We start from the raw sequence: 103,496 nt of genomic DNA, 5'->3' as shown, positions 1-103,496 counted from the left end.
AACAAGCTTGGGCAACAGACTGTTCAGAATGGAGACGGCAGACACAGTCATTCAAGCTGTTCGTCCTAGGGACTTCATGTGCACATTGGATCTGAAGGACGCATACTTCCAGATCCCAATCCATCTGTCTTCAAGGAAGTATCTAAGGCTCATACACGAGGAAAAGATATACCAGTTCAAGGTTCTATGTTTTGGTCTCACGACAACTGCTCAGGTATTCACTAGAGTGTTTGCCCTAGTGTCATCTTGCTCACAGCAACGGCATCCATCTCCTTGGATATCTGGATGACTGGCTAATCCTGACAGACTCGGAGACGACCCTTCTTCATTACTGAGACATGCTTCTCGAGTTTTGTCAGGATCTGGAGGACCTGATAAATCATGAGAAGTCATTACTGCAACCTTCCCAAAGGCTGATATACCTTGGTATGATAATAGACACCCTCCAAGAGTCTTCCCATCAAATGAAAGAGTACACACTGAGAATAGAAGTCCTTCCGGGGTCTCGTTGGTTGAGTCTGCTAGGTCATCTAACTTCTCTCATCCATCTAGTTCCAAATGGCTGCCTCAGGATAAGATCCCTGCAATGGTACCTGAAGTCTGTGTGGAACCAACACTCCGATCCACCGGACACTCGAGTTCCTTTAACTCAGGACCAGGTGACAGATTTGAATTGGTAGATGGCAGACGAAAATCTTCGTCGAGGCCAGAATCTTCTCATCCCTCCTCTGGATTTGATGCTCTTCACAGATGCATCAAAAGAAGGGTGGGGGCCTCACCTGCTCCACCATACGATCTCCAGCTTTTGGTCAGAGCTCAACAAGACCAGAGCATCCAAAGATCTAATGACCCTTATAGCTCCACTATAGCATCATGCAGAGTGGTTTCCGGACCTCATGCAACTTCTAGTAGATCTACCGAGAGAGCTTCCTCTATGACCACATCTACTCAACCAACCACACGCAAACACCTTTCACAGTACTGTGCAGTCGCTTCGACTTCATGCGTGGAGACTATCCAGCGTCTCCTCTCTCAGAAGGGCATTTCACAAGTTGCGGAGCGAATATCTGGCTACTTGAGTAAGTCCTCAGCTTCAGTCTACCAGGCAAAATGGAGTCTTCTGTGGGTGGTGTCATGGAAGGAATATCTCTCCTCTCAGTGTTACTATACCAGTAATAGTGGAGTTCCTTGTATACCTTCTGGAGGAAAAGCTTCTTTCAGTCTCGGCGATGAAAGGCTATCGCTCAGCCTTGAGCCTTGCCTTTAAGCTGAAAGGTGTTAACATTTCCTCTTTGTTGGAGCTTTCTCCACTCATATGGAGTAATGAGATCACTTGCCCTCAGTCAGAGATTAGGCCTTCTCCTTGGAACATGGTTCGCGTCTTGAGATCCTTAAAAAGATCGCCCTACGAATCATTACGCCCTGTAACTGGCTGAAACTTTGCTTATGAAGACGGTGTTCCTGCTCACTTTAGCCATAGCAAAGAGATTCGGTGAACTTCATGGTCTCTCGTATGTCATCGCCCATTCAAGGGGATAGGGGAACTGACACTTGGCTTCATCCTTAAGTTTATTGCCAAGACTCAAAATCTGGAGGGTACTGGACCCTAGATTTGGGTCCTTTCAGATTGTGAGTCTCCATTTTGTAACCAATGACCCAGATCAGTTGTTACTATGGCCAGTGAGGAGTTTTAGATGCTATCTTGAACGCACTGTAGCAACACGGCCCAGACTAACACCTCTGTTTGTTAGTTCAGATAGAGTAAAGAGGAGGATCACTAAGAACACTGTCTCCTCCTGGGATCACCAGGTGATTGAAAGAGCCTTGGCTCCTGATCCTCCTCCAGCTTGATGACCTAGAGTCCATGATGTCAGGCATTAGTACGTCCTTGGCATTTAAACGCAACTTTTCCGTGTTGAAAGTACTACAAGCAGGCGTGTGGGAGAGACAAACTACCTTCAAAGCCCATTACCTGAAAGACGTGACCCACAGGAGACTTAATACTTTCACTATCAGTCCTGTAGTGGCTGCTCAACAAGTGGTTTAAGAATACCTCGGGCTCCTTGATAGACAAGTAGTAATTGGTTGAAGGAGTTAGTTATCCAGTTAAGACTGCGATGAATAAGAGTATATCTGGCTTTTCCTTTCTTCATCGTCCCCTCCCTTGGGGTACAGCACCACGGATCCCTTTGCAAGCTGGCTTCAACAACTGCAGGTAATTATCACTTCCCTTGTATAGCCCAGTATAAGTCATGAATTTATATACTGCCCACGTCCCCATTGTTTTCTGCTTTTCTTATATAAACTCAGAATGTGTTTATACAAGACTACAAACTCTTTACTTTGAATTGCTCAGGCCACTGATATACTTATTTTGTATTTGTTCCTACACTGATACAAACCCTCATTCTCTACTATAGGAGATTTTCTAGCGCATGCTTGAAAATACGCCGTAAAAACTTTAACAAGGTCATTATCGACCGGGTAGGTAGTTATCCACCTGTTAGCGGTGGGGGACCGCCAGTTGGTAGTTGGTGTTTTCCTTCAATCGAATTCTAGCCGCCGCAGTAGTAACACCGCTGCTTCTGCTTTTGTTTGACTGGCAGACTAGCCTTTCTTTTTTGTGTTTTTGATTAATTCTTTTTCTTTTTCTTTGTTAGATGTGATGTCCTCTATTTTGAGGAAGTGTCCCGGGGTTCCCCCGAAATCCTGTGGCACCTTTGTCACTGCCTGAGGTGGATCCTCATTCCCTATTACCTGGGTGCAGAGGTCATAGGTGTTCTGAAGGCTTCCCCTGCCAAGTATGTAGAGTGGTCACCCTCTCAGTGGGAGAAGTTCAAGAAGAGGAAGAAGAAGAAATCCAAGAAGGACTCGTTACCTCCAGGTTCGTCATCAAAAGGTGAGAAGTCTCGGGCCTCTTTTTCGGCCTCTCGTTTTCTCCCTTCAGACTCTTCCTTGCCTCCCTCCTCCGGGGGAAGTCAAGGAAGAGTGGCACCATTGATTTAACCCCCTTTCCTCTTGGTCAGGCAGATCCCATAGTCTCCTCTAGTGGGGCAATGTTTTCCGCCACTGGGAATGACTCCGTTACCGCTTCCATTCCAGATCATGTACGAGCGGTATGGCCTTCCCTTCGACTTCCTGATTCTCCTTCGGAGGAAGTTTAGAACCAGTTCCTCACGGGCAAGGTTGTGTCTCAGGTCCCTTCTGTGTTGGAACCCTCAGGAGTTCCGGACCTCGCCTACCTCTCGGCAACTCAGTCTGCGCCCACTGAAGTTTCAGTGGATGTAGTAACTTCAGCTCCTGTAGCGCCTATTTCTCACACCGTTTGCGCTTCTACAAAATCACAGCGTCGCAACGCAAACATCGCAGTACCTCCTCCTCCTCCTCCTCCTCGAAGGCTAGGAGGGAGAGAGAGAAGAGGAAAAGGAGAGCTCGCTCTCCTTCGCCTAGAAGTTCTCGCCGGAGAGACTGGTGATATAGGAAGAGACATCATCGTTCTCGCCTTCTCTCTCTTCACGAGACTTTATGCCTCGAGACTATAAGCGCTGTCGTCGCAAACCTAAGAAGAGTGCTTCCTCTCGTCATCATTCTGCCTCGCTGTCGTCTTCCTCTTGCTAAGGATCATCTAAGCGCTTCAAGAAAAAGAGCGCTCTTTGGCGGCTATGAGGGAGAGAGAGAAGAGGAAAAGGAGAGATCGCTCTTCTTCGCCTAGACGTTCTCGCCGGAGAGACAGGTGATATAGGAAGAGACATCATCGCTCTCGCTCTTCCTCGCCTTCTCTCTCTTCACGAGACGTTTCGCCTCGAGACTATAAGCGCTGTCGTCGCAAACCTAAGAAGAGCGCTTCCTCTCGTCATCATTCTGCCTCGCTGTCGTCTTCCTCTTGCTAAGGATCATCTAAGCGCTTCAAGAAAAAGAGCGCTATGAGGGAGAGAGAGAGAAGAGGAAAAGGAGAGATCGCTCTTCTTCGCCTAGACGTTCTCACCGGAGAGACAGGCGATATAGGAAGAGACATTCTCGCTCTTCCTCGCCTTCTCTCTCTTCACGAGACGTTTTGCCTCGAGACTATAAGCGCTGTCGTCGCAAACCTAAGAAGAGCGCTTCCTCTCGTCATCATTCTGCCTCGCTGTCGTCTTCCTCTCACTAAGGATCATCTAAGCGCTTCAAGAAAAAGAGCGCTACGTTATGTTCTCGCTCTTCGTCACAAGAGAGCTCTTCAAAGCATAATAGCGCTCCCTTAAGAGTAGTGCTTCCCACGATCTTTCATCTAATCGCACCAGGAGCGCGGCCAAGGGCAAAGCGTGCCCTGACCTCGAACCCTCTCCTTCACATTTTAGTTTGAGGGTCTCTGATTGCTCTAGGAAAGTCGGAAAGAGTACTTCTCCTCACTTTCGCTCCTTACCATCAGAGAAAGATCGCTCTAGTCCTTCGATTTCTCGATCTCGCAAGAGTCCGGTCATACACTTGTGGGGTCAATCTCCTCTCCCTTGTGTTTCAGACAGGACAACCTCCCTGATTCCCTTGCTCCCTAATGAGTTAGGGATTACGAGCCTCTCGAAAACCTCGGAAGACGACGCAGGGGTTCAACCCTTCTCTTCAGTTGAGAGCAGAGGGAAAAGGCCAGATCGCTGATCAATTGAGCCTCTTCTCTCTCAACTTCGTACCAGGCTTTGTGGCTAAGACTCAGAATCCTTCATCTACTGATGAGAGGTTTCAAGAATTTCAATTTTCCAGCCTTAATAAGGTAACACAGGATACAGACCAATTGTTACTGTGCCCAGTCAGGGCGCTAAGGAAATACCTGAAGCGCACCAGACCTTTCAGACCACGTCTCCGTCATCTCTTCTTTAGTACCAACAAGGTAAAGAAGAGAATCTCTCGCAACACCATCTCTTTCTGGCACAAGAAAGTTATTGCACGGGATATTCACGGAGACCCAGAGGCAGCACTACCCAAAGCCCATCAAGTTAGGGGAGTGGCTGCCTGCCTCACTGGCGTTTAAGAGAAATTTCTCAGTCTCCCAAGTCTTAAGAGCTGGGGTCTAGAAACGCCAACCTACATTCAACTCTCACTATTTGATCGATGTGACTCATAGGTCTCTAGACAGCGTTGCTAAACTGGCGGGAATCCCGTTAGTTCTGGTGGAATAAAAATTTCCTTTGCGTGTTTTAAACTATGGCTGCAGCTAGCGGGAAATCTGGCGGGATTTCAGAATGTTTCATTCACATTGCAGCAAATTTTTTTTAAGACTGTTTAGGGACTTATTATAATTCATGAAATTTTAGAATTTAAATGTTTTCAAGATAATTTTATCCAAGAAAATATAGAGGAATACAAGAAGTGCACTCAGAACCTGGGAGGGTAAAATAAATGGGCTCCATATTCAGGTTGTGACCTTTTTACCAGCATGTTATACACAAAAGATCTAGCCGTGAACACACACACACACTCTCTCTCTCTCTCTCTCTCTCCTCTCTCTCTCTCTCTCTCTCTCTCTCTCTCTCTCTCTCTCTCTCCTCTCTCTCTCTCTCTCTCTCTCTCTCTCTCTCTCTCTCCTCTCTCTCTCTCTCTCTCTCTCTCTCTCTCTCTCTCTCTCTCTCTCTCTCTCTCAACTGAATACTGACTAGTGAGCAAAACCAATTAAACTATAACGATTGAGTGAGAAGTTTCATTAAATGATGTAAATGACATTAATTACCCTTATGAAAGATACATATGTTTACACTTAGAAGTATATTGAACTTAACGACTCGGGGGAATTGCTTAGTGAATCTCTTAAGGCATGAGGCATCACTTGATCAGATTGACAACTGTTTTTTTTTTTTTTTTTTTTCAGCATATGTTGCTAGTGGAACAGTCTCTGTGCTATCTAATTTTCATTTGTGAGTTGTTTCCCTCCATAGAAATGGGTCCAAATTACCCTTAATCTTACTGGAAAAGCTGAGATAGTTTTCCTTTGTTGAAGGATTGGTTAAAGCCAGTGAAAAAAAGTAAGAGAAGAGCATATTGCATATAAAGACACTAAAGAATCTCTGGATATATATCCTTCATTGCAAAGTCAAATATGTAAGTAACTCGAATGATTTTGTCATTAAAATGAAGGTTCCATGTATTTGCCTGCCATTTGAAAAATCTAGTGGTTTCTGGGCTGAAAATGCGGGTTTCAAAGGCTTATCTGGCTGGCTTTAGTTCGTCACATTTGGCAACCCTGTCTCTAGACACCTTTTTTATAGGGCCTATTGTGGCAGGTCAACATGTGCTGTAGCTACCTTACGCCCTTTCAGGGGACACTAGCCATTGGTTGAGGATCCTGTGTTACACTAAATTTTAAGGAGGACATCCATCTATCTTCTTCGTTTCCTTCTCCCCTCGCATCTGGGTATCCTAGTCTGTAGCCAGTTTCAGCTGGACTCGCCAATGGAAATAAGGTATGAAACGCATCTGATTCCTCTCACAGGGTACGAGTTATATACTCGTGGTCACGAGGTTTCCCTTTTTCAATGTGAATTCTTTACACAAATCTTCCCTCCATCACCGCCCCCTAGAATAGTCCTAGCTAGAATCCAATTGAAAGTAAACAGTAGCTACTGATTGGCGGTCCCCCACCGCTAACAGGTGGCTAGCTACCTGCCCGGTCGTTAACAACTTTGTTAGGTTATTCTGAAGTATTTTCCAGCTCGCGCTAGAATATCTCCTATAGTAAAGAATTTGGGTTTGTATGTTAGGAAAAACACAAACTGTTATAAGTTTGTCATATTTTAGCGAGGTGTTAGTTTTCCCTAGACCATAGTCATATACTACTGTACGTTAAACCTGGTCAATGTCCATGCCAAACTTACCTGGAGTTATTTATATAAATTGGCCCGCCATCACCTTTCCCCCAGAAGTCCTGCCTGTAATCAAAAGTGACATAGCTCACCGCTGTGAGAGTATATATAGAGGTGGCTGGGTTACCCCCCCCCCCCCCAGCCTATCCTCTCGAGCAGTTAGGCAGGTTTGCCACCTTGCACTTTTAATTCTAATGGCTACCTTCCAGCTTTGCCAAAAAATAATCCAAATAAATAACTCAAGGTTTGTATTAGGGAAAAATACAAATTATCTCCAAATTTGTAATTTTTTCTCAGCATGCTCAGCGTTCACTCTCGACGTTATTGCAGAGTTTTTCCCGGTGTTTAGCAGTGTGTGCTCGACGATCGCTCGACTCGCCTGACCGATCGCTTGCACATCAAGGCTCTTGAGCTAAGGAGTGTCCTTTCTCGGCCATGAAAACGGGAGAATTGTTTAGGGGTCTAGAAGAGGAAATTTATTCCATCACTTACACACTTGACATCACTAAATCCAACACGGGTATGTTTTTTATCAAGAGACCTTAGTGCCTGTGATAGCTATGTATGCCTTCATGCCTATGATATCCGGCATTCACATATTAATCAAGTGTCTTCTTTGTTAGAGTCTTGCTCACTGTTGCACACCTAACTACTAAGCATTAGCAAGATGGGGGTGAGCTCCTCTTGCCGATGAAGGTCTATACGGTGGCGTGAACACAAACTCTGAAAGTTTCCAGCATGCTATGCTTCGACAGCACTAGAGCAAATGTGCTCCCCATCGCACTATGATTTGGCAGCGATAGTGCAGTCACGAATGCTCACCAACGATCTTGTACTCTTCCTACTGTGGTAAAGCATTTGCACTCAATGGTGCATACCACTTCAGTAGCTCACCCTCTTTCACCTGTTCTCTAACCAGCAGGATAACTGGATATGGCGAGGGATCACTCTACTTATAGTAGCTGTAGAGATGTCATATTACATACCGACATTTCCTTTAGGTCCTGTGATATCAGCACAATTTTTTTTCCCATAATTGTTCTTTATCCTTTTTAATTCTTTTTCATATACTTTAGGCCAAATTTTGTGGCTGTAGTCTTATGTTTCATGGCTGTTCTGTGCTAATGGTATGCCCTCCTTTTTGTTAATTTCTGATTTGAGCCTCAAAAAGCTGAGTATTTTTTGGTGCTATATGCTGACATGTTTTTGAATGTAGTATTTGCAGTTGTGGGACAACCATGGGAACTTGACTTAAAAGGTGTATGATAGCGAAAAGTGTGTTAACTAGATTGGTGTTTGTTTCCTCAGTGTATTATATGTGTGCCTTCATTTGAAGTTCAACAAAGTAGACAGGAGTATTGAACTAAGAACACCTAAAGCTGCCTTTTTAGCATATGTAAATGTCAGTTATTTGTGTGGTTTGTAAATTAATTTCATTATTTGATTGGTAATCCCGAGATTTTTAAGTTTGAATACCTGCTTATGTACACCCATCTTGGCATTATAAGTCAAGGATCTAAAGATGCTACATTATTCTATTCCTGGTGTTCTGATTCATTTCATGAATATTCTCTCTGTTGCAGCCAAGAACACTTGCTGAATTTTCTTTTAGTTTTCCATATTTATTAGTGTAATCTAATCACTAAATTAGAGCTATCTACCTTCTAAGGGCTCTAATCATGAATCTGCTAATCTGCAATGTGATTAAACTTGCTCCTGTGCTCCATAATCTATAGAATTATCTTCTGTTGAATATGATGCTCTTGTGAATTAAGTTATGAAGACAGATAAGAGAAGATGAGTGTATATGACTAATCTATTTAATGTTGTTACTGATTTTAATATGCAATATAATTTTATATATCCTTTTTTTTATATATATATATATATATATATATATATATATATATATATATATATATATATATATATATATATATATATATATATATATATATATATATATATATATATATATATATATATATATATATATATATATATATATATATATATATATATATATATATATATATATATATATATATATATATCTTTCCTTTCTGCACTGTTCTGCTTTTGGAGACCTTGAACTTATACAATTCTACTTTTCCAATTAAGGTTGTAGTTTTGTTAGTAATAATGATATTAAGTGTAAATGAATAAATAATAAATCCAGTTTTTAAATGACTTAATTTAGGTATTTGTATATTTTTAATGAAGATAAAGATACAGTGCATTTTAAAGTATTATTTTAGCCTGTCCTAGATCTGATGGTAATAATTTTAACTACATTCTCTTCAGATACACAATCGAATTGAAAATCTTATGAACACCACGATTCCGGTTAGCTGGTAAAGGGGGAGAAGAGAGACATGCTGTTTTTTGGCCTTACTCCAATGGAGAATACTGTACTAGAAACAGCCACGAAACAAAGTAATCTCTGTAAGTGTTTTATGGCTTTACAGATATTTAGTGACATTTTTACAGTATATAGTACTTGTAGTTGTTCTAAGCAGTACCAACTTTCGTCCTTTAAAGAGGGAAATGTTTTCAGCACAAGCTGGATTGAGGTAGTTAACTACAGATGGAGAGTGCAGGCGAGATTTCTCGCCCCTCCACATGTCAGAAGATCTTTACCTTGTTTTTGGTCGCAATGAGTACAGATATGCCGATGCACCCTTAAATTAATTTTGTTCTGGTACCAAATACAAACCTTTCAGCTCTTTACTATCGAGATATATTTCAGCGACAGCTGAAACTAGCTATAAAACTTTTTTAAAAAGGTGCTACTACCCTCCTCTAGTTAGCTGGGGGTAGACCAATCACTCCGTCCACACACGCAGTACCCAACACAAGCCACTTTTTATTTTGTCTCTGAAGAGAACGGATGTTGTATGTTCTCCTCTGCCTTGCTCGGTTTAACAACGTATTAAAGAACCAATTGACCTAAAATTTTGAACTTTTCCTTACTCTTGTATAAAAGTGTGTGAATTCTTTAAGAATGCATATTTGTCCAGACAGGGAAGGGCACTGTTGCGCCATCTCCATGTCTTCTTTGGAGACAACCCATATTTACTTTGTCCTGCGTGCCACCTGATGCAGGATTCTCCATATAATGTGTGCAGAGAGTGGCCTCCCTCTCAGTGGCAATGTTTGCTGTTCGGAATTCCCGATTGCTTCCCTTAGAGAAGCAACTCAGACTTCCTCTGCAGGGGTCTCTCTCTCTCTGCTTACGCATTATGTCGAGCGCTACCAGGTTCTTGTAGAGAAACACCTCCCCTAGACTTACCGGCAGTAGTGCACCAAAACATTGTCTTGTTTCCATAGCTGGAGTAAACTCGGTGCCTTACCTTCCTCGTTCAGCTTCGGCTGACGAACATCAGTGCATGACAAATACTCTTCAGAGTATCTTGTCCGAGAATTCCTTTGCGGAAATTCCTCAAAGTGTAGGCATAGCTTCCCACTCATGGGATAGATGGCCTTCACCTGCTGTTGTAGGCCCATATTTCCATTCGCTGGATGATTAGTCCACATCAGCAACAGGTGTCAATTGTACTTACCACTCTAGGAAAAGATGTTTATTTGAATGGCCACCTCCAAAAGGTTTCCTATAGCATGTTCGAGATTTGTCGGTACCACGCTCCTCTTCAGACCTAGACGTAGGGGGAATTTAAACGGATGTTTTCAGTTACCCCCTGGCGATTGACGAATCAACATTTGGGGAATCATGGATTCACAGTTTTTTCTATGAATAAATTATCTACTGAGTAATGGAGAAAAGAGAAAATTTATATTTGCAAAAGATTTTCTTTCATTTCAGTATATAAATAACAGATTGTATCATATTTTTCCTTTTAATCTCATGCCTATTTATTTACAATTAATTTTATATTGATATGTACACTTTCAAGGTGAAAAAGCACAATTAACATTACTTTATTGTATGTACTGTACAACAGCACAAAACTACTATGCATATCAAACACAATAGTGGTTTATTTTTTCATTTCGGTTTCATTAACAACAGATCGCAACATATTTTTTCTTTTAGTCTAATAATTATTTATTTACAATTAATTTTATATTAATAAGTACATATTTAAGTTAAAAATGACAAGGAACTGTACTGTGTTTTGTGTATGGAAGCACAATGCTACTATGCATATCAAACATATTAGAGATTTATTAATAAAGATAACCTCAAACAAAAAGATTTCAAGATTAGAATAAAGAGAAAACAATTAACGATAGCTTAAACTCAGAAAAGAACATTGTACATCACCAAACGACTTCCCAAAAGAGTAAAACCACGAGAGTGAACTTCAATATGACAGCCAGCTAGACGGCCAGAAGAAGAACTGAAGGTGTGTTGTTGTTCCACCTGAACTACCGCTAGGGTGCGGGTATACACCTGCTGTATCTTCGATAGCGCGAGATTTTGAATTTCTGCCAGGGCGTCAGGAGACTTCAGCTCTTTATATAACCAGCGGGTAAGTATATTCAAAAATTTATTTTATTATGAAAATATTATTTTTCTTTCATTTCGGTAAATAAATATGATCGTAACACATTTTTCCTTGTAGTCTAATAATTATTTGTTTACAATTGATTAATAAGTACATATTCAAGTTTTAAAAAATGAACAGTAATTTCTGGTATGTGGAATGTTTTGTAGAATTTAAATTACTGATAGTTATGTCTTTAACTGGAAAGTAGGTGTAACTGTTCTGCTAAGAGATATGAAGTGAGGTTTTGCCACTAAGTACTTTGTTTATGGTTTGCTTTTATACAAAGTACTCATGTCTTTGCTTAAATTAGTTAGTCTGATTACTCTCAAAGCACAACTTAACTTACTATCAGGTTGTTACCTTGGTACAATGTTTAACTCTCCTTTGAAATTGGCAGTCTCTTAGCCCTCAGAGGTAAATGGCCCAGGTGGTGAGTGTGGTGAATCCAAGTTCTTAGTTCTTTTCAATTTAACCTCTTTCTTTCTTAGATGGGTGACTAATCTTGATCTCCAACTATGTATGTAAGGTTCTCACTCACTTCTTCCTCAAAGTAACTCTTTAATGTTGATTTGATATCAAGGACTCTATATCAAGATCTTAGCATCTACAAGCATGGTACACTGTTCGCCTTAGGAAACAATCCATTTGTTTTTGGGGTCGATAAATGAAATGGCCAATGTGGTAACGTCCCTGACTGGTAAACGCCAGACTGGGGTTCGAGTCCCGCTCAAACTTCATAGTATGTTTGGTCGCTGCAACCTCACCATCTTTCTGAGCCAAGGATGGGGGGTTTGGGGGAGCCTATATGTCTATCTGCTGAGTCATCAGTAGCCATTGCCTGGCCTTCCTTGGTCCTAGCTTGGGTAGAAAAGGGACTTGGGCACTAATCATATGTATGGTCAGTCTCTAGGACATTGTCCTGCTTGATAGGGCAATGTCACAGTCCCTTGCCTCTGCCATTCATGAGTGGCCCATAAACCTTAATACCTTAGGTGAAGATTTGTGTTATTAGCTGGAGAGTGAGATTGTACCATGGAATAGAAACATCTTTTAAACATTTTTCTTTAAGCTCTTTTGTTGCAGCTCAACAATTAGTCTAGCTTAACCTCTCACGGGACACCTGATTGTTTATAAAAGCATTAGTTATTCTCTGCATTATAAGGGTATGGAATGTGGAACAAGTCTGATGGGTCTGGAGTACTGGCTTGGATCACACCCTAATGCAGGTAAGAATAACATATTCTTATGTGTGAATTATTATATTTTATACATAGATTTTGTTTGATGCTTGATTTTCTTATGGCTTTATCTCTCTTGGACTGGACTTAAAGCATTGGACACTACAACCCTGTCTCTTTAAGAGCCGATTAGACTTTCTTTACTTGTCCACTTTTGACTTTTGCTCATACCTACATGTACTTGTAACTGTGATAGAGAGTGAATACCTCAACAGAGACTTCCCTCCCCTAAGGAAGTTGCATTTAAATGACTCGGAAGTTTGTATCCGTGTAGGAATAAACTACAAATTTTAAAAATTTGTGTTTTTCCTATCTATACAAACCTGAGTCATTTGACCCAAGGTCCCTCCTCAGTTAAGGCGGGACTTTGACCAGAACAGAGGGAAGCCCACTCATTGCACTGCCCAACAGTGGGTTGCTAAGGTAACCAACCATGGTGCAACAGGGCCCCTTTTCTTTTATTATTTTCTGGTCATAGAAAAGAGAACTAGAAGTAACCCATTTAAACGATTCTGGTTTGTATAGCTAGGAAAAATATGAGTTTTAGAAATTAGTTTTACTTTGCTTTAACACAAATGAAGATGTCCTTTTTTATAAATAGAAATACTAATCTAAAATTATCTTTTTTTTTTCCCTACAGTTTGTAACCTTTTTGCCCGTCTGCTGAATTGTTCAACGTCATCCTTGTGGAAACAAACGTTTTCAGGAAATCTAAGGATCTTATTGAATGATATTGAATGCAATTAATAACAAAATATTTAGGCTAGCCTTGAGAGAGTTTAAGAATTTAGTCCTGTAGTCTGGATAAACCCTGTCAATGATTTAAAAAATATATAGCAACCCAAGCTGTTGGGTGAAATTGATACCAGTTTGTTTACTGAAGGGGGCATGATTATTTTCAGGTTTAAGCTGCCCTCTGTACAATCATCATTTAGAATTATATTTTTTTTTTGTTTTTCAGAACTCAGCCTGATATGAATATGAAAATGCCCTCAATTAAAATGTGCTACTCAGTACATGTCATAAATGTCTTTATGATTGTGTTAATATTTGATATACATGCAGTTTACTATATCATTAGTAAAATATTCCATTGAATAATTATGCTCTCTGTATTGTGTGTGGATTTTAGTACTGTATAGTGTTACTGTATATACTCGCAAAATGTTCAGGTTTTGGGGACTTCCCTTTTAGTCTTTGATTATTGGATTAGCTATCATTTGAGGTATGCTTTTGAAAGAAAATTGTGGGCTTGTATGTAGCCTCTACCGCACTACCTATTCACCCAGTAGTACCAGCCACATAATTCTTATCATTATTAACATTAATTTATATTTGGGTCATTATTTAAGTGCTGTTTGTGTACAAGAATAAGAATGTGTTGAGTGCATACAATGTAAAGTACAATAGGAAGGATCCAGTATACTAATTATTTCAATGAAACTCTTCCACTGTACTTCTCTTTCAAAGCTTGGTTTAATGCCGATGTTTACCCAAAATCTATGCAGCATACAAACCCTTGTCCTTTAATTAAGGATATTATTTTAGCTCAAGCTAGAGACTGTCATTAACTTTTGGATAATTAGCAGTTATCTACCGGGTTAGGGGTAGGGCAGGGTCCCACCCTCTTTTTGACCTGGAGAGCTTCACTTTAATTTTGGCCGCTGATGAGTGTGTATGTACAGTACTGTCATCTCCTTATTAAACATTTTCCTTTTCTTTTCTATTACAGGAAGTGAATGTGGCTGTGATCAGTGTATCATGGATTGGAAGGAAGATGTCCGTGTTTGCTGGTGAACGGTGAATGCTGAACTGGTTTATGGCTGAATCAGCTGTAGATCCATTTTCCATCTGTGCATCTTGTAGGGGCATGATTGTTCATAATCATCCCAATGTGCTGAGTTTAGGCTGTGTCCTCTGTGCACTGCCAGGCATGCATAATGAACGCAAAGAAGAAAGCAAAGTCCTCACCAGGGTCAGTCTTGGCAATGCCCGAGGCGATATCGATGAAGTCTTGCTGTTTTGGTCTCCTCAGGAGGGGTTATTTGCAACTACTATTGCTTCCCCTGTGCATATGACTAGGGATTGGTCCACAGGGAGTACAGTATGTGGTAAGAAGGAGCCCTCGGATCTGCTGCGGCAGGCCTTAAAGGTATTGGAGGTGTGTGGTTGACCCCGTGTTTGCCGCACCGTTCGGAGGCTGGAAGCTCTTTGTCTGTGATCGTGCAGTCTATTGATGACAAATTTTACCGAAGTAAGTCTTGGGCTTCCTCAAGTCTTTCAGGTAGGCCCTCCATGACTGTTACAGGAGCTAGTTGCAAAGGCTGCTTCTCGCCTAGTTCTCCCTTTGCAAGTGTCTAAAGTGTTTCCATTGATGTCAGTGGTGAAAGGCGTGGTGGTGCCTTAGTGTCAGGGAATCCAGTGGCTCCCTCCAAGACCAAAATGACTGTAAAGGCTTGTAAATTGACTCCTTTTTCAGCAGAAAGGGTGCCAGCATCAGGAGGTGTTGGCCCCGTAATTTGGGCTTAAGAATGCCAGAAAGGCCAAAGTGTATGTTGCCAGTTCCCTGACCCAGCATGAGTGTATTTCACCCCTTCCCCTTTGCCCGTCACCCTGACCCTTATGCCTTGGAAGGCTTACAGTACTCCCTGTGTCTGTGCCTCTAGCCCAACTCATTGCTAGATTGCAGGGTCCAGTGAGTGTGCCTTCCTTCGGCCCAATGACAGTATGTCCCTGTGCTTGGGCTCCTGTTGGAGCAATTCGTGTATTTTCTCGTTGTTGGGCACCATAGTGATTATAGGAATGTGATATCCGGTGTTCCACAGGGTAGGGTTCTTGGCCCATTACTTTTCATACTATATACACATGACATGTGGTTTGGCCTAGAAAACAAGCTTGTTGCATATGCAGATGATGCTACTCTCTTTGCATCAATTCCATCCCCTGAATGTAGATCTGGGGTTGGTGAATCCCTTAATAGAGATTTAGCTAGAATAAGTGCATGGTGCAAATTATGGGGTATGAAGTTGAATCCTAACAAAACTCAAAGTATGATTGTAAGTAGGTCAAGAACGGTGGGTCCTCAACATCCGGATCTCAGTATTGATAATGTTTCTTCAAATTTGTATGACTCTTTCAAAATTTTAGGTGTGATTCTCGACAGCAAATTTACTTTTGAGAAACATATAAGGTCTGTGTCTTCTTCAATTGCACAAAAAATAGGCTTATTGAGAAAGTCTCTCAAGATTTCCGGTGATCAATCTATTCTGAAGAAGTGTTTTAATTCTTTCATTCTACCTTGTTTTGAGTATTGTTCTCCTGTCTGGTCTTCAGTCGCTGATTCTCATCTTAATTTGTTGGACAGAAACTTACGGTGTATTAAATTTCGTATTCCTGATCTAGATATTAATCTCTGGCACCGTCGTTCAATTAGTTCATTGTGCATGTTGCATAAGATTTTTCATAACTCTGACCATCCTTTACATTCAGATCTCCCTGGACAATTCTATCCTGTTCGTAATACTAGGCAGGCAGTTAATTCTAATAGCCAGGCCTTCTCCATCATGAGGCTCAATACTACGCAGTACTCTAGAAGTTTTATTCCAGCTGTTACCAAGTTGTGGAATGATCTTCCTAGGCTAATCGGGTAGTTGAATCAGTAGAACTTCAAAAGTTCAAAGTTGGAGCAAATGCTTTTTTGTTGACCAGGCGGACATGAGTCTTTTTAAAGTTTATTTATGACATATTTGTTTTTTATGTTAATAGTTTATTTATGACATATTTGTTTTTGATGTTAATAGTTTATTTATGACATTTCTGTTTTGACGTTGTTACTTTTTTAGAATGATTTGTTGTTAATTTGTTCTCTTCATTTATTTATTTCCTTATTTCCTTTCCTCACTGGGCTATTTTTCCCTGTTGGAGCCCCTGGGCTTATAGCATCTTGCTTTTCTAACTAGGGTTGTAGCTTGGATAGTAGTAATAATAATAATAATTGGGTAGCGGTGTCGTCATTGGCCGTTCAGACTCCAACCAGAGTTTGTAAAACGTGGAGTGAAAGCCAGAAAGAGTAAGAAGTGTGTGTGCACTTCCTCCTCCTCCTGCTGATACTTCTTTTAAGATGAAATAAAAAATCCTGGAAAGCCAGGCATATTCACAAGGATAGGACTCCTTGCAACATTGCCTCTCTCTGATGGGGGTGGATGGTACCCAAGTGGCTTCCAACTCTATGCGGCTGGCAACCTGTGGCCTGGATCCCGCTACCACAGCAGCCCTAGCCTCCTGGGTATCCCCCAGCCATCCTGGCCACCCCAATCCCCCTGAAAGTCCTGATGCCCCTTAGCTACTGGAACAGGTGTGTATGGCTCTTCACACAGTCTGCTCCCAGGTTGTTGGAGGAGCTTTGGTGACCTCCATCTCCCTTCCATCAGGATTTTGGACACATGTTCCACCTTCTGGCAGGGTGTCCCTCGACGGGGTTGAGAGAATGGTACCATTCAAGGCTGTCCTGTCATGCTTGCATGCTTTGGAAGACCAAGAATGGGGACTGGAGGGACACTTTTCCCATGCTATAGAGCCGCTGCTGTCCATTGCCTCTTCCCGCTGAGGGAGGGGTACCTGGTACTTCCTCTTTCTTTGCTGTGGCCCATGCGAAGAGTTCTCTCTTTGGTATTTAAAACCCTGGAAAAAGGCTATAAACATTGTAAAAAGACTAAAAAAGGGCTAGAAATGCTACGTACGGGATTATGTCATGATATGGAATGTGCGTTAGGGGAGGAGCAGTGTGTTTGATGCGTGCTGCCACGCACTAGACCATAGCATGCATGAGGGTACTCAAAGTCGGAATGTCTCTAGGACACCGGACAGCAGTCTGGTGCCTGCGGAGGCAGACTTCCCCGAGTCAGAGTGTTCTTTTCTGAAGGTAATTGCCCTCATTCGTGAGTGCGTTGTCTTTGGTAGGCAACCTTGGCACCTCCATCAGAGAGAACCTCAGTTATTGAATAGCAATTTGGCACTCTAAGCTCGAGGCCCTCTTTGGAGTTGGTGTGGTCTGATCTTGTTGATTTGGCCCTGGATCGAGTTGATCAGATCTGTGGATCTGAAATCTTGCTCGAGTTCAGTTGGTCAAATAAGATCCTTCTCCCCCCACTCTCCGGGCAAGGCAGGTTTTTGCATGTCAGAGAATGCTGCGGCAGCCCCTTTGCGCGTTGACCCGTAATCATGCGCGCACTTAGTAGAGAGACTCAAGGCATATGACACATCCTTCTTATCTTCTGAGTTGGTGGTCATATTGGTGTCTGTTCTACCCTCGCTCCATGCTCTCTCCTGGCGTGACCAGTGGTCTGGAGCAGTGACGTACTTCACAAAGTCAACAAGGTTATCAACTCTGAAGTATGGAAAAATACAAGAGACTTTTGCTGTATTGTTTGCTAACTGGTTTTTTGAGGAGACGGAATGCTATGGTTTCTCATTTCTATAAAAAGTTACCCCAGAAGTGGCGTTGGCATTGAGGAACTTGTCCGAGCAAGGACTCCTCCCTTGATGTAGTGTGCAGGCAGCATTAAAACCTTGGAGGACTGCTTGGCAAGACTCCCTGATCCAGCGCACTGTCTCCTTCAGAGGTGACAGTAGCGAAACCTTCGGGTGCTGCCAAGCCTGCAGAATCAGGATCGAGGAAGGGCCCTGCGCCTGTTTTGAGACCTCAACAGTCAACATCTGTAATCACTTCCTGAAAAGAGCTTGTGCATACACAGCCTTTTTGAGCACCCAAACCCAGTCTTTTTCGGAATGCTGGCAGTAGAAAGATCAGAGGGAGAGGGAAATGCTGATGCCAGCATTCCCCCTATTCCACTGCTGAGAGTATAGAGGGTTGTCTGTTTTGCCATAGTGAATTGGAAGAGAGACAGGGCTGAACTTTGTGTAGTGAGTGTTCTTCATGACAGTTACTTGTCACCTTTTCAGAACCACTCCCTCATATCTGTTTGTTGGCGGATCATACAACATCACTAAGAGCCCTGCCTAGCTGGCAGAGGTGGAAGGGATGCTTGTGACTTTTACTGTTGGCACTTCATGGTAGAGAAGGCAACTGGGGCTGGAGACTGGACAAGTTTGTTAGTCAAACAAAGCTCAGGATGGAAACAGTACAGTCTGTGCTGTCTTCCATCAGAAGGGGAGACTTCGTGCTTTCAGTGGATTGGAAGGACTCAGACTTTCTAGTGTCTGTTCGTCAATCCTCTCAGAAGTACCTCTACTCCTCCCTCTACGGTACGATGTAACAGTTACAGACTGGGCTTCGGACTGTGCACGGCTCTCCAAGTGTTCTCCATAGTAGACACTTGTGGCAACTCATAAGGGATATGGCTGTTGATGTATCTCAATGATTGTTTGATCCTGTCCTCCTCGGAGAGATAGTTGCTACATGATTGAGATCAGATTCGCACATTTTGCCACGATCTGGAATTTGTGGTAAACTGGGAGAAGTTGAATCTACCCAAGCTGGGGTTAAAGTAGCTGGGCATGCTAATGTACATGGCTACAGTGAGAGTCTTTCCCTCAGGTGATTGCATCAGCAAGTTCAAAGAGGTTGTGCAACTTCCTGTTCAAGATGAAAGTACCAGCTCAGTGCTGGCAGTCTTTTCTCAGTCACGTTTCGCTGTTGGAGCACCTCATTCCACACGGACACATCCACCAGAGATTCCTTCTGGTGTGTCTGAAGGATCTCTGGTCAGTCAACAGGGATTCTCTATTGTGTCCTGTTCCTTTGGGGAGGAGGTTTGTGATGTTCTATCCTGGTGGCTCATTGAGGAAAACCTCAGCAGGGTAGTCCCACTCTACTCTTCACCTCCGGATTGCTCTTAAATGCGTCTTAGGAGAGGTTGGGAGTGCACCTGGACATCCTGGTTGTCTCAGGTGCTTGGATCAGAGAAGATAGGCATCTGCACATCAACATCATCTAGATAAAAGCAGCCTTTGAATTGTTGCAACAACCATTTCAAGAATGTTTGAGGAGGTACGGTTTCACACCTTTTGGAACTGACCAAGCCGATGCACATGGGTAATATTTCATGCCTTAAAGTTGTCAGCAAGGGACATTCTAGGCAAGAAGTATGTAATAGCAAACATACTCTGTTACCATGGACAGGTTGTAGTGTTGGAGTGGTCCCTACATTCTTGTGTTGCTGAAAGGCTTCTTTTCTTTTGTTGCTCTCCTGGGATCTACCTGCTTACCACTTGGCAGAACAAGAAGTACCCTGTTGTTTGATCCTACATTCCACTCCTAGGGTCTGTGTTTGAAGGTACCTTCCAACGCCTAGCGATTACCTGGACATGTACGCTTTCCTCCAGTCAGCCTGATCGGGTCGTAAATCAACAGGGTGTTGATTATGCCAGGATTCAGGATGACTGGTATTACTTCGGTTGTGGCTGTTAAAGGCTACCAATTTGCCTCGAGTTTAGTCTATCTACTGAAGGGTATAGACCTCAGGCCTTGAAATGGAACGGGACACTTGTTCTCAAGGCCCTTACCCGTACCCAGTACGAGCCTTTGAGGAGATTGTCAGGTAGGGATCTGACTCTCAAGACTATCTTTGTGCTAGCCATAGCATCGACAGAGAGAATGGGCAAGTTACATGGATGCTCTTATTTAATCACCCACACTGAGGGTTGGAAGGAGGTCTCCTTCAGTTAGGTACCAGAATTCATGGCCAAAACACAGAATCCGGCAGCGTGTCACCCAGGTCAAGTACTACTTGATCCCCTCCCTTCAGGAAGCACTGGGTAGTCATCAAGTGGTGATGCTTTTGTGTCCTGTGAGGGCTCTGCGATGCTATCTGAAAAGGACCTGACACCTCAAGCGTGAGTGTTAGGGAGACTTCATTAGCATGGGCAGGACCAAGAAAGAGGCATCAAGGAACACAGTCTCTTTCTGGCTTAATGAGACAATCCGTAAAGCATACGTCTGAACTGATGAGAGCGTCGAGGTACCAGCTAGGACCAGCGATCGAGAAGTCATGGGTATTGCCCCGACCTCAGCTTTTAGGAGAAACCTATGAATGGGCCAAGTGTTGAAGGCTAGAGTATGGAAAAGACAGACCACCTTCACGACCTTTTATCGACGGGAGAATACCCACCAGTCTCTTGACATCTTTGTGCTTGGTCTTGAGTTGAGGTGGTTGCTCAAGTAATTGTTACCAGCCTAGCTCTAATGCGGGGCAAGAATACATTTCGTATATGGTAATATGTTGATGTATATCTAGAATGAATGGTAAAATGACTGGCTTCCCTCCTTCGTTCTGTTGCCTCCCCCCCCTCTCTCTTGGGGACCAAGCAGTCAAATTTTTACATGTTGGTGGATTGACCCTGATGCTGGAAAGTTGAATTCTGAGATCCATTCTGTATACCTAAAGAAGTATCTTTTCTATCTCCCTTAGTGAGGTGGGATTGGTGGAATTTATACCAACTCATTGATCATCCTACAGGTGTATCTTTCCGAACTGACATCCCGTCGGGGATTGAGTACATGCTTCCAAATACAGGCCAGGCCCTATCAGCCTTTCAGTTCTCTCATCGCACTTACCTGGTAGACCCTGTCGTTTGCTCAGGTACCAGATTTTTTTGTGCGTGATTTTGGTTGTTGGCAAATTGAGAGGGGATGTCTTCATCTGTTATTCTTATGAATACTTTTGTTGTTCAAGGGAGTTACTACCGAGAGATTTTTATGTCACAGGCCTTGAGTAAGATTGTGTTATGAATAATTGTTGTGGGTAATGTGAATCGCTGACAATTCCTCTTATGAAGAGAGATGTTCAGTTGGTAGCGAATCAGTTAGAAAAGTTCCAAACATAGTGAAATTAAGCTTTATCTCCAGGGAAAATCCAGAGAAGGCTAGGCTAGTTGATTACAGTAGGGATGATGCCACTCAAGCTATTAACGAGCTTTCTGTGGTTGATAGCAGGGAGCCTCATAACCTCTTTACTTCTGCCTTCTTTGTTAAATCTAAGAAGACCAATGTGTGTTTGGGAAAAGGCAGTGATTCTAGCCTAACCTGTTCTGTTTTGACCCCTAGGCTAACTCGGAAATTTTTTCAAACAGTTCTAGTGTACAAGTCAATAAGGTTTCAGGTGGCACACAGTGTATCATAGAGTCAATTACCTCTCCATGAACCCTGCACATTTTACTATAAAAGGAGGTCCTTCTGAAATACCAACAGGAATTTTCAAACTTATAGGAGAATGTTACGATGTTCTTTTTCAACAGATCCCTGTAGGAGGAAGACTTTCCCTCTTTTATCAGGTTTGGGAAAGCCTATCTGTCATCAAACTAGGCTGTAAAATTCCTCTGTCCTCCAGTCCTCTCTTATCCAAGAATCAATTATCTTTTCTAAGCTATCTAAAGTACAGCAAAGGCCCATACTATATTTTAAATGTGGAGATTGCAAAATTTCTTGGGAAGAATATGATAGAAGAGCCCTTTGATCCCTCTTCAGGGTTTTACAACAATGTTCCTGGTCCCCAGAGTGCTCGGGGGAAATGAAGACCAGTTTTAGATGTTTAGATTCTAAACTGTTTCCCAGTTGTCACCAAGTTTTCACTGGAAACTTCTGGACACTCCTAGGGGAGTAAGGACAGGGAATTAGATGTTCTCAATAGACTAAGAGAGATGCTTCCTTTCTTATTTATATTTATTGGTATTCAAAGAAATTTATTTGGTTTGTAAATGGTTCAAAATTATTCCAATTAAACTGTTTGTGTTTCAAACAGTCTCAGAATGGCTCCCAGGTATTCATTTGGATGATGGCTCCCATCTTGAATTGGCTGAGATTTCTCGGAATCAGGGTTCTTTTGTACCTGGATAACTGGTTATTTTCTATTGCATTATTGGTAAGGATTCTTGTTCAATAAATGTGCTTACTCACAGTACTAGAAAGTTGGAGATCCTGGTAAATTTTGAAAGGTCTCTTCTGATGCCAATTCAGACTATTCTGGTTTTAGGTATAGTAATGGTAATGGTTCCTTTTTGGATTTTTGCATTGGAAAAGATGGTTTAGTCTTTTTTTTTTTTTTTTTTTTTTTTTTTTTTTTCTCAAGGGTATGAAGTATTGTCACTTCAGGTGTGGTTGAGATTGCCAGGACAATGGCTTCTTTAGAGAATTTCTTTTCAAGGGATTTCTAGTTTCATTTCAATCTGAATTGGAATGGACATTTTTGATCTAGAGACAATTTGTATTTCAATGATGCTGAAGCAACTTCAAACTGGCAAAATTGTGGGAGGACCTTCATTTAACCCATGGACCGTGCTTGGAAGCAGGGATAAGGACCTCTCTCTTTTTCACATATACTTCCCAGAGAGGGAGGGATGTAACCATGGATGATCTTCATATGTCAAGGAAGCAGTTAAGGAGAGAATGAACTCTTCAGGCTCAGGAATATCTGGTAATGAGAAAGTGTGTGGTGGTGTTTTCAGACACACACGGCAGCATTGTCTTATATTCGAAGCAGGGGGAACCAGATTGAAGTTCCTGTTCTAAAAAGGGAGAGGAATATACCTTCTACCTCAGTTTTTTCCAGGCAGATGGAATGTTTTTGTAAATTGCTTAAGTAGGTCACAACAACTGATACTCTAACGCTCAAATAAATGATCTCTGCATGCTTTAGTTCGTCTGAAGATTTATTATTGGTGGGAAAGGACAAAATGTGGACATGTTTGGGAAATATGATAATGGTCATCAAGGAGATAGAGATTTTTCCCTCGCTACTTTCAGATCCTTCTTTAGCATGGAATTGGTTGAATGTGGATCTTTACGCTACTAAGTTCTCCATTGTCTGAGCCAAGATGAGCAAGTTCTGGGTGTCTGCAAATAGCAGGATAACTGATGGTTTCAATTTGGCCTCGAACAAAATGGTTTAGAGATCTGTGGCCTCTGATGTCAAAGCGTCCAAGACCAATCTTCTTGCTACTTGCTACTTCTAACCCCATGGATACTATCCTCCAAAATTCTCTGACAAAATGTTTTCCAGGTCATCTTGATTCTCTCTCTTAGGTTCCAAAAGACAGTTGGTCAATAATTGGCATCAAACTAATGGGTTTCATTTGTCTGAATGGAAGAGTCGAGTATAAGATTGTAATGTAATCTGCCTTTCTTTGTTTATTCTGTAGTTATAAGAGTGACAATATTAAGGATTACTGTATAAATATTTTGGCTATCACTTTAACTCCACCTGAGAAGTGTGTAATTCAATATTTTACTTTGAAAAAGTAAGATTCATGGAAATAAGCAGGTTTTTTAAACTTGAGTATGTTACTTCCATACTTATCTTTGAAAAGTAAGTTTCCCATCTGCCTGTGACCTTTAGTTAAGGTTATAGGTTAGATTCTACAACTTAAGCCATCTAAACCATATTCTTAGTTATTGGGCACTCGTTCTGCAATGTCTAATGAGGATATTGCAAGTTAATCATGGTATTGTGATTCCTTGGCGTAGCATAACTTGGCAAGAAGTAGAAATTTTATTAATTTATTTTTATTCTGAGGGTGCTTCTTCAGGATTGATAGCATTTTACTTTTCAAAAAGTCTGAAAATAATAGATTCTAGTTTTTAGATATTTTTTGATACAAAAAAAAAAAAGGGTTTTTCAAATAGTACATAGTCAAATATTACTGTAGTATGTACTGTACGTTGTTAGGTTTTGTCATTTTTTGTAACAAATGAGAATAACTATTGATATTGTATGGGATATATGTACGTATTGTGACTTTTACTGCCATATTTGAAAGGTTCATTATTGATATGTAATGTTTTTTGTCACTTTTAATGTTTATTCATATTACTTTGAAAGGTCTAATGAACAAAATTGATTATTAAGACCTACTACGGCTACAATACTAATAATGATGAGTACTTGTATCATCATTGTAGTAAAGTCACATCACTGTGCCAAGATTATAAGACACCATTGATAACTTTTTCTCCACTTGCTTTCTGAAATACTTTTTGATGCTTTGAAGGATTGCATAGTTCCTATCCGTTTCCTGTTATATTGCTCTTGGTCGTTCACAAAGTCTCCTCACCTTTGATATTCATGTTGTCCGTACCTTCACATATCGGTTATCCCCTTTGCAAACTCCTTTCATGATGCACCACTTACAGTGTATGTAACATTGTGTATTGTAGACACTGCTAAAGTGGCTTTGTGTCAACCCATATACTGTATATAGTTTACCAGTAAGTGAAATACATCTGATTTTATTCAGGTTGGAGCCACTATTTCTTTTAATTATCTCGACCCCTGCTTCACAGTCCTTTGTGTTTTCAAGGTAGCAGAAATGCTGTACCTCTTCTAAGATCTGCCCATCTACATAACAGAGTTTTTAACCATTCTATATAAAAAATCTTTCTCATATAGATTTGTTGGCACTAGCTGTTACATTTGGTATGTAGGCAACAGTTCACCCCACAACAACCACATTGCCACTTATACTACTTTTGTTTCCTTTTCTGTCATCATTAGCTTTATTTTTCTTACTTTTATTTTCATTGCCCCTATCCATGTTACAATTCCACGTTTTTATATTTCCTCCCAGTTCTTTCTGATTCTGCTATTAAAACAATTGTATGAAGTATCTTCTAGAATCCTCCTTTCATGCACTCCCCTGTATTTTACTCCATTTCTACAAAAACAGGAATAGGCCCCCATGATGATCCTTGATGGACATCATCATTCTTATTAAATTTTTTTGGGACACCTGCCACTTGTCTTCATTCTAGATCCAGTGGTATATTAGTCATAAAACTGACTTGACCAGTCTTTCTGGTACCCTTATCTTCATATTACCCATTTGATTAATTGCCTCAACATTTTCTCAAATGCTTAGAGATTTATGACCCCCTTTTCTTAAATTTTCCTTTTTTCATCTTTATTCCATTCATTTCTATGTCTTTCATGCCCCCCCTTCCTTGATTTCCTCTTACATATATTTTACTTCCTTAGCTATGCAGTATTTCAACCCATTAACTGCCATAATTAGCCACACTTTCTTTTGCTTATTTTCTATGTTTCATTTCTGAGTTAATTTTTTTAACCTTTATAGGGGCTCCTTTATTTCTTCTTTCTATCCATTACCATCAAATAGATATGCAGCATTCTGTATTTTGCTAAACATACCTCACTTGTCATAGTAGTGAAGTCATTTTCTTTGATGCCATTGATGCTTTTAATTTTGTTTAGGCCTTTCCACTCCAGCGTTTGTCATCAGCTTTTCTTTTAGCATCTTAAACATTGTTATCACCAACTTCACTTCTCGGCTTTTGCAAAATTTTATACATTTATGCTCCTAATATCTTTCTTAAAAGGTGCTTTGTCTATTCAAGTCTCCTATCATTATTCTTTGTAACTGGGCAGCTTGATAGACTTAAAATTTCTTGCATTTCCACTTGTAGTCATCGATTGTGGTGAGTAGATGTAGAACATATACTACAGTCCATTTCTTTTAGCAAGGCATATTTGCACCGACTTGCAGCGGTGCCCTTTTAGCTCGGAAAAGTTTCCTGATTGCTGATTGGTTGGAGAAGATAATTCTAACCAATCAGCGATCAGTAAACTTTTCCGAGCTAAAAGGGCACCGTTGCGAGTCGGTGCAAATCTGCCTCGCTAAAATAAATGGACTATAGGAAGTTGATGTATGGAGAATAAGGGGTTCTATATCTCACTTCCTGACCTATCTCAGAGCACCATCATAGTTCTTCTATTGGTAATATCTAAATGAGTGATAGGGTGCTGTGTGCCCTCATTCTGAACCTGTTAAGTATTTGACCATCCATATTTTATCCCTTTTTTACATTTTATCTAGTCTACTCCATAGTCTTGGTTACTGCTTTCACAGCACTACCAGTAGTTACCTGTCTCTTGGTTATCCTTTTATCATTACTTATGGCTAGTATTGGAGAGCTGTAATTTTTTAGTCATATATTTTCAATTTTACTTCCACACATTTGTGACACAATCTTTGCACTTTGATCACTTTTCTTAATCTCTTTTCTTGGTAAATACATTACCCAAGTTGCTTCTGTATTATTTTTAAAGACCCTATTTATCCATTGTAAATCTGCTGAGTAGATACCTCATTGGTCCAGATTTTTCTCTCCCATGTACCCTGCCAATTGGCATTGAAGACAAATGTTTGCTACTATCCCATGGGCTCATCAGTTGAGATTGTAGTAAAAGTTTGTCCTCTCATAATTTTGCATCCAATGTTGTTCTTTTCAATGGCCTTCTGTGTGGCACTGCAGATCTTATTTGCTTCTCACCTACTTGACAACCAGATACTCACTAACAAGGTTACCCCTGGTGACTTTGTGGAGCAAGTTTTTCTCTGTTAAACATTTTACTGCTGACGTAGAGCATCCAAATTTATGGTAGCAGAGGGCTGGTTTTCTTTCTTTGTCTTACATATAACATATTCTTACTATAATGCTCACTATATTGAACAAATGTTATGGTTTTCTTTCTGTTGCCTGAAACTTTCATAATCTGTGCATATGTTTATCATCACCATCAGCTTTAAAATCTTGACGTATTTAGCATTCATTAGATGAGGCATGAAATAGCTCTTTCCAATCCCAATCAGAAGTCTTTATTAGGTCCTTTCAGTAGATTGGGCCTTACTACTTTCATTTTAATAGATTTTCTGACAAACTTTTTAATCCCTTTTCATCATGTCCAGATTATCCGACTTTCAGACACTAGACAATTTTACAGCCTATGAACACCACATATATTTACTACCTTTATTCTCAAAATGGTCTTGCTTTACTAAGCCCATGCAATTTGATAATTTATGATAACACCTTTTCCAGATATTCTCTTATTTTTCTTTGGCATTTCTCATGTTTCTACAGCATAGGTTAGTACAGATCTAAATTCTTTGCTCCTTCACTAAGGAGATATTTTTACTTATATATTGTATTTAGTACAGCGTCTCTCTCCCCACTTAATCCACAGATTTTTCTTTTTGACTGCTTATTCAACTCTTCCTTCAATGTCCAGTTTATCAATGGGATAAGAGAAAGGCTTTATCTCTTCTGAGATCTCATCTGTCACAATGCAGTTCTGTACTCCCTTCTCTTAAACCAAATATATTTATTTGTAGCTGCTCTTCAAACGACTATCTTTTACGCATGGTACACAGAGACAATCCCACACCAACCACACAGGCCTTTTCCTTTATTGTACCTTTTTCTTTTCTTTCTTTCAAGTTGCCATGATCATACATTGTGTATGCGTTTAGTTTTGGTCCTGTCACATTCTAGTCTTTCATCTCTTAAACATTTCCACCACATCTCTCGGACTTTAACGCTAGGCCATCAGAATGAAGCAGCTCCCATTTTATTGTCGAATTATCTCAATAGCTTCATGAGTCTTTTACTTTATGCCTTAATAAAGACCATTTGATTATTTTGGTATTTTGCAAAAAGTTATTCCGCTGATTTTTTATTTACAGCTTTTCAATATCGTCCACTAACTTCCTTATGGTGGCGTATTTACTGGCAATTTTATTTGCCACTCCATTTTTTACCTCATCATGTTTCAGTTTCATGATGTTATTCTTTTAACTTGGTCTCTCATGATTTTATCTGTACTAAAGGCTAATTTCTTTTTACCACCATATTACAGTATTGTCATTTTATTCTTTGCCGGTGTTTGAAGGCCATTTAATTTTATTTTTTGAAGTGCCCTCTGTGTTTTAGCCACAGACAAAATTTTGTTACAACTGGTCAGTAGGTTTCAAGGGGCCTTGTGGGTCCTTTAGCTAACAGAGGTTGCAGTTATTTTTTTTTATACCTTTTGGAAGTTTTTGAATTCCACTGATTTGTAATACAATCTTCCAATTTTACTCTGCCTATTGATCTAGTGATTTTCTTGTGACACCAACTGTAAATCATCTTCATTTTCCATGTCATAGTACAGTACTGTATGTGTTTCTGTTGCAGAAAGAAGAAATACTGGTCTTATACTGTATACCCTTTGTTAGTCTTTACCAATTACTAAATGGACATTTCTATTTTGTTGTTCTTTAGCATCATTTCTTTATTTTACTCATGCTGCTGCTACTATCTTAACTGCTCTTTCAACTGCTTCACAATTTATTGTTTCCCCAAGATAACACAGTGACCTACCTCTTCTAAAACCTGCCCTTCTTATCACAATGAAATCTTCAACTTTCATTTTCATATATATTCAGAGCACCTCTTGACTCAGGATAAAATATCCACCATAATATCTCAACAAGAATAGGCCTAATAGGACCACTTTCCCATTGTGCTTTCCCTCTTGCTCCTTTTCTTTTCCATTTTACATTTATATATTTAAGTGCTCTCTCTCTCTCTCTCTCTCTCTCTCTCTCTCTCTCTCTCTCTCTCTCTCTCTCTCTCTCTCTCTCTCTCTCTCTCTCTCTCTCTCTCTCTGTTGCTTCTTGTATTGCTGTAGCAAACAGGAATTGATGATAATGAAATTTTTCAATATTTCCTGTCATATTCATCCATTCGAATCCCTTTTCATATTATAGGTTTTTTGTCTGCATCTATCATGTTTTGATATGCACTTTTAAGGTAATGGAGGACTTGGCATTTGTACTAGATATCATTCCAGATGGTCTAAAGATTTTTATCTTTTTTTCATAATCTTGGGGACACTTTAACCTCCACAACTGTAGGTTTTTCTTGGTATATTCATTATGCAAATATCATCATGTAAACGTTAATTTTTCCAGAGTATTTTTGGAATACTGTACTGGCATTATTGTTCCTACATTACCTCTTATATTTTGTATCATTCATTTTCTCAATTTACCTTTCATATAGTGTGGTTTATTTTTAGACTTGGGATGAATGCAAGACAAAACTGTGAGTTAGGTAAATCAGGTCTACAAAATGGAGATATTTAAGGGATTAAACTATTTATATAGTATGTCTGGCATATATTGAAAAGAAACTACGTTATGTACCGGTAATTTTTATTTTTTTAGCTTTGAAAGTAGAAGAAAAAAGTTGTAAAACTCTTATGTTAATGTGGCTTTTTTAAAAATTTTTCAAAAGTTTAAATGAGTACAAAGCTTTCATTTTTTTTTACTACATTGTGATCTTTTTTTTTTTTTTTACTGTATATTGCATTTCTTTTTATTAAAAAGGTTTGTGTTTTATTAATAATTCTCTCTCTCTCTCTCTCTCTCTCTCTCTCTCTCTCTCTCTCTCTCTCTCTCTCTCTCTCTCTCTCTCTCTCTCTCTCTCTCTCTCATTTTTTTTATATATTTATTTACAACAATCATTATTTTGCCCTAGCAGCTTATTTCAAGTTTTGGTTTCCAAATTATCTGTTGTTGTTAACTAACAAAGAAAACATATTGGCATAATGTGACCTGCCTGTAATTGTGGTTATTATTATATGACAATGTTTGGTGTGTTTATTTTTCTACAAGTCATTGTTTGGTGCCTTCTATCTAAGCTTCACCAGTGTGAAGGGAGTTACATTTCCAACTTGCTTTCTGAAGCTTTTAACTTAAACCATTAGAGTTTTGCTCTTTCATCTGATGTAATGCCTCAAGGCAAACCCATTACTCTTATTTAGACTTAATTTGCATATTTGAATTGCCCAAGACATATAAACTCTGAAGTCTTAAAGATGGAAGGGAAATTAAATATGCTCTTCCATGCTTTTGCCCAATTGATTTGGAAGAACCACTTACCTTTCCTTGCTTGTGTCTGTTGTGATAACTGTACCATTTAATTTTTCCCAAAATTTTGTTTAGATTTGAAGAAGATTTATTGTAGTCCACCCCTAGCATAGCATGTTTACATCTGTGCCTTCTCCTCTTAATCCTTTTCTCCTTAAACCTGCAGACAGTGTTTTGAGGAGAGGTTTTCTTTTTGCTGACCATGTTGAAGTCAGTAAGTCTCCTTTTTACCTTATCGTTGAAGTAAATTGTCTTATTGATATGATTTATTGTATGAACAGCCGAGTGAGTTAAGTTTGTTAGCTCTAGGGTGTCTCAGTACTAATGTGGTTTTGACTAGCTGCCTTTAAGTGATATCTTTGTGTATCTTTTTGTTTTTCAATTAACATCTTACTCCTTGTGTGCCGTACTGTGTTGCAACAAATACACTTGTTTATGGTACAGTATTGTTTATGGTACAGTATTATTATTATTATTTTTTTTTTTTCCGCCTGATTGTTAGTACTGTCGAATCTTCGTGTGTGTCTTTCCTGCTAAAGATAGTGTTTGTACAACCTGTTAATTTTGATCTGATTGACCTGTGGTCCTTTCTTGTGAAACAAGCTTTATCAATTCATCGGTACAAATGTGCCGTTACTAATACCTCTTATGCTTCTAAATTTTCTCATTATTTTATCTGCTTTGGAATCCTCATGTTACTGTAAGAAAGGTTGAAGTACATACTCTTCGAGAGATGTACTGCTTATGTTTGTTTAACCTGTATATTTAGCAGTACAGTAATTTGTATCACATAGAATGCACATATTCTAATTGTTTTTACTGCTCCCTCAACACACGCCATCCTGGTAAATGGCCAGTTCCGCCTCTGTGGACTATATTGCTGTTTTTTTTCTTCTTCCCCTTCTCTCTGGGAGGTCCTCTGTTGCGTTGGACTTTTCTGCCTCTGTACCTACTTGAACCTCTGGTCACTTTCATTTTAGAAATGCTGCTTTTTTTTCTTGGTAGTTTAATGTGTAGTTATAGAACCGTTTTCATTCGTGTATGGGCATACAGTGCTTTTATCAAAATTAGCTCAAATCCAAGATGATATTTCTTACTGTATACAGCTGCACCAGTGATTTTTTTTTTTTTTTTTTTTTTTTTACTGTTCCTGCTCTGGTACCTGATTCTTTCATAGGTATGGCTGTATGTTCTATCATTTCCACATTATCTGTTCTGATAACTGATGTAGCAGCTGCTGTTTATGAGTCTTTGGTTGTTTCTTGTATTTCCACTAGTTCTGGGATTTCATCCGTTGCTGACGCCCATGTTAAATTTTCTCTGCTGCTCAACCCTTTAGTTCTGTTATGATGCCTTTACTACCATTTTTATGATAAGTTTAAGTATTTCTCTGTTTTTTTTTCAGTTGCAGGATTATTAATCATCTGGTCGCAGGATTCTGTGATAGTTCTCTTCCACATATCCACGAATCACAATTTTTTTATAGGATATTTTCTCTTGCAATTTCTGCTGTATCCTTCAATGATGGGCTTAATATGTATTTTTTATATCTTTTTATAACTTATTTTTCACTACTTCATTTCTTTTCTACACAGGATGCTCTCCTTGAAGGGGCCCTTGGTATTGCAAACCCAACCATGACGGTTTTACCTACGTCTTTCTTGTGTGACTTTCCATTATTACGGAGAAAGAGTTGCCAATAATTCCATGGCGCAAGATAATATTTTAATCCTTTTCAAAATACATATCACTGATATTACTTTCTACTGTAATAGTTCAGGCAGAAGTTCTTGCTCTTCCATTCTATAGAATACAGATCCTCTCCTCCTCTTCATATGCTCGCAGTAGTAATTCCTATTTGTGTGACTATTCTGCATTTGGATTTTCATATATCATTTTCCTGTGTCCCTGGATAGACATAAAGAACTACGGGTCCTACTAAGCAGATGGGGATTTCAGAATGTAAAGGGTGTATTTGTAGTGTTACAGTACTTTCCCTTCTTTTTAAGGTTGTCCAAGTGAATTGTGAAAAAGGTCAAGGGTTTTTTTTTTTTTTTTTTTTTTGGCTACTGGGTTGTAAGGCCTAGGCTATAATATTCTTTGTCCTGATAGTCTGAGGATTATGGCTTCAGATACTAGAATACGATTAATTTTCCCTAGTGTCGACAGTTATTAGTTCTTTATCATATGATCTAATGTGTACATGCATATGAATTTCTTTGCTATTATACTTTTAAATTTCAGAAGTTATCTGGGCAAATTTGACATACAATTTAAGGTGGATTATGAATGATGACTTCACAAAGATGGCAACCAGAATATTCAGTGTAGTTTTTCTTTTACATAGAAGGCTTTATTTTTCCGAGTATTGGAGATTGGCGCCATCCAAATCTTTATCCTTGGCTACTAGTCATTAAGGGCATGCCTGAAAGACCTGGATATAGTAGTTCACTTGAAGTTTAGTTCCTGTAGGCTTTCTGCCTGACAGTCTGTTGAGATTGCCTTTTAGACATTATCATCTTACAAAATATTTTACATGACATTGAATTTGGTTCTACATACTGTACGATTAAAGCTCCATTTCTTTGCAGTCCATGCACTTAGTGACCTACAGAGTTTCTACTTATCTCTTGGCCTGGGATATCCTGTCCATTCTTTAGTTATACTGGCTAATTCGATGGTGTTTGTCTGCAAATTCATCTTTTGAGCTGTTGGAACAGTTAGGGAATGAGGGTTGTCAAATACATGATAATTTGTTTTGTTTTATAAAACTAGTATCCCCAGTTTTGGGGATGATTAGATTCTTTGGCCATAGACTTGAACCTTCTCTTAACCCAAAGACTGACAAATTGATGTACGATTTTAAAGCTAATGCTGCTTAGATAGTCGATTGGCATCTTGGTGCTATGTGCTGTGTTTTGTCATATATCTTGCTCCATTCTATCTTTGACTTTTCAATTCTTATTGTACATACATACATATACCAAAGGCACTTCCCCCAATTTTGGGGGGTAGCCGACAACAACAAGAAACAAAACAAAAAGGGGACCTCTACTCTCTACGTTCCTCCAGCCTAACCAGGGACTCAGCCGAGTTCAGCTGGTACTGCTAGGGTGCCACAGCCCAAACTCCCACATTTCCACCACAGATGAAGCTTCATACTGCTGAGTCCCCTACTGCTGCTACCTCCGCGGTCATCTAAGGCACCGGAGGAAGCAGCAGGGCCTACCGGAACTGCGTCACAATCGCTCGCCATTCATTCCTATTTCTAGCACGCTCTCTTGCCTCTCTCACATCTATCCTCCTATCACCCAGAGCTTTCTTCACACCATCCATCCACCCAAACCTTGGCCTTCCTCTTGTACTTCTCCCATCAACTCTTGCATTCATCACCTTCTTTAGCAGACAGCCATTTTCCATTCTCTCAACATGGCCAAACCACCTCAACACATTCATATCCACTCTAGCCGCTAACTCATTTCTTACACCCGTTCTCACCCTCACCACTTCGTTCCTAACCCTATCTACTCGAGATACACCAGCCATACTCCTCAGACACTTCATCTCAAACACATTCAATTTCTGTCTCTCCATCACTTTCATTCCCCACAACTCCGATCCATACATCACAGTTGGTACAATCACTTTCTCATATAGAACTCTCTTTACATTCATGCCCAATCCTCTATTTTTTACTACTCCCTTAACTGCCCCCAACACTTTGCAACCTTCATTCACTCTCTGACGTACATCTGCTTCCACTCCACCATTTGCTGCAACAACAGACCCCAAGTACTTAAATTGATCCACCTCCTCAAGTAACTCTCCATTCAACATGACATTCAACCTTGCACCACCTTCCCTTCTCGTACATCTCATAACCTTACTCTTACCCACATTAACTCTCAACTTCCTTCTCTCACACACCCTTCCAAATTCTGTCACTAGTCGGTCAAGCTTCTCTTCTGTGTCTGCTACCAGTACAGTATCATCCGCAAACAACAACTGATTTACCTCCCATTCATGATCATTCTCGCCTACCAGTTTTAATCCTCGTCCAAGCACTCTAGCATTCACCTCTCTCACCACTCCATCAACATACAAGTTAAACAACCACGGCGACATCACACATCCCTGTCTCAGCCCCACTCTCACCGGAAACCAATCGCTCACCTCATTTCCTATTCTAACACATGCTTTACTACCTGTGTAGAAACTTTTCACTGCTTGCAACAACCTTCCACCAACTCCATATAACCTCATCACATTCCACATTGCTTCCCTATCAACTCTATCATATGCTTTCTCCAGATCCATAAACTGAAATTAATTAGGATAAATTTTAGGTCTTTAATAGAGTTGTAGGCCTGTAGTTATTATAGAGCTTGAGTTATGGAGAAAATTGCTGGATGTTCAGGATGATGCTTGGACCATGTCTCTGTTTAGCCGAATCCCTCCTCTCAACACTCGTGAGGAAACCTTGGAGATTTTAAGAGGAGACCTACTCTTAGTTGAGAATATTGATTACCTGAAATGACCCAGCCCAGTGGTAGAGTTAATTAGGCAAGCACCCACGTAACAAAGAAAAACGGGGACAACTACACAATGCCATGTGTTGTTTTGTTTTCTAATACAATGTGTTGTTTTGTTTTCTAATACAAATATCCATCCATAAAAATCCAAGGCTTGTTGATCGAATAGATGTGGATATGCCTCGGCATTGTTGAGTCTGTTCATCAGCTCGGTTATAAATCTCCAAGTGCCGCCATTGCACCCCTTGCAGTTCATTATAGGCATTAGATGAGGGTCTTGGCAGCCCTTCCACCTCTAGCTATATGTGCTTCATATCTTTGTACTTACTGTGGTTCTCATGTAATTTCTTGCATCTTACTGTTCAACTTGCATTTACTTCATAATGTGTCTTGGGTTTCCCATAAATTTACTTGGCGGTGAAATGGCCTCATAGGTCCCAGTTCTGGCTAGGTAGTCCCAAGTTCTTAAAACCAGCCCTTTCATGGATATTCAAACTGCCGTATAGTTAGTTCTGCAATTGGTCTCTTACATGAGCTGGATTATTATATTGTAAGGGCACCTTTTATGGCTTGTCCAACCATTGAATTTTATAATCACTGTCTATTACCAGTTGATTCAAGGGGGAAATTTTCACATCACTTCTAGCTTTAGCTTTGTAAATTTCATTTCCACATTTGAGGAATCTGCACAAGAACAGTAGTGTGCTTTCTCCTTTGATGCTTGCAGATATACATCATGATTTGTGCCTGTCTATTAAAGATTTATTATTAGTTAAAATGGAGATAATTTGGAAACCATTGATTTTATTGGTTGAATGCAAAGATGGCTGAAATGGTATTTGTCTAAGTGACAGATTGAGAAATTCTCTCTCACTCTCTGCCCTTACAATGTTCCTTTAATCTTTATTTCCTTATATTATTCAGCTGTCCTATGATTCTCTCCTTTATTCTAGTTCAATTGTGTTGTTACTTCATATTTTTCTTCTCTTCTCTTTCCTTCTTTCTTTTGTTCTATTTAGTTAGTCATATCACCTCTTATTTTAGTTTATTTGTCTCATACTCTCCCTGGTCTTTAGTTTATTTATCTTGTTCCTCTATCTTTTCTCTTCTATTTCCTCCCCCCCACCATCCATTTAATGTCCTATTATCATCTTTTTCATTCTAGTTTTTTTCCCGGTTCTCGTTTTTTTTCTGTTATTCTTTCGTTGTTACTTTGCTGATTCTGTTTCTTACTGTCTTCAGTCCATTTCACAATTTCTCATTCTAGCTCATTTGTCCCGATTCTCTCTCTCATATTGTAGTTCATCGGTTGTTACTTTATCTTGTTTCCTCTTAATTTATTTTTCTTGTCCTATTATCTTTTATCCAAAATTCTCTTTCTCTCTCTAGTTTTTTTTCCGTTCTTTCGTCATGTTACTTAGCCAATTCTGTTTCTTCCCATCTTCAGTGCATTTCTCTTAATTATTCTTGTTTGTCTGCCCCATTAGGCTATAAGTCCTGTAATCACATCTTTTTATTCTCGTCTGTTTGTCTCGAGAATCCTACTTTCATATTTTCGTTCTAGTTTAGTCTCTCCAATTATTCTTTTTTTTTTTTTTTCCCCCTCATGTTACATGTTACTTTGCCTATGTCTATTCAGTTTCCACAATTCCTCGATTCATTTCACGTCCTATTATCATCTTATTCTAGTTCGTCTTATTTTTTTTTTCTTTTTTGCTTGTTCTGTTTTCTCTTTCCTTATTTTATTCCACGTCTATCATCTTTTATTGTAATTCAATTGGCCTGTTATTCTCTCATTTGTAGTTCATTTGTCTTGCTACTCCATCTTTTGTCTATTGTTTCCTCCTCTCCTCAATTTACTACACATATGCCTTACTGGCATAATTGTCTTTATTTTATTTGTCCCTTTCATTCTTGTCTCTACTTCTGGCACTCTCACCTTTAGTATTATTATCGTCCCTGTCTCTCTTACCTTTTTTTAAAAGTATTCACTTCTAATTTTATTTCATTATCTCGATCATTAGAAATTTTCCATACAGGAAATAAATTAAAGCTATTAAAACTAGTTTTTTTAATGTCACATTATAGGTTAAAAGTAAGAAAAAAAAACAGCTTGCTAACCTTTGGAATCTGTCAAAATATAATAGTTAATCCCTTAATTATAAGTAAAGTTAAATGCTAAAATGAGAAAGTACAGTATTAGAAAAGTATTTAATGTAGTTTATGTATAAATATAAAAAATTATTATTTGCAAAACCTATTTTATAGATAATGATGTCATAATTTTTGTAATAGACTTTGTTGGAAAGAGACTTGTAATAGTGTTGAATAACATGCAACCTTTAAAAACTGTGTGACCTTTTATTTGAATTCACAAATACAGGTGATGTGATGAATAATAATGTAAGGACATCACTCCCTCCGTCGCTCAGCATTCTCATCGAATTCTCCATTTCATTTGAATTCTTAGGCATGAGCTTCGGCCTTAAATGTTCCCACACCTCGGTGTGTTTGTAAGGCAGTAGGATGAGCTTATCAGACATCTCAGCTTCTCACCTCTTCGCAGACTGACCACAATGGCGGATTCAACCAGCCCAACGGCCTCGCCTCTACGCCCAAAGTCAAACTGCCGCCGTTTTCTCAACACAACACCACTTCCTGGTTCCTGAAAGCAGATGTACTCTTCCGAGTCGCTAGGCTCAACGACTCCTTCCCCAAGGCCGACATCGTTCTCACCTCCATCCCAGAGGAGGTATTCGACAAGATTTCCCAATGGCTCGACGCCATGCTGGTCAAGTTTCCTACGACGACTTGAGAACGAAACGAATCGGTATCTATTCATTCTCTGTCTCAGCAAAGGCACAGAAGGTCCTGGATGTCGCCGGCAAACCCATGGGTGACACCTCTCCCGTTGAGGCGTGGGACGAGTTGACTGGCCTGCTAAAGCTTCCCAAGATCGACAGCAACGGCCGACGGCGCAAGATTAGCCTAGCTCGCGAGATTTTCCTTCAACGCCTGCCGCAGGACGTGAGGGCCCAATTGACGGACGCTGACACGCTTCCGATGAACGAACTCCTGTTGAAGGCTCAGAAGCTTCACGCCTTAGGGCATCATCAGTATCGTCTTCGTTCTCCTCCTTCAGCTGCTCTTCCAGAGACTCTTCAGCAACGCCTCCTAACGACGACGACGAGATAAACGCTCTGGCAAGGAGGAAAGCACTGCAACCGACATGTCAGAGCCCTAGGCCTAATCCAGTGTGGTGTTTCTACCATCAGCAGTTCCGCAGCGACACCAAAAAATGTAGGGCACCATGCAAGTTCCCTAGATGACGATGCCAGAAGCCATCTACCATCTTCGCAGCTGCAGGAAACCAAAGCAAGAATGGTTTTTATATCCTCGACACTGTCACAAGCCGACCTAGATCGTGGTCCCAGCAAAGACTCCCCCTCGCTCATCTAAACCAACGGGTCTCCCATACGGTGTTATGGGACTAGGGTCCTCGATATCTATCATGGGCTGTGCATATTCCTGGCCCTTCGCTGTGATCAGTCACCCCGTCCGCGGTGCAGATTTCCTTGCTCACCACGGACTACTCATCAACGTTGGAGGGAAACGCCTCATCGACACAGGAGAGCCAGTCCTGCCATAAAGTCCATATCCGCTGTAATGATGTAGCCCTACGCCAACCTTCAGCAGGAATTTCCTGATGTTTTCAAGCCTGAGCTCTGCCAATTGCCGGGATTTCCTCCAAGCACGGGATCTACCACCACATCACGACGACAAGACCTCCTACACACGCCAAATTCGGCTGCCTCCTGGCCCAGAAGCTGAGGGACGCCAAACATGCCTTTGAGGACATGGAACGCATGGGTATCTGTAAGAAAGCATCGAGCCCCTGAGCATTTCCCCTCCACATGGTAAAGAAGCCTGACGGTATCTGGAAACCTTGTGGCGACAAACGCCTCAACCTCATCACAATGCCCGACCACTACCCTTTGCCCAACATGCAGGACCTGGCGAATGCGTTGCAATGCGCGAAACACTTCATCAAGATGGATCTTCTCAATTCTTACTTCCAGGTCCCCGTATTTCCCGAGGATGTTCCGAAGACTGCTATTGTGACATCGTTCGGTGACTACACCTTCCCATACTCAACCTTAGGTCTACGCAATGTGGGGGTTGACCTTCCAATGCCTAATGGATAGCACCCTGGGTGACCTACCATTCTGCGGCTGCTACGTCGACGACATTCTGATATTCTCAAGGAGGAATACCGGAGGCATGTCTGCGCCATTCTAAAACGCCTGCAGGAGAATGGCCTAGTGGTACGTTTCGATAAATGCACGTTCGGAGCTGAAGAAGTGGACTTTCTCGATCATCGCGTGTCCTCGAGTAGGGTAAAACCCATGACAACCAAGGTGGACGCCATCAGGAAGTTCCCGACACCTTCGACCACCCGCCAACTTCAGAAGTTCCTGGGGGATGGTCAATTATTACAGGCACTTCATCCCCAACATCGCACAGACCCACAACAACACGCATTCACCAGGATAAAGGATGCCCTCGCAAACACCACCACCTTGGCTTACTTCGACGACAACGCCCCTCTGTGACTGACGACCGACGCCAGCAACGTCGCCTGTGGAGCTGTGCTGGGACAGCTCGTTGATGATTCTCCACGACTGTTGGCATTCTTCAGCAGAAAGCTGAAACCCGCCAAAACAAGATACAGCACCTTCGACAGGGAGCTCCTCACCGTCCGCCACTTCAGGCACATCCTGGAGGGCACACCCTTCATCGCGACGGACCAAACAAAATACAGACGCATGGTCCTCCCGACAAAAAACGCCACCTCGCAGCAACTGCCAAATTCGGGTGCACCATAAGCTACGTTCCTGGAAAGAAAAACCCAGTCGTAGACGCCCTTTCAAGGATTGAGATTGATGCAATCCACCTGGGAATTGACTACGCCGACCTCGCATCTGAGCAGTGCAACGACCAAGAGGCACAGGATCACCTGACGGGCTATCGACCAAGAGGCACAGAATCACCTGACGGGCCATCTGCACTCAAGATAACTGCAGTTCCCCTGGGGCTGGCAGGAGTAACCATCCTCTGCGACACCAGCACCGGCTGCCCACGTCCCTGGATTCCCGCTTCCTGCAGAAGGAAGATATTCATCATCATCCATGGACTTTCACACCCCTCAATGGGCGAAGACATGCATGAAGTAAGATCAGCTGTCACACCGAAACGGGGATAGGTGAATTTCCCCAACCGAAAAGGCATTTTGGTCACATCCACACTGACGTCATGTGACCTTTGCCGCCTTCGGGATGTCGGGGGGGGGGGGGGGGGGGGGGGGGAGTACTCTTAAGGACAGCGTTCAGCATTCTCATCGAATTCTCCATTTCATTAGCTAATTGCATATATTTGTTCTGCTCCCTCAGAGGTACAATTTCATGTATTTCTCATTTCGTTACATTATTTTATTGACTTGAAAATGAGTAGCACGTTTTCCTCCGATACTCAGAGGTTTCCTTGTTATCATGTTTGTTTATCCTTACTCTCACTATGCCCTGTGGCTAGTTTATATTTTATGCCTACTTACCTTAATTATATATGATTTTCTTTACATGGTGTTGTTTCTCTCCCCTTATTAAATTAGTAGTTATTGTTGGGATTGGAAGGCATTCTCTGGTACATTTTCACCGGGCGCCAGAGGTTCGACCCAGAAAAGGGATTTTGACGAAGGAAAAATCTATTTCTGGGGAGAGACCTGTGGCGCCCGGTGAAACCCTTCCCCTTATTTTACACGATCCCACCCTTTCCTTTCCAAGCCATCATGGCCAATACAGAAGGATGTTGTTCAGGTGGCGCTCGCGTCGTGGCGTGGGTGGTGCAGCGATGGGGGTGTGTTTAGGGCCTCTGTATCGGCCCATCCCTTTGACGAAGGAATTAACTAAATGGAAAACAACCTGTGAATAGTGGATTTCACGCGCCTTTGCTTTATACACAACACCCAAAAGGTGCTCGCGCGAGGGTTGTAACCTCAGCATTCCATGCTTTTATCTTTCTCTGGTATAATTGGAAGGTTTTATCAGAAAAGATATACAAGAAGGACTTTTCACCGGGCGCCACAGGTCTCTCCCCAGAAATAGATTTTTCCTTCGTCAAAATCCCTTTTGTACGTGTGAAGAAACTCTTTTTGTGGCGGTTGGTTCAAGCACGATGGGCGCCAGCGCGCATGCTACATTTCCCTCCGCACCTGTTTGAATAAACCGTCAGTTGTTGGTGATAGCTTGTCTCACTGTCCTTATAATAAAAACTAATTTTTGTGCTCCAAATGGAGAACTGAACTGAGCAAAAGTTGAAATAAAAAAGACCTTGAACTGAGCAAAGGTTGAAATACAAAAGACCTTGTACAATCAAATTAATTCACAATTTGGTTTGACAAAAATTCCCCATTATTCAAATTTACAAAGAATCTAACTTATATTACTGAAAGTAATGAGAATTGTGACGCACATGAACATTAATATAAATATAGAGAGAATTTATACCTTAAACTAAAAAACCTCACGTCAAGACACTGGGTTTAAGGGATGTTAAACTAGAACTATCAATCAACCGTAGATAAAATTTGTAGAGCCATTTGTGTTTATGAAACCACAAAGAACCGAAATGTTTCCTTTTTGGAATATAACCACAAAGAACCGAAATTTTTCCTTTTTGGAATATAACTACAATAATTGACTGAAATTACCTATTTCTTCATGAAAAATTTCTTAAATTAGATCTTAATCTTGGTAAAAACTAATAGAAACATTACTGGTGTCCTAAAGTTATCTCTTTCACACAACTACTTGAATAGACCTTTCATAAAACTTAGAATACTAACCGACACGTTCATTTTGTATAACTTAATCCTGGATTGCTTTTAATGAAAATTATTTGGCCTATGAAATTACTTAATTCTCTAAATAGGACTTTCAAGTAAGCAGTTAATCACTTCACAATTAAGTTTAATTACTGGTTTCTTTTTATATATTGCTTTTAGTCATCTAAAACTCTCCAACTTCAATTAACAAGTAAACTTTAACTAAACACCAAAAAGAACATTCTCTGCCATACCAAAACATCCGCAAGTAGCATTTTAAGATTATACAGTAACCAATTCACATTCCTTGAAGAATTATCTACTATAGGCCTATAACAACAAATGCCCTTAAGAACTACCTTTTAACTTGAATATAAATTCATATATGAAAAATTACTGTTGCTAAAGTAAACTTTCAGTGCAAGTTCCATACATATCAAAAATATTGATGACCTACCCTGTAGGCTTCTTTTTTATATAATTTCTATCCTGGACACTTAAAAGTACCATTACCAATTCATATTCTATAAGTTACAGCTTTGATCAGGAACATGCTAACAGTGTCTTGAAATAATCTGAGGAGCCAAAAAGATAATGCTCTTGAAAAAATACCTATTGGTATCTATACTATTAGTCTATGTTAAAAAATTATCAAGATGGATCATTTTCATAAACTTAATGCATATTTAAGACATTTTGCCTGAGTATTATGATAGATTCTCCAACCTATTCTTGAAATTTTCTCAAGAGACATTTAAATATGGTAGATTCTCCACTATATTTTTAAATTTGGCTATCATGGAATATGTTAAGTCAGTCAGTTAAATTCTAAATGCTCCAAACTATGCCTTGACATGTTATGAATACCTACCAAGGCTCAAGTAATATTGCAGTAACTGTAATATAGCAGTAACTTAAAACTTTAGAAGTCATTACGGATTCTATTCTAAGCTTCTCTTTTGTAGATTAAGCGATTCTATATAAAAGCTTTGAGAGTTTCAAGAGAATTCTGAACTGTAGATCCTTGTCATGAAAAAGCTCCTTTGATCATAGTCTATTATATAGCAAAACTAACAGCTATCATTTGCAATCCAGACAAGTTACCTGGTAAGGTTTCAAGTCACAAAACTGTTCTTAATTACCGCTACGAGATTTTGTCAAAACCTATAGATCATATTTTTCACAACTAATGAATTACCTGCTAGCCTGAAATTAACTATAGGAAAATGTAAAGTTCATTAATAACCCCTCGTTATTCATGAAACCTGAATGTTAATGAACTGGTCGATTTAACAAACCTCGTAAAAATCATTGTATCGAGGTAATTATCAAGCATTTGTTATGAAGATGTTGAAACTTAACATTACATATCAAAACTAAGATTTTTTTGGTGAATATGTAGGCTATCCTGATATTGTATATCTAACAGACATAACCAACTAGCTGTAAATGCATCCAGAGACAAGTGTCTGATACCTGATATTTCCTCAATGTAAGTCTGAACATACTGTATTACCTAGTATTCAAGATCCCAAGCATATTTAATCTATGAAATGGCATTGAGTAATTTTAAACTGGTCAATTGTTTGATAAGCATAATTACGACCATCCAAAACTTAACACTTACAACAAGCAAAAAAAAAAAAAAACCAGTCCTATTAGTAAATAATAGCGAAGCATTAACTAATTTTATGACAAATTAGCCTATTTGGGACTTGTGTCTCAGATACTCAAGCTATATGAGCTGAATTTTCTGTTGCAGCTCATCTATTGAAAATCTTTTACACCAAGAATTGCTTGATGACAATCTTACACCAGAATCTCAGGCCAAAAATCTTCAACACTAGAATCTTTTGAAAATCTTCTTTTACATCAATCTCGAAGACAATTTTCTTTGTTGGCAGGATCTTGTGTTCACAACACCACTCTCCACTGGAGATGTTTCAGGATCTGAGGAGTAGAGAAGAGTAGTCATGTGGCTCCCAACTACTGGATTACAAGGTATCAATGAAAATTACCCTAGATTTAGCCGGTTACAAGGTGGAGGAGAAAAAAAAAATGACAAGGTCCTAAGCTCTATTGGCCTACAGGATATTGGTTTTCAAGGCACAAGAGTAGATAAGTCCCTGGGACCTACCGGCTTACAAAATATGATGATAGACAAGGCTCTAAGATCTAAAGTCAAGATTTATAGGCTAACAAGGCACAAAATTAGAAAAGGCCCTAGATATATCAGCATATAAGGTACGAGAGAAGACAAGGCACTAAGATGTATCAGCTTAGGAGGCACGAGGGTAGACAAGGCATGAAGAGTTAACGGGTCATGAGGAACAAATGTAGAAAAGACTTGGATATATCAGCTAATAAGATATGAGAGAAGACAAGGTATAAGAAGAAAGGGTACACGAGTAGACAAGGATCTACCATATATTAGCTCATGAAAAGATATGAGATAATGCGAGGTATAAAAGATGACAAGGTACATGAGAATAGACAGGCCCTATGATCTATCAACTAAGTCCTAAGATTATCAGATTACAGGGTACGAGAATAAAATATCACAAGATTATCAGATTGAAGGATGCCCGAATAGATGAGGTCCTTAAATCTACTGGCTAAGAGGTAGCCTACAAGAGTAGATGAACTATGACCAGGTTATAAGTATAAGAGTATCTAGGCTCCTTTTGATGCAGGGGTTCAAAAAAGAACAGAGGCTTTAACTAGTGGCAAACAAAATTTAGTGTTGTAGGAAAGTTAATCCTAATCAATTTTTTTTTAGCTCCAATTACAGTAATTATAAATGTAATTATATTCTTGACATGTAAAATTTGCTTAAACTGGATGAAGGTTTCCTTGAGCAAATTTCAACCAGCATGAAAGTTAAAATTCATATCAGAGTGAATTATTACCATTATTACAGTACTGCCAATGTCAATGATACTGTCTCCATCATTGTCTCTAGCACTATCAATATTACCACTGTATTATATTATCCCTTTTACCCCCAGGCTATTTGGAACTTTCCAACCCTTTACCCCCAGGGGTTATTTTTTTTTTCACGCACATTTTGCAATATAATTTATTCAAATTGCTCTAACAGCCTTAATTTTAGTCAGAGGTTAGGTTGGTCTCATTCTTTTGGAAAATGCCTGAAGTTTCTGAAAAAAAAAAGAAAAAAAAAAAAAAAAGAAAAGCAGTTTTTTGCAAGGAACGTCCAGGGGGGTAAAGGGATGGGTTTTGTGAAACATACCAGTATGTCCTTTGGGGGTAAAAGGGTTAATACTACTGCTGCTACTAAGGGCATATGATCATACATTTTCCTCCACCTATGGTAAAATGTATCAGCACCATCAGAGGCTCTTCAAGTTACCAATTTGTTTGCCTTGGTCCTTCAAGTAAACCCTCTAGTGAACTCAATTATTCAACCCAAAAAAATCAAGCTTCTTAATGAATCCCAAAAATTCAAGATTTTTTCTTAATGAAACACAAAGGTGTCTGAATTTATAACATCATATTAAAGCCAACATAAATTAAAATCAGAAGACTCAGACATACTATGTACTCTAAAATTAGTATCTACTCTCAAAAGCTACAACTATATTTTACTCTATTAATGCTTGCACAGCTATAAAATTAATTCAACCAATAACCTCTAGATCTTAAAAGCATTACTATTCCATTTACATATTTTAATAATCAAATAAACGACAATAGCAAATCCCGTTATTTGTTATACATCTAATTCCCGACAGAAAATCTCATAAAAAGCTTGTTTATTCTATCATAATTCAAAATTTATACATCTTTAGTAAGTTTTATACTCATTCCCAGTTCAGTGGAACAGCTTTAATTTCACCCATGAAATGGAGATAAGTAGGGGGATAAAAAGATGTAACTAGAAAGAAGCCTAAAGGAACCAATTTGACATATTACCTTTTTAAGCAGTTTATCCTGACAAAAAAATTCCTTGATTAAATTTATCATACGATGACCAGGCCTTGTAACTATTTTCCTTACTCTTATATCATCCAAAGATGATCTTCCTGAAAGAAAAGTTTGCAATTAGATCTTTTTAAGCAATTGCTACCTAAAAATGTCATGTAAGATTTGTACATTTAATCATAACCATTTAAACCTGTTATGAAACATGAAATTTTGAAAAAAAAATCCTAGCTACAGTTGCGAAATAAATTTACACCAAGTGGCAATCTTTCAGTTTTAAATGAAGATCACTAAGGCAATGACTTCTCTAAAATGAAATGAGTCAAGTTTATGGTTGTTGAATGTAGGTAAAAACTACTATTAAATTCTAGATTCTTTATTCCTACCACTCAGGTTTACCCAAATATTCAAATTCTCTACTATTTAATACATATTTACGAAACACATGCATTTAGAATTGTATAATTTCCTAAGAAACAATTGTAGGATTCTATACTACTAAATACTCCAACACTTCCCATTGAAAGAGTAGATGACAACGGCATAAGCCAATAGTCAGGTTTGGAGGTCCATATATCGGCCTAAATCTGGTCCACCAAGCAGGTCCCCTAGTCACTTCTTCTTAATATATAAACATTGCTTAGATATTGAAACCATTCATCACTAGTTTTCTTGGTAATTTTCTCTAAATTGCATTTTAGCCTTGAATTTTTGCATATTTACTTCCTTGATAGACTACCTAAATGGCTTGAGGCCAGAAGTTTACTGCACTTTTCTACAACCTGGTTCCAGTAATCTATATTTATCCCTATCACCATGTGTTGTTCACAAGGTATGAGTGACTGGCCTACACAGTAATGTATAGGACGTACAAAACAATGAATGCAAAAGGGCATTTACAAGAGCCTCTACGTAGAAAATAGAGAATAAACATCTTAGGCTCATGGAAGTTAGAGAGATCACCTTCAAAAGAAGCAGAAAGGCAAGATACATAGCAGATACAAGGAATTGAAACTTGAATAGGTTCAAAGCTCTGTGATGAAGTTACAAGATAATCACAAGTTAGAAATTGGTAACATTATTTGCTTGTCAGCCACTAAAAATGTGTAAAAATAGGCTTAAGCTGCAGATGCATGGAATTGCTAAGTGTATCTCATTCAGTAATATAGGGTGTACTAATGAAAAACTGTAAAATGTAGTTAAGGCAAAAATAAGTGAAAATGGATACAATGAGAACATTGGCTGGGGTAGTACTGTTCTAAAGACAATGCATGTTGAATAAAATCAGAATATCCTTGTAATGAAAGGTTGAAATTCTAGGAAGAAAAGGTGGCACTTTACATAAGGTTGAAAATACACCAAAAAGTTATTACTTGAAGAATTTCACTACTATTTGGAAATAATGTTCTGTAAAAGTAAGTGTTAAGGCAGAAGCGATACAAGAGCTGTTACCGAGAGGAATTTTCTACCTCTGAAAAAGAAAAATGATATTTTAATTATAAAATAAATTTTTGAATATACTTACCCGGTGAATATATAATAGCTGCAACTCTGTTGATCGACAGACACATACATAAAAAACTCGCGAGCGATCGCTATGCAGGTTGCGGGTGTGCCCACCAGCGCCAACTGTCGGCCAGATACCACTCTCGGATGTAAACAAAACCTTCAATTTCTTCTCATCCCACTGCGTCTCTATTGGGGAGGAAGGGAGGGTCATTTAATTTATATATTCACCGGGTAAGTATATTCAAAAATTTATTTTATAATTAAAATATCATTTTTAAATATTTAACTTAGCCGGTGAATATATAATAGCTGATTCATACCCAAGGAGGTGGGTAGAGACCAGAGTTAATTATGTTTACAGCGTATAAGCTAAGAGTTTTTCCATTTTGGCAGTTATCAATATAACAAAACCAAAATAAATAGGTACCTGGTGAGGAAGTTGACTTAGACGATTACTCTGCCTTGTAAGTCTGTCTTCCTCACGGAGCCCAGCGATCCTCTTAGGATGCTGACAGACTCCCAGGAGCTGAAGTATCAAGGGCTGCAACCCATACAACAGGACCTCATCAAACCCCTAATCTGGGCGCTCTCAAGAAATGACTTTGACCACCCGCCAAATCAATCAGGATGCGAAAGGCTTCTTAGCCTTCCGAACAACCCATAAAACAATATTAAAAACATTTCAAGAGACAGATTAAAAGGATATTGGAATTAGGGAAGTGTAGTGGTAGAACCCTCACCCACTACTGCACTCGCTGCAACGAATGGACCCAGTGTGTAGCAGTCCTCGTAAAGAGTCTGGACATCTTTTAAGTAAAATGACGCGAACACTGACTTGTTTCTCCAAGAAGTCGCGTCCATAATACTTTGCAGAGATTTATTTTGCTTGAAGGCAACGGAGGTTGCTATATCTCTAACTTCGTGCGTCTTAACCTTAAGCAAACATCGGTCTTTCTCATTCAAGTGAGAAAGAGCTTCTCGTATTAAAAAAATCTGATAAAATATGACAAAGAATTCTTTGACATAGGCAATGAAGGTTTCTTAACTGAGCACCATAATGCCTCAGATTTCCCTCGTAATGACTTAGTACGAGCTAAATCGAACTTAAGAGCTCTAACAGGACATAATACTCTTTCCAGTTCGTTGCCTACGATCTATGATAAGCAAGGAATATCAAAAGATTTAGGCCAAGGACGAGAAGGCAGTTCATTTTTTGGCCAGGAAACCAAGTTGAAGTGAACAAGTGGATTTTTTCTGTAGAAAAGCCGATGTTCTTACTGAAGGCATGAAGTTCACTGACCCTTTTAGCCGAAGCCAAGCACACTAGGAAAAGTGTCTTGAGGGTGAGATCCTTCAGGGAGGCTGAATGTAATGGCTCAAACCTGTCTGACATGAACCTTAGGACCACGTCTAAGTTCCATCCAGGAGTTGCCAAACGACGTTCCTTAGAGGTCTCGAAAGACTTAAGGAGATCTTGGAGATCTTTATTGTAGGAAAGATCTAAGCCTCTATGTCGAAAGACCGAAGCCAACATGCTCCTGTAGCCCTTAATCGTGGGAGCTGAAAGGGAGCGAACATTTCTCAGATGTAAAAGAAAATCTGCGATTTGGGCTACAGAGGTACTGGACGAGGACACAGATGCTGACTTGCACCAGTCTCGAAAGACTTCCCACTTCGACTGGTATACTCTAATGGTAGAAGCTCTCCTAGCTCTTGCAATCGCACCGACTGCCTCCTTCGAAAAACCTCTAGCTCTTGAGAGTCTTTCGATAGTGTGAAGGAAGTCAGATGAAGAGCGGGGAGGCTTTGATGGACATTCTTTACGTGGGGCTGACGTAACAGATCTACCCTTAGAGGAAGACTTCTTGGAAAGTCTACCAGCCATTGAAGTACCTCGGTGAACCACTCTCTCGCGGGCCAGAGGGTAGCAACCAACGTCAACCTTGTCCCTCCGTGAGAGGCGAACTTCTCCAGTACCTTGTTGACTATGAATGGTGGGAATGCATATAAGTCCATAAAAGACCAATCCAGTAGAAACGCGTCTATGTAGATTGATTCTGTATCTAGGACTGGAGAGCAAAAGATTGGTAACCTTTTGGTCAACGAGGAGGCAAAGAGGTCTATGGTTGGTTGACCCCAAGAAGCCCAAAGACTCTTGCCCACGTCCTTGTGGAGGGTCCATTCCGTGGGTATCACCTGACCCCTCCGACTGAGATAGTCTGCCAAGACGTTCAAGTCCCCTGGATGAATCTCGTCAACAGGGAGATGCCTCGAATTCTAGACCATAAGAGAAGGTCCCTTGCGATCTCGAGCAGCGTGAAGGAGTGTGTGCCTCCTTGCTTGGAGATGTACGCCAAAGTTGTGGTGTTGTCTGAGTTAACCTCTACCACTTAGTTTCGAAGACGCTTCCTAATATCATCAAGGCCAAGTGGACTGCTAATAGCTCCTTGCCGTTGATGTGCATGCTCTTCTGACTTGAGGTCCACAGACCAGCGCATTCCCGACCGTCCAGGGTCGCACCCAACCCAAACCCGACGCGTCTGAGGACAACAAGTGGTTTGGGTTCTTGACTGCTAGGGATAGTCCCTCTCTCAGACTGATATTGCTGTCCCACCATTTCAGTCATGCCTTTATTGGTTCGGAGACTGGGAATGATACCGTCTCTAATGTCTTGTCCTAGTTCCAGTGAGAGGCTAGATGGAACCGGAGAGGCAGAAGGGGTAGTCTCCCTAGTGAGACAAACTGCTCCAGGGATGAGAGAGTCCCTACGAGACTGTTCCAACTCCTGACTGAATAAAAGTTTTCTTTTCAGCATTAGTTGGACTTCGAGCAGGGCTTGACTGCGAATCTCCATCCAGAAAAATAGAATAATCTGGGATGGGATAAGTTGGGACTTTTAGGTTGACCACAAGTCCCAACTCCCTGGCCAGACTCAACGTCCAATGTAGATCCTGCAGACAGTGAAGGCTGGACGATGCTCTGAGAAGCCAGTCGTCCAAGTACAGGGAGGCTCGGATCCCCGATAGCTCGAAACTGGTACCCCACATTCCTGAAAACAAACCTCAGAAACGGTTGGGAATCCGGGTGTATAGGAATGTGGAAGTATGCCTCCTGAAGGTCGAGAGAGACCATCCAGTCGCCTTCCATAAATGCTGTCAAGACAGCCTGGAAGACTTCATCGTGAAGTTTGTCTTGACAATGAACACATTGAGCGCACTTGCCTCTTACGTACTCCTGCAGTGAACATGGCAGCCAAATCATGGAGCCATCCCTGAGGGACTTGTTCCTGCAGAGAACGTGGCTGACAGATCATTGGAGCCATCCCTGAAAGCCTTGTTTATGCATGACATAATTGTACAGCAAAACTTCAAAGGCTCGAAAACAGCTGTGAAGTTGACCTGTAAAATCTTGGAGCGTCTCATGGCCAGGCGCCAGGGAGAGTATGAGGTTTGAGAAGTCTATCAGGGCAGAGGCAGGAACTCCCAAGCCGAGAACTTCTCTCGTGTCATATCAGACTCGAGCTCTATAAACCAGTTTAAAAGAAGGGAAAGCAAAGGCTGTATCCCCCAAACTCCTCCTGTTGATAAACCAGTCGCCTAGCAAACGTAAAGCTCTCTAGGAGAGCGAGAGAGCACTAGCTTATAAAACAACGGCTTCGAAGTAGCTAGGCCTAGTGTAAACTCTTGACATTTAGGCGAACGAGGAGCAGCAGTTACAAAAAGATCCGGACAAAGATCCTTAAAAATCAGCTGATTTATTTAAAGTCCATAGAGGGCTAAGCAGCTTTGGGCTCCTCTCTGTCTGACAGAGTCCTCAAGGGAATATCAGTAGGAGGGGGAACAGCAACTTCCTCATCTGAAGGAACCTTGTCCGATAAAAGCTGAGTCTCAAGCAAGGGAGAGACCTACCGTGGTGGCAATGCTTTACAAGCAGAGTCCACACGCACTGGTGCATTAGTAGCGGACCAGGACGCAACGTCATGTAACTGCTTGACAGTCTGTGAACTGTCAACAACAACAGGTGCGAGAGACCAGGACGCAACGTCATGTAACTGCTTGACAGTCTGAACTGTCAACAACAACAGGTGCGTGAGGACGCACAGCGTCCACTCGAGACTGCTTTGACCGCCTAGACTGAGCAGTCAAAACAACTCTAGAATGCGGAGGTTGACGCTCAGCGTCAAAACAAGTCAACTCCGATTGTTAGCGAACGTCCTGAACGTCAACCGGAGCATCAGCAAGTGGCCTAACGTCCAAATGTGGCTGAAAATCCACACGAGACCGCATCGAGTGTGGTTCTAAACAACCTGACTGACGTGACTTAGCTACGCCAACGTCAACAGGACGCACAAAGGAACGTTAGGGTGGCTGAAAGCCAGGATCTCGATGAGATAAACGGCTAGGCTCAACGGACTTATCGGCAGAATAGTCTTCCATAAGGGAGGCAAGCTTATTCTGCATGTCTTGCCGTACAACCCAATTAGGATCAACGGAAATGGTTGCGGTAAGAGACGAGGGTAACGTCTGTGACCGCAAAACCTTGCCAACAAAAAGACTCTCGGAGTCTGTGTTACGCTTTTGTTAGGCGGCGAGCAGTCTTCCGATGACTGCATAGGGTCAGAGCTGTCCTAATGGCTACAACCAGGACGCTGGACCTGTCCTGAAAGGACTGACTTTCGCTTAAGGGCCTCGAAACCTTGTTTCAGGTTTCTTATGCGAAAAGCCTTCGGATGACGAGGAGAAAATCGTCTCTCTCGCCTTATGGTAGGGGTGATCTTGGTAAGATACACCCGATACCATAGAGGGAACGTCTGTTCGCTGATCAAGGCCTCTCGAACCCATAAGTCGTACGACATTACTTCTCCCCTGGGCTTGGGAGCTTGCAAGAGGTCCCGGACTAGGCGAACGACAGGCACGAACAGACGAACCCTCGGTCGCAACACTGATAACACTTTGCGCAATATCACTTTATCACTACGATTTTCTGTTTTGCACTTATTTCACTGAAATCGAAACTTTTACTGATTTCTACCTGAAGCACGCAATTCTACCCTCATCAAAAGGTAGTAATTGCAAAATCAGTCGTATAATGCAAGCACATTAATACCAGCAAAAAACAGTAAACATATTTTAAGATAAAAAATTCAGTGGCTGGGGAAGAGACTAAACACTAGTTCATTCAAAACTACGTTTTCAATCTCTCACCGTACATTGCCTGGGGACGAGAATAAAAAACTAAAAACGTTTTATCCTTTCTCCCCGTACAGACTAGGGACGAGAGAAACTCGAGAACAACGTTACCCGCTTGAACGGAACGTTTTCTCTCCTCTCTCTCCCTCCGTCTCTATCTTTCTCTCTCTCTCTCTCTCTTGATTTCGCACCTAAGAGAAGAGCCCACTTACGTTTCGTCAAAAAAACATGTTATTTGACCAAAGGAAAAAACTGAAAGGTTTTTCAATTAAAAAGTTCCTTTAAAATAGAATTTAAAACATTTAAGCTTTGAAAGAAGAATGAACAAAACGTCAGAATCGATTTACTCTTTCTGCAAAGTGAAACCGTGATACTCTCTCTCTATCGTAACGATAGAGCGTAAACTGCGTAGCATAAATAAACTAAACGTTAGTTCATCTTTGAAACAGTACAAAGACTATTCAAAGAAAATCTTTCATAAAATATCTATTAAAAAATACATTTAAAAAGTTTTAAATCATTAGCTCTTTAAAAGCTATTTACGATTGAAAGGGCTCAACGTTGTTTAACTTCGGTTTCCAAGTTAGGACCGCCTACTCTCAGGAAAGGTCGCATATAAACAAATCATTAAATTTATTTCTTATGTTTATTATAAATGGAAAGTTAATCGAAGAGGCCTAATAAAGGCGGTGAGATATAAAATATATAGAGGAAAATCTATAATTAATTTATAACGTGATAAGATAATTGCTAAAAGCCTAAACACACTTCCGTCTAAGGGAAGGGTCGGCCACTTAAAAGTCAAAGAAAGTCCATACTCTCTGTCATCAAAAATTAAATCTATCCAAAAACGAGTTCAAGGATTTATTTGAAGAAAAACACCTGTACTGCGAAAGCTCAAACCAAATTAAAGTACTTCACCAAATATGATGGGAAAAACTCCAGGTTCAACAGCGAGTAAAAGTACGTCGACAGAAGAAATTTTGAAGGTTTTGTTTACATCCGAGTGGTATCTGGCCGACAGTTGGCGCTGGTGGGCACACCCGCAACCTGCATAGCAATCGCTCGCGAGTTTTTTATGTATGTGTCTGTCGAGCAACAGAGTTGCAGCTATTATATATTCACCGGCTAAGTTAAATATTTAAAAATTCATTTTCATTTATTGGAGACTGCTGGTAGAGGTAGAAGAATGAATCAAATACAAACAAATCGTACAGATCCATAATACAAATTTGTCAGAAGATAGTGTATCAAAAAAAGATAGCAAGGAATGTTCATGAACACTATGGTCAGGAGAAAGTAAAGAATGATAGAAAATTCAACAGCAAACTGAGGTTGGGACAAAACTCTACTTGATGAAAACCAGCAACGAATAAGACTACTAGAGAAAAAAAGGTTGATAAAATTAAAATATGCAGGAATAGGTTAACTGTGTACACAAGCTGATATCAAAACAATGTCAGCATACACAAGATACAGTTTTACCAAAAAATTACACAATAAAAATTTTGGTTGGACTGTGGTTTGGATTAGATTTAAAGAATTGGGACTATATAACTCAGTGCTGGAGCCTGCAAGATCATTCAGCATCAAAGTGAAATAGAGGGAAAACCCTTCTCTTACACTATGAAGTGACAGTCAAAGAGGTTAGCCAAAAATATGAAAGGAAGAGGGAACCAAAGAGTACAGTAGAAGCATAAAGAAACGCTGATGGGCTTATGAAACGCTGCAAAGACCCATAAGTAAGGCCTACAGTATTGTGTGTGTGGTGCACCTACAGGGGTCATGCTTGTGGTGAGCCAGTCATGAAGAGATTTACAAGGAACCAGGAAATAAGAACCACTTTTAAGTGGTACATTATAATTGCTGAATATTTTTATGATGACCATCAAACACTTTCTTATACTGTACTGTATATTTGAATGCTTCGTCTATCACTTATCATTCAGAGACACTGTTAGTATATATACTTGTAGCTTTTAAGTAGTACATGCAGCTTTTCAGACATTTTCAAAATGCATGCATTTTCTTAGTACTTGCAGCTATGGATAAATTTCAATTTTTCTTCACAATGTAGCTACAGTTTAGTTATTTTTTCATCTTTTGAAGAAAACTTCCTTCTTTTAACCAACCCATATGTTGTATTTCATTACTGAAATATATGGTCATATTCTCTAGTTTTTATCAGCAGTAGCAATTAGGATATTTTTCTCTTCTATGCAAAGATTCTTTTAAACCTTGTAGCATATCTTGATCTGGAATGTAATAACAGGTCATTACCATACTTATTGGCTTTAAAAAGCTTTGGCTAATTGGTTATGAACCTGCAAAGGACAAAAAGTTTTAAAATCAAAACTTACTTCCATGTGGGATGATTTAGTTTATAACTGCCCTTGAATATTTTGACTAAAACAGTTCACCTACAGAACCCCTGACCTTACAGTAATAGTTTAAGAGAAATAAAAGGCTTTCACTAAATGGAAAAATATAATTGTACAACCTATTTTCTTAAGATTGATTAATTGAATTGAATTGAATATGGGATTTAGGCATTAAGCCAAGCACTGGGGCATCAAAGGCCATTCAGCGCTATATAACTAAAATCATTCAATCATATCTGTACACTCACAACATTTAGTATCATTTTAACCTTTAATACAAATCGTAACACTTTCATACAATAAAATCTAAATGTGAAATAAATAGGGATTAAAAGGGTAAAATAAATAAATAAATTAATAAAATCAATTATAGCTCGTAATATAACCCAATACTTTGTATAAATTTTCTCAAGTTCAGGGTATTACAGTTTTCCCCCAGTATATCTCTTAACGGTTTGTCCTGGAGTAAATGTGTCCTCCTCTGGAGATTAAAAACAGGACAATCGACTAAAATATGTTTAACATCCATTGTCACTTGACAGGTATTACAAAGAGGGGCCTGTCTCCCTTCCCCACTCTTCATTAAATAATTGTGCGTTGCATGTGTATGGCCAATACGCAGCCTAGTTAAAATAATGGTATCCCTTCTACTTGTAGAATTACAAGATGACCATTTATCCACCAATGGGTGGATTTGTTTCAATTTTGTATTGGTGGTCCGTTCAGACCATCGAGCTTGCCACTTATTTTTACAGTAAAGATGAATCTCACTTCTAAGATCTTTGTAAGGAATACTCAAGGGGGATGGATTACTTAGCCCTGAAGCTTCCTTTGCTGCCTTATCTACTTGTTCATTCCCATCCACCCCAACATGGGCAGGGACCCAACAGAAGTGAACACTGATACTCTTCCTAGACTGCAGAAGTACTAACCAGTCCTGCACCTCTTGTACTAGATGATGGCCTGGCATAATTTGTTTTAATGAGAGTAAAACACTATTGGAATCCGTAAAAATTGTATAAAAACTATTTTGGTTGCCATTTTTAAAAATATGTTGGACTGCGAGAATTATTGCGTACAGCTCAGCAGTAAAAATTGAACAAGAGGATGGGAGTTTCCTTCTAATAACAATATCCCCCACCACAGCTGCACTTCCAACTCCTGCAGCCGATTTGGAGCCATCTGTAAAAACATGTTTCCCATGATGTTGAGCAGCATGATTTAAAAACTCACTTTTCATTACCCTACTAGGTAAGGTATTTTTCCCTCCTGCCGTAAAACATACTTTAACAGGTGGATTACACCAAGGAGGAGACTTGGGATATCCTACCTCTGCTATCTGTGCTGTTAACAAGCCTACTTCTCTAGCATCATTTTTCAGCTGTACTTCCAAAGGCTTAGGCACTCTAGATCTGTTAGGAGCCCGATCTAAAGGCGCCCTAACATATTTACAGTTAGGATTGTTTCTCACAGCAAGGGACCTAGCTAAAAACCTCAAACTCAACTCCTCTCTGCGAATGGAAAGGGGAGGTATGCCAGAATCAACATAGAGACTGTCAATGGGAGATGTTCTGTAAGCACCTGTGCAGAAAAGTCCGGTTGGTGTTCATTCTTTTATTTAAACTAAGTCTTAACAAACTTAGTAAAGTAATGTATTTTTGTGTTGGTTTAACGTAAGTATTTATCTAATCTGACTTAATCATAAGATTGATTAAGTCAGATTAGATAAATACTTACGTTAAACCAACACAAAAATACATTACTTTACTAAGTTTGTTAAGACTTAGTTTAAATAAAAGAATGAACACCAACCGGACTTTTGAGATCTCGCGTAGAAAGCTTTTTAAATGCACTTAATAAAAAAAGTCACTTATTTTTGTCACTTGAAAAAAATTTTAATCTTAATTTCAAGAAAATTACAATGATTCAAATATTTGTTTCCTCATATTAATGATTTACATAAAGCCCTAAAGATTAATTTTTCTATAAATTATTTTCTATGGCATATTTTGGTGTAATATTAGATTCCCATCTAGTAATTAGACCAACATAACATGAGAATAGTTTGATTATTAGTTTTATAGCCCATAGACATATTGCAATGCTCTTAAAAGCAATTCATATCCTTGAATAGGCTAAGAAAGAGCAATGTACACTTACCATTCAACAGAAGTGACAGACTACATCCCAAAGCTTTCCTGGAAGTCTCTCTTAAATGGACTGAATGGGAGTCATCATTCACGATATCCAGGGACCTTTGGAGCAAGAAATCATTAGTACTGTACAATATTGGGCAAATCTGAACTGGTCTTTAACAAATAGTTCAACCTAGGACACTTAAATGCTGATAATCTCACTAGATTTCATCACAAAAATGAGAATTCTTTCACGAATACAACATCAGGCATAGAAAACTTGAACCTTGTGATTGATAGTCAATTTATTTACAAAAAAAAAAAAAAATAAAAAAATAAAAAAAAATAAAAAGAGAGAGAGAGAGAGAGAGAGAGAGAGAGAGAGAGAGAGAGAGAGAGAGAGAGAGAGAGAGAGAGAGAGAGAGAGAGAGAGAGAGAGATTACATTTGGTCGATAGTTTTAATACTTCTTATCAAAGTATACCCGAGATTAAATAGTGACAATATAAGTCTAATACTACAATAGCTCATCATTCTACATCCAATTTTCAAGTTTCCATGAACGTGCAGCGAATGAATTTTGACGACGAAACTAACTATTCCCAGATTTTGGTCTCAATCAACTGATCTTCAAATGCATTGTAAATAAGTAATTTCTGAAGCAACAATTGCACTGTTTAATAGATAATATCCCTCCGAACAAACTATGACCAGCAAACCAAATATAATTTAAAAGTTTAATTAAAACTTGAACAAATTTATAAGTGTCTGACTTACCTAATCAATTATGGTGTGTAGAGCGACATCAAAAGCGTTCAATTGTCTTGTTCACTGGTTTCTCGTTGACTGCCATACACGTCAAGGTATACCCACATCTAGACATAAGTTGTGTTAATTATTTCCAGCAACCGGACTTTTTTTTATCGTGTTTTCATTACATAATTTACCTTGAATATTGGCATTTTGATATATTTTTTTTTATATCTATATGGCATATACTACCGTGAAAGAACTTTCAATGTTTTCTTTTATCTTATATAAAAAAAATATACTTGCACTATTTTCAATATATTCTGTACAATATTTCATAAACTTCATTTACCTATTTTGAAGTTACTATTAGTATGTGTGAGCTGTATATGAAACCTCAAGTGCTGTCATAATTCATGTAAGTATGTTTTCATTGATGAACCATAAACAGATTCAGCAGTTAAATATTTATCTATAGTTAAGATAAAAAAATAAATATTCATAAAACTTCACCTGGATAATTTGCATCTAGAATGCACCATCCGTGTGCATCTTTTCTCCCGTCTGTTGGTTGTCTTGTGTGACAGCAAATCTCTTGCAAGTAATTTCAATATACAGTATTTAAATTAGATTCGATACAACCAAGTTATTTCCTAGCAACGATTTAAGACTAATCTCTTCCTAAAAATTGTCAAGATTTTTATTAAACGATTGTATTTACACTATAGCAATAAACATTAGTCTGATTAATAGACATTTAATCCTTAAAACCTAGAGCAAATTAAAAAAAATTTTCCTGAAACGTACTTGCAATAAAATCAAACTAACAAAGTCAACAGTTTAATTAGTCTACAGATTCATTTAGCTAATATAAAGTTACTGAAACAAGAAAACATTACATAACCAAGTAGTTTCTACTAGTAAATAGTTATTTTGGACGGAGTTGAAGGTACTTATCGCCTATGATTAAGTTTTAAATTTGAAGAAATAGATTAAAATAGTAACAGTCTTTAGTCAAAGGTGATCCAGTATACAGTACTCATAAATCATGATGTTTTGCAAAAGTGCAGATATTACGAATGCTGCTTTATAAATATTTCTTAGCTAGAGAACATTCAATCTAGGTCGGGTTTACTGGCTTAAATGCTGCATCAGAATTTAACATTAACTAAAGTAGACTACAGTATTGCAATGGTCAAAAATAAAGTTTAATTCTGCCTGACAAAGTATCTTAAATGACTTAACTGATTTTTAGAAGCAACTTCAACTTGAGTTGTATTGAGCCAACTTCATAGATGTATTGAAATGACCTTAATCGAACCAACAATCGCACATTGCTCCTGAAAGGTTCTGTCAAGACTTTGTAGAAATGCCATGCCTGAAAATAAAATAAATCTACATTAATTACTTCTCAAACTTCATTACAAATACTTTAAATATTTAGATAAGGAGAAAAGACTAACTTGTCTTTGCTAGAGAGACTTGAGGAAAAAATATGTGGTGTAAAGTAGTCTTAAAAACAAAATGCCCGGATGGAATACAAAACCGAAAAGCACTAATATAATTACCTATAAAAAACAATCTTATAGGAAAAAATCCAGTAGACAGCAAGAGAAATAAGTTCTATCATCAACATAACGGTGTTATGAAAAATTTAAATTAAAAATTTTGGCTATCAAATTTCTAGAATTCTTTGAAAACTAAACAGAAACTACAATTGGGTATTTAACAGAAGTCCATAACAGATTGGTGCTCTACCAGATATATATAAAAAAAAAAAAAAAAAAAAAAAAAAAAAAAAAAAAAAGGGAAGATTAACAAGATTTGTATAACATGAGATACCACTGCTAGAGTTATTGGGTCCTTTGACTGCCAGACAGTAATACATTGGATCCTTCTCTGGTTACAATTCACTTTTCCTTTGCCTACACATTCATCAAATAATCTGGCTATTCCTTCCACATTCTCTTTTGTCCTCTTACACCTAAAAACACAAAACAATTCTTCACTCAAGGGGCCTCCACTGCACTGTACAGTAGTTGTTCATTGGCTATTTTCCTGTTGGTAAAGGTAGAAGACACACACTTGCTACGGTAAGCAGCTCCTCTTGCAGAACACTAAAATCAAACCATTGTTCTCTAGTCTTGGGTAGTGCCATAGACTCTGTACCATGGTTTTCTACTGTCTTTAGGTAGAGTTCTCTTGCTTAAGGGTACACAAACCACATGTATTCTTTCTTCCTCTTATTTTGAAGTTATGGTTTATTTTCATGTTAATGTTCTTAAAAGTATTAATTATTCATTACATCTCTTGTAGTTTATTTTCTTATTACCTTTCCTCACAGATAAACTTTCCTTATTGAGCCCTTGGGCTCATAGCATCCTGCTTTCCAAACTGGGGTTGTAGCTTAGCAAGTAGAAGTAATAATAATAATAATAATAATAATAATAATAATAATAATAATAATAATAATAATAATAATAATAATAATAACAACTAAAAGTCGGTAGGTACTATTGTGACAAAAAAAAAAAAAAGACGATCGATTAAAAAATATCCAAAGTAATCGGAGTAGAAAACTTTTCCAGTCTTACTGACAATTACAAGGATAGTAAATACTAGTGTTGACGTGTAATCATCAAGTCTAGGAAAGTGGCTATAGTTACACCAGTTCTTAAGTGTTCTAGATAATCAGGTATTAGGTTCATAGATCTTTATTAATCTATCAGGAACATTTGGAAAATCGTGCGAAGAAAGTAGCAGCCATCCAGTACTGTACTGAGGAAGTTAAAAGCACTTTTGAAACAATTAATTTCTTTTTATTTTGTTTAGTTAGTAATTATGATAAGCATGCAGAGAGATTATATAAAGTATTTACAAGGAAAGGTCAATACTTACTTCATAAATATACAGTACATGGAAAGGTGTTGGCAACAAGCAATTTATTTGAATTTGCATTTTTGTGAATTACGGCTACAAATTTTGTAATAACTTCGAAGTTTTACAAGCGATTTTCAAAATTCAAAAAGCATTAGAGGATAAATTTTTCACAAAAGGTTAAAAGAAAATTGGATTTTTTCAGTTACTGTTTAAAATATAGTATTTTTTGTTTTTGTTTTTTGTATTGAAAAGAAAAATGAAGCTTAACGAAAAAAATAACAAATTCATGATCAAAAATATAAAAATCCTCTGGATAAATTATTTCATGTTGATTGCTATACAGTATAATGAAATCTTTAAAAATTTGATAATCATTTTCATGTTAGCTCTCATCTAATAAATATGAATTTTACAAGAAAAATATTCATATAAAATTAGAGTTTCACTGGAATAATTTATTAACTCATCTTTTTGTTATGTTAAAATGTCACTTTCAGGTACAGTAGTTAGTTTTATTGCAATATAACAAAATAGCGATATTTTAGGAAGGGTGGGGTTTAAAAGCTTTGGATTGCTGTAGGAACAGATACTATATTGTTGAAAATGAAAAATAGTATTACCAGTACGTTACAAGTTTAAAGGAGTTTGGTTTCAGTTACAGAATAATCTGAACAGATGCGCACTCAAATATCAGCCATGTATGGCCCAACACCACCTGTGGTGCCTAATCCTAAAACTAACCTCTGCAGTAAACAGCTTAATCTCAAGATCCCAGGCTGGGACTGATAGCTGCCTTGCAAAGGCAAGGTGAATGCAATACCACAAGGGTTGTGGTGGCCGATGTGGTAACATCCCTGACTGATGAACGCCAGACTGCCGTTCGAGTCACGCTCAAACTCGATAGTTTTTCTTTGGTTGCTGTCACCTCACCATCCTTGAGAGCTAAGGATGTGGGGTTTAGGGAGCATATAGGACTATCTGCTGAGTCATCAGCAGCCATTGCCTAACCCTCTTTGGTCCTAGTTTGGATGGAGAGAGGGCTTGGGTGCTGATCATATGTATATACAGTCTGTCTCTAGGGCATTGTTCTGCTTGATAGGGCAATGTCACTGTCCCATGCCTCTGCCTTTCATGAGCGGCTTTTTAACCTTTAAACTAGCCAGGAAAATAAACCAATAATTACATTTAGTTGAAACAATTAGTACAGGCCATTATGAAAATATTTCAGTGGCATACTCAAAGTCTTTTGCACATTGCATCTAACCTGCAACAAGAAAATGACATAGCCGAGATCGTAGAGTCTTGGGGACTAAAAGTCTAATAAATACAACGTAACTATCTTATGAAATGTCTATTCCATATTGGAAAGTTGGTTACCTGTGACAATTACTTCCCCCCCTGAAGATGAGGAGTTACAGTTCCCCTTTTTCTAAGGACAAACTCGTTCCATAAACAGTAACACCAGAAATTTTATACTCTGCATAGTAAGGTTATTGAACAAAGAAAAACCCCCAACAAGTATAAACACCCCGACCCTCAGTAACATCCTATACATTTTAAAATACTAAATCCCTCAAAATGTCTTACTACACCAAAGTTAAACTTCTGCTAGTTACAGGAAATACCAACTTACTACACCAACATACCCGATTTTAGGCTACGTCCTCAGCGGCTCAGCCTTTTCAACCAAATTAAAACAAACTTTACATCTACAATAAAAAATAAATCACAATTTTCCATCTATGTAAAAAAAAAAAAAAAAATATTTATACTTTATTGCAATCTTATCTATTATTTTTTCATTAAATCTATCTTACTGGAACATTTCATTTTGATGGTTTATTACTTCTCTTGTACTTTATTATGTAGTTGCCTTTCCTTATTGGGCTATTTTTCCCTGTTGGTGCCCTTGGGCTTATAGCATCTTACATTTCCAATTAGGGTTGCAGCTTCTCTTGTAACGTAATGATGAGAGGTTTCTGCCAGTAGTATATAATATTCAAATGTGTGTATTTTCAAAGATCTATTCAATTATGCAATTTTCAAAGTTCTAACTAAAATTCTACTATTCTTTAATGAAGCCCAGAGCAAAAGTTGAAACAAGTTTATATGCGAGCCATGCTAGAACAAAAACCATTGAAGGGATGCAATAAGAATTCTATGAAATTATATTTAAATTTTCAGACACTACCACGAACTAAATATTTTCATCTTGAGATTACTGTGTATTTCTGACTATTTTTATTGCTGCTAACAACTTTTTATCGTTTCCCCACCTAAACCCGGATTTCCACTGGGATTCCCCATTACTTTTCAAGTAAGGGTTGTAAAAACTTGTGGTGATTTACCCCCATATTCGTTGTCAGAACTAGATATATCAGAAGATAGCAAGCAAGAAAAATACCGTATATGGTTTGTGTATTTGGCTAGTTATTAAAAGTACCACATGTTGGTAAAATTATAGAACAGAACTACATTTCCAACAGAAAAAACCTTCCTGCAGTAAATAGAGTGCTTTAAAAAATTTTGACCTTTATTTTTACTGCAAATAACCCATTGGTAATTTTTCAGAAGCAAGCCACATCATTTTCTATTGAAGTAAATAACCATTCATTTAATGATTCAATTTCAATTAATGCGACTTCACTTCTTGGGGTCTCCCAGTTGGGAATCTGGAATTTTGGATGGGGTAACACTAAGAAATTGTGGTAAGTAGCAATTAATAATACTATAGCCAGAAATGCATGATAAACTCAAAATAACAAGTTAGAAAATATAAAATTCATGCAAGTGGCACGAATTTGAAGTATAATTTCACTTCACGTCCTATGTTTTTTGCTTTGCCGTTGCTCGCTGCGCTTTCAAAATTAACACTACTACATCACTGCTCCTATATTCTGGCAAGCGGTACATGATGTGCTGCGCATGCAAGCCCTAGGGCTATTATTTCAATGACATTTTTCAAAACTTTTTTTTTTTTTTTTTTTTTTTGCTCAGCCGTGGCTCACTGCGCTCGCAAAATTAACATTACATCACTATGTTTTCACAAATGGTACGTGACATGCTGCGCACACAAGCCCAGTGGGTCATTTCACCATCACATGAGCAACAATAGCTATATACTTAAACAAAATAGATGAAATTACACTGTCACTGTTCCTATTGTAGTCAATCCTACAAGTAGCTCCACTACACATTTGCTTAAGAACTAAATTATGTCTGAGCATATTCAACAACTATACAAATGATGAAATTTGCTGTAACCAACACTGCAATGCAAATACGTAAGAATTGGGTCCTTGTCAAAATTAACGCCAGAGGAGCCAGCCACTACCTCTGCCATGGCTACAATGAAACTAAATGCTGATTTGTCCTTAATTATTTGAAGTAATCAGTCAAACAAGGATACCAGTGGATGTCAAGGTAATATTTACTCCACTGATATCCTAGTAAAACTTTATTTACAAATGAAGTTTGTAACTGGTTATGAAACCATTACTGTACATCATAATGTCACAGCTCTCGTCCAATTATCTGTAATTGGAACAGCTTGTGGTTGCATAGAAAAGATTGATAAGGGGCTCAAGTAAACAGTAAGGCTTCAGAAGCATACAGCACTATTAAAAATAATCATCAAAGGAGGATGTGAAAAGCCAAGTATAGTCATTATGTGAGATTGAACATGGGGGAATTGAATGAACTTGCCAAGAAAAGAGGAGTTTTTCTACCTAGAACAGAATTCCAATATTAGTAAAGCTTTTCCCCGTTTAACTAAAATACCCGGTAAAACAAGCTTTACTTGGGACAACATTATAGAAAAAAAAAAAAAAATTCTTAAAAGTACACAGTGCTTCAACGAATTTTCCGTTTATACGCCTATTTTTACCACATGCCATTATCCCAGTATCCCCAGCTTCCCTACGGACAGATGGGAACATGGGACTCTAGGTGGCGGAAAATAGGAAAAATTTACAAACTGAAATAGAAGTAAAATTTATTGTAAACACGTAACTCTAGGAAAAACAGGGTTCGTTATGGATTTTTGTCAAGATTCGTTCAAAAGGCCACAAAATCTAACACCCCACCTAAGCTAACCTAGTAGTTCCAGGCCAAAGACCTAGCTGGGAAGTGGGGGAGGGGACAAGACCCCAGAACCACCTTCCCAGGTCACAGACGTAGCTGGGTAAAACCTCCCTTCCCAAGTCAAAGACCGGTCCCCTAGACCCCACTTCCAGATCTAACACCTAGCTGGTAGCAAGTCCCAGAACACCCCCCCCCCCCCGGTCACAAAATCCTAAATTAAATCACAGATAAGGCTAACCTATTTTCTTTATTACACCAACACCACCTACAACATGGTCCTATACAAATTAAAAACAATGGCTTACCTTGCATACAGATACATGCGAATTGTAGGATGTAAAATGAAAAATAACTAGAGCATCGCCTGCCAAAGATGTGATTTCTGGATTTATTTTCCATCCCAGAGAATAATATAAGAGAAAAGGTTACTTTTACCTTTAATTATCATCTCCCCAGCTAATATCCCTGCTTCCCACCGAGTCGCCACATTACCATAGGATATATGGTAAAATAATAGAATGGTACAATAAATGGTTGGTAGAAAATAAGCTAGAAGTTTAGTGTATTTTGGGGTGTATTGAACGTTTTTGATAGGTTCTTGGCGGAAATCCATAGTTCTCGAGTTGTGGTGGATCGGCTACCACAACTGAATAGTCATGGCATTGTTGTCCAGTGTAATGGTCTGTTTTTGCCCCTGGGGAAAATATGGCCCAGGATATATATCCCCCCGGGGGAAATACGGCACAGGAAATATATAACCCCCGGGGGAACTTTGTCCCAGGATAAATATTCCCCCCCTCTGGCTACCCTCTGAGCTAAGATTCCCCCCTTTGCTTGGTGGAGGTGACCATTATTTCGGACGGGGGAAAAAACAGAGCATTACACTGGTGTAGCAGGAAATTTTTCCCCAGACTGAAATTTGCCCCAGGAAAATTAGACTAGGATCAATTTTTGATTTATTAAATAATCAACACTAAGTTTGACAAAATATTAGGTATATATGTACAGTATATACATACATACATATACCAAAGGCACTTCCCCCAATTTTGGGGGGTAGCCGACATCAACAAGAAACGAAACAAAAAGGGGACCTCTACTCTCTACGTTCCTCCAGCCTAACCAGGGACTCAGCCGAGTTCAGCTGGTACTGCTAGGGTGCCACAGCCCAACCTCCCACATTTCCACCACAGATGAAGTTTCATACTGCTGAGTCCCCTACTGCTGCTACCTCCGCGGTCATCTAAGGCACCGGAGGAAGCAGCAGGGCCTACTGGAACTGCGTCACAATCGCTCGCCATTCATTCCTATTTCTCGCACGCTCTCTTGCCTCTCTAACATCTATCCTCCTATCACCCAGAGCTTTCTTCACACCATCCATCCACCCAAACCTTGGCCTTCCTCTTGTACTTCTCCCATCAACTCTTGCATTCATCACCTTCTTTAGCAGACAGCCATTCTCCATTCTCTCAACATGGCCAAACCACCTTAACACATTCATATCCACTCTAGCCGCTAACTCATTTCTTACACCCGTTCTCTCCCTCACCACTTCGTTCCTGACCCTATCTACTCGAGATACACCAGCCATACTCCTCAGACACTTCATCTCAAACACATTCAATTTCTGTCTCTCCATCACTTTCATTCCCCACAACTCCGATCCATACATCACAGTTGGTACAATCACTTTCTCATATAGAGAGTTATGGGGTCCTTTGACTGGCCAGACAGTACTACATAGGACCCTTCTCTCTGGTTACGGTTCTTTCCCTTTGCCTACACAGACACCGAATAGTCTGGCCTATCCTTTACAGATTCTCCTCTGTCCTCATACACCTGACAACACTGTGATTACTAGACAATTCTTCTTCAACCCAGGGGTTAACTACTGCACTGTAATTGTTCAGTGGCTACTTTCCTCTTGGTAAGGGTAGAAGAGACTCTTTAGCTATGGTAAGCAGCTCTTCTAGGAGAAGGACACTCCAAAATCAAACCATTGATCTCTATTCTTGGGTAGTGCCATAGCCTCTGTACCATGGTCTTACACTGCCTTGGGTTAGAGTTCTCTTGCTTGAGAGTACACTTGGGCACACTTTTCTATCTAGTTTCTCTTCCTCTTGTTCTGTTAAAGTTTTTATAGTTTAAATGGGAAATATTTATTTTAATATTGTTACTATTCCTAAAATGTTTTATTTTTCCTTATTTCCTTTCCTCACTGGGCTATTTTCCCTGTTGGGGCCCCTGGGCTTATAGCGTCCTGCTTTTCCAACTAGGGTTGTAGCTTAGCATTTAATAATAATAATAATAATAGAACTCTCTTTACATTCATGCCCAACCCTCTATTTTTTACTACTCCCTTAACTGCCCCCAACACTTTGCAACCTTCATTGACTCTCTGACGTACATCTGCTTCCACTCCACCATTTTCTGCAACAACAGACCCCAAGTACTTAAACTGATCCACCTCCTCAAGTAACTCTCCATTCAACATGACATTCAACCTTGCACCACCTTCCCTTCTCGTACATCTCATAACCTTACTCTTACCCACATTAACTCTCAACTTCCTTCTCTCACATACCCTTCCAAATTCTGTCACTAGTCAGTCAAGCTTCTCTTCTGTGTCTGCTACCAGTACAGTATCATCCGCAAACAACAACTGATTTACCTCCCATTCATGATCATTCTCGTCTACCAGTTTTAATCCTCGTCCAAGCACTCAAGCATTCACCTCTCTCACCACTCCATCAACCTACAAGTTAAACAACCACGGCGACATCACACATCCCTGTCTCAGCCCCACTCTCACCGGAAACCAATCGCTCACTTCACTTCCTATTCTAACACATGCTTTACTACCTTTGTAGAAACTTTTCACTGCTTGCAACAACCTTCCACCAACTCCATATAACCTCATCACATTCCACATTGCTTCCCTATCAACTCTATCATATGCTTTCTCCAGATCCATAAACGCAACATACACCTCCTTACCTTTTGCTAAATATTTCTCGCATATCTGCCTAACTGTAAAAATCTGATTCATACAACCCCTACCTCTTCTAAAACCACCCTGTACTTCCAAGATTGCATTCTCTGTTTTATCCTTAATCCTATTAATCAGTACTCTACCATACACTTTTCCAACTACACTCAACAAACTAATACCTCTTGAATTACAACAATCATGCACATCTCCCTTACCCTTATATAGTGGTACAATACATGCACAGACCCAATCTACTGGTACCATTGACAACACAAAACACACATTAAACAATCTCACCAACCATTCAATTACAGTCACACCCCCTTCCTTCAACATCTCAGCTTTCACACCATCCATACCAGATTCTTTTCCTACTCTCGTTTCATCTAGTGCTCTCCTCACTTCCTCTATTGTAATCTCTCTCTCATTCTCATCTCCCATCACTGGCACCTCAACACCTGGAACAGCAATTATATCTGCCTCCCTATCATCCTCAACATTCAGCAATCTTTCAAAATATCCCGCCCACCTTTTCCTTGCCTCCTCTCCTTTTAACAACCTTCCATTTCCATCTTTCACTGTCTCTTCAATTCTTGCGCCGGCCTTTCTTACTCTCTTCACTTCTTTCCAAAACTTCTTCTTATTCTCTTCATATGACTGACCCAGTCCCTGACCCCACCTCAGGTCAGCTGCTCTCTTTGCCTCACGTACCTTGCGCTTTACTTCCACCTTTTTCTCTCTATATTTTTCATACTTCTCTATACTATTACTCTGCAGCCATTCTTCAAAAGCCCTCTTTTTCTCTTCCACTTTTACCTTCACTCCTTCATTCCACCATTCACTGCCCTTCCTCATGCTGCCTCCAACAACCTTCTTGCCACATACATCACTTGCAATCCCAACAAAATTTTCTTTTGCTAACTTCCACTCCTCCTCTAAATTACCAGTTTCTCTTACTCTCACCTCGTCATATGCCATTTTCAACCTTTCCTGATATTTACTTTTTACCCCAGGTTTTATTAGCTCTTCAACCCTCACTAGCTCCCTTTTACATCCACCTACTCTATTCCCCCACTCTTTTGCTACAACTAATTTTCCTTCCAACAAAAAATGATCAGACATACCGTTAGCCATACCCCTAAACACGTGCACGTCTTTCAATCTTCCAAACATTCTTTTAGTTACCAACACAATCCATTAATGCCCTTTCTACTACTCTTCCATTTGCCACTCTTACCCATGTATACTTATTTTTATCTTTCTTTTTAAAAAAGCTAGCACTTATTATCATCTCTTGTTCAACACATATCTACCAGTCTCTCACCACTCTCATTTTCACCTGGTACGCCATACTTCCCAATGACACCTTCTACCTCTCCAGCGCCCACTCTAGCATTTAAGTCACCCATAACAACTACATAATTCCTTCTACCCAGTCCTTCTACACACCTAGTTAATTCATTCCAAAACTCATTCCGCTCTTCTTCACTTTTCTCACTACCTGGCCCATACGCACTGACAAACGCCCAACATTCCCTACCCAACCTAACCCTTACCCACATTAACCTAGATGATATCTCCTTCCATTCCACTACTTTACCTGTCATCCATTCACTCAGCAATAAAGCCACACCCTCTCTCGCTCTTCCCCTTTCAATCCCAGACACTACCAGACATTTCACCAAACATCACTTCACCCTTTCCTTTAATCTTTGTCTCACACAAGGCCAATACATCCATCCTTCTACTTATAAACATACTTCCAATCTCACATCTTTTACTCTCTATCGTACTACATCCACGCACATTCAAACACCCCAAAACTAGAGTGCGGGGAGCAGTCACTCTCCCCCCAGCTCCATCTCTTTGTTGCTGTCTCATAGGATTCTTTTACAGGAGAGGGGGTTCCCAGCCCCCTCGTCCCGTCCCTTTTAGTCGCCTCTTACGACACGCAGGGATAACGTTGGCGCTATTCTAATTGTTTTATGCCCCCGCGGCCACAGGGGGCATATATGTATATATATATATATATATATAAATATAATATATATATACACAGTGTTACGCAACGTTACCAACGTTACGATGCCATTGCTAATGTTAGCAACGATACAATAACATTAACATGTATTTTATAAGCATTTTTCCATATACCCTTCACACAAAACATAAAAAGGTACAAAAGGGTACACAACCTAACAAACCCACCTAACCTAACCTAGAAGTTCCCAGGTCACAACAACTAGCCCGGGCAAGCCCCCGGACCCCCTTCCCAGGTCACAAACTTGTGCTGGCAAGAGGTAATGTTGAACAGCGCACTCTAAAAACATTAGAATTAAAGAAATTCATGACTTACTTTTATGACCCGATGTAATGATCTAATTTTACCCCCATCCGAAATAATGGTTACCTCCACTATGCAAAGGGGGAATCTTGACCCAGAGGGGGGGGAATATCCTGAGCCATATTTTCCCCTGGGGGGATATATAACCTGGGCCATATTTCCCCCCTGGGGAATATATATCCTGGGCTATATTTCCCCATGGGGGATATATATCCTGGGCCATATTTCCCCGGGGGAATTTCGGACGGGGACGAAAAACAGACCATGACACCGGTGTAACGGTCTGGTTTTCCCCCCGTCCGAAATTCCCCCCGGGGGAAATATGGCCCAGGATATATATCCCCCCGGGGGAACTTTGTCCCAGGATAATATTCCCCCCTCTGGTCCAAGATTCCCCCTCTGCTTGGTGGAAGTAACCATTATTTTTTTTTTTTTGCCATGGAAATCAAATTCAATGGGATTTCATAGAAAAGCTGCACAAATTGCAAGACAATGAAAGATTACATTTAGGCAATAAATTGAGGTCACAACATATTGCTTGGATAAAAAAGGCCAATGAATTTTAAACGTGCTGCTCAGTTTCTTGGTGAATCCGTATCAAACCCCATGTAATATTGCTTAGAAAACAAGCTTGCTGATTTCGAAGGATGTAAAGGAACAATCAAATTCTTTAGTATATATATCCTCAATTCAAGAAATTTGTGCAGACGTAACTTTAAATCTCCAAATGCAACGAAAAAAAAATGCCTGTTTGTTTAAAAAATTTATGATGAAGGCTGATATTGGGATAGTCCAAGAGGTTGTGACCTGGGAAGGTTTGTGACCTGGGAAGGGGGTCCGGGGGCTTGCCCCCGGCTAGGGGCTGTGACCTGGGAAGGGGGTCTGGAGGCTTGTCCCCGGCTAGGGGTTGTGACCTGGGAACTACTAGGTTAGGTTAGGTGGGTTTGTTAGGTTCTGTGCCCTTTTACGAATCTCAAATGTGTTAAATAATCATGTTTGGCCTATGTTCAGCCACTTACATGATCCATATGTTTTACCAACTGGTTATCTTGTTCTTATTTAGCATTTCCTTATTATTGCTGTAAATCACTCGTTTATGACATTTCCCCAACCTAAAAACCCCGGTTTCCCACTCGGTTCCCCCATAATCTCTGGTAACAACTGAATTGGTATCATCTCCTTTCTCATCCATAGTGCTTCTTAGCATCAAGTGTACTTTTTATTTCGTGCTGGACAGTACGAAAGAAGAGTAAGGTTTTCACAATATATATATATATATATATATATATATATATATATATATATATATATATATATATATTTCCTAATATTTTGTCAAAATTACCGTTGATTATTTAATTCATCAAACTAGTTTCTCTGTAAGGGAGGGTGGGGGGAGAAATGGCCTAGGGGGGGGAAAAATATCCTAGGGCTGAAATTCCCCCCGGGGGAAAAACAGCCCGGGCTGCTTTTCCCGGGGGGGAAATTGATCCTAGGCTATTTTTCCCGGGGGGAATTTCAGTCAGGGGGGAAAAATTTCCTGCTACACCGGGTCATAACTTGTCATTAATTTCTTTGATTTTAATGTTTTTAGAATGCGAAGTTCAATATTACCTCTTGCCAGTACAAATTTCTGACCTGGAAAGGGGGTCCAGGGGCTTGCCCCGGTTAGGGGTTGTGTTATGGGAAGGGGGTCTAACGTTGCCCCCGCTAGGGGTTGTGACCTGGGAAGGGGGTCCTAGGAGTTGTAATTCTGTTGAGAGGTAACTTAGTACGGAAGTACCATTATCATGTTTTTCAGAAGTGCCAGGTGAACCAAGCTTCTGCAGTATGTGCTGACGACATATCAAGAAGGTAATAATTTTTTTTTTTTTAAATAAAAGCTGTAAATTTGTAAAGAAGTTTCCGCCACTAATATATGGAATTCAAAATAGTGTATTTGCAAAGATCTATTAAATTATGCGAATTTCAATGTCCTAACTAATATTGCAACATTCTGTAGTGTAACCGGGTACATTAGGGTTTATCACTATTTGGGACGGAAATAAAGGTATTTTTTACCCAAAAATACAGCAGTTTTTCGATATACAACTCATTTCTGATAGTACAGTTTTCCCGTTTTGTTCTATAATAATACAACAGGTAACGAGGATTCTATGACCGGACACAAAGCAAATGGTATTCCTAACCTAAAGACCTAGACTCCTTGCCATATTTCAGACTTCATTCTCAAGCAGTGGCAGTTTAATAAACGAAAAAAAAAAAATCTCACTAACACAAACTTGGCACATGCCTCTTGAATATGCCATGGTGGCCTGGCAATTATGATTAAACCTTGAATGAGTAACGGTATTGGAAATTTACTTACACTCAGTGCATCGAGACTCGCAGGGAAAATGGATTTGACAAGCGGCGAGAATGCGACCTAGTGCGTCTGACTCGGTGACGACTCTGAACTTCTGACGTCACAGAATTCTGAAAATCAAGAAATTTTCCTTAGCCAATGACAGGCGACCAGAATAGATAGCCGTTTTCTTATTGGCTTAAACTGCCGTCCTTTACCCAGGCCGTTTGGAAGCTCTCCTCCCATTGGCTGGAGATTGTCACATGCTAATTTTCCTAAACGGCGTCGACATTATACATTATATATAATGTAATCATTCTCTTGTGTATTTGATTATACAAAATTGAAGAATGATTTAATTTTGCCATAGCAAGCAAAATTTGAATGAACAAAAAATAACAATGAAATAACCAAAATAGCCTTTTTTCTCAAACAAGCGAACAATATGTTACTTCCAAGATCGTTACTGTATATAATGTACCACCAATGTGCGACACAATTTTAAACCTTATCAGACTCTGGAATTAGATATGGATTTTGTTAGCCACAGATACTACTAATGCAATTCAATAAACCCATTTTAGCAATATAAAGAAAATATGGTTTTTTCCCTTCCGTTACCCATAGATAGGTATACAGTATCTAAAACCTTAATAATAATAATAATAATAATAATAATAATAATAATAATAATAATAATAATAATTGTGGAGAATTTTTTAATGGTTATGTTCTGAGTGGGAACTTAGTCCGGGAAAGTCTCCTTATAACAGTTACACAAAGTTCAACAGGGGAGGATAGGAGCACTTACTCTCGGGGCACAAACACCCTGCTAATACTTTACTGTCACAATTCACTAACCATCACTCAAATACAAAAGGGGGAATTTACTGTCCAGAGGCCGGAGTACTCCACACGTAGAATATATATGTAATTTTATGGCCTACTCTAGCTTTGTCAGGTCTATAGTCATCTCATTCTCAGGCTCTGTTCCGGCTCCGTCCCAGCTACCCCAATGAAATGCTGGACAGTTATTTTACGTTAATGTAAGGTAGACAAAATCCAAAATGGGAGCAGTGATGTAAAGTAGTTTAAAAGTTTAAAGATAAGGATCTTTACCTTCGAAGCAAATATATTAATGCAAAGTACCTCGCTGTTACCACCTATAGACTTACTCTTTAAATATTGGGTATTTTGTCCCGGAATCAACTATTCATTTCACACATTAAAATAAATGAGGGAGCAAAAATACTAAGGAGGTTTGATTAACCTAATATTGATTTATTCACAAATTTACATTGAAACAAAACGGACATCTTAACAAAGACAAAATGGAATCATAAAAATGCAATTCAAAATGATGAAAATTAGTTAGTTAGACACGTGGTCTGCAACAATCAAAATCAAAATGGGGTCTGGCACGTGGCCCACGTGACCCAGAGACTATGCTAGTCTCCAAGCAAGAAATAATAATGGAAAAATATTTACACACAATCCCACCGCACACAGTCCGAATATTGTAATTAGCCAGGTACCCTATCAAATTAAAATTAGTCTAAGCTAATAAAAAATGGGGGAAAACTAAATGGCCATTGATGTAGTACCTGCACTCCTTTGAAGTTTAGTCCTATGCCCGTGATAGCTGTTGACCTGGTTGTCGCACTAATTTCTTGCCTGGCTCACCCCAAGAATTCTCACTGTAGCTGTAACTAGGTACATCAGGGTCCTCTTCTTCTCAATCTCTCCGACCGGCAGCAACCTTTTGTGAGTCGAGTTTTGGGAGAGAGAGTGGGGTGAGCCAGAAGTGGCCGGGTTCAATGACCAGGCAGGTCAGCAGGCCAGGGCAGCTCCTCGTAGAATGTGGCCGACACTCCGGTCGAAGAGATCACCTGCCTTCACCTTTCCAGACAGGTGAGGAGCTCGATGCGTATGGTAATCCATTGGGGATGCCATATCGGGACTTCAGGACAGGGCAATATTTTCTTGCAAGGAGTGCAGAGGAGGCAGGATTTTGTACTAAATACTCAGATAAATCTTGCTGCTCTGAGGGAGGTTATATATACAACAATCCTACCTAATCTGGCTTGCTAAAAATTAATATTTAAAATGATTAATTAGCAATGAACTGGTACGATGGGCATACATCTTAAAATTAACAAACCTTAATTGGTATTGAGAAATATAAGATGCATTAATTTAGCATTATTGGAATTTGTATCAAAAAGGCAGTTTATGAATTTAATCTCGACCCATGTAGTTTAAGGAAAGAACCAACATACGCCGGGGTTACAACTAAGGCCATCTGTTGTGCGTATCTACGCTGTGACGTCACGAGCTTGGCGTGCGCCACTGTCAACAAGTTTAGATTAGTCTTCCCTATATTTCGTTAAAGAAAACTAGATGTAGGAGAGAATTTTAAGGGGTAGCTATAGTATTAGTAGAAGAGCGCTAAAAATACGATTAAAAGAAGAAGAGTGAAGAAAATTCTTCACAATAATAATAATAATAATAATACGGGTTGAGTAAGATTCAAAGTGCAAGCAATTGAATTCGTCAGGAACATGCACAGCAGAATCTGAATCTACTTGCATTTTTTTTTCTTTTTATAATCAGATAATTCAACTTTAAGTTTTCTAACGATTTAGAAGATTAGATTTAAAACGCGTAATTTATAGATTACGAGTGTACCCGAGCCGTCAAAAGTTAAATCTAAATATTTAGATATATCCAACACAGATATACGCACACCCACACACGGATTCAACCAACCTACCTCACCACCTTTCCTAACTAAAATCTGCCCACCAGACTGTAACTTCTCTTTTCCCACGAGTATGACAATAAAGATATATATATATATATATATATATATATATATATATATATATATATATATATATATATATATATATATATATATATATATATATATTTACAGAGAGAGAGAGAGAGAGAGAGAGAGAGAGAGAGAGAGAGAGAGAGAGAGAGAGAGAGAGAGAGAGAGAGAGAGAGAGAGAGCTTTGAGGTGAGAGTAGGATTACACCAAGGGTCAGCTCTGAGCCCATTTATCATTAACATAGTGATGGACGTTTTAATAGAAGAGGTAAGGGAGGCAGTACCATGGAACATATTGTATACAGATGATATTGTTCTGTGCGCAGAGAGCAGGGAAGATCTGGAAATGAAATTGGAAAGATGGAGGCAAGTACTGGAGGACAGAGGAATGAGAATAAGTAGATCTAAGACAGAATATATGTGTACCACCAGTGAGGGGGATGATAAAGAAAGAATTCAGCTTGGGGGAGAAAAGATAAAGAGAGTTGATAAGTTTAAGTATTTGGGATCATTTGTTAATGCTGGAGGAGGTATGGAAGATGAAGTTAAACATCGGGTACAGGCAGGCTGGAACAACTGGAGAGCAGCTTCAGGAGTTCTTTGCGACAAAAGAATACCACTGAGATTGAAAGGAAAATTTCATAAGACAGTGGTAAGAACAGCAATGCTGTATGAAACAGAAACAGCAAGCATGAGGAAGACAGAGGAGAAGAAGATGGATGTGGCAGAAATGAGAATGCTTAGGTGGATGTCTGGGGTGACAAGAGAGGATCGGATAAGAAATGACTACATAAGGGGGTCGACAAAGGTGGTGGAAATATCAAAGAAAGTGCAGGAAGGGAGGCTGAGATGGTATGGACACCTGATGAGGAGAGATGAGGACCACGTTGGGAGACATACTATGGAGATGGAGGTTCAAGGAAGAAGAAGAACAGGGAGACCAAAAAAGAGATGGAGGGACTGTGTCAGAGGAGATTTACAGGGGAAGGGGATTGATGAGGCAGAAGCACAGGATAGAAAAAGATGGAAACGGCTCATCCGCAACGGCGACCCATATAAAAATGGGAACCAGCTGGGAAGAAGATATATATATATATATATATATATATATATATATATATATATATATATATATATATATATATATATATAGAGAGAGAGAGAGAGAGAGAGAGAGAGAGAGAGAGAGAGAGAGAGAGAGAGAGAGAGAGAGAGAGAGAGAGAGAGAGAGAGAGAGAGAGAGATCCATCAAAAAAGGAATGTTCATTCATGCTTTTAACTAGATTCCATGCAAGCATATTTTCATATAAATAATTGAATGTTTTACTAAGAAATTTCTGTGAATTTCCGATTAAATTTCAATGCAACACAGAAAACGGTTAAAATCTAAATGAAACTGACAAAAGAAAACGTAAGTGGTGTTCAATTAAATGGTAAACTTAGCCAATATTACGTAATGTAAACTTTTCTATAATTTTCTTCTTTTTTATATTTTTTCCATGTGTGCAGTTGGCACAACCACATAAATAAGACAGAGAGAGAGAGAGAGAGAGAGAGAGAGAGAGAGAGAGAGAGAGAGAGAGAGAGAGAGAGAGAGAGAGAGAGAGAGAGAGAGAGAGAGAGAGATCATAAATAGATTCACCGAGCTTACCTGAATGCAAAATTAAGGTGAAAATTGCCGGCAGCCTGATGCTTAACCGAGCTTTTTATGGAAGTAAACTTTACACACAAAATAATGAAATATATATCGTAAAAGTTTAAAAACCTCCGAGAATAAAAGCAAACGCCTTTGTATAGGAGTTCAGTTTGCTCATTGACACTATTTACATAGCAACAAAGTAATAAGTTATCTGTAGAGATTTCAATCTTTGTCAACTCATGATACACCAGCCTTATCGAACAGTTAGAATCATACAAATTAGTTGACAATGTTGCTTGTGCAACAATTTTGATAAGGCATACATTGGACAAAGTTTTATCTTAAGTGGTGGAATGAATAACATTGTATCGGGTATTAATGTGTGCAATATTTCTCCGGTGCAAAATCTTATAACTTTTAAATTACTTTACGAAAACAAGCAGTTCTAAAGAAAATAAGAATAGGAAAGCAATAACATTTCTTTCATTTGGGTAACTATTGATGACATTACAATGAAATAAATGATGTTCTCAATATTTGCTGTGGTCATGGCAATCAATGTTTATTAGCCTGTGTGTTTGTTGATTGCCTTGTAAATCTATAAAATAGGATGCACGTAAACATCAATATCATAATGTGCTCATTGATCGAAAAGACTATAATTGTTAAGGATGAATCTCCTTGGTTGATAGGGAGACATAATAAAAGGGGAAAAAAAAAAAAGAGATGTAATAAAAAAGTAAAAGAAAATACAATCTGTTAAAAGCAAAGTACATGGGTGAAACACAAAACTGATATTGTCAATATAGGTCTACTCATTAAAGAAGAAAAAAAATTGACTAGGCCTACTATAAATACTTCCAGGAATCAGCAACTGACATGGTATAGTTATATCATATAACAAATGATGTAATGGCAAATATAAATGAAAAAAAAATGCTCCTGGCTGGCTAGTAAATTTCCCGAATTCTTTCAAAACAAAATAGTAAATATAACTGGGTCATTTACTGATATTCCATACCAGTGCTGTACCAGATATATAGAAATGATTAATTAAATTTAGGCAAAAGTCATAAATAAAATTCAAGTCATTAGGATTATTAAAGGAGCCAAGAAAATTGATCCATTGCCAATATCCAAAGTTATTGGAATAGAAAACTTCTTCAGGCTTACCATCATAATTACAACAGTTAATACTAGTATTGACAACTGTAAGCTTACTAAATCTGAGAAAGTGAAAAGTTACAACAGTTCTGAGAAATGATCTAGATCATCAGATGTTAAGTTTATACAGACCTTTTTCATACCTATCCCTTACTTCGAATGTTAAAAAGTGTAATTCTTGAACAACTTTATTTAGAAAGGATCGAAACATTACCAGACTGCCAGTTAGCACACAGATAATTATATTCTATGAGACTGGTATATGCTGGAAATGAACGTCGAGAAATGGAGTATCTTATTATCACTGAATTTTAGTGCAGCTTTTGATGCAGTTGTGCATAAAGTGCTATTTAATGATTTACAGTTGGCTGGTACTGAAGATCAAGTTTATGGATCTCTAAAAGATTAAGTGGTTGACAGAAACTGCCCTGTACAAACTGGAAACTTTCTCATCATATGAACCATTAAGCAGAAGGGTACCCCCAGGGAAATGTCCAGGCCCAATCTTATTTCGTAGGTAGTAAGTTGGCCAAGGCACCAGCCACCCATTGAGATACTACCGCTAGACAGTTTAATTGGCCAGATAGTACTACATTGGATCCCTCTCTCGTTTTGGCCATTTTCCCTTTACCTAGATACACAGAACAGTCTGGCCTACTCTTCACACATTACCTTTCCTTTGCACCTAAAAAAAAACTTAAGACAACTGAAAAATTCCTTTTCACTCAAGGGGTTAACTACTGCTCTGTAATTGTTCAGTGGCTACTTTTCGCATGGTAAGGGTAGAAAAGACCCTTTAGCTATGGTAGCCAGCTCTTATAGGACACTCCAAAATCAAACCACTGGTCTCTAGTCTTGGGTAGCACCATAGCTGTGTACCATGGTCTTCCACTGTCTTGTGACTGAGTTCACTTGTTTGAGGGTATACTCAGGCACACTATTCACTTTCCTTTCCTCACTGGGCTATTTTCCGTTGGAGTCCTTGTTCAAGGTTTGTAGCTTAGCTAGTAATAATAATAATAACATAAACTGTCTTTCAGAATTACTGCAGACATGATGTAAAGTTTAAAATATTTGCAGATACACAAATTTACCGCTGAAACTTTAAATCACGTTCTTACTAGTGTTAGGGATTTGGAACAGTTACACAACTACCACTAAATCAAAATAAAACTTCGATTTTATGGTAGCAAGAAGGAAAAACCGCTTCAGAAACTTTGACATCCTAACAAATATTAACATAACCTGGTCCCAGTATCTAGTGGAGTTCATGACCTTAGTGTATCACTTGACTAATGTCTATCAATGCTCAAATAAATAATGTAGTAAGCATTGCTGGATATCACCTTAGAAACATTTCTTTTGTATACCTCTACCATTGCCTGGTCATCCTTGGTCCTACCTTGGGTGGAGAGGGGGCTTGGGCACTGATCATACACATACATGGTCAGTCTCCAGGCCACTGTCCTACTCGATAGGACAAAAAAAAAAAAAAAAAAAGGTATCTTTAGTAATACATGCTATTGGAACTAGGAGGACAGGATATAGCTACTGTACATTATTGACAAGAAGTTTCTTCTGAGACCCCATTTGGAAAGGATTTACTTCATACTGGAGCCTGTTCCCATGGTTAATAGTGGAACTAGGGACTACTGTTCTAGAATTGGAATGAAGGTATCTTACTGTTAAAAACAGCTTACCTTGTACAATAGATGAATTTGTCTCAGGTGACAAATAAATTCCAAATGGTCAGCAGTCATGGGTTCCCAGAAGGATTGTCCTGGGAAAGGAGATAATTGGCAGCACTGCAATTCACTGCAGTAACTCTTCAAGTTTTCCACCACTATGAGGAATACCTAACCGACCCTGGCAAAAATGAAAGCGAGACATCTCAGGATAACACTCCAAGGGCTATAGAAATCTTCTTTGGACGGGAAATTAATCTTAAAATCTTATAGAAACTTCTCACTCTTTACTCACGTATGGTGAATAGACGTTTAGTACCCTAGGAGAGGATGTATCCTTTTGTAGTGACCTGCAATTCCATCTTTTTAAAAAAGATCCTGTTCCAACAAGGAGGCTGAATGAGTCATGGACAGCTTGAAGCTCCTCACTGAGAAGGCTTTTCTTTCTTTAAACCCACTTTCGCAGTTGCAAGGATATCTCTATAGTATATCATAAACCCAACCTATGACTACCTTGAAGGATGACTAGTCAGATCTTTGGAAAAGTCAAAACCTTGCTAGACAGACTGAATGAGCTTCCTGTTCTGGCAGACAGGAATGAGGGATGATCTAGAGCTGCCATGGCTGAAAAAGTAGAAGACAAGGGGGAAGAGGACTGTAGGTGGAGATATAGTCTGACAAAGGAAACCTAAACAGGAAGGGCTCTCTTTCTTTCAATTGAAACCGAATCCTTTCTACAATAGAACAGAAAAAGACAAGATATGCCTCTAGAGGGTGAGTCAAGTCACCTGTCAAATCCATGGCTGTCCAAAAGAACCTTTCCTTATTTGCGGACAAAACGCTTGGGAATCAGAATTTGAAGAGGTATCTTGCTGTTCCTTCAAGAATAACTAATATAAGGCACATCTCATGTGGGTGAAGAAATAAAAGATGGGGAACTGGAGTGTGCTGGCATGACTGATGAAGCGGCTAAAGTTATGGGAACAAGGAAGCAGCTTGGTGATTTGGACTGGATTTCAGACTTTTGGCCATATGACCTAGTGTTGAAGCCAGCAATGAACTTGGTGATTTGAGGAGTATAAATCTTGAATCTTCTTGAACACCATCAACTGATCCAAAAGGGTGATACATCGCTCGGGAGATACAGGAGACATTTCGAAAAAAAATGAGTTCTAGAGCAAGAGAGGGAATGAGCCCATTTGTGGGTTGGTTAGTTTGACCCAGAAAACAACAACAGAGGATTTAATGGCAGCTAGCAATGCAAGAATATACCTTTCCACAATGCAAAGAATATGACATGCTGGTCTGCAATCTAGGTAGAGAAGCCTGGGTACAAGTGTGAAGAGCGAGTCTAGCAACCGGGAGGTTTACTCGAATTGCAATACTTCTCGTATTGGTAGGAAAGTCTGATGAATGCTGCTGCTTGACGGTGGGGAAAGAAGAGGGATAAGATACCACTTCTCATGAAGAATCAGTAACTCATGATAAATGGATTTGTGCATGAAAATTTTCATTAAGTAAAAATTGGCTCATCAAATTTATTATATTTGGATTTGTAGAGGCTTTCTTTTTCCCAAACATTAGCACATCCTAGACTATGCCTAAATACTTTTCTTGATACACGTTACCAGAAACCAAAAAGCTCAGAAGAATCTGCAAATTTCTGCTGCAGTCAGTTCTGAAGCCTCCAACATGCAAAAATGGAAAAGCTTAATCGTGTATTCTGAATATTTAGATTTTTCCTGTACAGTACAGTACTCTATTGGTGGTAGATATTGTATTCAAAGAGAGCTAATGCAATACATTGACTGGGATTACTTATTTTATTAAAAATAAAATTTCATTGGCTTACATCACACATACTGATACAAGTGAAGATACACATTTTATGAGTATATATTTATATTGAATAAAAAACAATGTGTACAGTATTTGGTTTAAATGATCACCCTACACTTCTAAATGGAAACTCCCTGACCAGAAACTGGCTACAGTGAAATATTTACAACTTTTAGCATCCACATAAATTTTGCTCATAATTTCATTCAATTATAATCTAAGCTTTCTCCCATGACCATTTTAATGTGAATTTTCATATGGATAGATACTGTACTCAAAAACATAACAAAATTGCGATAATGAAGACAAAAGATACAACGCAGCTTACATGACACTTTCTTAATTTTCATTACAATAACTGAAGCAACATAGATTTATTGTTGTTTTTCCTGGCCAATAAATAAATATATCACATGAAAATGATTTGTACTTCATATTTCAAGTTATGTACATTACCTCAAGTCTATTCATCCAAATTACCCATTTTTTTCTCTCAATGCATTTAAGATAAACCAAAAAAAGTGGCGAGCTTTGCCATAAGCAAAAATAGATGAGATTAAAAAAAAGTAGTATATCAACCTATGCTTCAGTAAAAATGTAAATTTCCTTTAATACAAACCAAGTTCCAAAGAATGAGAACCTCATGTAAGAGTTCCAAGGTTAAGTTCCTGACTCTGAAGGAAACTTGGCATGCAATGAGGCAATACCTTAGGACCAACCCTTTGCCTAATGCCGTAAAAATAACTATGAAAATACCTGTGAACAAACATCCCGTGCATTGTGCTCTGTTCTTTCCAACTAATGGTTACGTAACACTAATAATCTTAATCTTGCCGCAAAACCAATGCTTGGCAAGAAGTACATTTTGTTTTTATATTAAAACATATTTGTTATTTACAAAACATCAACTTGCCATACAGTATAATACAGTAATGTACAAAAACTAAAATAATGCTCTGGTTGCTAGCAGAAAAAACTGAACTTTAGATGAGAGAAATTGACATTTAAGTGAAACTTGAGCATTCGTCATGAGAGATCAGCAGATATTGATGACATAAAAGGCATATTATTCTTGTAAATGTTATCAATATAAAATATCTGTAGCCTCCATAATAATTATCAATTCCAATATGCTTAATTGTGAATAATCTAAAAAAAAAAGAGTAGATGATTTGGTCTAAGAATTTACATACTAAGCGCTTTAATTGTGCAGCATTATAAACAAATAAATACCTTCTGCAGACTTTACTTCAGTAACAGAAACAATGAAATCCATAAATTTAAAAACAGTTTTTCAATGTAAAATTCAAATACAAAATGAAAAGGGAAAACTTATCTCATTAACACCTGTTCTGGAATTTGTAATTATGTGGAAAACCACTGACAAAAGAAAGCTTAATTAATCAATTAATACTTGTAGGGCATATAGCAAAGATATAGCAAAACATAAATTTCCAAAATAATCCAGGTCCCTTTCATCATTGAATAATAAATTAGTTAAAATTAGAGAATTGGATAAATATTGTGGAATATTTTCATAACACTGTAAAAATTTAAATTTTGGCAAACAAATCATTAATACAACCAAAACAATATATACAGTAAAGCCTCCTTATCCGCTGACATTATGTTCCAAATGGCCGTCCATCCTTTAAGGTTGCATTCTTCTGTGGATAATATTACCTCTTAAGAATGTTTCCTCCCCTCACTTGCAATTAATTTGTAAGAAATGTTATTGTAATTTGCAAGAAATTTTTTACTTTAAAAGTATAATACACTACAGATATTGATATACTGTACTGAAATTATATAATACAGTACTATAAACTTAAATCTCTTATTGGCAATACTATATTAATAGCCACACCTCTATCTCTCTCAAATTAAGTACTGTACTACGAGACTTTTGATATGCTGTACTACACTGAATTGCAGAGTATAACAATTATAAATGCTGCATACTATATATTACTGTAGCAATAACATGATACTGTCCTATATGATAATAATAATAGTATAACAGTGATAAAAAACATATGCAATTACTTCATCACCAACACATGCTAACTATTTGGCGTTCATGTCATATAATATCCATTCTATAAACATTTTACTTTTCAAAAATCCTAATACGGCTTTAAAACATATTATAGCTCTGTGTAAAATTATTTAATATTTTATGGTATGAATTGCATGAGAGAAATTATTTTAATATATGATCAGTGATATGAAAAGATTCAGATATTCTGAGGGTGAAACTAATTTTTACTTTTTTAAGGTAAAAGAAATCTAAATATAAGTACACAGAAAATTCATCTACTTAAAATATACAATAAACCACAATAATGTAGAGAATATAGTTGGAAATACTGAATAAAATGGAAAAAGGATAATAGGGTATAAGAAATGGAATAAGGGTAAGGATAATATGGAATGTGAATAATATAGAATAAGGAACAAACCATATTGAAATTAAAAGTAAAAATGCAAGAATAACAAAATTGAAAATATAATACAAAAGCGGTAAGAATAGTAGGAACCTTTTAGCTTTTATTTGAAACAACTTTATAGCAGCTTTCTCTGAGTGGTGATGCAATGGTGTACGATTTAAAAGTTTTGTCAGGTGTTTCCAGTTTAGTGGATGTGGTTAAGTGAATTTTCAGAATTTTTTATAATTGTATCAGTCATTCAACAGTGGATAGTCAAAACCAGGGTATGGGGAATCAGCAGATAAGGAGGTTTTACAATATATTTCATTTCTACCTGATGGTGCGTCAAGCTTAAAATATTACCAATAATACTAAGGAATCGATAAACAGTCAAGTTCTTGTTTCCACTAGATAAACCAAAGGATTCGTGATAAATTATTGTCCTCTTAAAATAAAAATCACCCTTTCTGCTGTTTTTGAGGAATACAAGTGACAAAATACTGTATACCACTATTGCTTTATATCATATTCCTGTTTTAAAAACTTTTTAACTACAAAATAGTAGCACCTCTCTCTCTTTTGCAAATGCAAAGTAACAATAATCCAGGTGACATATACTACTGACATAAAACAAATATAATTTCTTAAAACATCATTAAATACCTAGCACATAAACACAGTATTAGTCCACACTGATGTCGAGACCAAAAAGTAACTCATATTTCATCTATAAAGAATTCTGGACCTGAAGTGATGTACATAACTAACATCAATGCTGAAGACATACTATACATCCATTTTTTACCATTTATGATCAATACAATGAGTAAAATTAAGGCACTTCACTCTCCACTTTCGGGTTCGTCCTGTTCGCTATCCTCCACACACTCCTTTGCACTGTTTCCAGACTGATTGTGTTCATCATCGTCATTCTTTGTACTCCCAGAAGCTTCAACCTTTCCTATACCTAATGCAGCCTTTAAAAGAGATACCAGATCGCCTTTCTTTTGTTGCTCCTCTGGAAAACATAAGGAAATTGAAACATAAATCAGAACATAATAGGAGTGTAAGAAATATATCATTCAAAATTATATAAAAAATGCACATAATAAATAAATACACCCTTACCTCCCTGACCCGTAACATCTCGTTCCAACTGCAATTTATCTTGCGCAATCTGCAACATTCCTTCTTCTATAGTACCTTTACTCACCAATCTAATAACTTCAACTGGCCTGAAAAGTTCAACTAGCTTTAGTAAAGGAGCCTCTTCATGAACAACATTTAATTATCATCAAATAAAACAATATCTACTGCCACAAACCAATAATCAGTGCAATACCCTGCTGCATATTATTAACTATCCTAAATTTCAGCTTATGCTATTCCATGTATCATCGATATGTGATGGTTAATGCTTATGTCTGGTTTAGCAAATCATATAAACAGGCCCCCTTAATAAAGAGAAATGTTCAACATAATCACTTATCAGAAGAAATTCCAAATCTGATACAAGAAATATTTCCTCCTCTTTGGGTAAAGCATATCGGTCTTACTATCTAATTATGAGATAATTAAGTGTTTGACTGTTGGTTTTCTTCCTTCCAATTACCATCTTAATACATTCCCCACAATCTTTGCTTTTTAGCTCAAGGGATAAATACAGTACGGCTTATAAAGAAACAAATCATACATAACTAGGGTAAAGAAAGCCAACATTAACTTCTCCCTTCATTCTTAAAGGAATTAGCTACTTATACAGGCATACATGACTAGCAAAAAATTCTGCCCGGATGTGGGTCTGCATATCTGTGGCCTTTGTTTGTTATGTAATAATTACTTATCGTTTACAAACAATTAAAACTACATAAAAATGCAAAGTTGTTTATCGAAACCTTCCAATACTAAGATAAGAAAATACATTCGTATATTACATCAATTCTGGCCCTCAAAGATGGGTTAGGAAATGTAAAATTAGTACATGTCCCTGAAATTTTGGTGAATTATGGAGATCTAAGTGAGGCAAGGATTCAACAGACTAGGTAAGGTTAGGTTTTCAATTTAAATAAAAGAGCACTATTGATATTGAACTCAGGTTCTAGGGAATGTGTTAGTAAGCAAGGAGGCATTTACTCATAATTTCAAGATCTAGCCAGCTAAATTTCTAAGACACCAGTCTAAGAGATGGTCTTGGATGAAACAATGGCAAGCATGTCTCAATAAAGTCAATCTATAAAGACTCAAGATATTGCCCACCTTCCTCAACTGCTACAACTGGTGCTACAGTATACCCCAAAAGAAAATTGTATTCTCATTCAAACTGGAATGGTATTAGCTCTCTGAGGGCACCCATCCAATTTTTTGTCTCCCACAGAATTGGGAGCATTGTTAAAATGCTCAACAAGGAAACCTATTTAAGTCCTACAGTCAGTGCTATAACTGATCCCAAGATCTTTCTTTTTTATTTTCATCCATTTGCTGGATGCTCTCTCTTGACCAGAAAGATATTCAAAGCTTAAGGGCTTGAATTAGGATCGTATTGCTCTTTATTCCACTTAGATGGTTCCATCCATTGCCCTTGGATAAATGTTTGGTGATTTCCTCTTTTCAACTAACTGCAAGCCAATCCTTAAATAAAGAGCAATTAACAAGTCAGGTTTTGGAATGACACTCAAGTGTATAACTATTGATTTAAAGCTTAGCAGATTAAAGCTAGACATTTTTGGAGACATCAAAAAAGGTCTAACCTCTAAATTGATCTGTACTGGTCTTTACAAACAGAGCCCAGCTTAAATAGAACAGCATTTTCCCTCAGAAACAGCTACTTGTCCCAGGTCTTCATCCTTACCCTTTGGCAGAAATAGCCATTGGTCAAGAAGTGCTGCAACTATTCTTCAGCAATACAAGCATATCCAAGGTTTTTAAAGTTTCCCTCATCACAGAGATAGCCATGACAGGTCATAACAAAAATTAGTCTCCAGAGCAAAGAGAGCAGAAAATTTTGTAGATACCTAGTAAATGTATTTTGAGGAGTTAAGATGGTCATAACCTGTTACTTCCAAAATGTAGGAAGAACCAGACTTCAGACTAATAAAATCCTAAGATTTGAAAGTTGATTGGATCTGCCATTATTTTCACATAAGACCTGGTGGGTTAAGACTTCCACAGATTACATAATACAGCTCTTCTGATGTTGCTAGATAATGATTATTTCCACTGTCTAGTACCTCTGGCAAAATACACATATACTCAGATTTCTTGTAGATGAGATTGACTGGCACCGAGAGATATCACCATTCATTCTTACCAATCTAATTTTTAAAAGATATATATATTCAATTTAAGCACTGACAGAAGAAAATACCTACAATATAACTTACTTTGTTTGACCAACCCTGTGACAACGATCTTCTGCTTGTTTGTCATTGTACGGATTGAAGTCTATGTCATGGAGGATAACAGTGTTCGCGGCAGTTAAGTTGATGCCGAGACCACCCGCACGTGTCGACAGAAGAAATACGAAGAGATGATCATTGTCAGAGAATAAATCAATGAGCATTTGCCTGGTGAAAATGGAGAAAGTGAATTAGCACTGTAGCACCTCAATACTGCAAGCTATTTCAGATATTAATCAGAATTCCTCTTGAATATCTTTTAGGTAAAAATACCTCTCAGTAATTATCACTATGGCTTCATGCTTTCAGAAAGAAAAACATTCATTCATATGCTAGATGTTTACAAATACATCATCCAATTATTATTAAATATCTTACCTGTCCGACACCTGTGTAGAACCATCTATTCTCACAAATTTATGTCCACGAATTTTGAGATATAGCTCTAAAATATCCAGAACTATCACAAATTGAGAAAATATTAAAACACGGCTACCTGCAATAGATTAAACCTACTATTAAATTGACTTGAAACGACAAATAACATTTAAATAAAAAATTACAAAAATTATAGTTATATTCCCAATCAAAAAATATTTTCAAAACCTATTCTATATATGGGCAGTATTGAAGTTCAACATATAAGCTGTACAGTCTTACCCTTTTCTTTAAGTTTGGGTAATTGGACGTCAAGCTCTTCAAACTTCCCTGAATGAAGGATCTGCTCATCCTTTAAACTGTAGTCCTTGATTGGCTATTAAAAGATATTTAAAAATGATTAAATTCTCCAAGCATCAAATCGAGGAGACATAAACTAAACAGTAAAATTATTCAAGTCCAAGGATAAAATTATATATTATAGATTTATTGCAATAAAAACAACAGAAATATGCATGCAGAACAAAAAAGGATAACAATTATTACAAAATAATGAGAAGTAGAGTATAGAAATTGGTATTGGTTCAAGGCCTCCATTCAGCTCCCCCTCAATACACACAGAATTCCAACACATTTGTCATCCTTTACGTAGGCAAAAATGAGCAAAATAGTAAAAGCAGGCAATGATAAATTTAAAGGTGAGAGACAGATGTATCAACATTTCTCTAGAATATACTGAAAATAAGGCAAAATATGACAAATTCGAAGATAATTTGTATTTTTCCTAACCATACAAACCTTAGCTATTTACAAAGGGTATTACTTTTTAGCGTAGCTGAAATGGCGAGCCATTAGAATTTAACGAGGGTGTATTACCCCCGCGCTAGTTAGCGGGGGGGTAGGGGAGTGGTAGCTAGCTACCCCTCCTCCCCCTCACACACAGGTGAATACTCACTTTCACTTAGAGGTAGGACTTGTCTTGGGGGACAGGGTTGGCGGGCAAATATGTGTAAATAGCTAAGGTTTGTATGGTTAGGAAAAATACAAATTATCTTCGAATTTGTCATTTGTTCCGTAACCGAAATACAAACCACGCTATTTACAAAGGGTGACTTATCCCTTAGGAAGGGTGGAAAGTCCCCAGCCATACTGGCTTTGGCTTTACCCGGGGACTCAGAATCCGAGTGAGTCGCACTCGAGAAAAGGAGTCCCTGCACCTCACAAGTTCCTTGTTCCGCAAGGAACCATATGGCCTACGTAAGCTTGTGTGTGAAGGAAGAAGTGTGACCCGTCCTAGGCAGTTGACCTGGAGTTCCAGAAGGAACTCTGGGTTAGGACGTTCCCAATACCACCTCGTCAGGGTATGGGGGACGCGACAGTATTGACTCAATATTCGGAACACAAGGAAGCATGGTTTACCTGCAGAGGTTCGAGGTCAGCTATGCAGAGACCAGGATGCTGCTTCCCCATAGAGGGGATGATGAAGAAAGAAATAAGGGCCAGACATACTTCTTTCGTTCATGCAGACTAAAACCTGATAACAATGCCCTCAACCTTCTGCTACCTGTCCAAAAAGGAGCCTGAGGTTAGACCAGCTGTTGTGTAGCCACCACAGAGCGATAGAAAACGTATCGAGACTCCTGTGGGTCACACCCTGCAGGAAGCGGGCTGCGAAGGTCATCAGACGCTTCCAGACTCCAGCTTGTAGCACCTGCGTCACAGAGTAGTATTACTCAAAGGCGAGGGACGTTGCGACGTATCCAACATCGTGCTGTAGGGCGACGTGACGGGGGAGGGTCTGAAGACAGGTCGAGATGAATGTCCTTGAGTCCGGGCTGAAGAGGTATACTGGTGACTCTCCCCCCATGTCCTCCTTGTGTTCCCAAATCGGCTGCAACTGAGGACAAACTGCAGCTGTTCCCAGCGCTAACCTCTCGATTCCTTACTGGCAAGAAAGAGAAGGTCTTGGGACATCAGACACAGAATGGAGACTCGAAATCTTGAATGAATCGGACCGAAGGGCCGGGACCCTCAGATTCTGAGTCTAGCCAACAACTCAGGAGCGAGCCTGAATGTTGCCTTCCCCTCTTCCTTAGAAAGGGGGGAGTAGTAAGAGACCAAGAAGATTGCTTACACACTGGCCGTGGCCAGAGTGAGCAGAAGACCCAAGGCGGAATACAATCCGAGGCCTGTCGTAAAAGGGTCTTGAGAAGGTCTCTTAAAGGACTAAAAGTCCGAGCCATGCTCCAAGTTGGAGGTCTTCCTCCGACTAGGGCAGGGACGATCGTAGCTTCGCATGAGCGAGGATAGATCCAGCGGGCAGGAAAAAGTTATTCCTTTAAGCCTGAAGGTCAGGGAAAGGCTGAGCGACAGGCTTCATTGCCGAGAGCGGAAAGGAGTTTCCTCCCGCCGAAAGGCAATAAGACCGTTATTGCTGGAGAAGAGGCCTCAAGGGAAGAGGTATATCTCCCACGGCACCAACCACCTTAGACTCTTCACTTTGCCTGGGAGACCCCTGTGGATGACTATCGCAGATGACGCGACCTCCGTACCGCGACTGTAGCGGGTTGTCTCTTCTAGAGGAGGAAGCGTAGTGTCTCCAGGCATGAAGCCGAAGCGACGCCCCGGTTCGGGAGAGATGTCGCAGTGTGGTTGCTTGAGTAGTCTGTGCCGTGGGAGAAGCTCTCCCGGGAGTTCCGTCAGGGGAAGCAGAGGGTCCAGAAACCGTTCTGGGCATAGTCCCAGTGGAGCTCTCCCATTGAAAGGTTGACAGACAACCTGGTTTTGTTGAGACCCATTGTCCGCAGACAAAAAGGAGGGAAGACGCAGGCGTCGAAGTTGTCCCACCATCACCGGAATGCATCTTGCCAGAGTCTCGGGGTCTGAGACTGGGGGGAAGAATAGCGGAAGCTTGAGGTTCCAAGCTGTCGCGATCAGGTCCCCCAGACCAGCACTTGCTGGTTACCCAAGGTCAAAGACCCCTAGGTACACTCTCTCTATGAGGCTCTGCTCGGATAGTCTGAGAGAAACATTCCCCTGCCTGGAATGAGAGAGCCGATGGTGGTATTGAGAGAATCTCAATCATCCCGGTATCTCTACTGCAAGATGTGAAGGTGTGAAAATGCGTCCCCTGCTGGTTAGAATGAAGTCGACGCGCAACGGGGCGACTTGGCAGGAGCTGTAGGATCTGAAGAGGGGCCAAACTAAGGCCCTTAAGCCTGTCTGAATGATGGAGAGGTATCATTCAGGTCTTGACCATAAGCCTGGACCGGAACATGCCCCCCCCCCCTTTCCTTTGACGAGTCCGAGAACCGCAACAAGAATGTGGGGAAAGGACGAGAATATCCACTACCATCAAGAGGCTCCATAGGTCAACACCCATTGCAGGTCTAATAGTTCCGCTGGTCCCATAGGGCCAGGGAGTCCGGTTAAACATTGCCTGAAGCCACCGGAACTTGGATCGCCCCACATGGAACTTATCCTGAGGCGACCGTTCGGACTATAGACGGGTCAATGAGGAAAGAAGAACTAGGAAACGTTCCAAGGTAGGGCTGAAAGCTCTGCTTGACTGAGAACAGGTACTGCGACTCTCCTCAGTCTTGCCACAGTCAACCGAAAGGAAGGCTCGGAGGATGTGGTAACAGAATCTGGCGTCCCCAGGTGGTCACCCATCCAAGTAGGCCTACCAACGTTGCTTAACCTCGCTGGACGGACGAGAAGCGGGGTTTCCAATGTGGTAAGGCGGTTGACTCAATATCATGGCCAGATACTCCAGATGTTGAGGCAGAGGAAGAGAAGGCTCCAAGCAAAATACCATGAGCCCACACTCATGGTCAGCATCCGGAAGCTTGTCCCAGCGCTGAAGAAGGTCGAAACCCGAGCCTACCGGAGTTGACCAGCCCTCCAAACAGCAGAGGAGGCGGAAGCCTGCACCTGAGCGGCCAAGAGGAAGGCAGGGAGAGTTCTCTGGGGAAACAAACCTGCTATGCCACGGCGGGATAGCCACACTGCATCATAAGCAGGAATACTTGCAGTCTAGGCTGAATTCGACGAGCACCCTGGAAGATGGATGGAATGGAAACTGAAAGTACCCGTCCTTCTGATCCAGGGTTAAAGGAGTCCTGTCGCCTCGTTACCAGTCTGATCGATTCTGCTGGTCTACGCTGGCCGAAGTTTGTTCGACAAACTTGATCAGGGCTGAGAGGTCGACTATGGACATCCCCTCTCAGATCCTTCCTTACAAGAAAGGATCAACTGAGGGGGCCGGGGGTGAAGCCGTCGATGATCCTAAGGAAGACCTTCGCCTAAGGTATGGATCATTCTGCCCAACCGGGCAACTCTGCTGACGCTATGGCATAGAGGTTCAGAGACACTGAATTCGCTGACAGAGACGGCAGGCGCGATATCCTTGGCTACTCACAGAGATTGTGTGGGAATGGGCATCGGGAAGCTGTCATTCGGATGAGTAACCTTAAGCATCCTCCCAGCGAAAAACCTGCAATCCTAGAGTTTGTGAACTCCTTTTAGGACTATGCCCCCCCGGGGGAGTCTCCCGTGCCATCTGTTCCTGACAGGAAGAAACTGCAATTGGACACCTTGTCCCAGTTGTCGTAGCCGATAACTTAGGCCGACGTGGTTGAAAGAAAAGGGCGCTGGAGCCCTGCAGAGTGTGGAAGAAAGCGCCTTGGAGGAGTGAAACCGGAAGTCGATTTACTCCGCACAGCAGCGGTCTAAGTCTCTGTCCTTGGGCACAAACAAACTCTTCTCAAGGATGGAAGGGTGTCTGAGGTCGTCGACCTCCACAGATGAGACACCCGAAGGAAGCCCTCAGTCAGCGCGTCCAGATGGTACAACATCGAGCTTGTCCGCAAGTTAGATACTTAACGACGAAAGGCCAAGGTGCCTGAGCTCGAGAGGAGGAAAGTACCCTTGATCTTCCTGTAGCTTCCTTGAACCAAACCTCGGGCCGTAACCGAGGAGGGAAAGAACCTGGTAAGCTCCCAGAGGAAGAGGTAAGCAGTCACCCCTTGTCCGATGGAGAAATCTTGAACGGAAAGCCCCCCCGCCAAAAATCCTTCCAGGGAATGACGGGGAAGGGCTAACCCAGGTTCAGGAATAGAGGAGTGTTGCTCAGATCTCCCTTAAGTTTCTCCTATTCTTGCAAGTGCCATGCTCTGTGTTTACGGGGTGAGGCAGTGTTCTGGAAATACGCTCCAGAAGAACTCGCCAGGCTGGTCATGCTGCGAAAACCCCATTGGGAATCGTGGTCGCAATTGCCCTGGAGCTCGCGCGACGGGAATTCCTGGTGGTCGGCGAATGATAACCCATAGACGAGCAATGGATACTGCAAGAAATAAGTCGACATTTGTGCGAAGAAACACTGTAGGTTCGCGCGACGGAACACCATCCGTCTGCGCGATGGAAAAAACCGTTGGTTCGCCGTGGGCGAACATTGGAGAGCATGAGCGTAGACGTGCAGGCACGTGGGCGTGTGGGCGCGCGGGCGAGCGGTCGCGCGGTTGCACGTGCGAGCGGTCGCGCGGTTGCACGGGCGAGCGGTCGCGCGGTTGCACGGGCGAGCGGTCGCGCGGTTGCACGGGCGAGCGGTCGCGCGGTTGCACGGGCGAGCGGGCGCGCAGGCGAGCGGTCGTGAGGGTGGGCAGGTGGATGAGAGCGAGTCCGAGGCGGCGAACGCAAGCGTTAGCGCGATGGCGAGGAAACGCGCTGCTGCGTGGGCGAGGAGGACCGCTGGCGATATGGATCAACAAGCGATCGGTGGTGAGCTGGTGAGCGCTAACGCGCAGGTTGGCGAAGGCGCGTTGTGTTATGTCGACGCGATGGTCGAGCAGTATGCGCAGGTGAGCGATCGTGCGTTGGCGAGCAGTGGTCAGCATGCGCCGGGTCGCGCGATGGTGATCAGTATGCGCAGGGTCGCGTGATGGTGATCAGCATGCCAGGGTCGCGCGATGGCGATCAGCATGCGCAGGTTGGCGGTCGCGCGATGGCGAACAGCATCTGCAGGTGGGCGATCGCGTGATGGCGAACAGCATACGCAGTTGAGGGTCGCGCGATGGTGATCAGCATGCGCAGGGTTGAGCGATGGTGATCAGCATCCGCAGGTGTGCGGTCGCGCGATGGCGATCAGCATCCGCAGTTGAGGGTCGTGCGATGGCGATCAGCATCCGCAGGTGAGGGTCGCGCGATGGCGATCAGCATCCGCAGTTGAGGGTCGCGCAATGGCGATCAGCATCCGCAGTTGAGGGTCGCGCGATGGCGATCAGCATCCGCAGTTGAGGGTCGCGCGATGGCGATCAGCATCCGCAGTTGAGGGTCGCGCGATGGCGATCAGCATCCACAGTTGAGGGTCGCGCGATGGCGATCAGCATCCGCAGTTGAGGGTCGCGCGATGGCGATCAGCATCCGCAGTTGAGGGTCGCGCGATGGCGATCAGCATGCGCAGGTGAGCTAGTAGCTGGCGAACCATGTTCCTTCAGAAGTGTTGGAGAACGTTGGCGTGCCAGCTGTAACACACGTGGGCGATCCGGAGATCGCTGGCGAGCTAATGATCGCTGGCGGGCTGATGATCGCTGACGAGCTGATGATCGCTGGCGAGCTGATGATCGCTGGCGAGCTGATGATCGCTGGCGAGCTGATGATCGCTGACGAGCTGATGATCGCTGACGAGCAGAAGGCTACGCGTGGAAGCCTGCGCAAAGAAGAAGAGTCCTTGACCCCGACCTGAACCGAAGTTCTAGATCGCGAGGGCGAACGTGGGCGCACAGGGCGCGTAACAGGAACCGCAGGGAAGATCATCTTGAAAGCGCTAACGAACAGGAGAGCGCTGATGAGCAGAAGGGCGCGCAGGGAAACCCTGACACGCAAGGGAAGAACCCCCGTGGGGGCAACCCTTTGCCCCGAAGGGATCGTTGTCCGCCGGGAGACTGATGTCCGTCGGAAGACCGCTGTCCGTCGGGAAGACCGTTGTCCGTCGGGAAGACCGTTGTCCGTCGGGAAGACCGTTGCCCGTCGGAAGACGAGATCAGACTGCTGTCCATCTGCACCAAGGCGGAAGATCGAGAAAAAGGAGTTGTAGGCTGCAAACGGAGATCCAAAAAGGCGCCTCAAGCACCCTTATAAGGAGATGAGAGGCCCTTACGACGAGGCGGACGGTGGGCCTTACGGCGAGGGAGGCCAACAGCAACAGATGAAAACCTCCGAAGAGGAGTCTCTATGAGTGTACTCTCTCGCGTACGAAAGAGAAACACTTCGTGGAAGAGACTGGTCAGCCAGTGACCTAAAAGGAGCAATCCTCCGAAGAGGAGCTCCTGCAGTTGCCCAGCCCCTTGAGCAAAACTGCAGGTGCGACCGCTCAGCACCAAGAGCATAGTCGCACGAAAAAAAGGCAAGAGAAGATCCCCCCAAAAGGGGAAAAACTCAAGCCTAGACAGGAAAAATATTCCCTCGGAAGGAAAGTTATCCGCCCAAGGAGGCAAGCCTCCTGAGTGTTCTAAAATGAACTGGAGAGCTGTCCGTCGTCACGGGAGTACTACCAGTAGAAGGAGACATGCCCCTGACGAAAATACAAGGGAGGAGGCAGCAACAGCCGAATCCCCAGGACTCAACCAGACAGCTCACACCGTTGCTATATTACAGAAACGAACTAGATCAGTAACTGTAAACAAATAAAACAAATAATATTAGTACACATTCATTCCACCCGGGAAGGCTCCGAAGAGGAATCCCGAGGGAAAGGAACAAGAATTACACAACAGGCACGTGCCCTCACAACCACTTACACTCGCGGAAGGAGAGCTGTAACCAAAACAGAATTATAACAATTATAATTATGTAACTATGTAATTATGTAATTTAAAAATGAATGAACACTAAAGAAAGAACGAAAACCCCGAAAGGAATCATTCTACAAGCTGAAAAACAAAAACAACTACAATTAGATTCATAACTAATTGAGACAAACGTACGGCGTAGCAACCCCCCCACACGGAAAGGAAGCTAGGCTACCAGGGCGTAGTAACACGTAGTAAAAGGGTGAACGACCTCAAGAGAGAGAGAGAGAGAGAGAGAGAGAGAAAGACATGTCAAACTCGATCGCCACCCATAAAAATACGCCGTGGTGGCCTAACTGCCGAGGCCTCCACGTAGATATCGTACACTACACACACACATCTGAAAAGGAAACTTACTTATTTCTATACTCAAATATATATACAAACATGAAAACATGTTTACATATATATTGAGTAAATGAAAAGTAAGCGATTAAGTAAAGACAAAACAGACAATGGCTGCCAAGCCAAAAGTTAAAGTGAGTATTCACCTGCGTGTGAGGGGGAGGAGGGGTAGCTAGCTACCACTCCCCTACACCCCCCCCCCCGCTAACTAGCGCAGGGGTAATACACCCTCGTTAAATTCTAATGGCTCGCCATTTCAGCTACGCTAAAAAGTAATACCCTTTGTAAATAGCGTGGTTTGTATTTCGGTTACGGAACAACTACACTTTGCAGGATGCCCTATATGATGAAATGAGAAAAATAAAACTCTTAATTCATGTGCCTAAAAAAATTTCCATTTCCAGAACAACAGAAGAGAACTAGAACTCATTATATATTTTGTAATTTCTATAACAAAAACAGAATTCTTAACAAAATTTGCAGTCTCTATTAAATCATATCAGAAAGAGACCTACAAAATTTGCAATTTCTATTAAGTCATTATAGAAACAGAAATCTACAAAATTTGCAACTGTCAACAAGTCAATAAGGGAATACAACTACCAGCATATAAAATCTGACAATTCCAAATCTAAACAGAAATAAAGTAGTTACAAAATTGCCAAATCTACAAAAACAGACCTGTTTAAAAAAAAGAAGTACAAATCGATATCTGCAATCATACTTACATAATACATTAAGCAGGTTTTATGAATTTGGAAGTCTGACATCACACTTAAATCTTCAACAATGTACTCTTCAACAGAGTCTCTATGAGTGGACTTTTTCAATATTTTAGCTATTGCTTTTATCTTTTTCATATCATAGTGAGATCTGTAAATACAAAAATCATATCAATCACAAAATGTCAAAAGCAAATTAATGATGATTCAAGTAAATATATAAGAGATAACAATAAACTATCACTCAGAATTATGAGAGAGAGAGAGAGAGAGAGAGAGAGAGAGAGAGAGAGAGAGTTTCCAGTCTTTCTTATTTTATAGGACAGTTAACTAATTAGCCTTTGAAGACAGTCTCTCGCACTTTTATAAAACATAAACAACAGCACTTTTCTGTAAATGAACAAATGCTTTTATCTTTTTTTAACAATTACCCAAGTCTTTTTAAAATGATATTTCTATTATAAAATAAATTTTTTAATATACTTACCCGGTGAATATATAGCTGCAACTCTGTTGCTCGACAGACAACTCTACAGAAAAACTCGCCAGCGATCGCTACACAGGTTGCGGGTGTGCCCAACAGCGCCATCTGTCGACCAGATACCCAGCTCTTATGTAAACAAAGACTCAATTTTCTCCTCGTCCCACTGCGTCTCTATTGGGGAGGAAGGGAGGGTCATTTAATTTATATTCACCGGGTAAGTATATTAAAAAATTTATTTTATAATCAAAATATCATTTTTAAATATTTAACTTAGCCGGTGAATATATAGCTGATTCACACCCAGGATGGTGGGTAGAGACCAGTAATATATGTTTACATTTTATGAGCTAAGAGTTTTTTATTTCATTTTAGAAGTTATCAAAATAACGAAAACAAAATAAATAGGTACCTGGTAAGGAAGTCGACTTGAACAATTACTCTGCCTTTTAAGTACGTCTTCCTTACGGAGCCTCGCGATCCTCTTAGGATGCTGATCGACCCCTAGGAGCTGAAGTATCAAGGGTTGCAACCCATACAACAGGACCTCATCAAACCACTAATCTAGGCGCTCTCAAGAAATGACTTTGACCACCCGCCAAATAAACCAGGATGCGAAAGGCTTCTTAGCCTTCCGGACAACCCAAAAAACAACATTAAAAAACATTTCAAGAGAAAGATTAAAAGGGTATGGAATTAGGGAATTGTAGTGGTTGAGCCCTCACCCACTACTGCACTCGCTGCTACGAATGGTCCCAGTGTGTAGCAGTCCTCGTAAAGAAACTGGACATCCTTTAGATAAAAAGACGCGAACACCGACTTGTTTCTCCAATAGGTTGCGTCCATTATACTTCGCAGAGATCTATTTTGCTTAAAGGCCACGGAAGTTGCGACAGCTCTAACTTCGTGTGTCCTCACCTTAAGCAAAGCTTGGTCTTCCTCACTCAGATGTGAATGAGCTTCTCGTATTAGCAGTCTGATAAAGTAAGATAAAGCATTCTTTGACATAGGCAAAGATGGTTTCTTAACTGAACACCATAAAGCTTCAGATTGGCCTCGTAAAGGTTTAGTGCGCTTTAAATAGAACTTAAGAGCTCTCACAGGGCATAAGACTCTTTCTAGTTCATTGCCTACAATCTTCGATAAGCTGGGAATATCGAACGATTTAGGCCAAGGTCGAGAAGGCAGCTCATTTTTGGCTAGAAAACCAAGTTGTAGCGAACATGTGGCTTTTTCTGATGAAAATCCGATGTTCTTGCTGAAGGCATGAATCTCACTGACTCTTTTAGCTGAGGCTAAGCATACCAGGAAAAGTGTCTTTAAAGTGAGATCTTTCAGGGAGGCTGATTGTAGCGGCTCAAACCTGTCTGACATGAGGAATCTTAGTACCACGTCTAAATTCCAACCAGGTGTAACCAAACGACGCTCCTTAGTGGTCTCAAAAGACTTAAGGAGGTCCTGAAGATCTTTATTGTTGGAAAGATCTAAGCCTCTATGCCGGAAGACCGATGCCAACATGCTTCTGTAGCCCTTGATAGTGGGAGCTGAAAGGGATCGTCCTTTTCTCAGGTATAAGAGAAAGTCAGCTATTTGAGCTACAGAGGTACTGGTTGAGGATACAGAAACTGACTTGCACCAGTCTCGGAAGACTTCCCACTTCGATTGGTAGACTCTAAGGGTGGATGCTCTCCTTGCTCTAGCAATCGCACTGGCTGCCTCCTTCGAAAAGCCTCTAGCTCTCGAGAGTCTTTCGATAGTCTGAAGGCAGTCAGACGAAGAGCGAGGAAGCTTTGGTGTACCTTCTTTACGTGTGGCTGACGTAGAAGGTCCACCCTTAGAGGAAGACTTCTGGGAACGTCTACTAGCCATCGAAGTACCTCGGTGAACCATTCTCTCGCGGGCCAGAGGGGAGCAACTAGCGTCAACCTTGTCCCTTCGTGAGAGGCGAACTTCTGCAGTACCTTGTTGACAATCTTGAACGGTGGGAATGCGTAGAGATCTAGATGTGACCAATCTAGGAGAAAGGCATCTATATGTATTGCTGCTGGGTCCGGGACTGGTGAGCAATATATTGGGAGCCTCTTGGTCAGCGAGGTTGCAAAGAGATCTATGGTTGGTTGGCCCCAAGTGGCCCAAAGTCTCTTGCATACATCCTTGTGGAGGGTCCATTCTGTTGGAATTACTTGCCCTTTCCGACTGAGACAATCTGCCATGACATTCAAGTTGCCTTGGATGAACCTCGTTACTAGTGAGATGTCTTGACCTTTTGACCAAATGAGCAGGTCCCTTGCGATCTCGTACAACGTCAGTGAGTGGGTCCCTCCTTGCTTGGAGATGTACGCCAAGGCAGTGGTGTTGTCCGAGTTCACTTCCGCCACTTTGCCTCGAAGGAGAGACCTGAAGCTTTTCAAGGCCAGATGTACTGCCAGCAGCTCCGTGCAGTTGATATGCATGATCCTCTGACTCGAGTTCCACAGTCCTGAACATTCCCGACCGTCTAATGTCGCGCCCCAGCCCACGTCCGATGCGTCCGAGAAGAGAACGTGGTTGGGAGTCTGAACAGCCAGGGGAAGACCCTCTCTTAAGTTGATACTGTCCTTCCACCAAGTCAGACAAGACTTCATCTTTTCGGAAATGGGGATCGAGACCGCTTCTAGCGTCTTGTCCTTTTTCCAGTGAAAAGCTAGATGGTATTGAAGCGGACGGAGGTGTAGTCTTCCTAATGACACAAATTGTTCCAGGGATGATAGCGTCCCTACCAGACTCATCCACAGCCTGACTGAGCAGCGTTCCTTCTTCAGCATGTTCTGGATGCATAACAGGGCTTGACTTATTCTGGGGGCCGACAGAAAAGCCCGAAAAGCTAGACTGTGAATCTCCATCCCTAAATACACAATAGTTTGGGATGGGACCAGTTGCGACTTTTCCATATTGACAAGGAGACCCAATTCCTTGGTCAGATCTAGAGTCCACTTTAGATCCTTCAGACAGCGACGACTGGAAGAGGCTCTGAGAAGCCAGTCGTCCAAATAAAGGGAGGCTCGGATGTCCGATAAATGGAGGAATCTGGCTACATTCCTCATCAGCCTCGTAAACACGAGAGGAGCTGTGCTTAGGCCAAAGCACAGGGCCCGAAACTGGTAGACCACCTTTTCGAAAACGAATCTCAGAAAAGGTTGGGAGTCTGGGTGGATGGGGACGTGGAAGTAGGCGTCCCTTAGGTCTAAAGAGACCATCCAGTCTTCCCTCCTGACCGCTGCTAAGACTGACTTTGTGGTCTCCATGGAGAACGTCGTCTTTGTGACAAAGACATTCAGCGCACTGACGTCTAGCACCGGCCTCCACCCTCCTGTCTTCTTTGAAACCAAGAAGAGGCGGTTGTAGAATCCCGGAGATTGAAGGTCCGAGACTTTGACCACCGCTCCCTTCTCTAGCAAAAGAGACACTTCCCGTTTCAAGACTCGTCTCTTTTCTTCCTCTCTGTACCTGGGAGAGAGATCGATGGGAGACGTTGCTAGAGGGGGTTTCCGTACAAAAGGGATCTTGTACCCCTCTCTGAGCAACTTCACAGATTGTGCATCTGCGCCTCTCTTCTCCCAGGCCTGCCAGAAGTTCTTGAGTCTGGCTCCCACTGCTGTCTGAAGTTGTGGGCAGTCAGACTTTGCCCTTAAAGGTCTAGGATCCTTTCTTCTTCCCTCGCTTCCCTTCGGCACGAGCACCTCCTCTGCTGGAGGCTCTGCCACGAAAGGGCGGAATAAAGCGAGACGCTGGAGTGTCCATCCTTGGTCTAGCTGACAAGGTAGGCAAAGGGGGAGCTTTGCGAGCTGAGGACGCAACAAGATCGTGAGTGTCCTTCTGCACTAACGAAGCGGCTATTTCCTTTATCAGGACTTCTGGAAAAAGGCACTTGGAAAGAGGAGCAAAGAGAAGCTCAGATCTCTGGCACGGTGTAACTCCAGCAGAAAGGAATGAGCAGAGAGATTCTCGCTTTTTTAGGACTCCGGACACAAAAGATGCAGCAAGCTCATTAGACCCATCACGGACGGCCTTGTCCATGCAGGACATAATGAGCAAGGAAGTCTCCTTCTCTGTCGGAGAGATCTTCCTGCTTAGGGCTCCTAGGCACCAGTCTAAGAAGTTAAAAACTTCAAAGGCCCTAAAGATTCCTTTCAAAAGGTGGTCCAGGTCCGATGATGACCAACAAATCTTTGAGCGTCTCATGGCAAGGCGGCGGGGAGAGTCTACAAGACTTGAGAAGTCGCCCTGGGCAGAGGCAGGAACTCCCAAGCCGAGAACTTCTCCCGTGGCTTACCAGACGCTCGATCTAGAAGAGAGTCTAGCAGGGGGAAAAGCAAATGCTGTCTTCCCTAAACTCTTCTTGGACTGTAACCAGTCTCCTATCACCCGCAAAGCTCTCTTGGACGAGCGTGCGAGGACGAGTCTAGTAAAGGCAGGTGCGGTAGAAGGCATGCCTAAAACAAACTCTGAAGGCGGAGAACGAGGAGCCACAGAAACAAACTGGTCAGGAAACAGCTCTTTGAAAATAGCCAAAACTTTTCTAAAGTCCAAAGAGGGTTGAGAAGACTTAGGCTCGTCCAATTCTGATTGTTGTTCATCTTGATGCGCAGCAACATCATCATCAGAAAGTTCCTCATCCGACAACTGATGAGGAAACGGCAACGGAGTGGGTAACGGCTGGTTCGCTGAGTCCGGTCGCACTGGTGGATGCGTGACTGAACCGGACGCAATGTCATGGACCTGCTGCCCAGTCTGTGAGCTGGCAACAACCATGGTAGCGCGAGGACGCACAGCGTCTACCCGAGACTGTCTAGACTGACTGGGTTGCGCAGTGGAAACCACACTGGGTTGCGGAGGTTGACGCACCGCGTCAAAACAAGGCAACTCTGAAGGTTGTTGAACATCCAGAACGTCAAAGCCAACCTCCGTGCGTCGCTTAACGTCAACATGCGGCTGGCAGACCACACTGGAACGCATGGGTGGAGGAACTCTCTCAACTGGTGTGCGTGGGAAGGTTACCTCAGCGTCCACAGTACGCACAACCGATCGCTTGGAGGGTTGTAGGCTAGGTACTGCACTAGCTGGTACGGCAGCAACCTTCTCTGCATGAAAGTCCTGCATCAGAGACGTAAGCTTAGACTGCATGTCTTGCAGTAAAGACCACTTAGGGTCTACGGGAGCAGGTGCGGCGACAGACGGTGTTAGTGTCTGAAGCGGTACCGCTTTGCCTCTCTTAGGCGGTGAGCAGTCATCGGATGACGGCAACGAGTCCGAACTGACCCAGTGGCTACAACCGGGCCGTTGGACTTGTCCTGAAGGGACCGATTTACGTTTTAACGGTCGCGAGACCTTGGTCCAAAGTTTCTTGCGAGAAACACCTTCAGACGACGAGGTATAAATGGGCTCTCTCGTCTTAGGTAGGTAGGGGCGATCTTGGGGAGATACGCCCGATACCACGGAGGGAATGTCTGTTCGCTGATTAAAGCCTCTCGAACCCATGCGTCGTACGACATTGCTTCTCCCCTGGACTTGGGAGCTTGCAAGAGGTCCCGGACTAGGAGGACGACAGGCACGAACAGACGAACCCTCAAGCGCAACACTGTCCACAACACTATCACTTGGCACTTTAGCACTTCCCACTGCACCTTGGCACTTAAGGGGACCGTCCGCCATGTCCGCCATTTTTTTTTCCTAATGATCCAAATTACACAATTTCTATATATGTTTTAGACACATATAATACCTTCATCATATAAAAATTTCAAGTCATTTGATCAAAAACTTTTGGATTTATGAGCAAAAATCATGATTTTAAAAAAATATTTAGGTACATTTTTCCCCACTACTATAATACCAATTGTATTGAAACTTATACCACAAAAACTACTCTAACAACCGAACAGTTCTGTCAGACAGAATTTTGATTTTCCTTTCTGTTTTTTTTAATGAATTTTTATTTTTTTTTCCTCGTCTAGACGGAAAATAATCGTGAAAAAAAATGTAAAACGAAAATCAAAATTTTGTCTGACAGATTTGTGGAATTTTTATTCTTCTTTTCAACGATATCTTTTTCTCTAATATCGAACAACAAATAAGTGAGAAAAATGTACCTAAGTGGGAATAAGTATGTTTTTGAGTTATGAGCTCCCAAAGATTTGCAGCAAGCTTTCGCTTCTTTTCTAAAAGAAATCAAGATAATATTATTATGATAACTTTTATTGTTCATTCCCTACATAAATGCACCCTCAGTTTACTATTCCTATGTTATGAGTTGCCAGTGATCTCTAATTGTTGCCAGTGTTTTAGTTAGCAGGTTTCAGCATTGTACTCTTATCCATGTTTCCCTCTTTCTTGGTTCTTTTTTCTTGTTCTCCACTTACTTTTTGTTCTTTCTATCACCTTATGTAACATTGGCATTGCTATAAAATTCCAGAGGACGTTGTGAAAGCACAATCAACA

The 103,496-nt window shown here is 40.2% G+C and overlaps 1 protein-coding gene and 1 long non-coding RNA gene across 5 annotated transcripts; both read right to left on the bottom strand.

Moving 5' to 3' along the window:
• Positions 1-36,920: 36,920 nt before the first annotated feature.
• On the bottom strand, positions 36,921-72,368 carry LOC137652188 (uncharacterized). 4 transcript variants are annotated; one of them, XR_011046213.1, is made up of 7 exons: positions 72,285-72,368; positions 58,131-58,995; positions 57,645-57,742; positions 56,894-56,988; positions 45,646-45,755; positions 43,526-43,662; positions 36,921-39,992 (listed from the first exon to the last, which is right to left on the bottom strand). It is a non-coding gene; the product is annotated as an uncharacterized lncRNA (long non-coding RNA). The 4 variants fall into 4 exon arrangements; XR_011046212.1 differs by lacking the exon at positions 36,921-39,992 and adding an exon at positions 40,186-41,100; XR_011046214.1 differs by lacking the exon at positions 36,921-39,992 and having other exon boundaries at positions 41,108-43,662; positions 58,131-58,211; positions 58,863-58,995.
• Positions 72,369-81,392: 9,024 nt separating this feature from the next.
• On the bottom strand, positions 81,393-96,685 carry LOC137652187 (SWI/SNF-related matrix-associated actin-dependent regulator of chromatin subfamily A containing DEAD/H box 1B-like). The gene is made up of 6 exons (XM_068385401.1): positions 96,545-96,685; positions 87,907-88,000; positions 87,625-87,742; positions 87,232-87,414; positions 84,980-85,086; positions 81,393-84,869 (listed from the first exon to the last, which is right to left on the bottom strand). Exons 1-6 carry the CDS (start codon positions 96,674-96,676, stop codon positions 84,694-84,696), a joined length of 810 nt encoding a protein of 269 aa, XP_068241502.1. The 5' UTR covers positions 96,677-96,685; the 3' UTR covers positions 81,393-84,693.
• Positions 96,686-103,496: the final 6,811 nt, after the last annotated feature.

The sequence above is a fragment of the Palaemon carinicauda genome, chromosome 13 (assembly GCF_036898095.1).
Source record: "Palaemon carinicauda isolate YSFRI2023 chromosome 13, ASM3689809v2, whole genome shotgun sequence".
Taxonomy (NCBI): Eukaryota; Metazoa; Arthropoda; class Malacostraca; order Decapoda; family Palaemonidae; genus Palaemon; species Palaemon carinicauda.
This window is presented reverse-complemented; position numbering and strand designations above follow the sequence as displayed.

Coding starts and splice junctions, on each gene's coding strand:
- LOC137652187 (XM_068385401.1), bottom strand. CDS start 96,676: ATGAAAAAGATAAAAGCAATAGCTAAAATATTGAAAAAGTCCACTCAT. Junction 87,743..87,906: donor ACCCAAACTTAAAGAAAAGG/GTAAGACTGTAC, acceptor AATCTATTGCAG/GTAGCCGTGTTTTAATATTT. Junction 84,870..84,979: donor AGATGTTACGGGTCAGGGAG/GTAAGGGTGTAT, acceptor TATGTTTTCCAG/AGGAGCAACAAAAGAAAGGC.